We start from the raw sequence: 144,179 nt of genomic DNA, 5'->3' as shown, positions 1-144,179 counted from the left end.
TCCAGAGAGTAGGAAGCCTAGAAACCATTGCAGTGCCCACACCAGCTTTTCCACTGATGCAGTGACCAGAACTATCCTCTTTCTTAGGGTGGAAGGTGTTCCTGCACTTCCCACATTCAACCTTGGCGTACAGTGGGAGGCATCACGCACTAGAAGAAAAAATTTGACTCCAAACCCTCATACGTGTGTACATCCCAAGTGATACTGACAGTAGGAATGTTCATTGGTGTATGAGTGACTGTGTGCAGGAGGGAGGGGCCGTGCATTTGGTCCTGTCCCCTCTCCCCACAGCATGCATTCATCCAAACCTGTAGTCCAAAGCAGAAGAGGTCAAGATAGGAATCAGGGGTGCCGTGGGTTGATGCTCAGGAGCTCATCATGACACAGTCACACTCCCAGAGCCTCGTAGGACTCACTCCTTGTAGGTACGCTTGTCTGTGACTACAGCCTAACACAAGTTCCATACGGTCTCTCAGGCAGTCCTTGAGAAACTCAATGGCCAGGTTAATGGACAGTTCTATGCCCCTAAGCAAATGTCTCGGTTTCCCTCCTGCTGAGCCTAGAACTTCTTCTTCACCCAAGTTCATTGACAAAATGCTCAGAGGAAGCACTTGCCAGTGACATCACTAGTACTGTAGGAAAAGGGCCTCGCTCCCCACTGACTGCACACCCAGTGGGGACGTGACCCATGGGTGTAATTCCATACACTCTTCTGGTTTTTGTTTCTTCATGAATGTATGTGTGACAGTCCTTCTGACATCACTTGCTATAACATAAAATTATGACCATTTTGGAGTAGGAAGCAATGAGCCTCTCTATCTACCTGAAAGTAGGTTCAATTGATGCAGCTTAAAGCCCCAGGGCAACTGAGCTTGAACCAAACCTCTCAGCGATGGTCAACATTTGAGTTATGTCTTTGGATCTCTGGGCTCTGCACTCAAGCACAAGAGGCTTTTGAATGATCAGACCAGTGTCAAAGGGTTGAGTCCTGATGGCCCTAGTAATATAAACAGGCATCAGTGACTCTAGATTGCAGGAGCAGAATATTCCTGACAAGATGGATGGTTGCAAAACACAGCATGGGAAGGCCTCTGTTAGAGAAGACAGGAGTCATGGATACCAGCCAAGGACAGAACTGAGTGTCACCCACAAGACCACCTACCTGGGACCTACTTCAGGGTTATCTTTCTGCTTTTTCAGCTCAGGTTCACACGGAAAATGACAGGGATGATAGGTTGCCTATAAAAGCCTGCTCTCCTCTGATGTAAACCAGGCCGACACAGATGATAAACTTGATGGACAGCTCTCATTATTTTAAGGTCAGCTCTGTCTCCACATCTCACACTTTGTCTTCCCTTGTGAATTGCAGGCGCTACCACCTAATTGCCTTCAGTTGGTTCTGACTCCCAGACCCTCATGGTGACCTGATCAGTTAGGCTTGGTAATATTTCTGTGGGAAGGCCCCACTGTTCCCTACCCAAATGATTCCAGGATTGAAGCCCAGGGCGAGCGGTTCTTATGACAGATGGTTGCCTATTCATCGGTCCCCAATATCTGGTGCCTGAGGAGCGAAAGAGAATGAAGGGGGTTGGAGAAAGGCAGGTCCACTTTTTGCCTTGGCACTCCTCCCCGGCACAGCTTCAGAATGCATTCTCTAGTCTTTGTTCTGTAATAGTTGAGCTTAAACCATTTTTCCCCAGCAAAGTACGACATCAAACCATTTAAGGAAGCAGGCAACAAGTGCAGGGCCAGCTCCAGGCTGCAGGGGATGCAAGGGCAGAACCTTATCCTAGGACCCCTGATGACTGCACCTCTCCTGATGACTGAGTGCTCTCACCGTCACCAGTACAGACTGTCAAGGGGCTGGGCCAGCTATCCGGTGCACACGGGCCAGCACAGTGCCTGATCTGGCAACCCCTGACAATTCACGGCATACCATCTACGTCAACATCATTTCACATTTCCTCAGTTATCTTTCTGCCTAAGCATTCCCACTTGCAGGGCTCTAATATTTTTGTGTGATTTTATTTTTCTCTATGCACCAGTGTTGCTGAGTGTGTGATTATGTTTCCGAAAGCCCCCAAGTGCCAGCTGGCAGGGAGACCGGATAAATCAAACAATTGTTGAATAATGTAAATGGACGTCTTCCATCTTTCGGCCCCAGTCTTTCCGTACTCTCCAGTTAGGGCTGGTTAACGTTTAAAAGGGATAAATTGAGTGTCCAAGCCCAGCAGTCCCAGGCCACCGTGTTGCCTTCCCTGAAAGAATTACAATCATTTTGCCACATCTTCTCACTGGCCTTTAATGGATAAGTGATGGGAAAGTAATGAAAGCTTCAACGTACATAATAAAAAACATAATACATAATAAAAAACAGAATCACAGTGTGGATTCCGAGCCAACAGGTCCACCACTGATATGGTATTCTCCCTTAGACAACTGCAGGAGAAATGCAGGGAACAACGACAGCCACTCTTTATAGCCTTCATAGATCTCACGAAGGCTTTCGACCTGGTCAGCAGGGATAGCCTCTTCAAGATTCTCCCCAAGATTGGATGTCCACCCAGGCTCCTCAGCATCATCAGATCCTTCCACAAGGACATGAAGGGCACTGTTGTCTTTGATGGCTCCACATCAGACCCCTTTGACATCTGAAGCGGAGTGAAGCAGGGCTGTGTTCTTGCACCAACCTTGTTTGGGATCTTCTTCGCTGTCCTGCTGAAGCAGGCCTTTGGAACTACAACAGAAGGCATCTATCTCCGGACCAGATCAGATGGAAAGCTCTTCAACCTCTCCAGACTGAGAGCAAAGCCCAAAGTCCAGCTGAAATGTCTGCGTGACTTCCTCTTTGCCGACGATGCAGCTATCACTACCCACTCTGCCAAAGATCTCCAGCAGCTCATGGATCGTTTTAGCAAGGCCTGCCAAGATTTTGGACTGACAATCAGCCTGAAGAAAACACAGGTCATGGTTCAGGATGTGGACTCACCTCCCTGCATTACAATCTCTGCACATGAACTGGAGGTTGTCCATGACTTTGTGTACCTTGGCTCAACGATCTCCGACACTCTTTCTCTCGATACCGAGCTAAACAAACGCATCGGTAAAGCAGCTACCACGTTTTCCAGACTCACAAAGAGAGTCTGGTCCAACAAGAAGCTGACGGAACATACCAAGATCCAGGTCTACAGAGCTTGCGTCCTGAGTACACTTCTGTACTGCAGCGAGTCATGGACTCTTCACTCACAACAGGAGAGGAAACTGAATGCTTTCCACATGCGCTGCCTCCGACGTATTCTCGGCATCACCTGGCAGGACAAAGTTCCAAACAACACAGTCCTGGAACGTGCTGGAATCCCTAGCATGTATGCACTACTGAAACAGAGATGCCTGCGTTGGCTCGGTCATGTCGTGAGAATGGATGATGGCCGGATCCCAAAGGATCTCCTCTATGGAGAACTCGTGCAAGGAAAGCGCCCTACAGGTAGACCACAGCTGCGATACAAGGACATCTGCAAGAGGGATCTGAAGGCCTTAGGAGTGGACCTCAACAAGTGGGAAACCCTGGCCTCTGAGCGTCCCGCTTGGAGGCAGGCTGTGCAGCATGGCCTTTCCCAGTTTGAAGAGACACTTGGCCAATAGTCTGTGGCTAAGAGGCAAAGAAGAAAGGCCCATAGCCAGGGAGACAGGCCAGGGACAGACTGCACTTGCTCCCAGTGTGGAAGGGATTGTCACTCCCGAATTGGCCTTTTCAGCCACACTAGACGCTGTTCCAGAACCACCTTTCAGAGCGCGATACCATAGTCTTTCGAGACTGAAGGTTGCCAACTAGTACATAATAAAAATGACTTCATGATGTGATAGGTTTCCTGCAAACAAATTGCTCCACTCCCCTTGTTTTCTCTCAGGAATTTCTCCCTACTCTTGTGAGTTGCCAGCCTGCAACATTTTCCAGGAGAGCAGGATGACCAGTGAACGACAAATAGTGACTCCAGGGCCTGAGTGCGCAATTGTCTTCTTCCTTTTCCAAGCAAGGCTCACAAACAAGGGATCTGACCACATGTTCAGTGCCAAAGGAACACCCTTCTTCTTTTGGGAAGGAGATCTAAAAGCTGCTGAAATGAGATTTCATGGACCTCAATTCCCACAGCCTTTTCTGGGCATCAGATTTGATCACCCTTATAAAACATTCTGCAATAAAATTGCCAAGACACCATTTACTTATTTGTACACACACACACACACACACACAACCAGCCTCTTTTATTTCTGTGTGATTTAGAAAGAAGAAAGAAGCCAGTTTTGTAGGAACCATACGGGATGCAATTGGACAGCTTTCAAATAGTTCTTCCACCATCTCAACAAAAGCCATTATTCACTGTGTCAATTTTTTTGACATGAATAGAAAAAGAAGAGTGGACTGGAATTTGCTTAAATGATGAAAGACAAAGACAAGGTCCAATAAATTACTAATTTGTCTATGAGAAATAACTACATCAGAGCACCGAAAGCTGCATCAGATTGCATTTTCAACTCAGATACGGGCATCTCCCCTGTATTTGTGGATCCCATATCTGCGGTTTCAGTGCTAAGCTCTATGAGCTTTGCAATAATAATAATAATAATAGTAATAATAATAATAATAATAATAATAATAATTAATAACAACAATAATAATAATAATAATAATAATAATGATAATTATTATTATTATTATTATTATTATTATTATTATTATTATTATTATTAACAGTATTTATATACCGCTTTTCAACAAAAAGTAAGTAAGGAGCTCTGAACTGGTATAAAAGGGAACCAGGGAATAAAGCTCACTTTCCCTGAGAAGCTTGAGGACACCCAGTGAAATCACACCAATAAAACAATATCAAGAAGCAATCATCAGCTGCTATATTATTCTTGTCCTGGCCCTTATAATTGCACCAGGAACTCCTTCACCGCCCCTTCCCATCAATTATACTATGCAAGACGTTTTAATTGCCAGGTTTTAACAAAGACTCCATCAGGTGTTTTTCCTGAAATCTGTGTGCTTTGAACTGATCGTTCCAGGCACAGGTGAACCTCCCACCTTGAATGTTTGCTTGGATGAAAAAAGGATGTTTCTAGGGCTATTCATCAGAAACAGAGACCCAAATGATCTTCAGCATTACATGAAATAATCAAATGGCAACAAATCTTATTTGCATTGCTAAACTTGCTGACAACTTAATTGTGCTCTCTATGATATTTCAATCACTGCTTTCAAGACAACCGCACGGAAGCAAACAAGTCAGCCCAGTGGACGTCTCCGCACATGCCTGACCCCGACTGCATTTGCAAAGAAGCATGTGCTTGTTTGAAACCCTCTTTTGGAACTAGATAAATCCTGGACTAAGCCAGCCTTCTAGACCTCTGGGGCAAGGGTCATTTCATACAATCATTCAGCTGGGCGACCCTTTTGTGGGTTGCAGAAGCAAGTGCATGTCCTCTTCCACCTTAGCAGTGTCTAATCTAATGTGGGACAATGGCCTTTCACTGCTCTATATGCGCAAGGGTCTGATGCAAGCAATTCTCTGACCAGGGAGATGTGAGATGGCAGACATGTGCCATCCCCTCCAGGGATAATTTGTTTCTACTTTAAAGTATCTGTGGAGGCACTATAAGTGATCAGAGCAGAGTAGAGGAACGGAACACTTTCTCTGGGTTTTCTCAGCTGCAAAGTGGGAGGGGGCAGAGGAAGGTATCAAATCGAGGCACCTTTTCTGTACAGGTGTGAAAGCAGTTTGAGGGGGGTCATTTTGATCTGGAAAAGAGTGCACAAGGAAAGGGGCATAGATTGCCCCATGTGGCAGCTTCTCCTGTGCAGCTGCACTCAATGTCAAAACAAAGCCAGTCTGCACATCCTGTCTAGACTGGCAAACAGTCGGGTGGTCATCTGACATCAGAGTAACTCCATAGGGTTGTGAATGCAGGCATGTTGACCGACAGCAGCCTAATTTTTAGTAACCCCAAAGATCTAGGAATACATTTACGATGTTTCAAGTTGACCTTGTGGTGCAAAAGTACATGTGTGTGACCTGTATCCTTGCACATTCCCACTCATTTCAGTGGCATACGAGGCAGACGAGGACTTCCTAACTTTCTGAAGGGAAAAGCACTTTTTACAGATTCAGATTTCTTTCCTTTATTCCCATCAATCAATCTTTATAAAGAGCAGGAATACCTGGCTAGCTCTCTGCTCCCCATGGGCTCGCTTTCACTTATGTTTCACATGAGAGTGTTGATGTGAATCACGCTGTTACTTCATTTTCTGAAATCTAACATGTAGGTTGAAGCTCTCCTTCACCTTCCAAATGCACTTGGCTCTTTGGGTTCCCCCAAATACTGTTTGTTTTTTTTTTGTTTTTTTTGCAAGAGCTGCTGCAGTTTTCACCCATTTAAATTCCTAACACAGTTAAAGTCTTTTTTGCTGTGAGTTTGAAGCTTGCAAGAATACTTCTGTACAGAAGAGACGTGGTAAGAGATCAAGGCTGTTATTTCATATCTAGTTACATGGACTGAGTGAGTGCCAGGGCAGAGAAGTGGGAGGTTCGACTGTCATCTTGAGTACACAGTCATTAGAATGACATTTTAAAGATTTGTTCGTGTACGTGACCCAGATGGTCCAAATTCTTCCCAGAACCTCTCTTAGCGCATGCCAGCGCTGTGGCCTGTGGCAGCTGAGTGCTCAAAGCCAAGTGCTTGAGAGATCAAACATTTTGTTCTATACATATATATCTCACACACAAATCAACTGCAGGCCTCCCAAAGCCGGTGACACTTTCTTCTGACAAGCAGCAGCAAGCAGTTCTTGGCCAGCCGCCTGTGTGTTGTAACTGTCCCAAAATATTAATTGGCGTAGTATGTGCCTGTACATAAAAAGTATCATTTGGCTCACAGCACCATCTGATAACATTCTTGTAACCACTCCTAGAGCATTCGGAGGCCTGGTGAATGCCGTCAGGGTTGCTTCGTGCTCCTTCCAGAGGCAAACCCAGATCTTAGGAGAAGCTCATGGGAGAAAATGAGGGGAGCAGGTTTGCGAGAGGGTTTGGCCTGAAGGATCTCCTGAGGGGTGTGAACAGCCCTGTGCTCAGATGAACTGCTAGAAACAGCCTGCAAATAAGTTGTGCTTTGTTCAGGTTCATTTAACAGGCTAAGGGCACAATCCTAACCAGGTCTACTCAGAAGTAACTCCTATTTTGTTCAATGGGGCTTATTCTCAGGAAAGTGTGGTTGGGATTGCAGCCTAAATGTATGCTCTGGGCTTCCACTGAATTGTTAGCATGGCAGTTGAGTTACTTGTGCTATTCCCATGTATCAGATTGAGCCCCGGTTACCAGAGTTGCCAATTTTAACTGCAACTGTTCCCGACGTCTTTCCACCCACCAACATGATACAGTTTTATTACATCAGGGGGCCCTATTAAAACCTCCATGCTTGCTTTCAGTAGCCACCTGGGGATCAGTGACTTCTGAAGACTCCAGGGCAACCCCAGAAGGCTGGCAACCCACACACTGAGTGCTTCCCCGCAGTACTGGTGGTGTGAGTCACTCCACACACTCACACTGCGGCAGTCCTCTTCTTGCCCCACTGCCAACAGGAGCATCTTTTAGAGGCCCCACCTGGCATTATCACAGAGCCTCTTGGTTCCTGTTGGCTGGTGAGGAAAGCAGCAAACAGCAATATGCAGATCCAGCCTAAAACCTCTGCTGTGTCCTTTGTGCTCTCTGGGGAGAGGACAGAAGGATTGCACTGCACCAGTAAATTCAAGCCATCATCTCTCTCATTGCGTGAACTACAGAACAAAATAGTTGAGTTACCATATTGTAGTTTTTCAGACTCAGAAAAGGTCAGTATAGTCACCTCCCTTAATCCACAGATTTGGTTTTCACAGTTCCCAGTATCAACAGTTCACAATTCCCCATCCCCCACCCCCATCATGGTCATCTCATCTGTTTTTGTTTTGTTTGGCCGTTTGCAGCTCTCCAACTCTGAGAGGGCAAGTGCTTGGAGGGCAAGCGCAGAGGAACAGTTTGGGGGATTTTCATGGAGCAACAGTAAGTACAGGGTTCACTGCTATCCATGGTTTCAGGTAACCGCAGTAGTGGTAGAAATGCATCCCCCATGGATCCAGGAGGATAGCCCAGTAGTAAAGACAGTAGAAGAGCCAGTTTATTGGAAGGTTATCAGCTGAGGTGGTCCTGGAAAAAGGTCTGCAGAAGTGAAATCTTGATTAATTTTCATGCCATTTGCCCAAAATGAAAATACTTCAGAAAGATTAATGCAGGATGGAGATGGGAGTGAGAATTAGAGAAGAGGTTCTTCTGTAACAAAAATATGGTGTCAATCTCAATTTTCAAAAGTTCTTGCTGAGCCGAGAGGAATGGTTTCCCCCTCAGTATAGCTTTGCACAATAAGGAGCATTATAGAAGCTCCATTTCTTGATTAAAAGCATCCTGTGTGCAGTGAGAAACTGGCCTAGATGGCCCATCAGTGTGTCTCTGGCAGGAAGTCAGGAGGTGCTGTCATCTTGCATTTTCTGACTCATTAAAAAGAGCTCTGTTTGTGTTGCCTCTGGCACGAGCATTTCAAATACACAGCACAAAATACAGATACACAAACCCACTAAAAGGGTGAAAGGAAAAGCATGAAAAGCAGAGAAAGAGATTGAAACTAGGATTGTTCAGGATGCCGCCACCATCTGAAACAAGGGGATGATGGTGAGATGCAGGAACTTCTCTGTTGTGACACCATGTCTTTAGAGCCAGCTTCCAGAGAACCTGAGGACAGCCCCTCTCTATTTGGTTTCCTGCAGAGTTTAAAAACAGTTTTTATTTTACTTGGGTTTAGAGGAGTGAGAAACTTCCTCAGGATCCCTTTTCAATTCAGCACCTATAGGCCTTGGTTGCTACTTTATGCTAGTTCAATTATATGCTAAGTATGTTCTTCAAATATGTTAGAAGCAGGAAACCCGCCAGAGAAGCAGTTGGCCCTCTGGATGGTGAGGGAAGGAAAGGGGAGATAAAAGGAGACTTAGAGATGGCAGAGAAATTAAATGAGTTCTTTGCATCTGTCTTCAGGGCAGAAGACCCTGGGCAGATACCGCTGCCCGAACGGCCCCTCTTGACCAAGGAATTAAGTCAGATAGAGGTTAAAAGAGAAGATATTTCAGACCTCATTGATAAATTAAAGATCAATAAGTTACCGGGCCCTGATGGCATCCACCCAAGAGTTATTAAGGAATTGAAGAATGAAGTTGCAGATCTCTTGACTAAGGTACGCAACTTGTCCCTCAAAACGGCCACAGTGCCAGAAGATTGGAGGATAGCAAATGTCACGCCTATCTTTAAAAAGGGAAAGAGGGGGGACCCGGGAAACTATAGGCCAGTCAGCCTAACATCCATACCGGGTAAGATGGTGGAATGCCTCATCAAAGATAGGATCTCAAAAGATGAACAGGCCTTGCTGAGGGAGAGTCAGCATGGCTTCTGTAAGGGTAAGTCTTGCCTCACAAACCTTACAGAATTATTTGAAAAAGGTCAACAGGCATGTGGATGCGGGAGAACCCGTGGACATTATATATCTGGACTTTCAGAAGGCGTTTGACACGGTCCCTCACCAAAGGCTACTGAAAAAACTCCACAGGCAGGGAATTAGAGGACAGGTCCTCTCGTGGATTGAGAACTGGTTGGAGGCCAGGAAGCAGAGAGTGGGTGTCAATGGGCAATTTTCACAATGGAGAGAAGTGAAAAATGGTGTGCCCCAAGGATCTGTCCCGTGACCGGTGCTCTTCAACCTCTTCATAAATTACCTGGAGACAGGGTTGAGCAGTGAGGTGGCTAAGTTTGCAGACGACACCAAACTTTTCCGAGTGGTAAAGACCAGAAGTGATTGTGAGGAGCTCCAGAAGGATCTCTCCAGACTGGCAGAATGGGCAGCAAAATGGCAGATGCGCTTCAATGTCAGTAAGTGTAAAGTCATGCACATTGGGGCAAAAAATCAAAACTTTCGATATAGGCTGATGGGTTCTGAGCTGTCTGTGAGATAAGGAGAGAGATATTGGGGTGGTGGTGGACAGGTCGATGAAAGTGTTGACCCAATGTGCGGCGGCAGTGAAGCAGGCCAATTCTATGCTTGGGATCATTAGGAAGGGTATTGAGAACAAAACGGCTAGTATTATAATGCCGTTGTACAAATCTATGGTAAGGCCACACCTGGAGTATTGTGTCTAGTTCTGGTCACCGCATCTCAAAAAAGACATAGTGGAAATGGAAAAGGTGCAAAAGAGAGCGACTAAGATGATTACGGGGCTGGGGCACCTTCCTTATGAGGAAAGGCTACGGCGTTTGGGCCTCTTCAGCCTAGAAAAGAGACGCTTGAGGGGGGACATGATTGAGACATACAAAATTATGCAGGGGGTGGACAGAGTGGATAGGGAGATATCTTTACACTCTCACATAACACCAGAACCAGGGGACATCCACTAAAATTGAGTGTTGGGAGAGTGAGGACAGACAAAAGAAAATATTTCTTTACTCAGCGTGTGGTCTGTGGAACTCCTTGCCACAGGATGTAGTGACGGTATCTGGCCTGGATGCCTTCAAAAGGGGATTGGACAAGATTCTGGAGGAAAAATCCATTATGGGTTACAAGCCATGATGTGTATGCGCAACCTCCTGATTTTAGAAATGGGCTATGTCAGAATGCCAGATGCAAGGGAGGGCACCAGGATGCAGGTCTCTTGTTATCTGGTGTGCTCCCTGGGGCATTTGGTGGGCTGCTGTGAGATGCAGGAAGCTGGACTAGATGGGCCTATGGCCTGATCCAGCGGGGCTGTTCTTATGTTCTTAACTACAATTCCCAGGAGGCCTTGCAGGTCTCTTGTTATCTGGTGTGCTCCCTGGGGCATTTGGTGGGCCGCTGTGAGATACAGGAAGCTGGACTAGTGGGCCTATGGCCTGATCCAGTGGGGCTGTTCTTATGTTCTTAAACTACAATTCCCAGGAGGCCTTGCAGGTCTTCTTGTTATCTGGTGTGCTCCCTGGGGCATTTGGTGGGCCGCTGTGAGATACAGGAAGCTGGACTAGTGGGCCTATGGCCTGATCCAGCGGGGCTGTTCTTATGTTCTTAACTACAATTCCCAGGAGGCCTTGCAGGTCTCTTGTTATCTGGTGTGCTCCCTGGGGCATTTGGTGGGCCGCTGTGAGATACAGGAAGCTGGACTAGATGAGCCTGTGGCCTGATCCAGTGGGGCTGTTCTTATGTTCTTAACTACAATTCCCAGGAAGCCTTGCAGGTCTCTTGTGATCTGGTGTGCTCCCTGGGGCATTTGGTGGGCCGCTGTGAGATACAGGAAGCTGGACTAGATGGGCCTATGGCCTGATCCAGCGGGGCTGTTCTTATGTTCTTAACTACAATTCCCAGGAAGCCTTGCAGGTCTTCTTGTTGTCTGGTGTGCTCCCTGGGGCATTTGGTGGGCCGCTGTGAGATACAGGAAGCTGGACTAGATGGGCCTGTGGCCTGATCCAGTGGGACTGTTCTTATGCTATTTATAAACCTGATAGGTAGGTGATACTGAAAGAGAGTCCCTGGACCAAGGTCACACTATGAGCTTTATGGTGAAGCAAAAGTCCTCCTGGGCCAAGCACCACCCTCTGATCAGCGCATCACACTGCTTCTGGACTCCTACCCTAATCCTTGACCTTTTATTATCTGTATCAGTGGCATACCTAAAGGGTGTGCCAAGCACTAAGTTTTTCAGGGAGCCTCACTGCAGCTGCCAGCAGTCCCTCTAGAACCATTCCGGAAAGGAGGAGCAAAACGGAGTCATATGGCTCTGGAATGGCTCCAAAGGGTAGGGGGCCACTTGTACGCCATCAGCATGCGGTGCAATCCGCAAGCCTACTCAGAAATAAACCCCGCTATGCTGAATGGCGCTTACTCCTAGGTAAATGTGTGTTGGATTGCAGCCTAACCCCCAACGGATGTGAGTGTACCATTAGTCTGAGATGGTGTTAGACTCTCCATCATTGAGGATGCCTGCAGAGGGAGGGGGTGGGGGATAATCTTGTAGGTTCCTTCAGATTCTATGACTGCTTCACTTGACTGTGAATAAAAAATACTTCCTTGAGACTCACAGGTGTGATACTATCTCGCCTGAACACCCATTGTTGTACCTTGTGCAACAGCGTATGGGAATGGTAAATAATTATAATTCACCAATAATAAATGGCACCAAGTAATTCCCTGCCCCAAATGCAGAAGCCACAGATTTATGGTTCAGGTCTGTGAAGTGAGGGGCTGGTGGAGCTGTGCCAGGACTTGCAAGGCCTGGGATTTTGCCTGCATATGGTTTATGTTGCAGGACCGCTATGAGGTCACAGAGATGCCGTCAGTGCTGCTACACGTGGCGAAGGCTTCAGTGTATATTTTCTTGGATCAAACGCAGGAGAAAAATGCCGCTTTTTGTTTGGGGCAACTGCCACAGTGATGGATGGGAGAGGATCAAGCCAGGAGGTCATTCTGACACATGCCTGTCCTGTGCCTTTTTCAGTCCGTTTCAGGATTTCAGAGGCAGCGAAGTGCAGTGTGGGACTGGCAGGAGAGGCAGAGCTAACCCATCAGAGTGCTTTGAAAAGCACTGTTGCCACTGCTGCCATGTGAGGTGCTCACAACCCACCTGTGCGCCCCTCCCACGACAGCAGCAATGGCGGCACTTTTCAAGGACTGGAGGGGCGGATCCGCCTCTCCTGCTGCCCCCGCACTCCACGCCGTTGTTCAGAAGGCATCTCTGCGGTGTCTTCACCTTTCCAGAGTTGTGCCCTGGGTGGAGGGGAAGCACTAAGTCCTGGTCCCATTGCCTTGCCTTCCCTTCGCCCAGACTGGCTGCCCGCCTGCCTTCCCCTTCTTTGACACCCTCTGAGCCTGACAGCTGGGAGCAGGACAAAGAGCTCAAGTGTTGGGAACTGCTGAATATATGTGAAGAGACAGAGGCGGTGCACGGATCACACATTTTCCAAGTGAAAGGGAGTTAATTCCAGTTCAGATCATACCTCTTGTGCTCCCTAAATGTCAGCACTTAATTCTGTCTTATGTCCATTTGGGGAGTGGAGAAATGACAAGCGCACAGCAGTGGAACAGATCACAAGTCTGGGGAATCTGAGGATCACTGGCATTCCTGGAGGGGGTGAAATGCAAAGGTTTTTTCTTCTTCTTCAGGCACAGGGACTGCAAAAGTGCCCCTCCCCCCTCGCCTTCAGAGTCGGGTGGCTGCAAAAGTCCTTGCTGTACTTTTGCCCCCTCCAAGAACACCAGTGCTGAGGATGAAGCAACTGATGCCTGATGTCAGGCTGAGAACCAGCAGAAGGAATCACCTTGGACCCACCAGCAGAGGCCACAGGGCAGGGCTGAGGGCCACACAGTCAGACTCTTCCAATATTTAAGCAGGTGCCCAGCAAAGCACTGAAAGAAGCCCAGGACTGGAGACAGGAATGCAAAAACAGTTTGGGAAGACTGTAAGTGAGGGGTGGGGGATGAAAATAATGTTAATTTTCTTAGAGAGAAGAGAGGTTGTTGGCCTTTGATAAGTGACTCCTTGTAGAGAAATATAGGACTGAAACTAGATCTGCAGCCTGTCGTTAATTTCAGTGTTTTTTCTCCCACAATTAGCACTTCACTTTGCCAGTGTTCCCCTGAGGAAGGGCTGCGGTTCTGTGCATGCAGAAGGGCCTGGTGACAAATCTCAACATCCACAGGCTGGGCTGGGGAAGAACCCTGCTGGGAGCTCTGCCAGTCAGTGCCGACACTGCTGAGCTGGACAGATGGTCAAGCGCAGTATGAGGCTACTTTCTGTGTCCCTGCCTGTTTCCGCATGGCCCTGCTTTGTCTCTTGCCTTCCCGGATCAACCACCGACAGTCCGGCCTGACATCGGAAACAGACTGGCCAGGATTCTGGTCTTTGGCCCAGAGACTCTGGAGCGCCAAGCTCCCCGTGTCTGCTGACAAATGGTCATAAAACTGATGGGGTGGGGGTATCTCAGAAACTGTTAATGTGGAATGGAGGAAGTGGGTCTGCTCTGCTCTTCAGAGAAAAATGTCAAAAATCCAGTTGTGCTCCAAGCAAACCAGCCCTAGAACTGTGACAAAGTTGTGTTAGATTTTTTAGATTGTGAGCCCTTTGGTGACAAGGAATCATTTATTGATTTATTTTACTATGTAAACCACTTTGTGAACTGCTCTTGTTGAAAAGCTGTATATAACTATTGATGATGATAATGATGATGATATTTCCTGATCATGTCAAAATTGTTGGGGGGGGGGGGGTAATCTGGTATCGTTTCAAGGAAATAAGACTAGAAGCCAAAATCAATTCTAGATTATCTTAGATTAGAACTAATGAAACCATCATGAAGAACTGTGCTTTGCGACTGCCACTCATAGCAGAGAGTGACGGCTTGACTCACGGATGCTGAGCCCACAGTAAGGAGGGCCCACAGTACAGCCACACTGATGGCAGCCACCTCCCTCCCCCCAGTTCCCAAGAAGAGAAGCCCCAAGCCCAAGATCCAGGCCTCAAGGGAAATGATTCTCACCCTGATGCACCACATGCTCGGCCGGAGATTGTGATCGAACACAGTGACAGTCGGAGATAATCCTTATTAGCTTCACCTTCTCAAAGGTTAAATTTTTCTGAATGAAAGCCGTATGGGCAGACTTAACTCCAGTGCTCAAGGATGACAGGAACAGGGTGGAAGGAGAACTTGAAGGAAGCCCAGAGCGGAGCCTCCGGTGACCTGGGCTTTGCTGTGATTCAACACAGAAGCACACATGGCCTTGCAAGGTCCTGGAGGTGTTTTTGCGAAAAGGCCTTGTTGAAGATCTGCCCATAAATGACGGTAATATGGAGCAGTTGGCAGAAGGGCCAGCAATGATATCCAATGCAAAGGGAGCGTAATGCAGGCCAGGATGATCGTCCACTCGCAGGTCCCATCTGTTTCTGCAACATGCCTGAATCACATCAGCATGCCCTAGTTGGAGATGGGGGTGTGAGGAGAGGAGGGGTCTGCTGCAAGAACGATCCTCAGGATGTTCTCTTTCTCCTAATAAGACTCCGGTTATTAACAGATCTTTCATAGCGACACCCTGGAAATGAGTTGTGGCATCCTGAACGCCAAGACAGGCCGAATGCAGAGTTTATGGCGTGGATTTGAACTGACGTTTTTTTAAAAAAAATACACAAAGACCTTGCATCAGTTTCTAATTGCCTGATTCTGATGTTCAAACCAGATGAAAGTCAAAGTGACTTTGTCTCAAAGAGGGGCTTTAAAAAAGAAACACATGGGGAAAATATTCCAGGCAAAGTCAGCCTTGATTGGCAGAGTTAAGTGTTTGGCCATCCTACACCACAAAACAGATGCCACTGGCTGCAAAGGGCTGTGCTTGCCGAAGCGGAGAGGAGCAAGATCTTGGCTTGATGATGGAGAAGATGTCTCCAAGCAGGGGGCTTGACCCCTTCAGGGATTGTGGGAATCCCCGAGGAAGAATGCTTATTGATGACTTACCTTCTCTGTCCTGCCTCTCTTCCCCAGGTGGCTAACAAAAGCATTAGAACGACATCATAAAATCACACACACATCAAAATACCAGATATCAGGGGAGGACATTTGCACGTGATGGTTTTTCAGTACAGGTTACCTTGCTGGGGGGGGGGGGGAGGAATACTGATGTGACAGTCAGTGACAGCAAAAAGAGAGAAGTTGAGGAGGCAAGTATATATGGGCTGGGGTGCCTCGTGTTCCACAAGGTGTGGTACTGAGGGGTAAATAGTCTCCAAGTAAGGAGGAATGGGGTGTTCCTAAGTGAGGGGACTCATGATGAGGGCTAATTATCTGAACAGGTTCTTGGTAAACCCTGTTGAATGACTTGAAGGAGCATTTTGTTATCAAAGTGCTTGAGGAATCCTCAATGGAATAGAGTCCAATGGATGCAACGAAGGCACACTTTCACTTGTCCATCAGATTGTGGAACCAGGGGGCGAGGAGCCAAGAGGAGCACATTTGGAAACCAGGAAGGAAGGCGCCCAGGAGAGAGGTTGTCAAATGAGTTGGAGCAGTGGCAGCTCCTTCTTCCTGTGGCTATGGAAGGGGAAAGAGCCAACCACCCTCAGGATCTCTGAAAGTAAAGAGGATGGAACCAGGTACCATCACACATACCACCTGCTGTTGGAGAGCTCCCCAAAATGAATCCTCTGACTCAGCCATTAGCAGTGTCAGGGGTACTGTAGCCACTGCATAAAATCCACGTTAAACCTAGTTGCTAAAACTGAGTGAAAAGTGTGTTTGGAGTCTTTTATTCTGACTCCCAAGTAACTTTTGGCAGTGGTCGAAATGATTTTAACAGGGCTGCTGATGCAGCAAACCACAACTTCCCATCATGTACCCTGTGAGCTTCATAAGTTGTCCATTTGAGCCACCTCCATCAACTCATTGCCACATAATTTAGCTTGGTCCAGCGAATTCGAACCATGACAGACATGCCTTCAAAAATGTATCAGCCAGGTGTGGCTTGCTTGAAAGATGCAGCAAAGAACAGAGCACAGACACTGTGATTCTTGAAAGCAGTAAGTCACTAAGATCAGGCTACAGCGATGCTCTCATTGGACACAGCTATTCTTAGACCGCAGGTCTTGCAATCACTATGGCTCTTCCAAGAAGTCATTTTTCATATAGTTAAATAGGCAACTGTTTATTGCCTATAAACAGGCAATTCTGTTCCCTGAATGGGAGGCCACATGCAGAGTGAAACTCCAACTATGGGAAACTCACCCACCCAATGCACACTTGGGGCAGTGGCAGGTACTCATAGAAAGGGTTCTTGAAAAGAAAAGAAAAGCTGAATTGTCCTGCTGTCGGTTCTCCTCACCATTTGTTACAGACATTGATCTTGAAAGTAGAAGACAGTCAATCAATCAAATATGTTTGTCTTCCACAGTTGTGCTCCACTAGAACCCTGGTTTCCTCCACAAATGACTTTGATTTCTCATTTCTGCAGATGCTTTTATGTGAAAGCCAATCTCTGGCTGAACATCCACCACCAGCACAGCAACTCCAAAGGAAGACTTATTCTCATTTGTCAGCAGCTGGTTACCATATTCCCGCTGAAAATAATCCTCCAAGTGATCTGAATGCAGATACTGATGCAGTCGGCCTGAAAACCTTATATGCTTTTTTGGGGCAATAAAAAGGCCTCTGTGTAGTTTAATATCTGTGGCCTGTAAAACAATATTTCAGAAACGTCTTTGAAAGCAGAACCTGGTGATCCAAAACAGGCATTTTTCCCTCAACAACACCCAGAGAGAGAGAGAGAGAGAGGGGGGGGCCATGCTCAGCCTTGGCGCAGCAGCTCTACCATGTGTGCGTGTCCATTTCACTCTCCCGACAGAAAGAAAAGTCGCTTCCCACCAAAAATATGAACCAGGAGAAGAACTGCTGACATTTCCAGAGCCCTCTTGATCTGGGAACGAGGAAACCCTTGATTTGCCTTTGCACTGAGTTCCATGATTTACAATACATGATTTGGTGATGTCTGAAACGGGCCTTTGGGGCTGTACCGCTCTAAGCCCCACTGGTTGTTTCATGAAGCTTCATTTCCCCTGAGACAGGCACAGAATCCTGCTGGCGTTCATGCAGAGCAGTGATGGTTGCATCTTTGTGGCTGTGAGGCTCTAGGAGGGAAACCAAAATGAGGACTGCAAGAACTGCTTGGCCAGGTCTGACCAGGAACCGGAACACATCTGTCTGTCTGTCTGTCTGTCTGTCTGTCTGTCTGTCATCACCCAGGAGTGCTGGTGTTCTGACCCACCTCTGTCCTGGGCGATGGTGTGGGGAGAAGACATCCCAGTGGAAAAGCCCCTGTACACAGAGCACTGCTGATGGGCCTTAAAGAAGGACCAGACAAGACAGAGGGAGTGAAGGTCATGAATGCTCAACCTCCATTGAACTTAAGAGCTCAGAGCTCCTGCCTGCCGTTGACTGAGCTCAGCGGGCTGGCTGTACTGTGTCACTGAAAGGCCTCCTTTGCTTCCTGTGCCCCTTGTCCTCAACTGCCCTGTTTGCTGCCGCTGTTCCCTCAGGGACAAGGACCTGCACGGGGGCAAAGTGGTTAGTGCTGCAGACGCAGCAGTGCACCTTGTGAGCAGCCCCTCCCACTCACCCTCAGGGCCATTCCGGGCACTGACAGTAGCATGTGCAGGAGACTGTTTGGTTCAGCGAATTCCTGCACATCACCACTGCTGCCAGCATGTCTCTGATGGCGAGGGGGGGGGCTGCTTCTGTGGTGTGCTGTGGCAGCTGCAGGACTCATCATTTTGCCCCCCCTAACTATGCTACTGATGTTTTATAAAATGACACTGAATTCTCATTTAAAACTAGAACACAGAAAGTTCACCGATTTGTTTTCAAGCTCAGAAGATAAATGTCCTGCCATTTATCGGGATAGCTGTACTTACAGTACATACTAAGATCATGGGTTTTCCTTGGAATTTCAAAGTGAATGTGTTTTGGGATCAAGTTATGAACCTCCCGTGTGCTCACAACCTGTCTGTCATGACGGGGGTTCACAGAGAACCTGGCTCCTTGCGTGCCTGCCAGGGCACAAGCCCCTTGGGGCTCAGTAGGATTACTTCTGAGTAAACCTGCTTTGGAATGTACTGTAGTCTCAACCAAAATCTTGTGGTGCAGACACGCTGCCAAGTCATAAATCAGAGAAGCATTTATTTTTCTCCTTTATTGTTTTGGGGTTCTATATTTGAGGAAATGGCAACATTTATAACCATGAGAAATGTACAAATTCAAAACAGGAGGACCAACTGCCTTCTGTACTACTTATTTTATTAACGTTCAGAGACAATGTTCAGAGACACAAGTGGAAAAGCAGATTTAGAAAGAGCGCTCATCTTCAAGTGCAAGAATGCTGCCCGATCTGGGGCACTGCTGGGGGGCACTATGGCCCCACCTCACAAGGCCAAGCAGCTCATTGGGGTTGCCAGAGCCATGAGCGAAGAGACAATGAAGCCATTTGGGCTGGGGGGTCTCCTTCAAGACAGGGTGTCTCACATGAAATGGGGAGTGTTCAGCGAATTAGGACCTGATGCAGGAATGTGAGGACCCAAATGTGATGGCCCAGGATCACTTCAACCCACCTGTCTCATGTCCTTCTTGGGAGGGAATCACATACATGCTTCTGAAGAGGCTCCGTCTGCCCCTCTACGTGGACTCTCTTCTGATAGCCTTGGGCAGCAGCATTCAAATGCTCCACATGGTAGGGGTAGGACTCAATAGTAAACAGTTGATTTGCTCCTAAGGGGGGGGGGGTGCAGAGCTCTTCCCTCTACAGGAGAGGTTCTCAGCAGCCACCACTGCAGTTACACATAGTCTTCACTGGCAGATAATGAAATATGCAAATGCACATATGAAGTGAGTGGAAGATTTCCTCATAATTAGCTCAGATTTCCTAGGGTTTCCTCTTGGAAACCCTTGGAGGATCCCCTGGGGGCTGGGGATAAGAATAGGCCCTCAGTTTGGCTGTACTTGTCGTAAGAGGCGACTAAACAGCCACCGGGTAGATGGGACTCGTCAGCCTGGGAAGGCAGCTCATCTGAGAGAAGGAAAACTCTGATCCCAAACCTCCACTGCCTTGTGGCTACATCCAGTTATGGAAAAGGCTTCAGGAGTCAACCTCGAGGCAAAATCCGGAGCTGAGTCCCTGAGGCAGTTCGTGGCTGAACACAGTCATGTTCTGGCAACTCCTGCGACGCCGCTGGAACCAACCGTATTGGCCTCTGCCTTTCCATTGGACCATTTCAGCGACATGGAGAGGGGGGATTTGCTGCATGGGAAACAGTCTATCCTCCATACCTGCTTTACCCAGGCTTCACGCACTGGAGAGGACACTGTTCCAGAACCACTATTCAGAGCACGACACCATAGTCTTCCGAGACTGAAGGATGCCAACAACCTCTCAGAGGAAAAAATAACTTTAAAAAAAAACTGTGAGTTCCCAGAGAGAGCCTAGAAAGTAGGTAAGCCTTTGGGAGCAGCTCAGCACCTCTTCTTGCTGCCCCCCCATTATGATCGCAGGCAAATCCTGAGAAGAGAGGAGAGGGCTCGCAACAGTCCATCCCTTGTATCGGCAGGCTCAGGAATCTCACCCAGTTGCAGGGCTGTCCCATCCAGTAAACTCACAGAGGCCTCGACTCGGGCCAGGAGGTGCTACGGGCTGCCTCCTTCCTTCCACTGCCCCTTTTCTTTCCCTACTCAGATTAGAAAGCAGAGAGGAGAGAGAGTGGAAGAACGTGGAGGGGAGCAGAGTGGCGGAAATCCTTCTCTCCCCCCCTCTTTTTCACACCCAGGGAGTGGGAGGGACAGAGGCTGGTGCCTTGCTGGGCCAGGGGGCAGTGTGATTTGGGGGTGTTTTCCTGCATCCCACCACCCCCACTTCTCCCTCCCCACCACCAGACTTGCTTCCATGACAGGAACAGTCGGGGACGACTGGCTGGCAGGAAACCCATTTGGTGGGGCTGCAAAATCAGTTTGCAATGGCCTGGGGATGACAGCAGCCTCTGAGTAGCCATTACCTGCTTCCTCCCATCCAGAGCTTCAGCTGCTTCACTCTGGGAACCCCAGGTCTTTGTCAGGGGACGGCTGTGCAAGATGGATAGCAGTCCGGCAAGCCCAGCGTTCCGTTCCGTGCGCTGCTGCTCCTCTGCCCTGCTCCCCTTTCCTGCTCAGCTTGGAACATAAGAACATAAGAACAGCCCCACTGGATCAGGCCATAGGCCCATCTAGTCCAGTTTCCTGTATCTCACAGTGGCCCACCAAATGCCCCAGGGAGCACCCCAGATAACAAGAGCCCTGCAAGGCTTCCTGGGAATTGTAGTTAAGAACATAAGAAGAGCCCCACTGGATCAGGCCAAAGGCCCATCTAGTGCAGCTTCCTGTATCTCACAGCGGCCCACCAAATGCCCAGGGAGCACACCAGATAACAAGAGACCTGCAAGGCCTCCTGGGAATTGTAGTTAAGAACATAATAACAGCCCCACTGGATCAGGCCAGAGGCCCATCTAGTCCAGCTTCCTGCATCTCACAGCGGCCCACCAAATGCCCCAGGGAGCACACCAGATAACAAGAGACCTCATCCTGGTGTCCTCCCTTGCATCTGGCATTCTGACATAGCCCTTGGAGAATTCCTGGCCGCCCTTTCTTCTTTTTCATTAAAACTTCCAGTAAAAGTTTCTGCTGTTCCAGAATTGGTCCATTGATGCCATCACTTTTATGGGGCCTCATATTTATAAGAGTTCATTCTGGTTCTTTAGAAAGGTTGATAATTAGGAAGGACCCAGAACACCAGATGCTTCGCTAATTGTCTTTAACGTTCAACCCCTTTAAACCTTTCCCTGACAGAATGAAGTATTTCAGCTTAATTGGCTTCCCTTTCTCTGGATGTTTGCAAAACATACTATGAAGCTGGTGCCAAAGACCGCTTGGAGGACGGCACTTTGGCCCATTATTTGTCTCTCCGATAAGTTGCTTTCCGTTTTCTCTCCTTGGTCTCTTCTCAGCTCCTGTGCCTTTTGCAGAAACTCAACTGACGAAGCTGACCTGGGCACTGCGATAAATATCAGACTCATTGGAGAGGCTTCACGTGTTGACTTTCTGAATGCCTGACTACTGATCAAGGCACAAGGGTAGGGCCAGCAAAACTAAACTAAACTAAGATTTTGAGGGACTTCCCCATCCCTTCCACTGCCCTCTCATTCTTCCCCACTCCTCTTTAGAGAACTCTGCTCAAACTCCTGTCTTCAGACTCTTGGAAAATTCTACAAATCCCTCCCTTAACTCTTTTCATGCCCTTGTTCTCTCACTCAGCAAGTCAGCAAATGGCCAGTTCTTCAGCTCATGGGCAATTTCCCCCTCTTGCTTGCCAACCCCTTGGATTGCTTGAGGTTGGCTGTGAAAGACTGTGGCTCTGGGCAAAGGACTTTGGTGGGCCACTGTGAGATACAGGAAGCTGGACTAGATGGGCCTATGGGTCTGATCCAGCGAGCTGTTCTTATGTGTGCAGCTTCCCACCGGTCCAGACAGCTGACAGTGACCATCACTAGGATGCTGCAAACAGAGCTGAGAGCCAAGTCCTCCTTAGATTTCCAAGAGGGCAAATGCTATTGTAGGTGAAGATAATGAGTTTGGGGGGGGGGGGGGGAGGCTGCTTCCTCAAAATGCTTTCTCCCCCCTTCAAAAACATTTTTTTTTCCTCAGAATGTGTTCTCTCCTTTCGAAAATTAGCAAAAATGCAGGAAAAATGAATTTTGGATCACCATTAATATGGGCCACATGCATATCAACTGGTGTGTATGGTTCCTAACCAGATAGGAATGGCACATATGGAAACCTTCAAGGTACAAATTATCCTAACTCTACCTGGGAGTCTTACAAATACAGGCAAATACAGGCACCCCCACCTCCACAGATCCAGTATTCGTGGATTCAGTTATCTGCAGTTCTCCTCCGATGCATCCTCGGCATCACCTGGCAGGACAAAGTTCCAAACAACACAGTCCTGGAACGTGCTGGAATCCCTAGCATGTATGCACTGCTGAAACAGAGACGCCTGCATTGGCTCGGTCATGTGGTGTGAATGGATGATGGCCGGATCCCAAAGGATCTCCTCTATGGAGAACTCGTGCAAGGAAAGCGCCCTACAGGTAGACCACAGCTGTGATACAAGGACATCTGCAAGAGGGATCTGAAGGCCTTAGGAGTGGACCTCAACAGGTGGGAAACCCTGGCCTCTGAGCGGCCCGCTTGGAGGCAGGCTGTGCAGCATGGCCTTTCCCAGTTTGAAGAGACACTTGGCCAACAGTCTGAGGCTAAGAGGCAAAGAAGGAAGGCAGGGAGACAGACCAGGGACAGACTGCACTTGCTCCCAGTGTGGAAGGGATTGTCACTCCCGAATTGGCCTTTTCAGCCACACTAGATGCTGTTCCAGAACCACCTTTCAGAGCGCGATACCAGAGTCTTCCGAGACTGAAGGTTGCCTATATGAACGAATATCTGTGCCCAGTCACATCTCATTGCCTTCCATCTCCTTCATTAAGAAGCAGGCATGTTTCTTGCTTTTTCAGCTATTAGAATAGGAACATGGCAAGCAGGCAGGCAGCCTGCACACTAGAGGGAGAGATATTAGCAGCAAACTTCCTGCTTCCTATTAATGCTCTGCGTCCCTCCAGCATGCAGGCTGCCTGCCTGCCTGCCTGCTTGTCGCGTTCCTGTTCTAGAGTCTGTAAAAGCAAGAAACCCGCCTGCTTGCCAATGAAGGAAACAGAAGGGAATGGGTGCAGGGATTCTAGCTAGAGGGCTTATACACAAAGCAGAATTGTTTGGAATATCACTTAAATCCTATTATGAAGGTTAATATAGCTGAGAATTCAAGCAGGCAAATTTGAACCTATTTCACAATTCAGACTCTTCAGGCAGAATTTTAGCTGACAATGGGATTTAAAGTCAACTGCAAGATTTGACATATTGGTCATGCAGTGATTCTTTTACTGCTGCAGCAAAGATAATTTGCATTATTTAGCACTCATTCTTAGCTGCTTGTTCTAAGGGCAAAATATTCACAAAGTGAAGAGTCTTCAAAATGTTCCATTTACTGGAATATAATCAATACATACATTTAAGAGTTTGTTACCCTCTTGTGTGCAAAACTGTAATTCATATTGAAATGTCAGGATTTGTAAAGTCAAAATTAACCACTTAGTAGTGAGTTAATTACTATGTTACACAGTAAGCAATATTTTACCAACAGACTTTCCTTTTAAAATTTGTTTTAAAATGATTATAAAAACACTCCCACAGATCACAATTTCTATTTTTTTTCCCCAGTAAAAATTCCAGAATACACCCTATAATTTGAATGTCAATAGGCTTTATATGGTGCAGCTTTAAGCCTCTCACCTTTATGGCAGAATTAACCCAAGTGATTCTACAAAATAATCCTTTTGTCTGGAGCAATTTGTTCATCACTTGTGAGAATTTGGATGTTTTTGCTGATGATTCCCAGTTGTCTCATTTTAAATTTCTATTTAGATTAATTCATACATCCAGACACTGGAAAAGCAAACAATGTTTTAATTGCCATAGTTGTATCTTGGACTGATTTTCAATAAAATCGCTGAGTGTGTTATGAAGGGTTAAGGTATCTTGTGAATCGTAAAAAGAGCTCTGAATCAGTTTGACTTGGGAGTAGTTGCAGGTAATTTTGAAAAATGTGAAATTAGCCATCAGTTCAGGAATGTCTTTGGGTAGTGACCGAATTCTGCACTGGTTGCTCACCCATCACTATTTGCTTCATGTTCACTTCCATTTATTTAAGATACAGGGATGCACCACTTAATGATGGAGGTCCATTCTGCAAACCCCATCATTAGGCCCACTGGTCATTGCTCAGATAATCACTAATGGCTGCCCAGTCACACTGATGCTCTTCCCCCTACACAGTGGAGGGTATTCCTTCAACATACCATCTGAACTAGCCAGCTGGCTTAGCTTGAGAATGCTGCATTTTAAACCAGTCATTACATTTTAAGCCAACTTCATGGATAGAGTTAAAGATCATAATCCATAGGACTACTATGAACTCTGTATTTGCGAACAGAGACATCAGCCCTCCTTCTCCTGAGAGTAGCACTCTTATCACAGGCATGTCAAGTGGCTCCAAGGTGTTGGGAGAACTTCAGAAGCCACTAACTATCCAGCATAAAGAAGCACAACAGAGAAAATACTCCACTGGGTATACTGTGTGTACATCTCTTAGGAGCTGCTTGGCCACCAGTCATAGCTGGCTAGTTGTCATTTCTGGTTCCTCGCAACGGAGTGTTTGCAAAGTGCTTATCTGTTCCAACAGGGCACCAAAGCCCACTAAGCTGTGTGTACCTCAACACTTTTCTGTTTGGATGTGTCTCCAGTCAGCAGCAAGAACAAAATAATTAGCACTACCCATGTCCACAGTGTGTGCACAGGGAGTGTGACAAAGCTGGACACTCGTCTCCATTCATTCCCAATATTTGTCCATGATTTTCTTGGCCTTCATAGACAAAGCCGTAAACTGACAACCCACAATGGTCATAAAAGGCACCAGGAAAAAAGTTTTCTGCTTCTTATATAATGTAGGCAGCTACAACACCCCCCCCCCCCGCCACGCAACAACTTCACACTTGGAAAGGCCTCAGGCATAATGCTAATACAATAATTTAAAAAATGCCTACAACTATATGATTTTCAAATATAGCCATTTGGTTTGCAGATGCTGTATGTATTTGGTAGAGAGAAGGTTTCTCTGTGGGGGAACCAAATCAACTTCCTAATTATTCGAAGCAAAACCTTTACACATTGACACTGGTGTAAAATGGAGTTGGGGTTTGCATTTCACACAGCCCTATCCAACAATCTTATCCAACTTTCCAGCACTCGTGCAGCTATGCCAACATAGTGTGCTGCATCCTGTGGGGAGACAGGCGTGGAGGTTGGCTTGGTTGGCTGGCAACCTTCAGTCTCGAAAGACTATGGGATAAGCCTACAGCGCCCGGTATTCCCAGGCGGTCTCCCATCCAAGTACTAACCAGGCCGAACCCTGCTTAGCTTCCAAGATCATGGTACAAGCCTACAGCACCCAGTATTCCCAGGTGGTCTCCCATCCAAGTACTCACCAGGCCTGGCCCTGCTTAGCTTCCGAGATTGGGCATCTGCAGGGTAACAGTTTGTTCCCTTACCTTGGGCCTGCATTGTGGTTGCATCAGTGCAGGGCTGGGCGCTTACTGCACTGGCTTGCTTCTGTCCTGAGAAATGCATGGGACCCAAAGAACTGCCAGATGAAAGGCTGTTTTCAAACCAGCCTTGTCCAGAGGTCCATGTACTCCTGTGTAGGCCATTTTAACTAACAGCCGCTCCCCAAGATCTCAGGCGAAGGCATTTTTCCAGTCTCTGCTCCCTGATTCTTTGAACTGAAGATGCCAACCCAGGGGCTCCACACTCAACACTTGACCACTGAGTGATGGTCATCACACAATCATGCTAGACATGTTTTAGGAGTGTCCAAAGACATCAAATTATAGGGTTGAGCTCAGCAGTTCCCAAACTTTCCAGCGTAATGGCATCCTCCTTCCTGAACAATTTCATCACTTGGATCATTATTCTCACAAGATGAGAGATCTTGCAAGAACAGCATGCAACCTTGCACTGCCCAAGACGGTGGTGCCTGGGAAGAGGATGCCAGGGTAACCCTGCAGTGCACCGGTGAGTATGCTGTGGCGCAGTTTGGGAACCACTGGGCTGAGCTCAATCCTTTCCTCCCCGTTCAATATGCCCCGACCAGGTATCTGGATGGCTCAAGGAAAACTGATTTGGTTCTACAACAGAGGAACGTCCCCCCAGAAAACAAAAATTAATAAAATGTACGTAATTGGGATAGGTTTGGGTGAAGTTGCCCCAAATAATCCCTATTGAGGAAGTCTAGAAGTGACGCTTATTGCGGATGGGAGTAAAAGACTAAGTTGATTTTGCAACTCCTTCTCTCAGCTGCCCATTTTCTTTTGTTTGGAACTTTGCAATAAACCCAGAAATAGATTTCACACCTTTCCTAAACCACAGCAGCTTATTGCAGGAGAATATTAGGAACATGAGGTAAAATATAATCATACGGATGTAATAGCAAAAGATTTTTAAAATCCATCTGGAATTAATTTTCTTCTCATGCACGTGTGACTCCATTGTCCTCAAATGATTCACACCTGTATTTACACTCAACATCACATTGAGTCATACACTTAACCAGGTGAAATTTGGAATAACTTGCTCAAGAGCCCCCTGGTTCCAGTTAAATCAGTGATGGCAACAGGGGGTGAAATGGCCAGTGAAGTATTTTCAAATCAGGTATGTAGATGTTTGTATTAACTACTTGCAATAAGCTTTTCCTGGCCAGAAAACTGGACTGTGTACAACAATATACAGTATATGGTTTGCAACAGTGTTAGTGCATCTCATGATATAGTGTGGGCCAAGAGATGCCATCCCTAAATTTTCTCTCTCTGAACTGCTTCTGTTACTGAAAGCTTCCAGTTCAGGAACTGGCAAAACAAGACTAACTTTATATAGCACCTAATATATTATCTTGAACATGTTCCATTGATAGATTCATTCATCAACAAAGGTATAATTCTTGCAGAAGAATATTAGCATTCTTTTAACATATGTTATATATTTTATGTTCTAAATATTCTTTTATTCTTCTACTTATTTAACTGAATTCATGCATGGCATGCGTTGATCCACATGTGCATATTTATTGAAACCTGAAGTGACAATTTGCATCTGTGAATGAGCCACCAAATACTGCAGGAAGAACTTGAAATAGCAGTTCAGGTACAATACTTTCAAATGCAGTCAGTTTGCATATTCAGTTGAGAGTGATGGACGTGCGTAAGCAAGTGATCCCCATTAGATCTCAATTTTTGTTAGACAAATTTCAGTGGCAGTGGGTGTGTGACCCAGAATTTTGCAGAGTTGTGTAAAAATGTCAGTGCCTCTCCTCCAAATTCTTAGTCGCTTGCTCTCCATTTAGTATATCATTTTGATAAACTTTAGTGACAATTCTACTGTAATTATCAGAATAATTTGCATGTCATTTTTACCCATGGGCTGGGGGATAAGAAAAGGCCCTCGGTTTGGCTGTACTTGTCTAAGAGGTGACTAAACAGCCACCGGGTAGATGGGACTCGTCAGCCTGGGAAGGCAGCTCATCTGAGAGAAGGAAAACTCTGATCCCAAACCTCCACTGCCTTGTGGCTACATCCAGTTATGGAAAAGGCTTCAGGAGTCAACCTCGAGGCAAAATCCGGAGCCAGAGTCCCTGAGGCAGTTCATGGCTGAACACAGTCACGTTCTGGCAACTGCGACGCTGCTGGAACCAACCATATTGGCCTCTGCCTTTCCATTGGACCATTTCAGGGACGTGGAGAGGGGGGATTTGCTGCATGGGTAACAGTCTATCCTCCATATCTACTTTGCCCAGGCTTCACCCATTGGAGAGGACACTCTGTTCCAGAACCACCCTTCAGAGTGCGATACCATAGTCTTCCGAGACTGAAGGATGCCAACATTTTTAGAGTCATACTGTAGTGGGAGTAATTACTATGTCATATCCATACTTAATAACAAGGTTTTTACCAAGAGTGGGCTACAGAGTCCTGCCTTTTTTTGTCTTTTTTTTTACAAATTGCAAATATTCCTGGGTTTGCTCATTCTGCTTCCTACCCAAAGCCACAACCCCCACACCTGACCTGCATTATCAATCAAACAAGAACACAACTTCGTAAAAGCTTCTCTTTTCCTTCTGCAACATCCTTTGCTTTGTCTACTTTTTAAAATGGCCTCTAGTGAGAATTTTTCAAATGACAAACACCAACCGTGCATGTGAAACCGTGTCCTAATTCCACCTTTCTTCAGTATATATCTTAAATAAAATGTATTGAATCCCATTTTTTAAAAAGCCATTAAAATGACTTCCCTGGAGTGGCATAAAAGAAATAGGACTAAAAAGATATTCAGTTTATTTCTTAATATGGAAGTGAAGCAGTTTCATTGGTCATGGGGGAGTCACTCTTGTTACATCCAAAGAGGAGCAATTATGTCACTCCATGCCAAAAGGAGATCATAAAACACCAAATCATAAATTTAATACCTATGATATCTTTCTTGCAAAAGCATTTTTTCCACATAATATTTGACATACTTTTTTTAATGGTACAGGATTTTAGAACTGCGCGCCTTGGCCAGGATCCCAAGAGGCCTGTATGGTGCTCAAGCACTCCTCTGGTCCCAACAGGGCTAACTGGTCTGGAGGCCTTTTTGGAACTACTAGGATGGGATGAGGAACGGCAGAGGGAAGGGTATGCTCAGAAGCTACGGGCAGGAGCTTAAGCAGCAGCTCTTAGATTCTGCTTCATGAAAGTAAACCAGGCCGACCTGCTGTACAGAGATTCCCCTGTACTTCTAGCACAGAGGCCAACATTAGCCAAAGAAAACATAAAAAAAATGAAGTAAAAAAGGTTATGGAACGAAGGGAAAAAAATATTATTGCTTATGAAAGGGTACCGACTGACCATTTCTAGCACTTAGTGCTTTACACTTTAAAATGTTCTGACCAAATTGCCAAACATGTTCTAATTAATAAGTTAATCTTCTAATGTGAAATCAGTGGCAGGGAAGTCACTCACATCAGGAATGGCCTGCAGACCAAATCTGGTTCCTAAAACAGTTTTACTTGGTCCCTGGTCGTCCCACCAAAAGTTTGCTCAGTTGCCCTCCTTTTTTAACATATAATATTTTCTAGGTTAAGGGACTGAGGTATTGAAGAAGTGAATGGCTGCAGGCGTCCGGACGATCGTGGAGTGACCCCCAAGAACACAGAAGTGCGCCTCCTCTGCCTTGTTGCATTCTGCACTTCTTGACTGACTGAGGATCCCTCCCAACAGCCCTCCAATTTAATTAAAAGCCATTAAACTGTGCTAAAAATCATTATTTGTAATTATTAAATTATTATTTTTAGAACAATTGTTTTTATAGGACAAACAGCCATACAGGAATAGTAAGTGGGGTGTGTAATGACCCCCTGATTACTTTCTGTAGTGTCTCGCAGACCTCTGGTTCATTAATACAAAACCAATCCTGAATGTTAACATTTCTTATTCTGACTGACAAATCAACATAAGGCAGCCATTGTGCTGTTGAATTAGGGTTAGTGGGGTCATTTAACAACTCAGATATGTAGGGTTTCATTTCACCCATTCATGCAAACTGGTGTTTAATTGACCCCAATTCTCTCTCTCTCTCTCTCTCTCTCAGTAAAATCCTAATTTCATTTCATTTTTGAAAAGTACAATGTGGGAGGCAAGTTTGAAACACTACAGAATAATAAATCCTTTTAGGAAAATATACAGTGCACATAAGGGCATCATTTAAGGGAAAATTTTATATATGTTTATATTGATTGCAGGTCACTTAGGATCCCAAATGCATAAGGTGATAAAAAAAAAGTTTCCCTCCATGACTTAAACCTCTGATGAGGTTCCCCCATGGCTCTGAATCGTGAACATGTATGTCACCCATATATCAAAGCAGAAATGTTTTGCAGAAGAGACTGCAGCTGTACAATTGTTAATCAGAAAAGTGTGGGTCCACTGACATAGCAAAAGGCTCGCTGAGAGTCAAAGCTAGAGGTCTGCTTTAATAAGAGGTGCACCAATTACACGGGTTTCCCACAGACGGGGCTCGCGAGATGAGCAGAAGGCCTGAGAAACAAGATGAGCCTGTTTGAGTCGTGGAATTCATCAAAGCCTTCGTCCATGTGAGGAAGTAGCTAATTTATCATTTCACACTCAAAAAAGGCGTGAGAAGTAAAACTGTTCGTATGTGTGTGTGGGGGGGGGGGAGTGAAGGAGGGGAGGGTTCCTAGTAAGACAACTGTGCACAGCAGGCAAATGCTCAAGCTAGACGCTGCTCTAGTTTCTGCAACAATCAACAAGCATCAATGAAGCTGCGAGACCAAACCCCAGCAAGTCATCCCGTGCAAACCAGGCTGGCTTCTACCCACTCAGGGTTCAGGAAACTGAATCTATTACACAACAGAAAAACAACACAAAGAACATTTCACAAAGGCTATTAATGTAAACTGCAAAGCTGCCCACCTCAAACTTGTGCATTATTTACACATGGACTTTGTTTTTACTTTATTTTAGTAAAAAATATAAAAAAAAAATATTAATTCCCACAATACACCACAGTCTCTAAAATACACAAGACCTTTGCAAAATGAATACACATCTGAGTTGGGGCTTTTTCCATCAACAGATATTAGCAAATGGCTTCCCCAGTTTTCCTTACTGGATTTAATTCTGTGGTTTTGTACCCAAGAAGCAAGTGCAAAGCGAAAAAGGAATTAAAGAAGAAGAGGTGAGATGAGACATGGATCGGGGGAACAGACTTCAGGGACCCACACAGGGGCTTCTGGCAGAAATCCCACTGTTTCCTAATAGGATCTGTCCCTTTAAACTCCTACTCATTCTTAGAGATTTTACTCTTGAGTATTTTCTTTGCTGGCAGTTCCAACTTGAGTCAATATGTCCTCCCAGCAGATGGCCTTCCAGCTAGTTGCAACTTACACCCTAGTGAATCATGCTTGCTGCACTTCTTCCTATAAAGCTATGATTACGTGTGCTTTTAATGACTACGGGGGTATTACTGCCTAATTGAGGGTATGATCCACAGTTTCCATGCCGGCTGGCAAACGCAAATGTGCCGCTGAGCAAACTCAGCCCCGGTGTGGTCACTGCCCAGGGGAAGCGTCACAGGTTGAATGAGAGTTCCTGAAGGCTGGGAGATCTGCCAGTTACCAGTTACCTCTTTTGGCGCGGAGCAGGACAGGATCACAGATTTCAGCTGTGCAGCATCCTTCAGGGTCTCGGAAGAGAGCCATGGAAGACTGCACTGGGTGTGATCAAGGCGCAGTGTGAGGGAGCTCCTGAGACTAGCTATCCTCTAAGAGGCAGCGTGTGTGTCTGCATCCCAGCCTGTTTCCACATGGCAAAGCCTCTGTATGCAGGCTGAGTCATGGCCAGAATGAGTGGATGTGAGCATATATGGGACTCTCTAAGCATCATCCATGAGGCCATATATAAAGTCCATGTTCTGCCTGTTGTGGACTGTCCGGCCATTCTTAAACAGGCAATTCCTTCCGCTTCCCACTACACTCAGCCTCCCTTGAAATGCCAAAGTCTCTTGTGATGGAAGTTCTAGCAGTTGTTCTGTGAGCCCAAGGAATGTAGTTCTGTAGGGAAAGGGACAGAACTGCCATCGGACAGATTAGATAAATTAACTCATCGGAAGTGGAGGTGCAAATATAATGACCTCTGTTCAGATCTGAGAATGACTGAAAACCACACAAGTCCTGAAGTCCTTTCCCAACGGCTACTCAGCGTGCCCTGCAGCAGGGGTCTCGTGTACATTAATGACCATGCATTGTCTGGTCTCTTTGAGAAGAAGCATCAATGGGACAGGCCCACAAAAACCTAACAAAGTATTTTCACTTGCGAACATGGTCCTTTCTTTAAATAAGGCACGCGGACTACGAGGACACGAGTCGCGTGTGTTGGCTGGCAGGCTGGTGGTGCCTCCGGTTCCGCTTCTTCTTGAGCTCCTGGACGTGTTTCCACTTGGGCCCCCCTCTGTTCCGCTGCCGCTTCTTTTCCCGGTGCCACATCTGTTCACAGTACTCGTCCAGGCTGAAGCTGGGGCTGCTGAGCAGCTGGATGTAGTCCTTGTACCTGAGCCGCGACTCTGCGAGCAGGTCCCTCGCCCGGCCCTCCTCGTCCTCCGTCTTCTGCGTGCTCTCCATCTGCCCGCTCTCGATGACGTTGAGACTGAGCTTCACGATGGTTTGGACAAAGGTGTGCTCCTGGGCTTTGCAGTAATAGGCCCCCGTGTCTCTCCTTTGCAAGCTGCGGATCAACAGTCCGTACTCGGTTTTGATGATTCTTTCATCTGGTTTCAGCTGTTGGATAGGAAAAAAAATGAATTCTGTAAAACTCAGAAAAAATTAAGATTTTGCATATGTTGTGGCAAACATCCAAGCTGCTGCAGTAACGGCTGACAGTGATATATTTATTGATTGTGCCATCACTAATACACAGCACTTTATAAGATTCCTGCCCTTCGTAGTTTATTATTCCATTTATCATAGCACCTCAGAGAGTTTATTTATTCTGCTCAGTACCCTGCTCTGTCCTGGAGGCTTTTCAAGCTGCAATTCGAGGAAAAAAAAATAGGATCTTTTGGATCACAGATTTTCATATATATTTAATAACTAAGCTTCAAGCAGTTTGTCTTCAAGTCTGTTAACAACACAGAATGCACAGCATTAGAATGGAGAGAGGGAAACCACAGCCGTCTTGTACAGATTTTGTAATCGATGCAGCGCAGTAAATGTTTCATGATGTGGGTGCCTGTGCTTGATTCCTGAACACTTTAATGCTCCAGCAATAATTATAGTGGCTGCATGACAAAAATGCCAGCATTAATTACTAAAAAGGAGATAATTGCCAATGGATGAAGAGACAGATGAAAGAACCTAATCTAATCTCATCTAACCAGAGACATTTACGTTGTACTGGCTCGTAACAGTTGATGGCCCAGCTCCAGAGAATGCAGCAAAAAGACATTTATTCATTTCTGAAACGGTTGCCTTGCCTCTCAGTACAGAGGCAGGTCCGAGGGCCCCGTACTAGTCAGCTTTCCCCAGCCAATGGGGCATGTGCTGCATTCTGCGGTGGGGGTCAGTCACAGAGGCCTCCTCCGGGTAGGGGAATGTTTGTTCCTTTACATCCAGGCTGCATTGCGGCTGCTTCAGTGCTGGAAAGCTGGATAGGACTGGGCCCAAAGTGTCTTACACCAATAAAGCAAAATCACCTACTAAAAACCAGGTAACGATCCAACAACAAAATCAAAACGTTGCAAAAACAGCAGGCACAAAAATCTGCCCCCGAGCAGAGATCCCGGATCAGTTGATGCGGATGCCTGTTTAATAAACCAGGCCTTGGGGACGTGCCTGGAACAGTCAACGTAGAGGGTCGGGCAGGTTCCCCCCCAGGGAAAGCCTTCTGTAGTGCTGCTGCCAAGGCAGAAAACTCCCTTCTCTTGCCAAAATTCACTGCACTGAACTAGGAAATATGGAACACGACCTCAGATTCTGCACTAAGTCTTTGAGGAGGCACCAGGGCCTTTGAGCCACTGAGGCAGGATGCCAACTGTTGCTGCCACTCCCTCCTGCCTGCCCTCCATGGCAGCACCCCAAGAGCTGCTCCAGTCTCCCCACTTGGCCCACCACTCTATTCCTCTCTTCAGCATGCTGTATTTGAAGCAGTGGAGTGAGAAGGAGCAGAAGGAACAGGGCGCCCTTCCCCTCGCCTGCCCATTTCCTCTTCCCTAGATCAGCGGCCAACCCTGGATACTCAGTCACCGGAGACAGCCACAGCAGTTTGCTCCATGTCGAGGTCAGTCCTGGGAAGCGCAGACAGAAAAGGGCTGCCTCAAGTTCCAGGACTTTACAAGGAAGAACTCCCAAGTCCCTGGCAGACAGGCCTGGAGTCCTGCATTTGGGGATCTAGATTTCTTGCCCTTTCCATAGTGCTCCTTGATGTCCTTAGATCTCCCCGTATATTTCATCAGCCACTCTTAGAACTGTGTAAGGTAGGTCACAGCACAATCCTATGGATGTCTACTCAGATGTGAGCCCTTTTGCAGTAATAGGGCTTACTCCGAGGAAAGTGCACAAAGAATTGCAGCCTCAGCAATATCACTGCCTCCATCCACTGCAGCTGAGGGCTGAGACTGTGGCGTGCCTGAGGCCACCTGCGGTGAGAGCCCAGGTGAAAGTCACAGCTTACACTCCTCTCAGCCAGGATCGGAATCTTTTCAGAAGATATCCCTGTTGAAGATCTGATGATATCTGAAGAAGCTGCCATATGGGAGACAACGCTGTGTTCTGCTGCCGCACTGAGGCCTGTGCGGTGAAAAGCGGAGACCGAGTGAGTGCCAGCCTGATGATTAAACAACACATAAGTGTGGACGCTGCAGACATTTCAGTGCCAGGCTTATTGTACAATTAAGGGGATAAAAAATGCAATGTGGTGGTGAAAGAGAGAAGCTGGAACACTTCCCAAAAGACACACATGTGCCTTTCTAGTAAACCTCAGGAAGAAGAGATTCTGAGGCGTGAAGATGGCTAATTAAATGGATTCTCAGTGGCGAGACTACACACTGCGTGTCTTTATGTGAAAAATATGTGGCCACTTCCCCTTTCCCTCCGTAAGCTGCAGGCACACAGAGGCTGGGCAGCAATCAGGCAGGCCGAACAAGTGTGGAGACAGATCCGTGCAGCTGTCTGTGAGCCGCCCGCCGGCCTGCTATGGTTGTTTTGTGGACCACAAGACAGCTGTCGAAAAGGTTGTCGGACGATCAAGTAAGCAGAGCATGGGGCTCACAGACAGGACTGCAACAGTGCTGAATTTTCTCCTGCCACTCACTTGTCATCTGACTCTGGGCAATGAAATCCAGAGCCCGAGATGGCTAGCAACCCATGATCTGGCTGCACAGAGAGCTGTGGATCGGCTCAGATCCCTTCTATTGAAACCAATGAGACTTGGGAGCGCTGAGCTGGATCATACTGCTGGCACAAGTCCACACTGACCCATGCAGGCAGATCAGGCCCAGGAAAGGGGTCTGGATTTGGTAGGTGCCGCTGCTGCCAAACCCCCCCCCTTCCTAGGCCCACTCTGCCCATCCCCCACCCCATTTCGTCCCCGTTCTGAATCCAAAACCCCTTCCTGGGCCAGATCCGCATTCACAGATCAACGCAAACTTGCACCAGTGATATCACAGGCCCAAGCTGACCCATGGCAGCAGCCGGGACTCAACACACCGAAACTCCCCCAGGGGATACAGCAGACACCGTATCCCATCCTCTGTGTCGGGCTGCAAAGCCTGACATGGAGGTGCTCTAGTTTATGCTGGCAAAATAGCTGGCGCAGACGCGAGAAGCCAATTGTGGCACTTAGGAATTTCCTCAGGGGACGAAAGTATAGAGGAGACTTCCAGTGGTGCAGTGGTAGCTGCTTTGGTGCCACTGGGGATAGGACTGGGCTGGAACTGAGTATATTACTCAATTAATTTTTTGTGAATAGTTTAAAAAGTGCACTGACTAATCAAGCAGTGATTAAAAAAAACATTTAGTTTATTTTAATCAAAGTATACGTCTGGCAGGTGCCTTCTTGGACGAGGCCTCCCTCCTTCTCTCTCGCTTAGGAGGGAGATGGCATCCATCATCCAAAAACAAAGCCAGTTTCTTCAGAGCGATTTTCTCATTCTTATGCAGATGGATGCAAGCACAATTGATTAAAATTCATACAATAAATTGGCTCAGATTCCTTCAACTGAGCGACAGCCCTAAAAGAAAGTAATGACTTGCAAGATCAGGGTGGATCTCACAGTTACCACATGATATGGATTTTTTTACATGGATTTAGACCTAGGGAGAAAAAAGAGTCTAGTGAAAGGCCTGCATGAAGTAACAGCAGTGGCAGTGGAATTGTGAATTTGTCAGGTGTATGATCTATAGCTGTAACATCACATTAAAGCAACTGGTAAATAGTTAATGCAGAAGCATCCTGCTGAGCGTCAAATGAAGCATCATCAAGAGCGCCATCCTGGTTCCAACAGTAACTAGCCAAAGTAACTCTGGGAAGCTCATAGGTGATGACCACTCGCTGCTGAACACCTGGTGCTCTAGTGGTCTGCTGCCTCTGGGGAGGGAAGTTCTATTCCACAAATAAGGCTAATAGCTGCTGGTAGATCTGGCCTCCATGACTTTATCTAAAACTTTTGCAAAGCCAGCCAGCACCACATTTTGCACTACAAAATTCCATACATTAATGACAGTCCAGCAAACCTGAGGGTCAGAAAACCACTTTTTCCCCAAAAAAATTTATGGTGGTTTTATCGGAATTTGGGGTGCTGATTCCAAAAACGACACCTGTTTTGCCCTTTCACGTCTAATTTTGGAGACAGGGCATAGTGAATGGTTCAAACAAGCTCCTTATCAGTAAGCCTCTGCCATGGCTTTCTCACAAGGAAGCTGCTTGAACCATTCACTAACAAGGCAATGCTGCTTCCTCAAAACTAGATGCAATAGGGCAAAACAGATGCCATGTATTGAGTCAGCACCCCCAGGAATAGGTCTAACTTTTGAGACAACAAAATGTGTGTCAGCCTGCGCAATGTGCCATATCTTCACTGAATGCCCTGCCCAAGTCATTGGGTATTTCCAAGTTCTAATGTTATGAGAAACTGTCTGTTCTGGGCCTAACTGGGGCCATCAAGCTCAAATAAGAAAAAGAAGAAGAAACAACCTGTCCATTTCTACAGTTACTGCAACTTTAATGCTTCCAAGGCATCCCCAGGAAAGCTCCTTCCCAGAAAATGAAGGAGGCCACCAGATCTCTGCAGATACAGGCACCGCTTCTCGGCAGAGATTCCTGCGCTCCTGAGAACTGGCAGCTGGAGCAGCAGTGCAACCCTCAGGCCTTTACTGCCTGGAGGAGTCCTGGGGGATCATCACGAGTTAAAAGGGAGCAGATAAACCGGCCCTTCTGTCCCACTCAAGTGTGATGCTACTTTCACTGTGCACTTGTGGTTACATCACTGAATTGTGACCCACACCTGATATTCTAGAAAAAATGTATCACGATGGCCAGGATGGTGTTGTGGTTCGGGAATTGGACTTACACCTGGGAGATTCCAGGTTCAAATCCCTGCTCAGGCCTGAATCTTCCTGGGTGACCTTAGGTTAGTCATGATCTCCAAGCCTCGCCTATCTCACAGGGTTGTTGTGAGGAAAAAAGAACCGTGTACATCACCCAGAGCACCTTGGAGGAAGGAAGGATCCTTTTCTGGATCTGACACCTCATTTGCAGATTACATCATCCAGAGGGATCATGTGAGGAATAAATAAATTGGGAGTATAGGATGCAGGAAATTTTCAGTATGTTAACACTCCATGAGCCAGTGACGAGATGGGTGGTGTTAATCTCTCTCTCTCTGCTGCCCCTCCTGTCCCAAGAACATAGTTTCCACAACAAGGCAGTGACTAACTCTGGGAACACAGGAACAAACATGGTCATTTACGTGAGTAGCTCTTAAACCAGAGTGCCAGGCAGTTGACTTGTGACCCTGTAAAAAAAGCTGCCCACTGCAGGGAGCTGAGCTCCTGCTGGTGACAGAGTGACCTGGTGACAGCTCCGTCCCACCGGAGATCCTGTTCCCTCCCCACACCCTGCCCTGCCCGGCAGTGGGATTTCAAAGCATGACCGGAGAGGTGAGGCCCAGGAGATATCCTGCTGGGCCAAATGCCTGCTAACGTAATCTTGCCCTCTCCTTCCCCTCAGGAAATGACATTGTGTGTCAAGAGGAACGGCACAGAAGCCTCTGTTTCTGGAATGACGTTTAAAGGTTTGTGAAAACACTGCCACAGTTCTAGCTAACAGCATTCTGGGAACAATGTGCCACTTGCTAAGCTCAGCACCACCACCCCCAAAATACTGTGACATACATTAGATGCGCATCTGAACAAGCAGTGCCTGTTTCCTTTTGGATGAAGAGGCAAAAAGTTTGTCTATGGGAAGAAGTACAGCTGCAAGGGAGATCCTGAGTGAGCAGAGAGTAAGTGGCATCAGAGCCCTGGCTCTGCAACTCCTATGCATCGCACCAGAATGCTTGATATACTGAAGTTCTTGGCCTGATCTACTCCACAAGGCTGCTGTGAAGGCGAAAAAGAATGGGGTGGAATCACCACCTTGAGCTCTTTTGGAGGAAGGCTGGGCTAGAAATATGACTAAGTTGAAACAGTCTGTCTAAGAAATCTGGGTAAGAGAAACAGTATCTTTGTGCCTTCCTGTGCTGCCTGTTCTTCATGCATTTATGTGCACGTGGCTTCCCCAGGCCTCAGAACCCCTCCGGGACATGACAGGAAGACCAGGAGGTATAGTGAGGTCCTCCCGAATGGGTCAGGACTGTGTTGAGCAAAGTCTGTGGGTCCCAAACCTGCAGATGCAGACAGCCCATTGGATAACTGAGTAAGAGGCACTTTTTCAAGTGGGTGCTCCTTTTTTTAGCAGGGGGAGAGTAACTGGCCCTCCTCAACCCAGCAGTGCCTTTTCTAGTGGCTGCCTGCTGGGGTTCTTTTGCATCTTTTTAGATTGTGAGCCCTATTGGGACAGGGAGCCAGTAGTTCTTTTTCTCTGTAAACCGCTTTGTGAACTTTTTGTTGAAAAGCGGTATATAAATACTGTTAATAATAATTAATAATAATAATAAATTACCAGGTCCCTGTCTTTGGGACAGGCTAGATGACAAACTGAATGAAGGTATCCCTGGTTACATCTCACAGAACCCATGAAAAGCAGCCACATGTCAGCCAAGTTCATACTGCCAGGAATGTTGAGGGCACCCCTGGTGATGGGCAGACTGTGTGGCTGCCTTTCCTCACTCATCTTATTGCTCTTTAGCACCTTATCATTTCTGCTTTTCCAACTCCCAACCCCTAGAAAAAAATCAGTTGTTAAAGGAAAGAGAAGAAGAAGGAAATGATAACAGTAATTCTTCCATTTTCCATTCCCAGTGGAAACCAGAATGTTCCCAGAATGCTAGCAGGGAAGCACAACTTGTGTTGTGAGGCAAGCACAACTAAAGTATTTGCTCATTAAGACAATCCATCTCTGACTGCAGAGTCAGGTGTGGGGGCGGAGCGCGTCTGAATAACTGTGACTTACCTCTTCTCGATGCTCTTCTCCAGAGCGCTGAACAAACCACCTGATAGAAGCTTGCTGGGATTTCGGAATGCACTCCAGGAACGTGGAATTAAATTCAATGCCAAAAATCACCTTTTCCTCGGCAGTTTCATGACTAATGCCTGGAAAGCAAACACAACAACGAAGATTAACCCTGTCCTGATTTCTTTAAGCAGTGGGAAAACACGACTGATTTGGAACAGATGCCAAAGCAGCCCTTGAACTGTGAAGGAAAACAAAAGGCAAGGCAAATTGCTCAGAGCACGCTCCGGTTCACTCCGGTGCAAGCCGTTTAGACAGATGCTATTTGTGCCTGAATTGGCCACTTCTGTTTGATGGAAACAGTGATGGAATTAGAACATGGTCTACGTCCTTCCTTAGGGCCCATTCCTCTCTAAGATCCCAGCACTGAGGCAGTCGTGCCAACAGAGTGGAGGGGGCAGTCATGGAGACCTCTTCAAGGTGAGGGAACGTTTGTTCCCTTACAAAAGGGCTGCAGTGCAACTGCATCATTGCTGAAACGTTGGAAAAAGTTGGACCCTTATTCTCTTACACTCAGCAGGACTCAGGACAACGAAGACAGTGATGCTCCGGCTACCTGTCTGTTCCTCCAGATTGCTGCACGCCCCAAAGCTTGTTTATTCATAGATTTCATGGCACTGAATCCTGCCCTTCCTTCCAGATGTTCAGAAACTTGCTCACAACAGCCCTGTGTATGGAAGACTGGCTGGAGAGACAGAAATTGGCCCAAGTTCACCCAGTAACTTCCATGCCTCAAGTGGGATATGAATTTAGCTGGTCCCTGGTCCAAAATTTTATCCTTTCCACCCTGCTGTTCATGACTTCCATCCTCTGGAAAATAGTGAAGACAGGAGAACCATCTTTTCTACCCCACAGTGGTATCTATTTATCTAGTTATTCTAGAAGGGATGGTTCTGATCTAAGCTAAGGAGAATCACATGATCAGTTGAAGGCCCCCGCCCCTTGTGGGTTAGGGAAAGCAGAAGTTCTGCCCTGCAGGATTCTGCTGTTTCATAGCTCAAAACGGAAATTCAGAGTTTGTAGGTTCTACCCATGGAAAACCCATGTAGAGTCACTGCTGCTACCCTGCACAGAAAATCTAGCAACAAGTGAGACCTATGCATTTGTGCATATAAGAGCCTGTCTGCTATGGGACAGACTGCATCTGGAGCGCCTCCTCTTGTACAAATGCACACGACTAGGCCTCATTTCACCCTCAATAGCCTCTGTGTGGAAAAGAGTGATGGTGCACAAGGCCAGGGTTGCCTCCTGTTCCCTCCTGTGTATAGCCTGCAAGCCAGGAGATGCAAGTCAGTTGGCTTGCAACTAAAAAATCTTATGAAATCAGTTTCACTTGGGGAACATTTACAGTTTAACATGATTTAACTTTACTCCATACTGTAATAACTTTCAATATTTTATACTTTTCAGGCATTCTGCACACACTTTGTAGACCCATTTAGTTCAATGGGAGATCTCAGCTTGTGGCTCAAATCTTTCCCCACCCAATTACTTTGGAAACTGCTAAAAACTGGCAAACGATCCCTCCTTGTTCTTCAAGGTTTTCTCCTGTCACTTTGCAAATCTGGCTACTTAAATGAATTAGGATAAAACTGTTGCCACTGAGGACCATATAGATTTATTTTGCCTTAATTAGTTCTAGCCCTGATCAAGACCATCCTTAAGCCGTATTCCTGACCTCACTGACTTATTTCAGAGAAGACTGTTTCACCAATGCAGATTCCATAAACTTGCTGGTTCCCCCTGACACATTTCAACACACCCCTGGTTACAGTATTTTCAAAGTGCTACAGAAACTTGAAAAAAAAAAAAAAATTCTGATGGCGGATGGCCATATTCTAAGCTGTAAGTCCTAACCTAAGTTAGAGGAAACAAAACAACGAACTCTTCTGGCTTGGAAGTCTTCAAGAGGTGGGCTACAGGAGTTAATAAGACAGAATTCATAACTTGTTGGTGAAGCAGCAGATCACCCCCACCTTTGCTTGTGGCATCTCTCAGACCAAACTGCAAATATCTCATCAGGCTTCTTATTTGCATACACAAAAAACTGCCTTAAGGAGTGATTTTTCAACCAACAAAGACCACCAGCTGCTCAGAGGATGAGAAATGCCCAGTGGGATTCACTGTACTGAGTAAACCTTGTCAGTACCGGGCTCTGGAAACTCACTTCATTCCCTTACGTGGAAGGTGATGGCCAAGCACAATTGTAAGCCAACCTGTACAGAGAATGTACTCCAAATGGCTCCCAGGTCAGACATTCGATTCTAGAATGCTTCCTGTAGTAGGCAACCTTCAGTCTCGAAAGACTCTGGTATCGCGCTCTGGATGGTGGTTCTGGAACAGCGTCTAGTGTGGCTGAAAAGGCTGATTCGGGAGTGACAATCCCTTCCACACCGGGAGCAAGTGCAGTCTGTCCCTGGTCTGTCTCCCTGGCTATGGGCCTTCCTTCTTTGCCTCTTTGCCTCAGACTGTTGGCCAAGTGTCGCTTCAAACTGGGAAAGGCCATGCTGCACAGCCTGCTTCCAAGCGGGCCGCTCAGAGGCCAGGGTTTCCCACTTGTTGAGGTCCACTCCTAAGGCCTCCGACGCATTCTCGGCATCACCTGGCAGGACAAAGTTCCAAACAACACAGTCCTGGAACGTGCTGGAATCCCTAGCATGTATGCACTGCTGAAACAGAGACGCCTGCGTTGGCTTGGTCATGTCGTGAGAATGGATGATGGCCGGATCCCAAAGGACCTCCTCTATGGATAACTCGTGCAAGGAAAGCGCCCTACAGGTAGACCACAGCTGCGATACAAGGACATCTGCAAGAGGGATCTGAAGGCCTTAGGAGTAGAATGCTTCATTCTACTGTATATATGTCCCTAGCTACCTATACAACTGATTGAGACCATTATAGGTCAAAGATGATTTATTCCATCTGGAAAGCTGGGGACAGGTTCTGCATCCCCCAAACAAAAGCACAAAGCCATAGTTTGCATGGACTCTGCCTGAGCCCCCTTGAATTGGGAATCCCATAGGATTCCCTTGAATTCTAGTGTATAACATACTACAGAAAAATAACCAGAGCATCTGAAAGCAGTTGCTTTTCCTTCATCAAATATTAAATAAAATGTAACAACTATTGTTTTGTTCTAGTTTTTCCCTGCTCTAAGGAAAAATAGGACTCCCCCTCCCTGCACTGAACATTCTAAATTTATGTTAGCTTGTCATGGAAATTGCAGCTTCACCACAGGACAGAACATTGATAACATGCCCTGCACGACAACTGCACCAGTTGCCCGGGACTGAGCCAAACCGTTTGGCAAGCATGTGGGAGGCCACGTAGGAGGAGAGAGTGGGCCCTTGTGAAGAAGGAGAGAGAAAGCAGAAGATGACCCGGGTGGCTCAGTTGCCCAAATTAAGATGGGGGATCTTTTTGGAATATCTTGGGGAGTTCTGCTTACTTTCCTCTCTGGTGTAAACAGACCTCCCACAGGGCATAAGATGTTCCAGCTTCTTCTCCCACCCAGCTACAGTACCTGTAGACATGGCCTGACTCTTCTCCCCATATATGTTTTTGCCAGAGACTCTCTTTTGTGACTTCTGAAGAATCACAGATAGTCTATAGCAGGGGTGTCACACTCATTTCATACAGCCAGCTAAATTGCATTCAGGCTGCCTGCTGAGGGCTGGAAGTGACGTCATTAAGCAGGAAGTGATGTCATTAAGAAGAGGATGGCCAGAAATTAGCACTTTTCTCTCACCTAGGAGCTCATTAGCTGCAAAAGACAGAAAATAAAATGCGCAAATCTTGAGCGTATTTTCAAGATACGGGGAACCCAATTTTGACAGGGGCTTCCCTTTCAGCCGCACCCCTTCTGCTGAAGTGCCACTTTTCAGTTCAGCAGCTGAGAGGTGCTCTGCAAAGTGACGCCCCGGCAGAAGCAGCGTTGCTAAAAGGGCAGCACTGGGCAAAACCAAATTATTACATGGAAAGACAGCTTATGGTTGGAGGACCCTCAGAGATGTCACTAACAGATACGCTTTGCCACCGAACAACTGCAACTCCGGTGCAGACTTTGGAAACCGGATCTGGCATTGATCATCGTTATGATCACCCTTGCCATTTTTTTCCAGAAAGAAAGTAGTAAATATACTTACTGTCTTCAACATCCCAGCACTGGGTGATGGGGTCTCCATATTTGACATCTTGCCTTCTTGCACGCCTAGCAAGAGAACACAAAGATAGATATGACCTTCTGAAGTTATATCAACGGTGTATCTGTTATGAGGAGGAACTTAAGGCTGTTCACATAGGCACGTTTACAGAAAGCTTAGTGCTTATAGAAGTTTTAAATGTTTTATGGCTCAGTTCAAACTTCTTCCCCCCCCCCCCCCGTTGACTTAACTAGCATCGCACTGGTGGAGGCTGCTTTACAGCAGCTGTAAAGCAAAGCAGCCTCTGCTAGTGCATGCTGCAGACCTGCTGGTGGGGAGGCTGCAGCAGCCTCCTGCGTGCAGCTGGATCGACAAAGACCCACCAGAGCAGGTAAGCCTACACAGGGGATTGCAGCGAGAAGAGGAGGCGGTCAAACAGGATGGAAGGGGGCAGAATAGGGAAGTGACAGGGAGAGAGCGAATTGAGCCCAGGAGGGTGCAAGTTTGGCGACAGCAATGCAAGCCAATTCCTAACCCCTTTCCTGGCCCCGATTCCCTTTCACCAGTCAATGGAGACCTGTGCAACTGCTGGCGCAAGTCCATGACAGCTGCTGGGGCTTACTTACTGAGGAGGCCTTCAGGCCAAAATTCCCCTGCAAGGATATGGCAGTAGCTGTGGCAGTACAGCTGCATTGCTGGGCAGGGATTGAGGTAGATGTGGGCCGTTATTCTGATAATTATACACTTGGCAAAGATGGGAGAGAGAATGTCAAAGGTGAAGGAGTAATTTTTGAAGCTCTGAATTCACTTGTCCATCTATTCTATTCAGGAAGATACTGGGCCACTTCCAAGGCATTCTGAAGAGTGCAAGGAGAGCTCCCTTTTCTTCTCAGGGAGTGATCAGCGCTGGGGAACATTCAAAATCCTGACTTCCTCCACCTGCAGCGTCCAGTGGTAGAGCTCAAGAATTCTAAGCGTTGTTCAGTGAGGAATGAGGACAGAGTTTCTGGGTACTCCTGAGCTGGTGCCAGGATTTTGCTGATCCTTTTGCAAAACCCTATCAGTAAATGTTCCTGCTCTCTTTATTCCCTAATGTAGAAAAAAATACAATGCCCCTGAAAACACACCGTGCGCTTTCACCTGGCACTGCAGAACTGCAGCCACTGCAGTGTGAGATGAAAAGCCAGAGCCTTCCCGTGGAGAAGCCGGCGTTTCCAGGCACAACCTCTCACTCCACATATGCATCAAATTCACACCTGTGGATGCCGCCAAACACTCCTGCTGTGAGGGCGCACAGGTGAGCCCGGTCTATTCTACATCCTAGCAGGGAAGATGGCAGCAAGGAGCAGCAAAGGATTTCTCAGCGGTTTTCAGTCCCTGGCAAATACATCCTGACCCTGCTCACTGCTGAGGCTGGCACTGAACTTCTCCCAGGCGACCCTGGGCCCTTCAGGCGACCCCTTTATCATGGAAAGGCAAAAACTTGCTGCCTGCTCTCAGCTCTGGGAAGGCCAAGCCGGACAAACATGCCTCTTTCTCACCTTTTAGAGGCTGGTGTGTATCTGGAGCATGAGTTTCCGTCCCAGGCGCAGTAGGGGTCTCTGGCCAGGCAACAGTCTGCACAGGCCTTCCCGTAAGTGTGACATCTGTGGAGCGAGAGCTGAGCCAGTCCGTCTCTGGAACCGATGTACAATTGTTGCTGCAGACCAGGAAAGGCACAGGAATGAAATGAGAAATGCTCTTCAGCAATTTCCTTTTTTCATTTTTAAATCCACATTTTCTATTAATCACAAAAGTCTCTCTCCATCTGATAGTTTATAAAGCAGAGAACATTTGGGTTCCAATAGTCAGTCAGCAAAAAAAAAAAAAATTGCCTAAGCAATTGCTTTTGTATTGAGTCCATGTCCATTCTAAGGAGGGTCTGTCAAGTTCAGGAATGCCTCCCACCTTCTACAGCTATTCTGACCGTTCTACAGTATTTTTAAAATGTAAATGCTATTTTTTTAACCGGTTCTCTCTCGCTCACTCAGAGCTGTGAGAACAAAAGGAGGGAAGGAACTATGTAAACCACCCTATGCTCTTGGAAGAAGAGTGGTATAAAAATAAATAAATAAAATAATTATCAGCAATAACAAATAATGTATTGCCTAATATACTGCCTATTGCTTAATCATGTATTGCCTAACTTACAATACTGGCACAAGTATTTCCTTAAAACGATCCATCCACTGAAGAGATTATTATCCCTGGGCAATCACCCTCTTTCTCAGAAGAAGGTCGACAAAATGCAACATGCCTTCCACATGCTGAAAGCCAAGACAGATCTGAGCCTCTGCCAGTGGGATCATCCTTTTATCTCACCCACTGTAAGCACATCAATTTCATGAGCCCCTGTATATTCAAGGACCCTCACACACCAATGGTTCCTCGCCTAAAAAATCTTCTCAGTTGTCCACTCCTCTCCCCAAGGATCACACCACCCACATTCTCTCCCCTTGGCCCCTTCCACCAGGAAGAACTCAGCAAGCCAGGCCACCTTATGTCAACTGGTCTGTCCACTGAGAACATCAGGAGAGCTCTTGCTCTGTGTCAAAGATTTGGCTAACGGGGATGCAAGAAGAGCCTTTTCAGTTATGGTTCACTGGCTGTGGGACTCTTTCTCCAGAGACACTCACCCTACAGGACTTTGTTGCTCATTTAAAACAGTTTTACTGGGGGTGGGGAAGGGAAGAGTTTTTGCTTGGGATTAACTTTCTCTCTCCTTGTTTGTCTGCTTTGCTGCTATTTCATTCTGATTTTTGTCACTGTGTTTTTTTTATTCCGCAGACTGATGCAGAAACCCCCAGACATGAGCAGCCATGCAAGCAAATAACAAATGCCATCACAGATTGGGATTACCTGTTTTGGGGACATCTCCATAGTCAAAATTGGTGACGGATGCTGAAAAGCGAATGGAGAAACAACGGTGAAAATACAGACCTAGCACTGCTGGTACTGACATTGAGAAAGGGGGAAAAGACCCTTTGATTGATGGGTGACCTTTGACACTCCATTGAGAGGCAGCCAAATCCCTTGCAACTCCATCTAAGTTTTCAAAGAATGCTTCCTAGAAGCCTAAGTGCTTTGAATCTGGAGTGAATTTCATGTGGTAGGACTAGAAGGAGAAGGAAACAAGGTGCCTTTTCTTGAAGGCAACTACATTAATCCTGAATTAGTGTGAGTGGGTTCAGTTGCTCAGTCCAGTGGGTATTAATCCCGCCCTGTCCAAGACAGACAGTCTTGTGGATATCAAGGAGGGCACCAGGAGCCACTGATTTCAACAGATGTTCTCCAATGTAAGCTCCAAGTGACATTTGCGTGCATTGTACGCTACCTCTGCAGCTCCCCATGTGCTGGGTTGGTTTTGTGCCTGGTTGACTGAGCCAGGAAGAGGCAGAAGAAGAAAGGCAGAAGAAAGAAAGTCCTTGGGCAGCAGGCAGAACTCATGAGGTCCAGGCCAACGAACCTCCTGCTTCTATCCAGGTTTGCCACAAATGTCCACTGTTTATGCAACCTGTGCTGCAGGCTGGTCACCCCTGCTGACTGGGCAAAGAGGCACTTTTTTAAGTGGTGCTCCTCTATGTTTAGCAGGGGGACAGAAACGGACCCTCTTCACCCAGCACAGGGTCTGTTCTAGTGGCTGTCCCCTTACTTTCATCTCCCTTTGCTTTCATCTCCCCCCTCTTCCATCTCCCTGTGTCTCTTTCTTGACTGTCCTTTGGGGGAGGGAATAATTTTATTATTTGGTTATGAGAATTGCTTTGAGAACTTCATGCTTAAAATGGTACACCAATACAAAAATATGGAGAAGCTAAGAAGTCAGTGATCTTCTCCCATGAACGTCCATAGGCAGAAGGGAACAAAGCACCTAGATCCTCCCACCTGGCCAACTGGCTCTTAGAAACTTATACATCTAATTATATAATTCTGGGGTGGCTTTGTAAAAATATAAACTGACTGCAGTTCGTTTCCCCCTTCTAGTTTTTTTATTTGGTTTTCTGTAAGGAAAAAAAAAAAGTAGAGGTAAAATGTATAACGTGGAGGAACATCTGCTGAGCTAATAACCCCATTTGGTATTTAATCTGATATGGCGCCTTCGTCTTTGACGTGATGCTGCAAGTATGCAGCAAATTGGTACATGCTCAAAATTCTTGATGACTTGGCAGCCTATGGAGAGCAGTCTTGGCATCTGCAAAGTAATCTTTGTAATGGGTGTCCAAAAAAGCAGGAAGATGACACTGGAAACCTTTAAACAAGGAGAAGTCTGTGCCTAGAGTCCAAAAGTCCATGGGAGAGATTTACTTTTTCATAGAGAGTCAAGGCGAGGCTACTGCACCTGATTTCAAAGCCAGCTGAGTACTGTGGTGGCGAAACGGTGACTTTCAAATGATTCTGATACAGATCTCTGATTACTCATTTATTACACTTCATTACATCACAGTTATTGGCAATGGGGCTGCCACAGTCCTATAGCTGTACTGTTAACTGGCAGGTGTGCAAACCCTTTCCCTACAAGAGAGACCACTAATCTAACTAAAATCAATTTGTCTACTCCTGACGATCCTGCAGGTGTTTTGCCCAAACATGAGTCTTCCAATTCACTTCAAATGTCACTTTATGTGACTGTTAGGGGCAACTCTGTTAGGAGTATTTTGGTTTCTTTTTCCTACAGCCCAATCCTACACGTGTCTACTCTGAAGTAAGTTGTATAGTAATCAACGGGTATTACTTCCAGGAAACTGTGCATAGGATTGCAGCCCTAGTGAATTATAACTTCTTTTAAAAACGATCTGTTTTATTTGTCCTCGGAGAAAGTAAAAGGAAGATTTTTTAATATGGCTTTTAAAAAGTGACTTTTGGTCCAGAGTAATTTTGAAGACTGAACCCATTTTGCTGTACAGGGATCCCCCTGTTTCCTGGGAGGCGGGGCAGGTTCCTGTAGCTACCATGGATACTAGAAACCGTGGATAATAGCAAATCCTGCAAGAAGTGATTCACAAATTGCCTCCGTTATACAAATGCTTTATCTTTGTCTGATTGCAGCACTCTCTCCGTCACCTGTGTCTGTCTCTGTGCGGCCTGCAAATGCAAACAGGAGACGGGAAGAGCTAATAGGAAACGGGCTGGTGGATCCCAACCCGCTTCCGGTTAGTTCTTCCTGCTCCCTGTTCGTGTTGGCTCTTGCAAGCCACACAGAGATGGAGGAAACAGCGACAGGAGGGCTGCAATCAGACAAAGGTACATCATTTGTGCGATGGGTGGAATTTGTGAAGCGCAGATATGGGGCCCATGGACACGTGGGGTGCCGGTGGCATAGCTGGAGGGGGGTGGAGCTCTCAGCCTGACAGGGAGGTGGGTGAGCGGCCTCTCCCTTTGGAGCCATTCACGGCGGGGGGGGTGGCTCCAAAGGGAGGGGCCGCTCACCCACCTCCCTGATGGGCTGGGTGCTCCGCCCCCTCCCCAGCTACGCCACCAGGGAGGTGCACATATTTGCCTTAATTTGCATTCAGATGCATAATTCCTACCTTGAAGATCTCCAGCTCCTCCAACACCACCTCTTCCTTGTTCTCCTTGTTTATGCTCAATACCTTCAGTACTGTTCCGACATCTGAAAGGAAGGGATATTTTTGAAGACACGCAGTGGCCGGATTTCAACCTCTAGGACAGTCTATTTCAGGGTTTATTTTGATGTTTTGCTCCCTAAAATTCCTTCTCAGGAGAAGTCAAAGGTCAGTCCTGCGTCCTCCCCCTTCACCCCAAAATGTTTTGGCAGCCTTATAACACAATCCTGCCCATATTTCCTCAGAAGAAAGCCCTAGTGAGTTCAGTGGGATTTCTTTCCAGGTAAACATGTGTAGGATTGGAGCCCATTTTTCTGATGTCATCATCCATTTCTTTGCCCTTCTCCATGTCACTGGCTGTCAATGGCCAGGAAACAACTTGAGTAAGTCTGTCTACATGTTTTGGAAGATGAGGTCCCAGGGTTGCCACTTTCAGCAGTGGCCCTGAGTCCAGCATGCACTTAATTTACCTCCTTCGGACATCTGGAAACTAACTAACAACAACAACAACAACAACTGGGTATTTATATACCGCCTTTCTGGTCATTGGATTACTCCCCTGACTTTACTGAAGGCGGTTTACATAGGCAGGCGTTTCTAAATCCCTCAAGGGGATTTTTACAATCATAGAGGTTCTCTCTTTCAAGAACCAACAACATTTTAGATGGATCTTCCTGGTTTGGTCTCACTTCTGGCCTCCAGTTCTCCCACGCAGGCTGACAAGCAGGTCCATCTCTCACATGGAGGGCAGCCAAGAAGCTTCTTGCTCACACCAAGAGCAGGCGGAATCATTCAGCTGGGCTTGTCAGCTGCTTCAAGATCTGGCCATTCTCAGCCGTTCAGGGAGCTGCTGGTGTCCTCGAACTGGCGACCTTCTGATGTTATCTTCCGGCTAACGGAGGCTCCACCCTCTAGACCAGACCTCCTGCCCTATACAAGCCTATCTATACTATACAAGCCTATCCACTGAGAAAGTAGCTAGTAAAGGGGAAAAAGTTCCTTATTCTGAAATCAATGAGAGTTTCAGTATGGAGAAATCGTACAACATGCATGTTAAAACAAATTGCATTGATGTTAAGTTGACTCCATCACAGTCTCTCCAGACGCCTTGCAACAACCTGTGGTCAATCATTTCCTCACAGTGCAATCCTACTGGGCTTTAACACTGGTGGAATGTGTGTTGTGTGTTATGTGAAAAGCACTCCAACAGTGTGTGAAAGTGTGCACTGCTGGAACACCAGCACCCATGGAGTTTGGCAGCAGCAGCGGCCACTAAATCCTAACCTCCATCCCAGACCCAATCCTGCTGCCCGGGTCCATGTAGCAATTTTGCTTGCACAGATCCGCGTAGACCCATCCATGCTGCAGAGCTCAACACTAATGTTCCCAGGGGAGACCTTAATGATTCCAACCCCCTCCGCCCCCCCCCCAAGAATGCAGTGGTAGTAATTTTAGTATTACTGCATTGGCAGCAGGGGGGGATGGGATGACAACCCACATGATTGGGCTGTCAGTCTTATTACCCATCTGCAAAACGAAAACAGACAAACGCAGAAGACTCATGACTTGAGTCATGGAATTCTGGAAATTATAAGACAGTGCTTCTGAGCATACACAAAGTACTTCTGTGGCCACTGAGTAACCACAGCCTGTGCTTCCCACACATACTATAAGCATTCAGCACCCTGCAGGCATTTATTTTCTGATAACATTTCCTATCTTTTACAAAAAGTAAAGGGGGAGACTGGTTTCTAGCTCATCTATTCCCGGCGTTGTATTCCTCCCTTTCTCCAGTAAAGCCCCGACAGTCACACAGGTGGAGGTTCCTCTATTTGATCTTCTATATGGCCCTTTGAGGCAGTGAGGCTGAGAGACTGTGCCTGACCCAGGGTCACCTGTAGGGTTCATGGCTAAGCAGGGACTGGAGCTGCTGGTCAGACTGCTGTGCTGCAATGGCCTTCGCTCCCAGTTGCAAAAGCAGCCTGTTCCGGCTTCTTCATCTTGCAGACGGAAGACTGTACAGGCAGATGCTTCTCTTACAAAGTCGGCTTTTCAGCCATCCAGACACTGCAGTCTCACTGCTGAAATCGCGGACTGCCACCTACTGACTACATTTTGCCTTGTAGCCTGCTAAATCCCTATCTGAACCCTGAAGCAACCCTGAAGGATGACCACCACTTCTGTCCTTGATTTGGCACAGAAAATGAACGTTTAACCATCAAGTACTCACTCTGGTTCCTTGCCCTGTGTGAAATGCCAAGCATATGGCAACATCTTAATTGCAAATTTAAATCTGTATCACCTTCTCTTTCTAGCGTGCTTACAGGAGGAGACACTGGCAAGATCTATTTGCTACCTTGGAGAGGTGGGGAAACTGACTTAGGCTGCAATCCTAACCACTTTCCTGAGAGTAAGCCCCATTGAACAAAATAGGACTTACTTCTGAGTAGAAGCTGGTTAAAATTGTGCCTGTAATCATACTTCACTTGGTGCAGGTATATTTGACCATGGGTCAGTTCGGTGGTTGACTACATTAAAAGACGTGTGCCACTGGGCAGGTAACAACTTCTGACTCCTCCCCTCCCTTTCTGGTGAGTCAGGACTAGTTTCCTTCATCACAGGAGGAAAGTAACCCCAAATCATCTGGACCAGGATGTGCATAGACCATAAGCACATATGTCTTAATACATGAGACCAGACGGGCCAAGAAGCATCATATGACACAGTCACATATATAATGCAAACCATAGTTTGCAAACCCATTTCATACCATAGTTTCATGCTTTGGCTTGGGGCTAATCCTTAACTTTGGTTAAAGAAAACAAACCATAATCAAGTATCATGAGATGCTGCATCAGGCCAAAATGTGATAGATGAACAGGCTCAAAATTTATTTGTTTGTCTATCCTATTTCTACCCCACCTCTCTTCCCCCTAAGAGGATCCAAGGAAATAATGTGAAATAATGCAAAAATCATGTTTCTCTGCAGTCAAGATGCACAGGCTCCCATTTTGGGTGCGAGCTCCAGCGTGTCTCTGCTAGCCGCCAGACACTACGCCCAGGGAGCCATTAGTTATTTGATTTTTCTCTGTAAACCGCTTTGTGAACTTTTGTTGAAAAGTGGTATATAAATACTGTTAATAATAATAATAATAATAATAATAATAATAATAATAATAATAATAATAATAATAATAATAAACCCAATACAGGTGCTTTGAACTTAGGACACAAAGGTCTGTGGTGTGTGCGCATGAGTGAAACTGTCGTGGATGTCTCTTCCCCCACACCAGCACCAGAGGTTTCTCAATTACAGTCATCTCAACAGTTCATTCTCTTGTGTGGGAACTGGTTTGGGTCGGTAATTTGGAAAACCCTTAAGGGATACACACCAACTTGCCCCCTAGTGCTAATTCCTTATGTCCCCCAGGTCAAGACTGGGAAGAATCACTGTCCCATCCAACTAGAGATCGTCCATATTGTAGCCCTCGGTTGATCCCCTGATCCAAGACATTGGTTCACTTTCGTACAGAATGATTTGATCCTGTGCACCTGGAAAACCCGCATTCCTCCCAAATCCCTCTTTCTACATCCATAGCTATAACAGGATGGTACAGGAGCTGGGAATGTCCATGGGAGACAAAGGCACAAACGTTACACAGATTCCTGCTCTCCAGCTCACCTGTGCCCAGAAACATGACATCATACTGGCCGTCCTCGGCCAGGACACGGTCCACCACGATCTGTGTCAGCCTGTAATCCACGTTGATCTGAGTGAAGACCGGTGCTCTGGTCACTGGGTAGACCGATTTGTACATCACTGGATGACGTCTTATGAAGCTGATGACATCATCTGGAAAGTCTCTGGTGGACTTGATCAGTGGGTCGTAGGTTTTGCTTGGACACTGAATAAACAATACAGGAGAGAAACAGCATGTGGGTTTTTCTTCGTTATCTGGGTGTAGGCCTGTAAACAGGTACCCAACTGATTGCCTACGGTGAGTAGAAATTATCTTCAGACCACAAAGCAGACAACCTTCTTCAGAACACAGACCCTACACTCACTTTTGGACCACTGCCCTTCAATTTGGAAGGTTGAAATCTGCAACTGGGCAATGCCCAACCAGAGGCAGGTTGCAGCACTGGCTTCACCATTTGTGTTGCCTTCTCTTTTATTCAGGAATGGACGTCTTTTAAGAGGAGACCGAAGCAGAGCATGAGACTGAGACACAAAACCGGGAAAGGTGAAGAAAAAGACAGAAGGAGAAGAGCCGATAAACATGAAACCAACACAACCAGACATTTAAAACTGGGTCCCAGGTTGGGGATAAATTTGTGTTCAGACTCTGAAACTCCAGAAAATCTGGGGTTGCAAAGCAGTTCTGAAGCGAAGGCTTGACATTACAAGCAAATAATAGAAGGGTCCATATGCAGGCAGATTAGGTTAAAGAAAGCGTGTTAGAAACTGCCACTGGTTTGTTTGCAAGGCTGCACGGATGCATTTCCTCATAATTTTTTTGCCGTACTTTCAAAACATTGCAATTGTCTAAAAAACTGTTGTCTCTCATCTCATCTCTTTTTACAAGTTCAAAACAGTTCAAAATCCTGCACACAGATTTTGGGTTCTCTGAATACAGCCTGTAGCCGGGGGGGGGGGACAAACACAAAAATCTCCTCTGATGGTTAGAATCAGCCCTGTATCAAACCACCTATGGAGGAAGAGAACTCCAGCCGGGTTCTCATGCTCACTCTTGTCAAAGTGAAATCATCATAAGATGATCCCTTGTCATCAGTTTCACATTTTAATCACTTCTTGTAGATGCACAAACTGCTATCTAGTATTAGTAGAATTTGAAAAATTTATATCCCGCCTTTCCCATGCCGAAGCAAATGCCCAAGGTGGCTTACGAAGTTCCACAACAGATGTACAATTAAAACAAGTAAAATCATGTAAACACACAGTTTTGTGCGCTGAACATACACACACACACCACAAGAATAGAGCCATGGGGAGGGAATACTATTTGGTCCAGGTTGAGCAGCCAAGCCACAGCACTATTCCGGAGGCGCAGAGGGCAGCATCAACCCACCATCAGACAAAACAGTTGAACAACATGCAAAATACTGACTCACGCAGCAAATAGCAGCTGTTGAAGAAACATGTACATCAAGCTGCCAATTTACACAGGAAATAAGCTTTCATAATAGCCATCCAACAGAGACACTCTCAATGAGGCAGGTTTAGTGGATGCCCATCAGAAGTGGGCCCCAGGGCACAGCAGCGGAGCTTGCATATACCATAGCATTCAAGTCCCCCCTCCCCCCAATTACTCTTTGAGTTTTTAAAAAAATCTAATGCAGTAATAGCATTTTATACTCTCTGTATATTGGATAAAACAAGATCAGGACATGCAGTCCCACGCTCACTTCTATTCAGCTGAAGCCCTCTAAAGAAAGTGGTTCCAAAACTGTGGGTTCATTACTCACAACAGTTAGGCTCTGTGCATCAAAGGTGAAACAACCTGGTACTGGGGGAGGGGAGCACTGCTGCCCAATCACCAGTATAGCCACAGAGGCTTGAGCAGCTGGTACAGTGAAACTTTTTCTAAGGTGGGCCCTGATGCTAAAAAATTTTGGGAACTACAGCTCTAAAAATGAAAACGTATCCTTCTTTCTCCCCCCCCCCCATCACCAACAAGAGGTAAACTGCATGATGGATTCATCTGCACTACAGAACACTCATTGGTATGTTTACTCAGAGGTAAGCTCCTTTCTATTTGAGGGGGGGGGGTGCGCCAGGACAGTGGGCACATGAGTACAGCCCTAGAATCTTACCAGCACAAACAGTGAAAGAGCCATAACAGTTGTGCAGTGCATGACCTTTGGGGTTCTAGCACCATTTCAGGGATGTTATTTTGTCACAAAGGGTAGAAACTGTTTAGCACCAGAGCACTAAAAACGCAAACCAATTATTATCCATCTGATCTGAAGACAGTCATGGCACACGCAGCAAATGCTTCTCTCATCCCTTTTGCAATAGTTAACAGACAGTGCCCCTTTGTGGCCATCAGAGGAAATGCAACGGGGACAAATATATCATTAACAAGGACAAATACACAACCAAAACAGGCAGGTGCGTTGCATTAGTTCAGTTATCCAAGCTTTTGACAGACATGCAGGAAAAAAAAGTCTTAGAGGAGACTGGCAATAAAACAAAAATTACAACAGTGTGAGGGATGGGGGGGCAGAACTGTAGCGAGCGTAAAACAAAATGTGGACCATTTCATTTTCTTTCTTTTGACCATAGCAACAAGTGGTCCTCCAAAGACGCCGGTCATCAAATTTAGCCTAACGCCTGGAACTTGAAAAGGTACCAATGAGCATAAACACCATCTTGGAAGGTTTCTAATGCTTAGGTTCAAGTGGTGATATGTCAAAGGTCCACATGCTATAACCAGCACAAATACAAAGCAGGACACGGAGTATGGATATTATTAGTAGTAATATTTTATGCTGATTTTCAGCGACAACAACCAAAAAATTAAGATAGCAGTCTCCATAGAAAAGATTAAATGCTTCCCTGTCCCTGAAGGGCTTGTACGTAATTTTAAGAGATGCAGAAGAAACGGCAGCCGGCAACCACTGGAGAAGGTGAGGTGCTGGGGTGAAGAGGCGAGTCGCTCTCCCTTTGCTAACTGTAAGAGGAACACATCTTCAGGTGTCCCCTGTGCCCGGCCAGCACAACTGGCTGCAGATTTTCTTTATTCACCAAGACTGCAGTCGCACCCCAGCTGGAGGCTTTTCTGCGCTGAAGAGAATCCACAAGCGGCCTCTCCTCCAGGCATCCACTCTGTCCTTCATGCTGATAACGACCCCTTTGTGATCATTTCTTGGGGCAGAACAAAAGACTACAAGAAACACGGGTTTCCCTCTCAAATTCTTCCCTCCCCACAAAACATTCAAATGCGCATTTTAGAATATTTAGCCTAACATTATTTATTTATATATAGTATTTTTACCCTGCCTTTCTCCCTGAAGAGATGCAACTTGAGCCCATGCCCTGACACCAAGCTGCTGTGCACATTGCCATAGGGCCCCCCCCCCACTGTCAGCCCATTTTATGGAGCAGCAAAAGCTTGGTGCCAGCAGGAAGTTGAAATAGATACTATGAACAGGAAGGGGGGGATACTCAACCCAGGACTCTGGATGGGAAATATGGGACTGCTTGGAAATTGCATTTAATTCTGCATTCAGACTCTTCTCCAAAGTAGGCCTCCTAAAAGCAAAAACCCTCCCCCTTCCAGCTGATAACTAACACGATAGCAAAGAGTGGACTGCACTGCACGATGGGAACGACTTCTCTGAGGTCAGAAAAGGTGCAAACTGTTCCAGAGTTTTAGCCTTAATCTTTCCCTACTAAACAGATAATTCCCATATTTCCTGCCAGGTGGTGCTATAACATCATCCATGAAAGGGGAGCCTGTCCTATCTAACAAACTGACACTTTATTAGGTGTCTGAGATGCTTCTCTTTAAGTACACAGATTCCCCTTGTGACATGGACCTTTTAAATGGAATCCAGAGGTACGTAATTGTCTCTGAGCACATTCTTCCAATTCCTCATGTGCCATTTGGCAGACTTCTCCAAGCTCAAATTCAGTTAGGGACTCAGCGCTCTGGATAAAATACAGCACTTAAGATCTGGCACTCTTTACAGAACTTGATGAATGCAGGAGACTGAGTCAGGAGATGGGCCAAATCTTCCCTGCGGCCTGTGTCCATTTCTAATGACGGCAATGGTTGCCGAAAGGCACTTAGGTAATTTCACGGCCGTGCTCTTCTCTAAGTACAGGCAGTGTGTCAACACTTGATAAGTCAGGAACCTTTCTCTGATAGGAGCAGATAAATGGGAAATTTGCTGCAGCTGGGGGACTATCTGCTGGCTTCAGTGTACAGCTCATTGACTTATTAAAATGCAGGGTGGGTGACAAATTTTTTTTTAATGCAGCCACCCATTTTAGGGATGGTGTTGCGGCCAGGTGTTGATGGGATGCTCCCATTGGCTGCTGGAGAGAGCCTGTGAGTCAAGACTTGCACAGCATGTTCCTTTTCTCTTGGTCTCCCCTTAGCCAATGGATCTCCACCACATAACTGGGCGTCTGCCTAATTAAAAATTCATGCTGAAAGGAAGAGCTTGCTCTAACCCTTAACAACACTGTTCTGGCACCACTCCCAGCTGAATGTATAAATTCAGGGGTCTGTTATCCCCAAAGGAAAAGCGGGGTGAGGCAGGCGTCCTCAGTTCTTCCCGAGTTGTCCACCTCGTTCTGAACTCGCAGGCAGCTCAGTCCTAGGCATCTCCCCACGTGGTGCTGCAGTGGCACCTGCAGGCCTCGTTGGGAGGGGGATTTGTCTCGGGATAAGCCCCAGCAGCTACCATTAGGCCACTTGGCCTGTGCTGGCTGGTACAAGCCTGTGCTGACATGGGAAGGTGGACTAGGAATGGGAAGGGGATAGGTGAGTGCTGCCACCACCCTACTCGCCCCCTTCCTAGGCCCAATTCACCCCCTGCCTGCCCCTGTTGCCTCCCCTTTAGGATTGAACCATAAAGTTTCAGAACTGGCTTCTAGAAACATACCATAGGCTGAAGCAAGACTAAGGGCTGTTATCGGAGCTGCCAACCTTTGATGACAGGCCTGGAGTCTCCAGGATTCATAGTCAATCTCCGCTGAATCACTGACAGCAACCATGGACAAAAATTTCTGACATTCCCATTCACTTTGGAGGGAAAGAAATAATCCCCAGGAAGTTGGCAACCCCCAAACTGTTATTAAAATCTTATGTCTTCCTTCTCCCTCCTGAATTCAAAGGAAAGCAAACATGCTCTGTGCTGAGGTAACTGCATCTAGTGAGTCACACCCTCCAGCATCGTGCAGATGAAAACAGGATTGTCTGCACTCTTGTAACACCTCCTCTTCCAGCTCACAACAAGAATGACCACTTGAGCTGTGCCCCTGTCATTACCCATAGCTGAATGTTGTTCTTCACCCGCTGAAGAACATTAATTTACTGCATTAATTTGCTGCATTAATTTACTCTCAAATTTACAGTCTTGCTGTGGTTTCTAAAGCAAAGTGCCCAAGTAGAGTGACCGAAGAGATTTTCTTTAAAGCCATTTCTGCCCAGCGCTGCATACACACAACAGGGACCCCCCTGTGGGCTGGGCAAAAATAGGTTAAGAAGAAAACTTGTTTAAACGCATAGCACATACCTGGCTACACCGATTCCAAAAGTCTATGCAGAAACCTCTGGGTTCTAGAGGCAGCCTGCCTCTGAAAGCCAGGTGCAAGAGAGTGGCCACAGGACACAGGGATCGTGGCCGTCTTGAGTGCTCCCTGAGGCAACTGAGAGATACAGGAAGCTGGAGTGGAAGGGCCCTGGGTCTGATTCAGCAGGACTCTTATCTAGACAAGCAAGTAGCGGAGTTGATGGAATGGAAATGGTGATCGGATGTGAGCATCACGCATCCACGTGGACGAATGTCATGCATTCCTGCACATGCCTTTGAGTAAAGATTCATCTGCCTCTCAGATGTGTTACTTCTAGAGACCTCTAGGCGAAAACAGAAGGCTGAGGAACTCTAATGCACGGCTACATAGACCAGGAGTGGCCAAACTTGCTTAAGAGCCACGTGCAAAAAGCTTCAGATGTCTGAGAACAGCAATATTTAAGGAGCCTTTAAATTCCTAAAAAGATTCACCCCAAAATAGGACAAAATAGTGAGTCTTTATCTGAGATGGATGAATGACTGTCTCTGATAAGTTGGCGTGTGTGGCTTCAGAGATCTTAGGATCAGGAAAGCACGACTGTTAGGACCACTTGGGCTGGAACAGAGGGCACAGCTGGCTGTTTCACCATCACATTGTGAGAATCACAGAGTTCATTTAGAACTATGACACATGACATTTCTTTATTCGCCACCACATGAAATCTGCTGCCTCACTCACCACCACAGCACCAGCTGCTAAAACCATCTTCCTCCACCTCAAATGACCAGACACTTTTGCAGGGCACAGCGCTCTCTAAACGCCACTTGTGACGCCATTTGGGAAGAGCAAGATGAAGCGACAGCGAGGCAGGCCAAGGAGGAGGCCTCCTCCCCGAGTTCATGTCCGGGCAAACGCCACTGGCATGAGAGAGAGAGAGAGAGTGCAGACTTCCTCCCAGTCCCTAGTGGGCCTTTACAAGCATCGGTTCCTTCCAGAACGTTGACCTCAGAGGAGCACAGGGAGGTGACAATATTTGTAAGACATGCCTGGCACAGTAAGCATGTCAATATTTGTCTCAGAGAGCAAGGACAGAATTTGTGCACATGAAAAGAAGCCTGCTGGACCAGACCAAGCTACGTCTGGCACAGTATTTGTTTCCTAACAGTGGCCAGACTTATGCCTCAGAGAAACCCGGAAACAGGACACGAACCCAGGACCAGCGTCAGGGACACGGCACATCAATCTGCACATGGCCACACTTTCACCATGGCTTAAAGTCATTTGGGATGTGGGTTTGTCACCACTAATTGCTCTGCTTCAACGTCTGATTATGCACTGGCATAAAAACAGATGTGCTTCTGACAGAAATAATTTCCCTAAGACAGAGATCAACATCTGGCCATGCGAAACGTGCCCCGTCCCGGAAGAGCCGAGGCCTGTTTGAGTTGAGACTTGTCCAGTGATTGATCTTAAGCAGCAGGTCCCTCAAAGCATTTTCTTCCGCAGTCAGAGGCGGCTTCTGTGAAACTTCCTGCCCTCAAGGAAAGACGGGTGAGGTGCCAGAGGTTATCTGGACAGATGCTCCTTCTCAAACTCCTTTTGCAGAAATGATTGCAGGGCTGAGGTTCCTCCCTCACAGGAAAGGCTTCAGTGTTGGGCCCTTCTGTCTAGAAAAGAGATGCACTCTAAACAGTGGGTCCTGGTGCTTAATATGTGAGAACCACTGGCCTAGAAGGAAGTCCCATTGGCCTCAATGGCACTTACATCTGAGTAGACATGCACAGGATTGTGCAGCTGTTTCATCTGTTTGATGTGGCAGCCATCAAACCTGCGACTCTCATCTGCAGTCTAAAGTGGCACCTTACAAGGAAGTCTTAACAATTTGCCCCCCCCCCCCAAGGGTCCCCCTAACCCTAACCACCCAAGTACAAAGTTGCCCTGCAATATCTTATATTTTCCAGGAATCAGGAGGACACCTGAGTGCAGAAGAAACAGGGTGTCTGCACCAGAACACTTCAGAGGAATTTCAGAAAGTCAAACTTGGACTAGCCCTGCTGATTTTGGGCCACAAGAGAACTGGCTGCACACAGTCAGGAAGCAGGCTGGTCAAGGACCAGCCTTATTCCCAGCAAAGACAAATATTTTTGCAGAACTGGGTCAGCCCCTTCTGGCTGATGCCTGATCCTGAGCTGAGCCCGACTGTTAGTTCAGGTGGCATCTGGAACCGGCCAGGACTCCGTCTGACATTCGCTCTGCACCCTCTGCTCGGCTCTGCCTCAAACGTGCCGTATCATTTTCACCTCCGACATATTTGTGCTGCTGACAGTAAGAAAAACTCAGAAAGAGAATTTTTGAGAATTGCTGGGAAAGAAATCTTTTTTTTTTTTTTTTTTAAGGGTTAGTTAAATGCTCTTGAACTGGCACCACTTTCTAAATAACTAGCAGGCATGATATACAGCTAGACTTCAGAGTTCAGAAAACTTGCTATTTAATCAGCAATGATTCATTCTGCAGAAAAAAAGAGAATGAACGTAGCAAACGGGTGAAGAGAAGGAAAGCTGTTTAACAAAAACAGTGAGATGTTTTTCTGAAGCGAGGCAGGCCAACTGCACCGAGATCAAGGGGGAAAATCCGATGAGAGACGTGAACCCATAAAAGGATCAAGAACAGCACCAAAATTAGTCAAAAACAACAAGCGGGAACTTGAAGGTTGTGTGCAAACACTAAAAACATCACGGCAGCCACAGAGCCAGATGCAGCAGAGGAGAGTGGGAGCGTCCTTTTCCGGCAGTCCGCAGTTGCCAGGGCAGAACAGACATTCGTTCCACCTGCTGGCACATCCAAGGTGCGTGGGAGAGAACGAGGCTTGCTTGAGTGCTTCCCAAATAGAGGACAAGCCTGTGAGTGAATCAGAAGCCCTGTGCAGATGTTCAAAGAGTGCGCAAACACAAACATCAGGGCTGTGATTTTCAACCAGTGAGGAATGGCACATTGGTGTGTGGAGAATGGTCTGCAGGTGAGCTGTGGGAGTTTGGGGGAGGGCCATTTATTAGCAGGGTCTGGAGATGTGAGGCCCGGCAGCAGCTTGGCGTGCCTGGCCAACTGCAAAACAAACTGATGAAATTTTGGTGCCTCATCAGTTTGCTGTGAAAAGAAAAAGGCTGAAAGTGCTGCATTTGGGACTCCCCCCTGGTGAACTGGGAGAGACAAGAGAGACCAGGAGTCACAGGCTTTCTAAATCTAGTCCTTCTGCACCAGCCTCGAGACCCGGCAGAGGCTGAGAGGACCAGCAGCGTTTCACAGCCTGCTTTGAACTGTCCAGCACACGGATGCCAAATACAGGGCCTGTGGGCTGGGTACGGCCTGTAAAAGCTCTTTATTGAGCCTGCATGATAAATGAGCTCTCCCAGCACCACCATCAGCTGCTGTGCTGTGAAGTGACACATTGGCTGTTCTGGGGGTGGTCAGGGGGGCAAAAGTCCCCCAGACACCTGCTTGTCCTCTCGTCCTGCACTCTTTTCGGTTGGTAAAACCTGAGGCTGTGGACAGAATCTGCTGGAGTGTGAAGCTGACCACCTGCTCCTGGAACCTCCCCCAGCCTAACTTATACAGTTGGTTCAGAGGAGACTGGAGGGGGGTCATTTCATCTTTGAGAGGGGAGGGGGTTGCCCTGTGGCACTGAACATGTTGGTGCTTTGCCCCTTGGTGTGCCGGGGTGCCACAGGAATCTGTCTCGCCTCTCACACTGATCAACATCTACATGAAACCACGGGGAGGGAGTCATCTAGAGATTTGGAGCTGAGCACCATCCATACACTGATGACATCTCTCTCTCCCCCTTTCTCAGGGAACTGTTGAGGTCTTAAGGCTACCTGGAGGTGTTTGGAAAGTGAAATGCAGACAGATATTGAACTGGGGCAAAAGAAGTCTTCTTGGTCCAAAAATCCCTGATGTATTAAGGAGAGGCTGATTAGCTTCCACTCCAGCCAGCAATGAGTGTGCATGTACTCATTTTAATTAAGGACTGTTGCCAGAGCAAAGGGAAAACCAGGACACATGACAAAACATACAATTAACCTGTGCCAACCCCCTGCTTGTTACATGTCTCAGTGTGTCCAGCCTTGGCTGGGGGGGGGGGGTTGGTCCAGCTGCTAGAGAATAAGGAGTGGAGAGCAGAGGCAGGCAAAGCAGCTGAGGGGGCACCAGGGTCGCTACTTCGTTACCATCAAGGAGAGGGTCAATAGCAAAAGGTCCAATCAGAGCAGGGCTGGAGGGCATGCACCATGGGAGTCAGTCAAGCAAAGGCTGGATGAGGTCAGGTCAGGAGAGGTGATGGTTTGCCATTTGAATCAGTTGCTCTGGCTGACCACCAGGCCAGGGTTTTGCCAAGGTCAGGGGTCAGTTGACCGCCACCAGGCTGAAGATAGCTGATAAGGCTCAGCCTGGCATGAGGGTGTATTAGAGGGGCTTGCGGTCTGGATTGCTTTAATGCCCCTGGTTTGTTGATGGGTCGAGATTGGGTGGCCCAGAGACAAAGTGCCGAAGATCGGCTGCTGGGAAACTCAGTCGGACACTCCCCCCACCTCAGCCTCTGACACGGTGTCCGTTCATGGCTGCTACTTGAGCAGTGCTTTTTGTTCTCCATCCTTTCAGCCTCTTCGTTCCTCCTGCATCTGCTCACACTCTGCCTCAACTTGTCTGGCAGATCCACTTTCCTCTCTCCTTCCTTCCGTCTTTCTTCCCCTCCAATTATGACCCTTCTCTGCCTGACTCATTCTGTGCCCCTCCCTTTACTCAACTCACATTCCGTCATGTCAGAGAGGCAGACCCTGCGCATGCAGCTATTATTTTCTGCACACTGCACCCATGTGCAAGGCATTCCAAAAATTCTCCAAGTATCACTGGCGGTGGAGGGAAGAGGGGGAAAGATCTGTTTGGGTCTTGAGAAGTGTCCAGTAGGTGTCCACGACTCCAGTGTACACATAAAACGGCAGCAGCGCTGGCCGGCTTCTGGACGCTTGCTTTGGTTTTCCAAAGTGCAGCTTGGAGGCCAAGGAACACCTTTCGAAACCAGTTTGTCCAGAATCAATGGTGGGACCAAAAAGAAACAGGGCCTGGAAATCACAGGCAGTGGAAGTTCTACCATTCCCCCTCCCAGTTTCTGAAGGGCCGTCGACTACACAGAGACGGTTTCTCTCTATTAGGCCTAATTCTTTTCTTTCCGTAACTCACACAGTCGTTGCTGTATCTGAACAGATTCCAACCATTGTTTACTTTTGATACTCTGCAACAATTTACACCATAGCAGGTCAAATTTAATGGCAACAACTAGAGGAAGTTATAATAAAAAGTGACAGTAAAAACAAGAGCATGACAAATTTAAAACACGCATAACCTCACCAATGTAATGCTTGACAAAGTAAAACATTGTTTTATTGAAGGAGGTGCCGATGGCTTAGAGTTGATCCCGACCCCCCGACCCCCGCCGCCCACTCGTGGAAATGTAGCTAAAGAAGCTGTATGTGAGAGACAACCAGGAAATGGAGCGGCCTGGTGCAGTGCTATCTCACAGAAGCGGAAGAAGGACATATTCTTTTTTTAAAAATGGTAGATAGCAACATGAACTGTCAACATGAGGAAAGGGCAAGAGGATAATTTAAAACATCCTGGAAGGAAACAATGTATGATTCATTCCAGCAAATAAAACTCAGGATAACATTTGCAGGGAAGGTCAATCAGGAAAAACAAGACACCTACCGTCCCAGGCCTGGGGTACGGAATGCGCCCTTCGTACTGGACCCAACGGTGATCCACACTCTCCTTGTGGGCATAATGACCATTGAAAACAGCTCTGATGTCACTCATGCTGTACACACAAACAGCAGAGCCTTTGAATACGGAGCTGAAAAAAAGAGATAAACGTCTGAGAACTGCACTGCTGACTTCAGGGACCATCTAAGGATTGACTTGGCAACATGTAAGGGGCTCTGGAACAGTGTCCTGACTCTTGTCACAACTGGAAAGCAGCCCCAGAGGCTTTGACCTGGACCAGAAGGGTGACTGGCAGGGCAGTTTAACTCTTTTCCTTCCTGATGGCACAAGAACCCTCCCCTCGGCTGCTTACCCACTCTTGGGTATGGGGTTTTTTTAGGGAAGGACTTCTACTTTTTAGAGACTGATAAAAGAATAAAGAAATGCAACTTGAGAGAGCGTTTCCAAATGGAAAATAATGGGAGAAATTTAGGCAGCTGCCCTCTCAAGTTATTTCTCTGCTGAAATTAGTAGTAGCAATTCAGTATTTCAGTAAAACAAAAAAGACAGGAGACTGCTCGTGTGCCTCCTGCGGTACTGTCTGGTCTACTCAAATTCTCCAAGCACTGCAATGAATAGCAGCCAGGTGGTTCTTGGAAGGGGAAGCACCCACAAGCACCCCCAAGGCAGAAGGAGCATCCATCAAGGTCTGGCACAACACGCAGTGAAACTTAGCATCAATGTGGATATTTTGGAGAGGTGAAATGTGAGAGCCAGTCTGGAGTACCTGACAGAACCCTGTGCCTGGATGTTCACCTTGCATCATATCAGTATTTTGCTCTTCAATGAACTCAACAAAATCCCACACACTGGTGAGGTTGCTCGGGTCCCAAGAATGAGACTTGCCCAAGGCCACACATTGAGCTTTGCAACTGGGGGGGGGGGCGCCTTTGGACTTTGATCCCCCACAGCGGAACCCAACACTGCAGTCAACTGGCTTTCACTGAGGGGCAATGAATGGGGCTCTGTTTCTTTGCCTACTCAAACTAAGAGAATCGTCGTGAAAGGTAAAATATTTATGGTAATCCTATCTGAGTCCTAATTGTGTAGCATAATCTGGGCAGAGTCATGCAGGAAGCTCACGTCTGGCTTGCCTACAGCTTTGGACTCAATGTTTGAAAACATACCTGGTAGTCGTGAAGACCCCATAAACCATGGGACTTCTTTCGTCCCTTGTGGGAAGTAAGAAGACGTCTTCTGTAATGGAGAAGAGTTTGTTTAGATTGACTCTACATCTTTTCGTATTTATTCATCTTTTCTTGCCAACTTTAAAAGCTTGTTGTTAACTCTTGGAAATAAACACCCAGCACTCACATTTCATTTTGCATTTCTCTGCTTAGTCCTATAACGTTACAATTTTTCCATTTCTGGTTACTAGCACACCTGATTGACAGCCCACCCACCCTGCAAATCTATGGTGAGAAGACCTGCTTATGTGGTTAACTGATGGATCTGCCTGCACAGAATGTGACGTGTGATAAGTTATACACACACATGCTCCCTCCCAACAATTTGCCCTCATCATAAAGAGATGGGGGACACAGACTGCAAAACACTGAGCAAGTCCAGAATGAGTATCTCTCAGGGCACATGACATCGCAGAGATGTTGAGAGATACACACTCAGGTTTAATGCCTTGTCAGTGCTTTGCAGGCAGTGACTGTATGATTGGCACAGGGCTGGAGAACTATCTGAAGCCACACAAAATTTAAGTATGTTTTACTCTTGGCAAGAGAAACTATAATTCAGTGAAGCTGAAACTTGAAATCACCCTCTCTATCTGGGGACCAAAACGCCTGCAGATGTAGGGAGGTCAGAACCATATTGGAATCCAGTACAGAACCTCAAAACTCCAGTTAAGGCGGCAATCACAAGCACACTTACACAGCAGCAAGTCCCACTGAACCGAATAGAGTTAACTTCTGAGTAGACACGCATGGGATTGCACTGTTACAGCCCAATTCTCTCCAACTTTCCAATGACGATGCAGCCGTGCTGACGGTGCACACTTTGCATTTTGTGAAGGAGGGCAGGCATCAAGGCCTCCTCAATGTATGGGAACAAATGTTCCCTGACCTGCATCTCCACTGCAGTGTTGGGTAGAATAGGCTGTCAGTCATCTAAAACTGTTTTTGTCCACAAATTTACAGCTATAAGTGAGGTTTGCCTTGCTGGACTGCCTCAGCAAAAGTCAAAGATTGTTTATTGTATTAGCTAATAGCCATCACAATAAGATAACACATGTAAATCCAAAAATACATCAAGATACAAACAATGATAAAATGATAAAATTAGGTCAAAATCAAGCACAAAAGGCACCTACACCCATCATATTAAGGAATCTCCTTTACAATCTACCGCTATTTCCCCCAGGTAGTTGGCACGAATAGTTCTGGCAGCTTTACCAAACAACACCACACTATAGGTGACTGATGGGTCACAATCGGAAAGTAACCAATACAATTTCGTAAGCGTGTTCTCCCCTTGAAGGGTAGCCAAAATAGGCTCCAAAAATCTTACCCTAGGATTTTGATAAAGCTGACAATGAAGCAGTGCAATATCTTCAATCTGTCCTGCTCCGTAAATACAAAGACTCAAATGCCTGGGAATGGACATATACCTGCCATCTAGAACTGCAGTTGGCATAGTTTGAAAGCGCAGTTCAGTGAACGCCTTTCTCAAGGAGGCAAAGGTAAGTGAATATAAATATTGCACTCTTGAGTGACTTGGTTTCAGGAAACAGCACAACTGGGAAAAATCTGAAGATCTTACTATATCTAAGTCCTGATCATTATCCAGTTTAAACATCCATTCCTTTACCATTTGTTTTATTTCAGAAAAGACAAAAATGTCAGTAGAAAGAGCTTTAGATTTTGGGAGCATTTGCACCAGAGTGGCCGTGCCTTCTCTTCTCCAGACTGCCTCAGCATGCCCTAAGCATCAGGGAGTTATCAGATTGCTCCACTGAGCAAGATTATTTAATATACTTTTTTTTTCTGTACTGCATTGTACGTGTTCTCTTAAAAAGGGCTTATTTGCACAGACCCCTCCTTTAAAGCCCTCCCAGAGAGGCGGTGGTTGAGGCCAACTTCTTTTGAATACAAGCAGTTGGGGTTGCCTGTTTTTACATTTCCATAATTGATTAAAAATAGTAGTTTTACTTACGCAGCTCATCGAAATAAGTATCTGCTCCTTCTGGGCCAGGGATCGAGCACACCAGCCTTGCTTTGAGGAATGTCGTCCACTTGTTTATCAGGCTGCGCTGACCTCCCATATCGTTCTAATTAAAACAAAAGCAACTTAATTTTCGTCAGACAGAAGCAAGACTTTTATATTTGCCAGGCAACTTGAAATAGCTGACCGTGACCTTTGTTTCAGAGTAACATTCCTTTGCTAGGTAAGAACCAAAACATAAAGGAAAAAATTAAAAAAAAAACGGTGAGGAGGAAGAGCCAGCACAAAGTTTTCCACAGTGCTGATTAGGTCAAAAGGCTTAACTGTGAATAGAATTCTACAAAACCTGTTAGTCACCCATGGTGGGAAAATGGCACAATAGCCAGCCACCCTGCCCCCTGCAACTGCTTGTCCTACCTTTAGGGCCATAATGCACAGAGAAGTGTTCTCTTTGCATAGGAAAATGAATGCTTCACAAACGACAGCATCAATGTTCAGTTACCAACTGTCAGGCAAGAGAAAAAAGTCACTTACCATGTGGGAAAAAAATGCTACATGTTACTGAGCTGATTGAGGTCACTTAGGGCCCAGTCCTATTCACTTTTCCAACACTGGTGCAGCTGCAATGCAGCCCCAAGGTAAGGGAACACGTGCCCATATCTGGAGGAGGCCTCAGTGACTGCCCCTCCGCTACAGGATGCAGCACACACCCCACTGGCACAGCTGCACCAGCACTGGAAAATTGGATAGGATTGGCCGTTAGTGACTGAGAAATAAAAATTATGGGTCATGCAGAGAAACCTGGCCCTGAAGTCAGGCAGCCTAGTGCAAGCAGGCACCCTCTGCTAACTCTGCAACCTCACTGGCTTGGCTTCTGTCAGGGTGTCCTTTTTCCCGACAGTACAACAACCTTAAAAAAAGTTTGTATTCACTGACAGTTAATGTCTTTGGAAACAATTGTCTTTCTCCTTGACACATTCACATAAATCCCATGCTGTCAGCTTCACATCTCCTGGAGAGGATTGTCACAAGTTATCAGGCCTTCTGGCTTCAAGTCAAACAAGTTGTGTAAATGGCACGAATCTGTTTCCCCCAAAGCCCCACCTGTTGTCACATCATTCGGTGGCTAATCAAAAATGCCATGCAAAACAGACAAAAGAGGCCAACTTTAAGAACAGCTACTGTCCTCACCCCCTGAGCAACTCAGTTCAGCTAAAAATACTGCAGTTGGCTGCTTCTGAAGCCATGGATAAACACCCCCCACCTCCAGCAATAGAAATCACAGCTCTTATTGAAACTATTGTTCCTGTCGTTGGAAGGTCCCCAGTGCTACTTCCTGTGATGGGATTTCCAAATTCACTGTGAAATTCCCTGGCAAACCCCAAGTCTTACTCATTTTCTCACTGAGCAGAACATTTCTTCACCCTCCTGAGACGCCGAAAAGGACACCCAGTGATTGTAATCATCAGCCGACAGACACAATTTATATTTGTGATGAACAATTTATATTCATGTTTTCTGTGTATTGTGGTTAGGGATACCCATAACTCCACAGAGGAATTCTCGAGGACTATAAAAACTTTTCCCCCACTTCCCTTTAATTTCTCCGGCTGTTCCACTAGAACATGGCCTTTCAAATTCTCCTTGAAATTTCATTTCCAGATTTACAAAGATCCCCCTTTATAGGAAGAAGATGTGTGGTTTGCTAAGTTAACTGACATTCTGGGTGCCTTTAATTGGCTGGTTTGGTTAATTGTACAGTAAGGATGACTGCTCTAAAATGTGTTGCATTATTTCAATGTTGCAAACTGCTGTAGACTCCCCGGGGTCTGTGGTGCTAATTATAAAAATAAATCTGAGTAACCTGAAATGACTCCCATCTTTTCTCATGGCATCTGAATTTTTATCTTTCTTAAAAACACAACCCTAAAAGCTACTCAACTGGACACTGTTCTTCCAGGGGCCGTGGCATTCCCAGAAGGGGGGCAAAGCACTACATTTTTCAGTTGCCTGAACCCCCATGTAAAATGACCCTCACCTTCAAAGCCATTTGCATCTGCGAAAGAAAAATGGAGGCGTCACTTACCCCCTCCCCAGGACAGATTCTTGCCTACAAAGGCACAGGCCACCATCAAGACTGGGTCTCATGGCTTTTGCTGCTCTGGGCATTGGAAAGGACCACCCACCAGACTGAAGAGCAGTTCAAGGAAAGACTGGCAGTTAACCAGGACACCTTTTCATTTTCATTTCTAATGTGAGTCACTTATTTGCTCTGTTTCCTGTCCAACAGTGTTGGTGTCCCTTGTCAGGAAGGGGACAGCCTGCAGCTGAAATGAAATGCCCCTCTGTGCGCCTCCCTCCCTTCTGCGTAGCTGAGGCCCTGGGATCTTGGCAGGCCTGGACACAATCCACGGGCTCCTTTCAGGCGCCACTCTTGGGTCTTTCTTTTTTCCACACATAGCCACTCAATTTGCACCTGCTGCTCTCCAAGGTGAATGAAACCCAACACCTTGACTGAACGCCTCCTTCCGAAATACAAGGAAGTTCGTATCAAAACTCTGCTATTCAGCCCTTGAGGAAAGAGGCCTATCTCAGGAGTTGTCAGATGTGGCCCACTGAGGCTGCAGTTTGCGGAGATGTGTGGCAGTTCACCCACCCGCCTGCCCAGAAAATTAACGCATGATACGCTGGTTGACTAATGGCTGAGTAAGAGCTTTTTGCCTCGCACCTGATTGGCTGCTGTGGTGGTGGGAGTCTGCCTTTTCCCTCTTGCTGGACACAGCGGGAAAACTAGTGATGTTTGGGGAAGTGCAGAGAGGGGAAAGGGTGGCACAAGGCAGAGGTGAAAGGTCCTCTCAGTGCTGCCACCTCAAAGGGGAGAGAGTTTGGGGACAGGCTATTCTGGTTTAGGCTTCACAGCTTAAAGGAGAAGGCACTGGATCAGGTCCGACATCTGCTTGTCATCAGAGCACACACCTCAAAGTGGGAAATATGTGCCTCTCCTCTCTTTGGATATGGGGAGTGGAGATGTACTCAGCGTTTGGTTGGTCTGTGGAACTCCTTGCCGCACGATGTGGTGACGGCATCTGGTCTGGATGCCTTTAAAAAGGGATTGGACAAGTTTCTGGAGGAAAAATCCATCACGGGGTACAAGCCATGATGTGTATGCACAACCTCCTGATTTTAGAAATGGACTATGTCAGAACGCCAGATGCAAGGGAGGGCACCAGGATGAGGTCTCTTGTTGTCTGGTGTGCTCCCTGGGGCATTTGGTGGGCCGCTGTGAGATACAGGAAGCTGGACTAGATGGGCCTATGGCCTGATCCAGTGGGGCTGTTCTTATGTTCTTAACTACAATTCCCAGGAGGCCTTGCAGGTCTCTTGTTGTCTGGTGTGCTCCCTGGGGCATTTGGTGGGCCGCTGTGAGATACAGGAAGCTGGACTAGATGGACCTATGGCCTGATCCAGTGGGGCTGTTCTTATGTTAGCGATTTTATTCCTGCCATGTCTGCCACATGGCAGAAGTGGCCCTCACTGGACAGACATGATGAATAAATTGTTCTGTGCAAAGTACAAAATATCTGTGAAGTTATTCACAACATGGAATATAACAGATGTCAGAAAAAAAATAAAAAAATAACATCTACAGCTTATGATTCAAAAACCCGACTGTAAGTAAAGGAAACACACACCAAGGGGGGGAGGGGAAGAGCTGAAAGTGAAGCTTCTGAGCATCAGTCAGACTGGAGGGTACCAGGAGGCACAACACATGAAGAGCAATAATTACACAGAATAGCTGTGTAAATCAAGAAATGTCAACAAGTGGCATTTGAAGAAGTTGCTTATTAATTAGAGCCCGAGGCAAATTCTGCAAAAGCACCAACCTGAGCAGAGACCTGGCAGAAGCAAAAGGAAGTGGCTGAAAACCACAGGGAAAGAAGTGGACATCCTATCAGCCTTTGGAGATCACCTTGCATAGGAAACTTACTTTACAGCACCACCAAAAAGGAATAAGAACCCCTCCCCAAAACACAGTGGGCTGCATCATGCAACACAGTCTGGTCAGCCTTAATTAAGTCACTGAACTGTTCTATAGTGCAAACTACAAAGATGCCTTTCTCATGTTCTCACCTCCTAACGATTATTTATTCTAAATGCACCATTTACATTTGTGGCCCTCCAGCAATGGGACTTTTCCCACTAAATCTATCATTGCTTATTAAGACTTTCATGCAAGAAAACGAGAGTCCCAGAGACAACAATGGGTTCAATGTGAATTCTTCATCATTTTCATTGCACCTTCCTTATGAGGAAAGGCTATGGCGTTTGGGCCTCTTCAGCCTAGAAAAGAGACGCCTGAGGGGGGACATGATTGAGACATACAAAATTATGCAGGGGATGGACAGAGTGGATAGAGAGATGCTCTTTACGCTCTCACATAATACCAGAACCAGGGGACATCCACTAAAATTGAGTGTTGGGAGGGTTAGGACAGACAAGAGAAAATATTTCTTTACTCAGCGTGTGGTCGGTCTGTGGAACTCCTTGCCACAGGATGTGGTGATGGTGTCTAGCCTGGACGCCTTTAAAAGGGGATTGGACAAGTTTCTGGAGGAAAAATCCATTACGGATTACAAGCCATGATGTGCGTGTACAACCTCCTGATTTTAGAAATGGGCTATATCAGAAGGCCAGATGCAGGGAGGGCACCCAGATGATGTCTCTTGTTATCTGGTGTGCTCCCTGGGGCATTTGGGGGGCCGCTGTGAGATACAGGAAGCTGGACTAGATGGGCCTATGGCCTGATCCAGCGGAGCTGTTCTTATGTTCAGAATCTGCTATTGAAACTGGGCTCTTTTTAATCCATCCCAGTTTTGTCCAGCAGCAAGAGACAATTTGCCAGCACATAAACACAGGACTGAAAGATGATCCCTCACCAAAAAAGCAGTGAGAACCAAAGGGATGGGAACTGAGTCACATGGAGTTTATTATAGAAGTGAAAGCTCCACTGGGGTGTATTCTTAGTTCCTTTGGTTTTATGGATACCTTTAAACATTCCCTAATAACCCAGAGCTAGCTTAAAGTGAATCTGCCAGTCATTAACTAGAGACTACAAAAGACAGAAAGATTGTTGCACTACAGTTGGACCTCAGAATCCCCAGGGGGTCCCATCGGAGAGTAACCCCCACAGATACTGAAACCTGCAGATAATGGAATCCGCAGGTGGGGTCCATCAAAGAACTTCTGGACGCACCTTCTGGCCACATCCAGAGGTGTTCTGAGGCCCTTAGACAGGCCTCAGAACATCTCCCAGAAGTGTCAGAAATGCACTTCTGGGAGGTCAGGTGAGGCCTTCAGCGCAGATTTGGAACCCACACTGAGTCAAATCAAAGCCTAAAGAGATAAAGAGAGCCCACTGGGCTAATCGGAAGGCAGTGCTTAGGCTAAAATTCCCTATCGAGAGGTGCGGCTAGGAGAAGATTGTTTAGAATCAACTAAGGCCTAAATATTGGACTCCTGGTAGGAGGCAAGGCATGCAGTCCTCTGTAACCACTGCTTGAATTGCAACAGAAAGATTGGCAGCCTTGATTAAAACCACAAGTCTCATCCCAGACCCTGTACCCCTCCCACATAGCTATGTAATGCTGCCTTATAAATCAGTAGCTGAAGAGCGGGCAGCAAGTTAAGGAGGATGAGACCCCTCCAGCCTGTCCTCATAATCTACATCTAAAGCAGATCCCCTCAGTGTCAAGGACTGAGAATGTAGATAAGGTTTAGGTGTAAGGTAAGGAAATTATCTTACATCAGTGCTTGTCAAACTTCTTAGCACCAGGGCCCACTTTTAAAACAACACTTTACTGGGACACACCTAGCTTTACAAGACTTTACAAGGAGATCTAGAAAGAAATAATATTTTGATTAATTCATTAATAAGTGATAATAATCAGAAAAACACCTTCAAATGTTATCTCTCTATATTTACACAGGCTTACAAACTGCAGAAGCCCAGCTTCTTGCAGGGCAGTTGGCAGATATCTTGCAAACTGCAGGAGCTGAGCTCTTTGCAGGGCGGTTAGCAGCTACAGTATCTGATTTCTGAATAGAAGAAAACAGCCTCAGGGCTTGAGGCAATTAGTTATCTGATCTTTCCATCACTCTTTGTCAACCCACCAAAAATCAGGTCGCAACCCACCAGTGGTCCCAACCCAGTTTGGGAACCACTGCCTTACGTCATTGAAGCACCACTAAAAGTAATACATTCTGGCCTGCCCTTAGTTCCAATGAACATTCCTGAGCCTGGGGGCCACACACCACATTTGCGTGGCAGAATTTGCAGCAGAAGGAATGTGGGTTGAATAAAGCCACATCACCTCTGGAAACAGCCTCCATTTAAAGCATATGTAGGAGATTATTTTAGCTCTCCTTGCTGGCCTGCCGCAGAGGCTTCCCATTACTTTTTCAGAGCTGTAATTTTCTCACTTCAGACACACAGAATTATTGGTTTAGTTGTGGAAAACTTTACTCCTGAGTTGGGAAATAATTCCGCATCGTATCTGAACGGGTCCCCCCTCCCCAAGTTATATTTGGACTCGTTCCAAAATAGGAAGTCCAAGCGCATCATTTGGAAACAGCTGCACTGCGATTCTTATGAGCAAGAGGAAAATGAAGGCATGGGGGAGGCAAGGGTTGTCTAGGCAGCGACGTAACACTGAGTTCACCAAGACTCGAGCAAACAAGTGGAACAAGTTTTAGGATGTTGGGGAACAGCATTTGCTGAACTGCACGGTTCACCTTTAAAAAAAAATCAATCCAATCTGAACGCAATTGTTTGGCCAGGAGTCTTTTGCAAGTATCTGAAGGGCTGTCGTACAGAAGAGGACCGCTTGCTTGCTTTCTGTGGTTCTTGAGGGCAATGCTGGAACCAAGAGGTTGACACTGATACCAAACATGAGAAAGAATTTCACCACTGGAACAGGCTGCCTCAGGCAGCTGTGGGATCTCCCTTGTTGGGAGGGTTCAAGCAGAGGCAGGATGGCCTTCTGGCAGGAATACTGTAGCTGCCTGTGCTGGGTAAGGTCAGACTAGATGGTATCTAAGATCCCTTCCAACAGAGTCTATGAAATTAGGATGAAACTGGACCATTTACCAATCCCATCACTCCCCTCTATTTAGTTATCTGCAAGGGGTGGAAGCAGCATCAGCGCCTGTCAGGGGGCAGACTTTTTATCTAGCCCCTCTCTGTCCCCCGGCTGCACTAGTGTGGTGCACTAGGATGACAGAAGCTGCTCCTGCACACAAGGGTGAGAACCTTTTTCTCCTTCTTGCTGCTCTTTCACATGCTAGAACCAAAGCAACGCAGCCCTTGGGATCTGGAGACTCCCCAGCATCAGCTATGCAATGAGCTGAGGTTACTCTTGGATCTTGTGAAGTTGGCTCCTTGGAAGGAGAGCGCTGCTTTGATCCCCGGCTTAAACCAGAGAAGGGAGAAAGTCACCAACATCTCTAGTTGCCAACAGAATGGAGTGTCAGAGGTGTTTTGATTCCTTGTGTTAAGACTAAGGACATTTCACTCTATGTCTGAGAGTGCAGGTGTATAAGAACATGTGCAGACACTCCGGTTATTCAGAGTTGTTCAAAGAGAAGTCCACCTGATTCCTTTTCAACCCAAGAGCACATATAAAGGGGAGCCACCTATGAAAGGCACTCCCGTTTCATTTGGTTGCTTAAAAATTATCATGCAAACATCCATTTTTCCTCTCCCCGCTTCTTGAAAACACCCACTGAATACATGAGACTCAAGTATGATGGATGCACAATGTGATAAGTGAGTGATCATTAAGCCGGGGATCAAAGCAGCGCTCTCCTTCCAAGGAGCCAACTTCACAAGATCCAAGAGTAACCTCAGTTGGCTGACAGTTGCGAGGGGGGGAAGCATTTATTTAGAACATGCAGTCTGTGCTTTGCCTCGGCACCAAAATGCGGAAAGTAAACTTGGCATTTATTTAGAAGCCTACGCAAAAATCGTCTCCTTCCTAAAAAAGATAGACACCTCAAGAAGTAAACATGTTCAATTTGGCAATTAAATAATAAGCATTTACTTTGAAAAAATAAAATAATAATGATGACAATTACAAAAATGATGACTGTTGCATGCTTCCTCTTTAGAAGCCAAGCCCACAGGCCTCAGGCCATAGAGAAACAGTGCAATTTTCCAGCAGAAGACTTTGTGAGTGGTTGTGTTTGTGTTCTCTCTTCAGGGGCTGGAACAGCCCTTGGCCCAGGTGAACTAGAGACTAGACAGCGCTCTGATTCTTTTTACCCATCAAAAGGGCCAACCCCACCCAACTTTCCAGCACTGATGCAGCTGTGCCATGGGGGCACGTATTGCATCTTGGAGTAGGGAAGCAGTCATGGAGGCCTCCTCAAGCTAAGGGAAAGTTTATTCTCTCACCCCAGGGCTGCACCAGCACTGGAAAGTTGGTTAAAATTGGGCCGTAAGGCTGCAAACCTCTATATACTTACCTGGGAGTAAATCCCATTGAACACAATGAGCACATATGCACAGGCCTGTTTGATGTTTTAGCAAAGTTTTATGCTTTGAGCTTTCCCAGTGAGTAAGGAACAAATAGCTGAGTTATTAGGAACAGTTTAGTACGTGCTACTGTTTCATCTGTGCGATAATGACAACATGTCTTTTATTACTACTAATATCAAAGAGTGTAAAAACAATGGCCATACTTATTATTGCCGTTTATTGCAAATAACTTGTGGTGTTTGCCTGGCAAAAACAGCTGTTTGTGGAAACATGGCAGAGTTTAAGCAGAATAAACTGTACTTTTGCTTGTCCCCCTTTCATATTTATTTATTGGAATACTCCTATCCCCCCTTTCTTGCAGATGCAATAAAAGTTTGTTTTCAACTCCGTGAAAGACTCATCTTCTTATGTTGCTGATTATTCACCATGTTGACTTCTCTACCCTACATAATTCAATTCATAAGCACACGATTCTCAGCCTAACTCAGTTTTTAAAAGCATGTCTATGTTTCTATCTCAAGGGCTAGGAATAGTGTAAATAAGCTTGGGCAGAGCCTCCTGGTATCATCCCATAATTAATTCAAGCTCAAAACAAAATTAACTGCTTTTCTGATTCATCCTTCATTTAAACCTCTAACAAGATGCCTGAGTTCATTACAAAAAAGCTTCGAGGCCTGCTGATCCCATCATCAGCACTTCTGGGCCCAAAACAGGCAGCCCACCTTGCCTGGCTGGTCGGGGTTGATCTGGAATCTTAGCGCTGCACCCGGCTCTCGATTTTGTCCACTGCTGGTCTGGGTGAGTGGTCAGCTTTATTTTAAAGCTGGTAGTAATTTAAAGGGGGTAGAATTGCCAACCCTCTAAGATTGGTTTGGAGTTTCCAGGACTCAGCATCAACATGCAGGAAAGTACAAAAGCAATCCTGAAGAACTTCAGAGGGCCTCCCTGGCTAAGTAGTATTACATCATGTTGGGGGAAAAAAACCTCCAGGAATTGCTTCAGTCAGGATTGGCAACCCTCAGGAGACCAGCCCTTCCATTACGCTTCCAGGTTTCCCTTAAGAAATGCCATGGATTGGTTCTTTCAAAATCCATTCATTTTGTAGTAAATTGTATATTTAACACATTTTCAAGTATCCTTTGTGTAAATAAGATATTGAGGGCAAAACACTTTGTACAAGGTGCCCATTATTAATCCTTCCCATGAATTTCAGGGTAAGTTTTTCTACTAAAATCATTCCCTTTCTGGTTGCTAGTTAAGTAAATAAAACTGCAGAGTATATAAAAATTATACAAATTAACTATGTCTAAGCATGTTCAGTACATAATATTGCAAGGCTACAGGAAGCTCCACTGGATATATAGAGGGTCATAAAATAATTTTTGAAAATATTCTGAACAAATGATAATATACATCTCCCCCCCCCCCCCCCGGACTGGGAGTTCTGTGCACAATCCAGCCTCAGTCAAGCATGCACACTTGTTCCCTGGGTTACAGATGCCTGGGTCAAGGACACCTGAGTTCCGGAGAGCTGCACCAGTACTCTTGCACAATTGCATTGTGCGGTCCTTTCTACAAGCATAATAGCACTGGGTCAGCTGTTTCAAGGTACGAACATTCCAACTTCCGTATGGATATCCAGAATGGAACTGGTACATAGACTTGGAACTCAGTGTACCAAAGAAATGGATTTTTATCACATGGTTAATTGTTTCCCATTAATATCGACAGGACTTGAATGGGCTTCACTTGGGTTGAATTCCCACAGTGATCTGCATTTAGTGCCAGTCAGTGGAAGTTAAAAACATACATAGTCAGTCACTCCTGCTAACTGGGCAAAGAGGCATCTGTCAAAGTACAGTCTTCTGACATTCAGCAGGGGGAGAGCAACTGTCCCTCTTCGCCCCAGAGTGGCATCTTTCCAGTGGGGCTGGCTGGTGCCTCTTCTGTATTTTTGTTTAAAGATTGTGAAACTTTTGAGGACAAGGAACAGTTTATTGGTTTATTTCACTATGCAAACTGATTTGCAAACTTCTCGTTTAAAAATAGTATATATTTTGAATAATAACGATAATGATTATAATAATTATAATATTATCTACAGCGAGATTTGCCAGGTATAGCTAAATGCAAATTCTGACAGTAAACTCTGCCCCATCTACATCCATGATGGGAAAAACAGCAAGTCAAACTCTTAACATATGGTGAGCCTGTATAGAGTGTTTCCTGCTTTGGCTGCGGATGGGACGGCTGACTTGGAAATGAGCTCACTCTGTTGACCATCTGCTTTTCTACGCCATCCTTCAATGTCCCTAATTGATATAAAACATTAATCCACAAGTCTGAAAGTCCACGAGACCCTGTCTGCCAAAGCCTGTGGGAAAGGCCATCTGAAAAAGGTGCTTACATGCATGTATCTAGCACAAGACATTGTTCAAAGAAGTGGTTCTGGATCAGTGAGCAGAGAACAAAAATAATTAAAACTTTGTGTTCCTGTCTGCATAGTCAGTAGCATGTCTGGGCAAGATCATCAGGCTGCAGGATAAACGCTGGCAGAATGAACAGATATGTCAGTGGGCGAGGAGGACCAGGTTTCTGGAACCTTCTGCCCCTTCCCCATTAATGATTAGTTTAGGAATTACTAGGGCAAAATCTAGTAAAAGTCAGCACTTGACAGCATGGAGGGGCTGCCAGCAGGATTTGAAAAATAGCCAGTAGTGAGTCACAGGCAGGTTTTCCAGGGGCAGAGCCTGGTGATATTTTTGCACAGTGAGACAGTGCCTGGTGGACCGTGGTTTGAAGTCATGAGAATAAATAAATAACTCCCTCATGCTCCAAGTACCCAACAAAATGACTAATACTGAGCCCAAAGCAACATATCAAATGGGCAGGTTCACTTATTCACAACTGCCCTTTAAAAAAAAAAATAATTCGGATTTTGCTGGTCACACATAATAGCAGAGCTACTTATACATCTGATTCATCCTCAGATTTTTGGTCAGTAAATGACCAGTCATTAACCAGCTAAAGAAGTTTGGTTTATCGCAGAATACAGATGTTCATCCACAGTCCAAATAAAGAATAAGGAGTGTGCAAGGCTTTATTTAACTCGGTGCTTCTCAAACGTTTTAGCATCAGGACTCACCTAATAAAAAGTTTCACTTTACTGCAGCTCAAGCCTCTGTGGCTATAATGGTGATTGGGAAAAGAGGCAGGTTGTTTAACCCTTGATGCACGTTGACTAATCAGCTTGCATCTTCGTAAACCACCCTTGTCAGCTTCGCAAACCACCAAAAATTGCATTGTGACCATTGGTGGGCCATGGACCCAGTTTGGGAAGCAGCGCGTCTTCAATGTCTATCTAAGGGGGCGCTCACAACACAAATGGAATCAATAAAGCAGCTCAAATAAGCTTTGTTTTACCTACTGAAAATATTTGAACAAAACCTCATCATAGAAAAGATGCAGTGTGCGCATGTATGTTTGAGTGTGTGTGTGTGTAAAAGAATGCTACACAATGCTATTTGAGTGCTTCAAAAATATATCGTTACTATGACTTTAAAATAAAAATATTCAGATTAAAAAGCAACACTGTAGATAACCGATTACTTTGGTTTTCTTTCAATTATTATCCATCCAGAGAACTCCGTTCAATGGATGTGAAATCTAATGTATTTCTGTAGTAATGTATGTATTTCTGAGGTCTCCCATGCTACCTCGGGGCATTCCGAGTGCTGGGGGTGACACACATGTTACACTATGGGTATAGTAGTAGCCAAGTCAAACCCTAGACCACAGCCCATAAGCTACCACACTGCAGACCGAGAAAGACACAACAAAGCATTCTCACATGCATGTTTTTCCTATCAAGGCCATGGCAGTTAGAAATGCTCAGACTGTTCTCATTCTGCAAAACATCTGGGGGGGTATCAGTCCCCTCCCCTTAAACAATTTCAGTTCTTATTAAGGAAAGTCGGCGTGCCCTGAGTGCTGAGTCTCCTTTGTGTCTTTTCCATCTTTTTAAATTGCAGTGCAGTCTCACCGAGTCTTCGTATGCTGAGATACGTCACAGTGAAGTTCCAGAAACAAATCACCAAGCATATTGAAATGAGTGAAATGGAAGAACAACAAATCCTGCCATGTGGAAGTGATAGTTTTGGCACAACACAAAGGCTGGTGACACCAGGACGTTTTCAATGGTTTAGAGCAGTAGCTCTCAATATTTTCAGCCCACTGGCACACGCGCAGAGTCCCATAGATCCTCAGTGAGCTGGCACATGTGTGGAGTGGCAGCTCCAAGCCCAACACCAACTAACAGCAAAGACCCTGAACAAGAGGGGAAGGCCACAAACAGGGGAGGCAGGAGGGGCAGCTGAGCAAACCAGGGAGGGGAGCAGATGATGGCCACTTCTGGTGTGCCCCTGGGCTGCTAGTAGGGCGCTTTGAGAAGTGCTGGTTTAGAGAAATATGCATTGGCATTAGTGCAGCCAACCCTCCAGGACTGGTCGATTGCCTAGGACTCAAAATAAATCTCCAGGAGATGACTGAAAGACATCCTGGAGATTTTAATAGGGCCTCCAGAGATTTCCAACAATATAAACGTTAGGAAAAAAAGGAAATCTCCAAGATTAGCTTGAGTTGTCAACCCTAGTTGATGTACAAGAGAACATCAAGACATTCTAAATGGTACCAGGACTTCTTCAGATGTAACTGTGCTGTAGAAGCCATGTTTTCTGGTTTCATTAGAACAATCTGTTATAACAGATAATTCTAGTTTAAAATTCTAATTAAAAACAGACAGACCACGTTTTGCTGAAAAGTCCCACAATGTGGTCTTGTCTCCATCCCATTGACTCATTTTGCTAGCCACTGCAGATCAAATGCTTACCTGGAACCCACTTTCCCCCCAGGACTGCCGCAGTGCTACATGGGGCAGAACACTAACTTCTCAAAGAGATATGATGGACATTGCACCAGAGCAGGGACTCCAGTGCAAGCACAGGGGAAGGATTTCCAAAAGCTCTTCCCTGCCACTCTTCAAAGCCTGCCACTGGGGCACAGAAGGACAAAGGATGTCCTCAGGAGAAGGGGCAGTGGTGGGAGTCAGGCTGGGACTGGATCTGGTCAGGGGAAACTGGAAAGTATGCTACATGCTGTTGATGTCAAATCAACCTTTTTTGAATCTGGGTGCAAAGGAAACAAACAGAGCAAACGAACCACTCCAGAGTGGCAAAGTGTATAGACGGGCCTGTTCATTCTGAATGGTGCATGCACAGGGTACTGAGGAAAGGTCCAGTCTTTGCTTCTCTGCGTATCGCAAGGAAAGTTGTGTGTCCCATTTGCAACAAGTGGCACTGTGTGCCATTTAAAACGGGATACTTTCTGCAGAAATCTCTTTGGACATGCATTTTTATTGCCTAATTCTGGGGGGGGGGGGAGCCCAGAGGCTATTAACCACATTTCATTTGATATTAGTGGGAACATTCTAGTTTTCCCCCAGCAGAATAAGAAATGTCAGCTACTGCTGATAAGCTGCTGATAACTTCTTCTATATAAGCGAAATATCAGAAATGCCATTTGTCATGACAAATTTTGCATTTCAGCTGATTGTGAACGTTGAAAGTACTTCCCCTCCATTTATAATGTAATCCCCTCGGCGATACGCAGGATGAAAAATGACACAAACCCAAATTAGCATGTAGACATTTCCCCCTCACTTTTTTTTCTTTTCTAAATAAGCTGCAATTTTAAATAAGATTGCAATGCAATCTACATTTCTTCTTCAAGCAAAGGAAACATAAGCAGGAATGCTGCACATTTTAAGAGTCAGTAGCCGGAGCAGACGAAGGTATTAGTAACAGTCGTTTCACCCTGAAAAGGCAACACCCGTTGAGTCAGGATGGTGGCCTGGTTAAACCATTTAACTGTTTCCCTGAAGTTCCACGCTGTTTCATTCTGTTTATCATCAAGGCAGGGAGCTGCCCTCCCACGCACACAACAGCAAATTATTATCCAACCTGTCAAGCTGGAGAAGTTACAGACAGAAAGAGGATGCTCTAAGGTGAGCCCGAGAGCCACAGGGGCAAAGCCAGGTCTTTGTCTGATGGTCTTTGAGAGCACGTGCAATAGGAAACGGAATGTGGAGTGGAAGAGGAAGTGTGAAGGAGAGCAGACTGGTGGGGCAGGCCGTCTCCAATGCTGCAGTCTACCACTCTGCTCTCCTCTCCTCCACATCTTCTCTTCCTCTCCACCCCACCCATGCAGGCAGTGGAGGGACAAGGAAGAGGAGGGGAGGCAGCAGTTGGTGCGTGGCTAGCTAAGGGGGCAGCATTTGACCTCCAACCGCAGGTCTGATGCAGCAGAGGCGGCATATCTGTCTCTTGGCCACCACACTGGAGACTGCAGCCGAAGGCTAACACAGCCGAACGCTCAACTTTCCCCTCCACGGAAAAAGCAGGGCATCAAGAGAGAAGGGCTCTAACTGATGTTTCTTCCTGACATTCCCAAAGTTACTATGTTTTAAAAACTCTACACAGACAGAAACTCAAAAAGTATTTCCCAACACTGCAGCTCCACAGCAAATAAATAAATACCACCACCACCACCTCACATACACACACCACCCTGAATTTCTGCTTGAAAGCAGGACGTCTATCAGAATGATAGTGACCTGGGGGTCCTGCCTTATTCCAGACATGTGGACAAAGGAGCAGAAGGTAGTCAGTGGAGAGGCAGCAGTGACCACCTTTCTTGAAGAAGTCTGTGGCTTGTATTGGTGAGTATAGAAGTGATGAGGGTGGGCTGCTCTCCGAAGGGAGCTTTTGTTGCCTTCTCAAAGCAGTTACTGTTGCGTTCATCGCGTGAAAAGGAGCCACACATACACCAGGCTCTGAGCGTGGTGGGAATTCTGCAGGCTCCTCCGATGATAAGCACCAAATTTTGTCGGGGATTCTAGACCCACTGACCACTTGGTTCCTTAGTGCTTCCCTCTGCTCATTTCTCCACTAGCGCCTCATGGCATGTTCTGACACCAGTCATGTGGGACACCTTCCCCAAAGACATCTCTCGGCTGCTCCCAAATGAGACGCTTCTTGCTTGTAAAAGTGCCTCTTGCAGGCCAAGTGGCCGTTCTTGATGGCTGCTGAGACTATGATCAGGGGCTGTGACTGTTTTCCCATCTCTGCTGTTGCCACACACTACTAACTCATTTTAAGGAGTTCGATCAATTTGCATGCTGTAGTTTATGGTGCTAGGACAAGTATTTGAAAGCAGTGCGTTTTTGATGCTTGTCAGCTTTAAAGACTCAGGTAACGCCAGGCAGAGAATGCAATTACAATTCCTCCTTGGAATCCAGAAAGCCACTTGGGGCCTGGCCAAGAGTTCAACACACCCAGTGGGATGTTTAAAACTTTTCCCTGTTGAACAGCAGATGCCATTTCATATCACATACTGCTTTGGAAAGAGTCCTCAGTGTCAAGGGTGTCTTATCTTGCAACACATGGGGGGGGGGGAATCCGCAATTTGAGAAACACAAGCCCAAAGCCCCCCCCCCAAGTACAGAACTAATTCTTTTGATCCCCACACTAATAAATAATAGGATGTGGTCAGAGAGAGTGGGAGCATCAGAGACCTGCAGGGCAAGGAATGCTAGGATGGGACTTCACAATCTGTGGAATTCTGGGTAATTAAATGTGGGGAGTAGCACTGAATGAGTGAAGGAATACAGGCAAATTGCTATGCAAAAAAAACAGTGTGAGGGCATCCTGGGGAACTACAAAAACAAGGCCAGTTTGTTTAGGTTAGTGATGATTTGTGAACACAGACGGAGATTCTCACTACTGCGAAGCTGATAATTAAACTGGCTACTATTTAACTCCATTATCAACTGTGACAATTTTCAAATTCCAAAATACCGGCCGGCTTATCAAACCGACACACAAGAATTCTAGACTTCATTACCAATCCATATTTTTCTATGTGGCCCAGACAGTGCTATGGGGAAGTTATTTCCTTCCTGGAGCAATTAGTATTTATTGAGGAAACAAAAATCAGAGACTTGGGGCCCAATCCTAAAGTTTCTCAGCACCAGCGCTGAGATCCAGCTCCATAAGGCATGTCTGCGGGACCCAGAGAGGAGGGGCCACCAGTGCTGGGTCAGTGGTAAGTAGCTTCGGGATGGGTGGCCAGCAGCACCGATCATAGCCAGCACAGACTCGAGAAGCCCCATTGCAGAACTTGAGGCTTTCCCCGGGGGAAGGGAGGAGGCCATCTGGTCCTTCCCCCGAGGAGACACTCGGCGGTTTCCCAGCACCCACTGGATACAGTAGTAGCCCCCACTTTGGTGCTGGGAAGCTCAGGATTGGGCTATTGGTTTCCCCCAAATTCATGCTGCTCACCTTACAGACTCGACCGACTCGGGACAGAATTGCTTTGTCAGATGTGCTGCTGTCTTGAGAAACTTCTCGGAAAAAGAAATAGATTTTGTCATCGTCTGGATTATACGTATCAGAGATCGGGAAGATGCCAATAAATTTTGCTCCTGAAAAGACACCCAAAATACCAAACATTGGAATGTTAGGAATGAATGGAGGACAAAGGCAACATCATCATCATGATTCTTCAGTCATCCAGTCTTGCTACCCAAACCATATGCTATTCTACATCCATATGCTCATGCATCAGTCCAATTTGACCCCTTGCTGGCATGTGCATGAAGCAGGTGATATGGTTATATCAAGTGGTAGGCTGCGGGGAACAGGAAGCAGACTTGGGGTGCTTTTCACTAAAAGCCAGTGTAAAGCAGAGAGGGAGGCAGCAGTTTGGCCCCACCTCTTGCTCCTTCTGCATGTTGTCTCTTTAAAAAAAACAAACACTGTGCAGGGAGAGCTACCAGCATGTCCAACATTTCCTGTTTCAACCTGTGAGGAAGAAGTGAGGCAAGGAGGTCGGGGGTCAGAGTGCTGCCTTCCAAGCACTGGCGCAATGGAGAAGTTTGTGCCCTAAAGCAAACAGTGCTTTGGCTCAGGCTGGGCCTGAATTGAGATGCATATACATATGTGAATGTTGCTTGTTACCTTGTGCATACAGTGGAAAAGGGTCTCCACCACACATGCCTTCCCTGCTGCAGCCAAGTGCTTGAATTGGCCCTCATACAACCTGGCCCTGGTTTCCATGAAATGAAGACCTCTTGTCTCAAAGAGCTTGAGAAATGTCTTAAGACAAGCAGTCCCTAAAAGTATGGGGCACACTTTCTTCAACAACAACAACAACAACAGTATTTCTTCTGAATACTTTCCTCTGAATGTTTCTTACACCCCAGAAAAAGTGTAATTTGAGAAAGGGTAAAATGCATGTGTGTCTGCAAGCCAAGGGAAAGAGGCACACCTAAAGCAGTGACTCACACAGAGATGCAGTGTATAACCTCCTATGAACCTCCTCTTCCTCCACAGTTCTCTTGTGTTCCTGCATATCTTCTACATAGTCCAATATTGTCCACTTGGACTGCCAGTGGGTCTCAAAGCGTTCTAGAGGGGATAATCTCAGTCTTACCAGCTGAGATCTTTTTAACCTGGAGGTGCCAGGCATTGAATTTGGGGGCCTTTACAAGTACACAAAGCATATGCTGTTCCACCACCGATCTATAGCTTGCTTTTGCAGAGAAAACACTAATTCACCTCGTTAGGAGAACATGCTATTAAAAGAAGAAAAAAGTGCTATGAAAGCAAACCTCATTACTGCAAGTAATTTGATGCTAATTTTACCATTACTTCAGTGGGCGCTATTTGGCATGCATGGCCAAAAAAGGAACGGCTGCTTTAATCCTGAGTGCGCGTGATTTCTTTAATTGTAACAATACAATCATCTAATTTCTTAACACCAACATATACTGAAAATAAACAGTGTGCCATTTTTAATAGTACCCCTTTTGTTAGAGATTACAGAAAGAACTGTGTTTGGAGTCTCTTCTAAGCTTCAAAGGAATCACTCAGCAATTCTAAAATACATTCCATAAGGTTTTTTTCTTCAATCGTATGGCAAAATTTGGTAGAACAAGAATACCTGGCTGCATTTTCCACAAGGTATTCTTGTTCTATCAAATTTTGGACATTAATATAGTATTCTCTAGTACAGTGTTTCTCAACCAGTGCTACCAGTGATGGTATCTGGTGGTACTTGCAGGACCCCTGGGACAAAGGTCTCAGTGCCATCCAGCAGTGAGACCAGCAAAGCAACATAACAAATGAGAGTAGGAGGCTTATCCCAGTGGGTAGAGCTCCAAAGCATACTTTTCTGTGCTTGAAAGAGCTCTCCCGTCTCCTCGGAGCCTCTTATTGGTGCTTGCCACGTCGCATCTTGCCTCCCAACCCAGAAGTACCTGGCAATGATGTCATCGCCAGTTTCTTCCAGTGGTGCTTTGAATAGGCGGACCCTGGGAAGTGGTATGGTGAAGGACAGAGTTGAGAAACACTGCTCTAGTATGTACTTACAGGCCAATCCTAACTCCCCAGCACCAATGCAGCACCAACCAGGCCTGGATTGCATCCCACAAGGGAGGGGGATTCAGGTCCCAGAGGCCACCTCCGTGTAAGGGAATGTCTGTTCACTGCCCTGATGAGTCTGCTCAGGTCTTGGCCAGCTATTTTGCTGGCACAAGTCCAAGAGGATGCAGGCCGGGGGAATCGAGGCCGGGATGGGAGAGAGGATATCAGTGGAGCCGCTGACACTGCTCCTTTCCCAGCCTTGACACAGCCCCCCACTGCCACCCTGGCCTCTGCCCCATTCCTCATCCCCTCCGCACTGACTTCCTGGCACTGGGGCTTCTCCAGTGGCTGCTGGCGTGTGGCCATGACTGCTCACAGCAGTGGCCCAGCTGTATAGAATGGACGGTCTCAGACTGCAACTGCTATAACGCTTACTGTGCTTTCAGAACATGTGCTCCAAGGGCATAGAAGCCCAACAGGATTGGGCCCTTACAGTAGTGGTCATTCACACCAGGGCTGGAAGCACAGAATTAAAGAACAGAACCAGAGCCAGTGGTGTTTGTTGTAATCTATAGATCTGCGCTCAAAGCACCAAAATATCCACAGTGATAAAGTACAAGACTAGGCCTGATCAACCATGCAGGGTTGCTGTGAGAAAGAAACTCCACATGGGCCAAGGAGCATCAGCATGCAGAGTTCTCATAGAAGGAAGCAGTTATTTGTTGACTGCAGGGGCAGCTGTGCATTTATGTGTCTATTATGAACACAGACTGGTCCTTTATGTTGTGGAAAATGGGGACAGACCAAATGTTCACCGATTGCACAGAACGTGTTCAGCCAAAGCCTTGGAATCTAGGCAGAAATACACAAAGTGGAAACTGTCTGCAGTTCTATGCACAGTCACGTAATGTAATAAAACAATAGGATTCTGGGCTACAAAATGGCAGACTCGGAGACCAGACATTCCCTGGTGGCACAAGCTTAGCCTCCTACCACTGAGCCAGTAATGTTCGGAAATGTCAGTCCTGATGTAATGCTGGTCTTGCAAGGAGCCCAGAGAGCGTGTCAAAGCAGTGTCCTTGCCCAGGAAGTCAGAGGCCGTCCCAGAATAAAGGTATTCATCTGCAAGCAAGAGAACAGACAGAACAACATCATTTCAGACCAAGGCTGCAGATCAAATCACACCTATTCTCACCACACATGCGATTCAAAAAGAGCAGCTCTGTGCTAGAACATGACACATGTCGTCCCCCTCCCTGGAATGAATCTGTCTGGAATCTGGCATTCTATTTTCAGCAGTCGCCAGCAAAACACTTTGGAGATGCTCCCAGGCAGAGCATTAGTGACGTGGCCTCTCCTTGATTATCCAGGTTCAGAGGTGTGGTCTTCTTGCACACAAAGATTATGTGTTATCCTGAAGACGACTTCTATGACTCAGTTGCATTCACTGAAATGCTGTGAACCAGAACCCGCATTTTGAATGCTGGGCTTCCAAAAACAGTTAACTAGGTGACAGGAAGATGCTTGCTTGAAAGAAAAGACGCCCGTTCTATAGGTATGAGTGTATAATACAATAAAAATGTGTCATGCTTATTGACAACAATAATTAATAAAAATACTTAGCAAAAATAGGTGGGAATTGATACTGTTATTTCTGCTTATGCTCATTTAATCCCAACATAATTGAATTAATGGCATCTAAGTGGAACCATCTCTCCTCAAGTCCCAAGACAAGCAGAACAAATAAAGGCAGGACAAATACTTTCAAAACACTTTTTATGTAGTGTGAAATAAGCCTAAATTCTTCCCTGACTAACACTTTACGTTATGCACAGCCAAACCAGATGCGACCATGAAAGAGAAATCAACACTGAAAAGAGGTGCTGTGTGTTTAATTCCCTTTGTTTGTTTGCAACATCTAGTCAAAGATTAGCACTACCACACCAGACCATTCTGTGGGACTGGGGAGAACACACAAGAAAGATTTTGCCAGAGAGTAGGGAAGGGGAGTGCTAGATGCACAACTGCTGCTGTTTCTGGTGGCAGAGATATTTTTAGCATCACATCAAATGGTCTCTATAGCATTTCTTTCAATGAAAAAAAAAAAATTATGCTTAATGTACTTAATATTCTGGCTACTCTGCCACATTTTCCTGTTGTAAGTAAACTGCACAGAAGATAGAAAAGGTGGTCATTTGCAAGCATGTGCCTTTTAGACCACAGGCCTCTGGTGCAATGACAACAGCAAATTCTGAAAGGTAAAGTCATGATGAAGAATGAAGATTGTGATTAAGGCCTGCATCTGATGGACACACTCAATGACTGAGAAATCAGCAGGGTTAACAGACCAAACCCATCCTGGTTTTAAGCTCTGATGACAAGGCCCTGTCAGCACCTGGCTTGTGCTTTGATCTCCTGCACGGCTGTTCTTTCTTGCAAAGAGCTTGGAGAGCATGTACTGTACAGTGAAGAGCAGATGAACATCAGATGGTGACATAACCATGACACAAAAAGTGGCATGGCTCAGGTCCATTTCCTACAGTTGGCAACAGTAGGCTTTCATCAGGCACAAGGCTCACAAAACCACCTGGGAGGCTATGTTCTCATTTGGCATAACCAAGCGTCTTGCCTTCCTATTAAAAAAAAAAGGCATGCCACTGGCTACATTTGTCTTGGATGCTATCCCTCCAAAGTGTTCCAAGGGGAGAGTTGGCAGCCCCACACATTGGCCTCTGTGGATCAGTGATGTGCCTGATCTCTTACTAAGGAAAAATCCCCACCACCACCAGGGGATTGGTTCAAGGATTGGGTGAAAGTCCTTCACTTCCAAGTGACAGGATATTTTCAAACACTTTTAGCTGCAATATATCCAATTAGGCTCTATTGTTGGCCTGCCTTTCACCCTCTAATGCAACATAATATATTCTTATTATACTTCCACTGAGTCAACTAGCGAAGAATCCTCCCCTTTTGACATTTCAGGCAGAGGACAATAAACTGTAGAATTACTCACATTCTAGTAAATCATCACTTTTGACTTAAAGACAAAAGGATAATTTTTCAAGACGGAAAAGGATACTTGATAGCAATTAAAAATCCTGCAACAGTCTCTGTTGTGCCTTCTTAAAAAAAATAATGGGAGTCGTGACCTTGACAGGGTCCAGATCAGAAATGATCAACCTCATTATCTGAGAATAAAAGCTGAAGATTAGTCATGTTCTTTTTATACACACACACTGTGACCAAGCGTTCAAAGCAGTGATTTTCAACCAGTGCGCAGGTTCAACCTTTTTCAAAGGTCTGCAGTTGCTACAGGAGTTGAATGTTGCTGGAAAAACTCTTTCAGGTTTCTGGCTCTGTTTCCAGGGCAACTGCCTGTAGTAATAAATTGTCTGTTCCTCCTCCTTCCATTAAGGCTTTGCAGGACTGCCAAGAGCACTGAGGAGGAGAAGGTGGTTCATGACACCGAAAGTTTGGGAACCCCTGAACTAGGGGCTTCCTGCCTTGCAAATGAGTCTCATACCCACTGAACACGCCAGCCCATAAATTAAACTGTCCTGAGTTGCAAGGACGGGGTGATCGCCAACCGTACTGAAAGCTCACCTGTCATAACAGATGCAAAGGGCTGCTGAGGATCAAAGGGACATTTCAGCCTTCCAGACTCCAGGTTCTGGGCATCAAACCTGAACACCACCTCCTGCAACACAAAGGGTGCTTCATTAGCCTGGCGTTACAGCAAAGAGACGTTTGAGTTCAGACATGAAGGCCGTGCATGAAATGGAAGCCGCCTGACTTATGAATCTTGCGATTTTCCATAGCTGCCTTACATCCTCCTTTCATGTCCAGATTTATAACTTCATAACTCCGCAATGCATTCAACTGGCGAGACCAAACTGGTTGATGACATTCCAACTAAAAGGTGAGCTTGAGGCTTAAAAGCCGGCATGGGGTGTGCATGTGAGGAATTCAAGCTGACTGTGCCACAGCACGGTTCCCAAAAGTTCCTCTGTACATTTCTTGCAGAAGGCGCTCTCGATCGTTTGGTGAAGCCAGCAATCCAGCCACACTAAATGGGCTCTGAGGGAAGGCTGGAGACAGACTTGAGACAATCCTTCTGTTGGGTGTCCGCTGTGCCACCTGTACTGGTGACCAATCTGCTTTAGGTGCAATTCAAGGAGCTGATGTGAAAGACATACTAAAATATTATGACACAACACGGGGGGGGGGGAGGTTCATGCACAATGAGACTATTGGCTAATTGTTACTTCAGCCACTGTAGAAGTAGCTGTTTGTGGTCCAGGGCTTCATGTTTTTGAATTCCAGATGTCACTGCCAGTTCTGACAGGCTGATGGATGCTTGGCCAACAAGGTGGCTCTTGCATTATTATGTCTGTATGCTTACTGGAGCAGAAGGTACAGCCAGCCTGCTTCCACGGAACTGAGATAACATTTGGCATTAACTTCCATGGCAAGAGGCCCAGATATTTACTCTCATTATATTGAACTATGTGGCCCATGGGGGGAAGAAGGTTTTACATAGCTTTAAGCCTAGGTTCAAAGGCACCTGCCCACCAGCCAGACACGTCTCTTCCCACGGCAGGGCATCAGACCACAGGTAGTTGGCCAGTCTCAGAGGTTAACCAGCAGGTATGCAAAGCTCATTAGAGGAAAAAAGGACTTCTTGAGCCTTTGCTTCCCCAACAGGAGATTAAAGTCTAGACTCCACCAATCACGACTGTGTAGCTGGGTTATCACAAAAATGAGAATAATTGTTATCTGGCCCTTGGACGATGCAGAATGAAAAGAAAAGAATTTGGCATTGTAATGCAGCCTGACTCTTACACAGAGAAAACCTACCATGTTCCCTCCTTTGCTTTTTGTGATGGTAGAGCGTTGGCCTTCAGGAAATAACCCACTTTTTGCTTACAGTGTTAAAATAAACAAATGTTCCCTTTTCCAGCCCTAGGAAGCAATGGAGTTTGCACAGAAAGGCAAGGCCAAGAAATCAATGCTCTCGGATTACAAGCTTTAAGAAGCAGGAGCAGAACAATGTGACCTATTGGGGGAAATGATGTGTGCTTCTAGGTAGGTGGCAGAAAAATAAAAAGCACACTGGAAGATGAGAAAGACCCTGGCCCCACTTCCCGAGAGTCACAGATTTATTTCCTTTCCCCACCTGGCACAATGGGGAATGGATAGGACCCACTTTAACTCTGAGTTGCTGTGTGGTTGCAGGTTGCAGTATGACTAGGAAGGAAGAGACCTCCCTGAGATTTAAACTGGTGGGAAAGGAAATGGCTCATCTCTCCCACCTCCATCTCTAGCAATGATTACAGATAAACCAGCCCTTCTCCGGACCCCACCACACCCCTGGACTTACTTACAGTGGACTATTTGGTACTGTAAATAATCCTCCTACATGAAGTTTACAGTGGATTCAAAGTGGAGAGTTCCCCTGTTCGGTTCACTGTACAATAGGATCGCAGAGGCTCCTTCTGGACTGCCCTCTGCGTTAAAGAGGCATACTTTGGGGCAGCTTAAGAGCAGTTATGAAAGAACAGGGAAGAGTCAACAGATCGCTTGCTCTCTCCATGGAAAACATTGACCAGTGGATGCAGATGGACAGGATTTGCCTGGGATGAGGGTCATCTCTCTGCCATCATATCATCCTAGATCAACAGTAACCACACCTTCCTTTTCAGACCGTGTTATGGTTTTCCATGACCCCATAAAGATGGCAAGGACAGAAACTGCAGTACCTCCCTTAATCAGCTGCTAAAACTAATACAGAGCTGTGGGATGAATTGCCTCTAGAACTGAATCAGCTGAAACTGCAGGTGGAGGAATTGGACGTTTGAATTTGGACGTTTGGACGTTTGAATTTGGTCCTGGAGGCCAAATTTAGGCTTTTAGGCAGGAAGCTGAAAGCCAGGACCTCAAAGGTAGCGTTCTCTGAAGTGCTACCTGTTCCACGCGCAGGGCCAGCTAGGCAGGCGGAGATCAGGGGTCTCAATGCGTGGATGAGACGGTGGTGTAGGGAGGAGGGGTTTAGATTCGTTAGGCACTGGGGAACGTTTTGGGACAAGCGGGGCCTGTACAAGAGGGACGGGCTCCATTTGAACCAGAATGGAACCAGACTGCTGGCGCATAACATTAAAAAGGTGGCAGAGCAGCTTTTAAACTGATCCCTGGGGGAAGGCCGACAGGAGCCGAGGGGCATCCGGTTCGGGACTCCTCATCCCATAGGGATGAGGATGGGGAGGTTAGAGAACAACAAGACAAAGGCAGGGTAGGAGAAGAAATTGGGAAAGGTAGGGTGATGGGATGTGATAGACGATTTGGCACGATGAGAGGATGCGGGGACAAAGGAGCGAATAAGCAGCCCATCCTGGGGCATTCCGTGTATAAATGCTTTTATGCGAATGCCCGAAGTCTACGAGCAAAGGTGGGAGAACTGGAATGTCTGGTGACAAGGGAAAATATTGACATAGTGGGCATAACGGAAACCTGGTGGAATGCGAAGAATCAGTGGGATACCGCAATCCCGGGCTATAAACTCTACAGGAGGGACAGGCAGGGGCGTGTTGGAGGTGGGGTGGCCCTTTATGTTAAGGAAGGGATAGAATCCAGCAAAGTAGAGATTGAAGGTGGGTCCGACTCCACCGTAGAATCTCTGTGGGTTAAATTACCAGGCTTGTGCAGCGATGTAATACTGGGGGCGTGCTATCGTCCTCCAGACCAGAAATCGGATGGGGACCTTGAAATGAGGAAACAGATCAGGGAGGTGACAAGGAAGGACAGGGTTGTAATCATGGGGGACTTCAATTATCCTCATATTGACTGGGTCAATTTGTGTTCTGGTCACGATAAGGAAACCGGATTTCTTGACGTGCTGAATGACTGTGGCTTAGATCAGCTAGTCATGGAGCCCACCAGAGGACAGGTGACTCTGGATTTAATTTTGTGCGGTACGCAGGACCTGGTTAGAGATGTAAACGTTACTGAGCCATTGGGGAACAGTGATCATGCTGCGATCCGTTTTGACGCGCACGTTGGGGGAAGAATACCAGGCAAATCTCTCACAAAAACCCTTGACTTCCGACGGGCGGACTTCCCTCAAATGAGGAGGCTGGTTAGAAGGAGGTTGAAAGGGAGGGTAAAAAGAGTCCAGTCTCTCCAGAATGCATGGAGGCTGCTTAAAACAACAGTAATAGAGGCCCAGCAGAGGTGTATACCGCAAAGAAAGAAGGGTTCCACTAAATCCAGGAGGGTGCCCGCATGGCTAACCAGCCAAGTTAGAGAGGCTGTGAAGGGCAAGGAAGCTTCCTTCCGTAAATGGAAGTCTTGCCCTAATGAAGAGAATAAAAAGGAACATAAACTGTGGCAAAAGAAATGTAAGAAGGTGATAGGGGAGGCCAAGCGAGACTATGAGGAACGCATGGCCAGCAACATTAAGGGGAATAATAAAAGCTTCTTCAAATATGTTAGAAGCAGGAAACCCGCCAGAGAAGCGGTTGGCCCTCTGGATGGTGAGGGAGGGAAAGGGGAGATAAAAGGAGACTTAGAGATGGCAGAGAAATTAAATGAGTTCTTTGCATCTGTCTTCACGGCAGAAGACCTCGGGCAGATACCGCTGCCAGAACGGCCCCTCCTAACCGAGGAGTTAAGTCAGATAGAGGTTAAAAGAGAAGATGTTTCAGACCTCATTGATAAATTAAAGATCAATAAGTCACCGGGCCCTGATGGCATACACCCAAGGGTTATTAAGGAATTGAAGAATGAAGTTGCAGATCTCTTGACTAAGGTATGCAACTTGTCCCTCAAAACGGCCACGGTGCAAGAAGATTGGAGGATAGCAAATGTCACGCCTATTTTTAAAAAGGGAAAGAGGGGGGACCCGGGAAACTATAGGCCGGTCAGCCTAACATCCATACCGGGTAAGATGGTGGAATGCCTCATCAAAGATAGGATCTCAAAACACATAGACGAACAGGCCTTGCTGAGGGAGAGTCAGCATGGCTTCTGTAAGGGTAAGTCTTGCCTCACAAACCTTATAGAATTCTTTGAAAAGGTCAACAGGCATGTGGATGCGGGAGAACCCGTGGACATTATATATCTGGACTTTCAGAAGGCGTTTGACACGGTCCCTCACCAAAGGCTACTGAAAAAACTCCACAGTCAGGGAATTAGAGGACAGGTCCTCTCGTGGATTGAGAACTGGTTGGAGGCCAGGAAGCAGAGAGTGGGTGTCAATGGGCAATTTTCACAATGGAGAGAGGTGAAAAGCGGTGTGCCCCAAGGATCTGTCCTGGGACCGGTGCTTTTCAACCTCTTCATAAATGACCTGGAGACAGGGTTGAGCAGTGAAGTGGCTAAGTTTGCAGACGACACCAAACTTTTCCGAGTGGTAAAGACCAGAAGTGATTGTGAGGAGCTCCAGAAGGATCTCTCCAGACTGGCAGAATGGGCAGCAAAATGGCAGATGCGCTTCAATGTCAGTAAGTGTAAAGTCATGCACATTGGGGCAAAAAATCAAAACTTTAGATATAGGCTGATGGGTTCTGAGCTGTCTGTGACAGATCAGGAGAGAGATCTTGGGGTGGTGGTGGACAGGTCGATGAAAGTGTCGACCCAATGTGCGGTGGCAGTGAAGAAGGCCAATTCTATGCTTGGGGTCATTAGGAAGGGTATTGAGAACAAAACGGCTAGTATTATAATGCCGTTGTACAAATCGATGGTAAGGCCACACCTGGAGTATTGTGTCCAGTTCTGGTCGCCGCATCTCAAAAAAGACATAGTGGAAATGGAAAAGGTGCAAAAGAGAGCGACTAAGATGATTACGGGGCTGGGGCACCTTCCTTATGAGGAAAGGCTACGGCGTTTGGGCCTCTTCAGCCTAGAGAAGAGACGCTTGAGGGGGGACATGATTGAGACATACAAAATTATGCAGGGGATGGACAGAGTGGATAGGGAGATGCTCTTTACACTCTCACATAATACCAGAACCAGGGGACATCCACTAAAATTGAGCGTTGGGCGGGTTAGGACAGACAAAAGAAAATATTTCTTTACTCAGCGCGTGGTCGGTCTGTGGAACTCCTTGCCACAGGATGTGGTGCTGGCGTCTAGCCTAGACGCCTTTAAAAGGGGATTGGACGAGTTTCTGGAGGAAAAATCCATTATGGGGTACAAGCCATGATGTGTATGCGCAACCTCCTGATTTTAGGAATGGGTTAAGTCAGAATGCCAGATGTAGGGGAGAGCACCAGGATGAGGTCTCTTGTTATCTGGTGTGCTCCCTGGGGCATTTGGTGGGCCGCTGTGAGATACAGGAAGCTGGACTAGATGGGCCTATGGCCTGATCCAGTGGGGCTGTTCTTATGTTCTTATGAATAAAGCCCCTGAACATACAAAACTAGAATGCCAAGGAGTGAGCTGGGCCCCAATATGTTTCTCCCCAATATTCAGTCCTCCAACTGTGATCTGAAGCGATCCAGTCTGGCAACAGACTGATTTCATAGGCCTGCTCATCGCGTTTCAGCTCTATGGCAAAAGAGCAGGGTTACTCCCATAAACAGACAGCCATTACTGAGAACATCTATTAGTACCAAGTTCTGTAGCCATTTTTTGTGTTCTGCCTCACCATTCCCATTCCACCTACCCTGATACCATCTTATGAAGACAGGCTTAAGTAAAGAGATTGCAATCCAGAGCACATTTGGGCTTAGCAAGGCTTCTGAACCAGAGTCGCCAAAATCCAAATTGAACACTCTACCCACAACACAACGCTGCCTCTTGAAATGGAAAAGGTGACATTCTTTCAACTCCCAACCTCCTCCTGCTGGGGAAAGGTCCTGTAAGATGTCTGGATAAAAAGTGTTCTTTATTTATTCTAAAATGCTTGATCCTGTCCTTCTCATAAGGTTCAGGGTGGCTTACGAGATAAAATCAAAATTAAACAAAAAAAAAATCAATTAACATATAAGTAGTAGATTTTGCATCATTAATCATTTGAAAAAGTGACCCTGTACAGAACCATATTAATCACCTTGTTAGAAGAGCAAAGAGGTTTGCTAACATGCAATAGGCACACAACAAAAATGTGAGAACCTGAGGTCTTCCACGGCTGGTAAGAACTTAACACTACCCGGCTGTTTGCATAAGGGCCTGTCAGATCATTTTTTATATGCTCATAGACAGTATTTCCATGGGAATGGCGGATGCAGGGCCAAGTCAGAGCCATTCTTTGTCATGCCCCATTTGGGAGTGGATTAAATTACCTCTTTGTGTGTTCCAAGCTCGATGTAGCCACAGACTGGGTGGAAAGCGCCCGTCCCGCAGACATAAACATGCGTCCTGTTGTAAGGCTGGAGGACTCTGACAAAGTTGGCACATTCTGTCTATGGTGGAGAGAGAGGCGGAAACTGTTCATGACAGACGACACTCCAAACTGACCAGTACGAGGACACTGCCCAGAAAGATGCAAAGCCACCTGGAGAAAGGTCTCCGCCCGGCAAGTCTCAGGGCAGGACTGGCTCTTTCTCAAGAGAGCCAGTGTGCAGAACCTCCCTCTCAGGCACCTCAGAAATCACAAACAGCATCATCCCCAGAGCAGGGAAGAAACACAAAGTTTGCTTTAGGGCTGTACATAAAGTATGTGCTCTTTTCCAGGCAATGTTCTCCTCCCTTCCACGTGCTGTATGTTGCCTCATTCCATTTTAACCAATGCTATGCACCTCCTTTGGGACAGCACTGGCACCTCCCAGGGGAAATGTTACTCTGGAGGAGGCCCTGCGTTGACAGTTTTCCAGAATCATGTGGGACCCCTCTGAGAAATTCCACTCTTCTCACTGGGACCCCTCCTGCTTCTCTCAAAAGTCTCCAGGTGTTACACTTGGGGAGGAGTCCTCCTGAATTGGACTACCCAAAGATAGTCCTAAAGGACTACCCAAAAGAAAGTTCTCCCACAATTTATCTGAATGGGAGCTACAAGAACACTGTGCAACTCTTCACTACTTCTAGGCAGAGGTGTTCTTAACCATCATCCATTTTTCACAGATTTCATTCTCCCCCCCCCCCCCAAGGAGGAAAAGTGCAGAAGGTGTTACGTGTTTTTAATCCAAGGGCTCATTTTTATAAATTATAACTATAAATTATAATCACTTTTAAAGGTGATTAAAATAGGTGGTATACATACATACATTATACATAGGTGGTATAATGTCAGCAGATTCAACCACAGTTATTTTCTATGCACCCCCCCAGTCCAGTCCAGTCCTTTCTTCATGTTTGTATGTATGTTGCAGATTTCCCAGTTTGTTTGTTTGTTTGTTTGTTTTTGCAGATTACAAGGTGTTTTGTTGCACAAAATGAGCAGAAAGCAGACTTATACCACCCTCTACTTATAGGGCAAATGGCACAATCCTAACCAACTTTCCAGCACCAATCCAAGGGTAATGCAGCTCTGAGGTATGTTGGCAACCTTCAGTCTCGAAAGACTATGTTATCGCACTCTGAATGGTGGTTCTGGAACAGCGTCTAGTGTGGCTGAAAAGGCCAATTCGGGAGTGACAATCCCTTCCACACTGGGAGCAAGGAGGCCTCCATGACCCCCCCTCCCACACACACACACACACACACACAGCAGGGTGCTTCACATGTCCTACTGGCACAGTTGTGTCAGTGCTGAAAAGTTGGTTAGGATTCGGGCCATGATCTACCATGAAGTAGTTATGAATGCAGCCCTGTCGTTTCAATTTAGAATGGGGTGGGTCTTTCTGAGACTTCTGGGGACATTCTTGGAAAAAGGAAAAAAAACCTCAAGTCTGTTCTGAGAATTCTCCCAAAGGCAGATGCTGCCAGCCTTTCACTGGCTCCTTGTAACTATCTGATTTGCTTCATCCGCATTTGGCTAGTTGCTTCATTTCAATTCAGATTGTGTTTTTTTTTCAATCACTTCCCATTTATTACAGTGGGAAAAATTCAATTCCTTGCAACTTTTTTTATTACTTCTCAGAACTCAAAAAAAATTACAGGGATGGAAGCCTTCCACAAGTGGACCAAGCCAGCTAGATTCCATCCCAACAGGTACTTTGAGTTTTTAATCGAGGAGCCATTGCATAACCGGAAAAGCCTTCTGCCAGTTCTGCACAGGGATGACCCAAGACCTCCTGTCACCTGAGGCTGCACATCAAACGTGCCCACCCTGAGTTGGTTACACACCAGCCACTTCTCCCCTCACTCCTTTGACTGGGAATAAAAAGAGGTGGCAGAGCAGAAGAAGAGGGAGGAGAGAAGTAGTGGGTCAGAGCATCTCCCTCACTTCCTCCCCATTTTCCTCTTCCAATAGAGGGAGAAGGAGGTGAAGCACTCAAAGTGAGTGGGCAGAGGGAGGTGGCTGATCCCCCCCCCCAACCAATGAATGAACATCTCACTCAGCTATGTGTCTTTGCTGCATTTCAAGCAAGCACAAAGATGCCTGAGCCTCTCCCCCTGCAGGAGTTACGCACAGAAACGAAGTCTGAGGTCTCATTTGATGAATCTTTTGTGCTGTGGTCAGTTTGCAACCAGGTCACAGGAAATAAGGAACTAACTTCAGGAAAGTTCCCTGAAAATTTCCAGAGCTCCCAAAGAAGCTCACAGCTTCTGTGGATTGTGGCTCAAGTGCAAGATGGGGGAGGGCAACAATATGAAATATATGCTCATGTGAAACTGCCTCGGGCTGAGTTCCACTGTCTTTGTCCATCTAGCTTAGCGCTGTCTACAGTCATGGTCATGGATCCTTCCTAGCCCTATACAGATAGTTTAAATTTTGAACCTGGGCCATTCTGCATGCAAAATACAGCTCCAGCACTGAGTTACAGCAATGCCCTAAAGCAGAATCCTATACAGGAAGGATCTGGGGAGGAGCAATTGCTTAGTATATATTGGTGCAACTAAGGGCCATGTGAATACACATTGTACTTACATGAACATCTTTCCCAGCTAGTTTGCATAGATCCACCTTGTCCTTTGCTGCAGGCCAAAGTATCTGTAATGGACAGAACCGGAGATGTGTTTTAGGCTCACAAGACTGTAGGCTTTATTTCAGCCACATGCATTTCTTCACCTGTCAGACTGGCATTGCCGTGTTTCTCCTGAGGCGCTCCAAGCAAAGCTAACTTGGAGTACACTACGCATCTTGAAGTACAGCTGTGCACGCAAGAAAGGATAGACCCAAGGGTCTCTGCTTCTCCTTCTCTAGCTTGGGAAGCAAGCACACCAGTGAACTGGACACAATGACCACCACTAGGGGCCAATCAGGTCAAACTAATGCAGCTGTTCCTCTTTCCACACCCCCTGGCTAATCTACAGCATCTTCTACAAACACAAACTTTATGCACCTGAAAGATTTTCTAAGAAATGACTCACAAGCAACATTCTATATGATGAACATTGAATAATTAGATGCAGGGCCACAGCAACATTCTGCAAGATGAATACTGAATAATTAGATGCAGGGCCAGACCTCTGGTCTACCAGCACAAAATATCCAAGTGGGATGTGTTAAACATGAAGTATGGCTGTATTTTAAGGAGGTCTCAGGCTAAACGCACAGCCACATTCTCTTTATATTTGATGGTCCAATGGTGCAAATTGTACTTGGGTTTCATACTGGTTCAGACACTGTCTGGGGGGAAAAACAGCATCAATTGTCAAAAAGTTTGGAATGAGACAGAATAAGCTAATGCCCCATTTAACTTCATTAGGGTAGAGTTATACTATCCTTTTTTCCACATTCAAAGCAGCAAACTGTCATTTCTACCAGGAAGCCTTTAAAACAGCATCTGCTGAAACCTAAGATCCCTGCAAAACATTTTAAAGGAGAAACTCCATCCGAGTCAATCAATGACCCTCCCCAAATGTCTCTGAAAGGAAAGATGTCCTCAGTCTCGCTAGAAAGCTGAAGGGATGTGCAAAGCATTCCTGCTGGTGGGGACCTTCCTCCTGTTTTCAAGAGCCAGGGATGAAGGCATTCATTTTTCTAAAAGAGGCATCTCACAACAGGCAAGTCAACTCCTTGTTATTCTGGCTGGGGAATCTGATCTACAGTCAATCACGACTAACTAGGTATCGGTGTGCAGTCAGGTGTCTCAATTAAGCACACTGATAGGATTATTAATCACAGCCTGCGGAATATTGTTTAGCATTGCCAGGTAAAGGTCAATTGAGGCTGGCAGGGCAATGTTGCTTATAGTTGGCTGGCGAAAGGGAAATTACCAAGAGCTTCCTTCAGAGGCAGAAGAACTTTAGCTTTGCAACCCATTTCATATCTAGGATGCAAACCATACAAACACGACCAGGATTTTGTCCCGTTCTACCCCATCCCCCAACCTCAAATGGTGAAAGCCGGGCAGAGCGCTATTCTTACACAAACATGTAATTTTTAATGTGATATTTAGAAGATCCAAAATTGCGATATCTTATCACATTGCGCATTCTCCTTCCACAATTGGTCTATTATGTGAAGTAGGGAAAGATACATGATTATGTCATACAACACAGAAAGCTACTACATGAAAGGGCTGAAACTGGATATGCTTGCAGCAGCATCTTAGTGTTACAAACTGTAGCTCCACTCTCAGGACGCACATCTGTGCCCCCTCCCCACTCTTCAAACTTCAGGACCCAGATCATGCCTTGAATCTCATTAATTTTTGTAACACTTCAGTGTGTGTAACCAAAAAATGTGTAGGTTCTAAAGACCTCCCTTGTCTCACTTTTGGTTATTTTTCTTTCATAGCATTTATTTGGAAGATTCCACGGTCAAAGCTTCCTTCCAATTTTGTGAGTGTTATAATGCACATCTTTGATCTCAAAGCTTATCAGGCCTAAAATACTTCCAAAAATATTTTGTTAAATTTAGTGACCGGAAAGAAAATAAAAGTCCTTAATAAAAAGTGGACTAATATGTTTTTGATCAGCAAGATAAAAAAATCCACTTTGCAGCACTTTGTTTTCAAATATACATCTTGGATTCTGCATTATTCTACACTGGAGCAGAAATGGAGCTTCTAATTAAAGCCACACTGTTAGAACCAGAGCACAACCAAGCACAGCACTGAGTCATGTTTCTGGCAGAGCACACGCTATACAATTTACCAATTAAGTTTTATTATCAATAACAAAGTATTCTAAAATAATCAGAATTAATTGATTTTAAATGAATTATTATCCGAAGGCAACATTTCCCACAAACTGGAAACAAGTTCCATTGAACTCAGCAGAGCTTGTTTCAAACTAAATATGCTTCCGATTGGACCGCATATAGATTAGTTAGTTTAGTTAGACTGGTTCTCGGTCTCAAAGAAAAAATACCTTCCAAGATGCTGGTTGCTGTGACATACGCCTGCTTCATTTAAAGGTAAAGAATGAATTTGTTTTTGCTTTTTTCCCCATCAGAACTCTTACTTCTATTAATGTGAAAGTGTAAAAACTTTTAGATTGCTGTCTAGACAGACATTTCCAGGAGTAAGTCCCATTGAATACAGTGGAACTTGCTTCTGAGTAGGCATGCATAGGATTGCACTGATGATTTTTAAAATCAATCATAATAATAATACAGTTAATATGTAGTATTCACAAAAATAATATTTTGTTTTAAATCAAAACACTAAAACTTAAGATGCTGAGACCAAGAGTAAGTTGCAAGACGACTTGCAGCCCAAACCTACCCCCCCCCCACCCAGTACAGCATTGCTGAAAAGGAACACATTATATCCAGCAGGGGGGACCAGGAAGCTTTGGAGGGGAAAGGAGATGTGCAGCTCAATCCTAACAGTGCCACTGCAAGGTGCGGCAACACCAAAATGGCTACTGCTGCATCCAGTGGCATCGCTGGATCTGCCAGACGTCTATTTTCATCCCCTTCCCCCAGGGAAGGCCCAAGCCCTGCAATGGGACTTTTCAAGTCTGTGCTGGTTATTTTGCGGGCGCAAACTTGAAAGCCTCCGTGTTAGGCTTTGCAGCCTGACATGGAGGATAGGATATGGTGGACCAGAACCCACCCACCCCTCCCAGACAGGTTCCACCCCCCATTCGAGAACCCCTCTCCCCCACAAACCTGATTACCGCCCAGAGTTTTTCCCTTGGTCCAGGCAGCATCCATCTATCTGGCGCTGGGCCCAGCGCTGACTGGTGCTCGGCCACTACCAGCACTCCCTGCCCAGACGGTGCCGTAAACATGCTTTACGACACCCAGTGCAGTAAAGGTGCTTTATAACACCCAGCACCAGCAGTACACTCATACTGCAGGTGCTGAAGAGATCAGGATAGGGCTCCCAAATCCCCTTACCCTTCCATAAGCCTCCTGCTCCACAACGGGTCTCTTCAGACCTCTGCCAGCTCTGTAGCTGTCGCAAATCTGAGGAGTGAAAGGGGATAGGGAGGCTGCTGACAGAGGGGATAGTACCTGGAGGGTGACATCACCACCTATCTATGGGGAAGGACTTTAAACTGAAGTGGTGCATTTATCGAACATTCAAACTCATTGCCCGCCTTTCTCAACACACGACAACCCCAAGGCAGCCATCAACATTAGGTAAACACACAAAAGTCACAACGAAACACAATTTATGGCTGCCGGGAAGCAAGTCCCATTTAACACAGTGGAGGCTGACTTCAGAGTAGAATGCACAGGACGGGACTGCCCTGCAAAAATAGCTGAAGTCAGAAGAGACTACTCATGAAGGAGCTGATAAAACAGCATATTTTTAAAAGGCTAAGTGGCATTTCAAAATAAAGTTTCCAATTTCCATTTAAAAGATGGGAGTTGCAAAGTGACAGTCTTCCTGAATGCACAGAAGCAGCCACTGGAAGGTGTACTTTGCCTCATATTCCTCTGAGGTGAAGAGGCTCACTGACAGATTGAAGGTGCATTTGGAGCAGAGCTGCACCTGCACAAGATGTCACAACCTCCCTCATCACTTGGTTACTCAAGTAACTACAGTCCTCGAGGGCAGGCAGCAGAATGTGAGAAAAGACTCTACTTAAAAGTGTTGTGCTGAAGACCAGGTTCAGTGATATGAAAGCTGGGCTGCTTTTGGCTCTGTGACGCCTCATTGACTTGCGCCTGTCATCGCTGGATGAAATGGCATCCAGTGACCAAGCAGTTCCTGGCCAAGACAGCGTCGGCTGACAAAGCACATCGCCATCAGATACATCAAAACAAATACCCACATCTCTGGAAAATAACCGCCACGAAATGTGCATTTTTTTGTACTTGAGGTTGCCTCAAATATTGATCTGTTTAAGCATGAGCTGCTAAATTCCACTTCAGTCCACAATTTAGCAAACTCTGATGTGCCCAAGAGTCCTGCTTGCACTGAATAAACCAGTTCATGCTCATTCTGCTCTGTTCGTGAGGACTAACGGAAGTACCCTACTTTTCTGGTTTACATTCAAAGAAGAATAAAGGCCGAGCCAGCCTCCTAGTGCAACTTAACCCGTATTCCAGCATCACAATTTGTGTAAGCACCAGACCAACTAAGGACCTTCCCAAAGATCAAGACAATTCTTCAAATTGATTTAAAAAAAGGTTTGATGCCCATTAGAGAGGTAACAAGTTGTCATTTCTGTCAACAAGGTGGTGATATCTATTGGTCTCTTCCAAGATGGCCAGTACAGAAAGCACTTTACGCAAACACTTATCTATGCCTAATAAGACATTAAATGGAGCTAATTCACAGTAATCTTTCATAATGCAGTTTAGAGTATGTTAAACCAGGGTCTTAGATTATAAATACATTAAAGAGATTTAAAGTTGATTACTTTCTTTATGCTTTTACTGAAACCTAAGAAAGGATCTTTCAAGTACTAGTTTCAGTCTTTTTCCATTTTATTAAACACCATCTGTTACTCTGCACATGCCCAATCTCATCTGATCTTGGAAGCTAAGCAGGGTCAGGCCTGGTTAGTACTTGGATGGGAGACCACCTGGGAATACTAGGTGCTGTAGGCTTATACCATAGTCTTTCGAGACTGAAGGTTGCCAACCAAACACCATCTTATGGTCGTTCTGTGTGTGTGTGTGTTTAATTTGCTATAACATTTGATTTTATCATTCCTGGTAAATTACATGGATAAAAGGAAAATCTGTGTTGTTCATTATTTTGGGAAACTACAAGAAACAGACTCTTAAAAGTGAGGAGAAATGTATTTCCTTGGAAAACATTCTCTCACCAGCAACATAAACCTTAAGAAGAATAATTTACACAACTATTCTACAAAGAGCTTAATTTCTCAACCCCAGACACAAGTTTCATAACCCAGATGTCCCAGGAGCGATCATTCATTATCTAATATCTCAGTGTGTAGGATGGGAGACGAAAACAGACTGTGCTCAAGAAGGTTCCTGGGAATTTATCTCTTCAGCCAGATGTAGTTCAAGCTCCTGGCTGGCTTCGTCTCAAGGTTGGCAGGCTGTCAAAGTGTTGCAGGTCCCTGATAGCAGGCGCATTACTGCAGACCTGAGTGGATCTTACGAGCAATTTCATAGTAATAATTGCAAGGGCTTCTATCCTTGCTTACCCTCCTGAGGAACCTGGTCTCATAAAATAGGCAACTACTCGTATTTCAAGATAAATATTTTAGATGCCCTAAGATTTTTTTTGTCCATATGCTATGTAAGAATGACTCCTACCTAACCATAGCCTACTACATTACTGTGGTAATGTATTAACTTGGGGGAATAATTTTGTGGGCAAACTGAATAGGCCACAAGATGGATGGGCTGTAACCACCTGTGACATAGATGCAGCTGTCCTTTCATTTTTAATGTTAATAGAGAAAGGTTCGGCGTGTTACTAACATACCACTATAACTGGATTGGTTTAGATAATGCATAGGTCAATGCTTCCCTACACAGTCGCTCAAGTTGAGTGATTGCCTCTGCATACTGACCTACGTTCATGAGATTTATGAGACTTGAGTGAATTCAGATTTGAGGAAGCCTAAACAATTCAAAGGCTTCTATTTGGTCCACAGACCCAGTTCCCACTTCAAAGGACCCTGTCCATCCTAAAGGTGTCAGAGTCCCCTCTTCCAGTCATCACACTGCAGAACCATTTGAACCAGTGATCACTGGCAGGAAGACATTTCATATGCTAATGTGCTGCTTTGGTTCAGAGAGGATACCTGCAAGGGATGGATTTTGTCAGTCGACTGTGAATTCCAAGGAGCACAAAGGACCCCCTTCAGACCCTGGTCGCTCCCACTGCGTGCGGTTTCCTCACACAGAGGAAGGCCTGGAGCAGAGCCTCATGGCACTGCGCCAATGCAAACCAAGGCCAGCCTAAACACAGCACAGCACAAACACCACATTCTGACACTTATGTGCTACTGGGGAGTACCTGGCTAGCACTGCAGCCTTTTAAGTGAGCTTGATATACACAAAAGCAGCAGGGATGGCAGGTATATTGTGATCAGGCCGCAGCTACAAAGAGCAACGAAAGGGAATGACAGGCAGGCAGAAGCTCAGAAAGCCAGACCTATAAATCCACACGGGAGCGCTTAAATAGGCAGGCCATTTGCCAAAAGGACCCAAGCGCCCCCGCAGATCCCAGCGGGATTGCTACAGAAGGGGAACCATTCCAAGGAGTGGCTTACCTTTTAGAGCACTTCAAAATATGTGGCTCTGTGGAGATGCCCCATGATCAGCCTCACAGAGGAGCTTATCAGAAATAGACAGGCTTGGCTGCAGAACCATAAACAGAGGCTGCAATTTCTTCCCTTGAGTCACTAACCACAGGCAAAAAAAGCCAAGCTGAGGATCCCACTCCAATGTTTGTTGACTTGCTATTGGAAGTGCTGCAAACATCCGTGCAGCAGGAGAATATGCTGGGTGCACATCTGAAGTCGCTTTGGCATGAAATGTAGAATGACGCTTGAGAGCAAGAAGGGAGCATGGCTCAGCAGTCTGGCTAAGAGAAGCAGCACAGGTTTCTTTAAAAGCCCCCCCCCCCCCAGCAGCCTGACACTTCTACTCTGGCTCTTAAGAGGTGCAGGTGCGTCACTTGGCTAAAACACAGCGGCCGCAAACAGAAGCCAGGATGTCATAGTTGTGATTTTCAAAAATATTTTCAATCCGGTGTGGGTTGAATCCACAGGTATGGGACACCTGCATACGGCAGACCCAGGCACATCACTGGGAATTAAAAAAAACCTCAGCCTTAAGTCCAGTAAATCCTTTTAAAAAAACCTAATCCTTAAGTTTCCGCTGTAATGTATCTTATGCTCAAACGGCCCTGGATACCTATAATCATTGGCCAAGGAAGGCTTGTTATCAAGACCTTGGAGAAAGATTAAAGAGTCTCACTAGACTCCCAACATTGCAAGCATGATGATGCTCACAGACACCCCACACACTACGCTGGAAAAATTGTTTTTAAAAGTGTGACAAGATGATAACGTCAGGCGCAAATGTTTTGACCAATTAAACCTGTGGGTAGTGGGTAGGTGTAACTGAGAAAAGAACCTGGTTAAATGGGAAATAACTTCATTTGGAGCTTGTGAACTTAATGCATGATAAGAAAGGAAAGAGGTGTTGCCATTTGCTGGCCTCCAAATTAAAGGCGTGGTAGGTATGTGCAAGCTCCTGGTTTTAGAGGTAGGCTACCTCAGATTGCCAGATGCAGGGGAGGGCACCAGGACGCCAGTTGTGTCTCGTTGCCTTGTGTGCTGCCTGAAGCACTTGGTGGGCCGTATAGGAAGCTGGACTAGGTGGGCCTTTGGCCTGATCCAGCAGGGCTGATGTTCTTAAGACAGGACAGGAAGGGCCATTGCTCTGGGGTAAAGCTGTGCTTTCCTGAAGGAAGTCTCGGTCCCTGGCATTTTCAGACAGAGCACAGAGGAACCCCTGGCCAGAATCCTGACATGCTGCTGCCAGCCTGTGCTAGAGAGACCAACACTCTGACATGGGAGTAAAGCAACTTCCTTCATTCCCAAACCCAAGTGGTTTTTGTCTAAGGAGATTGCCTTGCTGCTCCAAGAGGTCACGCTTGCTGACAGTCAGTGTATTAAAAGCAAACCATCGACAGGAGGCTAAGAGATTATGTACTTGCAGTGATGCATCACATACTTGTTGCCAACGGGAGGGCAGGGAGGCTACAAACAAATCCACTGGGCAACCTGTACAGACAGTCCACGAGTTAACTGACCTTCTTGATGTTTTTGTTTAACTCCACCAAGTTGATCAGAAAAATGTGGTCCTTCGCGCCGAGCAGCAGCTGACCCCTCTCTTCATCCAGCAGCAGGGTCCGAAAATCCAGCCCCTCCGCCGAGCCCAGGAATGGGACGCAGCTGTTGGAAAGCAGCAAGTCTGGGAGAGAAGGAAGAAATCTTTATGATCAAAAATGTATACACAAGGCCCACGGCTGCCTTCTACAAACATATGCACCAGCAGGAGCTCTGCTGGGTAGGATAACTGGAGCACACTGCAGTTAGTCCTGGAGTGCGCATAATACAGTCTTTATAATGTGCACGCACGTCTTTGCTCTCCATATAGACGGGCCAGCCAAGTTTGCTTAATGTAAATGCTACATATGATAAATTTCAGATGTTTGAGAGCTGCAATTTACATTCTTGAACACTAAACTTATGTTTTAATCCAGTGGATTCTCAGTTCATACCTTTATAAATAATTATAAAGCTTGGATATTTCTTATTTACCTTTTATAATAATTGTGATGCAAAAAGGGGGAGGGGCTCAGCCAACCTATTTCCAAGAGCTGTGCATTTGACATCCAAGAGCTGCTTACATTTTGCAACACTATTTATAATATCAAAATAGGATAAAAGTCAGGCATCCCAGGCCCTTGGCAAGGACTCAATGTCTGAATAAAACAAGCCATCTGACTGTGCAAAAATTTCATCATCATCATCATCCAAAATTAGTATTTTCCAAAATATAAGGATGTTTGTATTTGGTTGTTTCATCCAAGTCATCCATTTTGCATAGAAGGTAACAGCTGAAAAAGTTTGCATGAAAAACTAAACGTGTCCTTGGCAAGCTTAGAAAACTGAAGTCAGCCACATGCTGACATTAAACACTGCTTTCAACCAATTCAATTTAAGTGGCATGTCTTTTTAATCATATATCATATATCACAGTGTCCATCAGCCTTCTACAAAACAGGAATTTCTCATTCAACAAGAAGGCAGGAACATCCCAGAGGACACATTAGTAAAGATAAACCTAGTAGGTGTTTCCAGGCTCTCAATGATTACGCTGCTCCTAAAGAAAAACACTATTTTTTCACCACTACTGTGGGAAAATAGTTTTATAATAATTTCCATGATGCAAGATATGGTTCTGGTACAACCATTAACTGTTCTGTCTTTCTGGGTGGGGTGTGTGTGGGGATCTGTTTCCCACCTAATTGCCAAATAACGTAACTATGCAAGTGAGTTGAAGAAGACCACAAACCACTAGCCAGTTTCTAGCTGACCACCTAGACATCAATTTTCAACTAGTGTGCTTCAAAAGGGCCACAGGGGTGCTGCAGAAGTTTGGAGCACAGCATTGAAAATAGCTGAAAAATTCTTCAGGGTTCTGCAGCTCAGTTTTCAGGGCAACTGGCAGTATTTATTTATTTTTCACATTTTTATCCCACCCTTCCTCCAAAGAGCTCAGGGTTGCTTTGCTCCTTTTGTCCTCACAACAACCCTGTGAGGTAGGTGAGGCTGAGAGAAAGTGACTGGCCCAAGGTCACCCAGGAAGCTTCACGGCTGAGGAGGGATTTGAACCTGGATTTTCCAGGTCTAAGTCCACCTCCCAAACCATTACACCACCCTGGCTGTCGGTAGTAACAAATTGTCCCTCTTCCTCTGATGGCTCTTGCGGTGTGGAAGAAGAGAGACAGACAATATGTTACTACAGACAGTTGCCCTAGAAACAGAGCTGCAGAACTCAGACGAGTTTCCTGGAAGCTGGAACTGACAACATAGACGGCAAAGATCATAGAAAAGACCACAGAGGTCATGAGCAGAAAAGTGCTGAGAATCACAGACCGGCATCTGCCAACTGCTGAGCTTACTGCAAAGAATGCTCAACAAATTAAACTGTGATGTGATCCAATGAGGCTCTGCTTATACTGTCTGCACAACCCAATAATACACAAAACAAAGTGGTTTGCATTATAATGGACTATAATTTTTTGTGAGGTCACCACCCCAGTTATACCTGCAATGGGGTTCTCGTTCCATAAGCAGTGACAAGAGTAGAGCTGCAGCTCAGCACTGCACTGTGGAGAATCAGCTGCAATCTTCAACTGGAAAAGCTAACACAATCCTAAATACAAGACAACCTTTAAACAGCAAGATTTTTCGCACACGTGCATTTGGGTGGAAATACGATGAACTAAGAATGGTTTTTATTGTTTGTTTGCTGCCTAAATAGGAAGATACTCTTAAGTGTATCTCAGAATTTCCTGAAGGTGTGCTTTTTCTGAGTTAAAAATGGACAGGATCCATTTTTCTCCCAAAATCCACTGCTTCTCCCAAAAAGGTCTGCTTCCAGACTGTGCAAAAGTCAGATTCCATTCCCCAGATGTGGAGCTGTGAGTACTTCCGGATTAGCCTTTATTCTGGGCACACCTCCTGATGAGAGGCAAGCAGCAGCCCTTCGGAGGGTGGGCAATGAACAGTGTTTTAGGCTTGAGAATGAATGACCCAGTATGGAAATGGGGCAAAATCCCCGCACTGCAGAGACACTGATTAAAGGTGGCAGTGCCAACAGCAGTCACAGTCAGGAGAGGCCGAAAGGAACTGATTTGGGGAGAAGCAGCAGCCAGGAGACAAGGATGCCATGCCATGCCCAGCCATCTTGGCCGAGGACTCCTTGACTGCATTGCCTGTTTCCAGCACACAAAGAGAAAACAACAGGAAACCATGAAGATACCATCTGCCTTGCCCGGAGTTGATCTAGCACAGCATGGCCTATTCTGCCCTGCAGCCACTTTCCAAGATCTTAATCAGAGGCCTTCCCAAATCTACATCCTGAAATCCTTTCAACTCAAGCAGAAGACTGAGCCTGTGTTCACCCAGAACAGATGCTCTGCCACTGAACAACAGGCTCTCACAGCAGTCACGTAACATGTCAGTCACATCACGGCGACCATAATGCAGGAGGCTCCGTGGCTGTAGTCAGAGGGGAGCAAGGAAGAGTGAAGCTCTGGAACTTCACCCCCACAGCAGGAGTGGCGACATCATCACCAGACCAGCTCAGGTGAGCTCTTGGAAATTTCTGTTCAGAAGACCTGAGCCACAAGGAAGCATCAAGCTCTACCCAGCAGAAGGCAAACTGAGAAATATGCCTAGAGATGTGTGAGAGTGTCTAAGCCATCCCTTTTCCAAGGGCTGCTCTGAGAGAAAGTACGTAGCTCAGGTCAACATTAAGGCTACAATCCTATGCAATCTGTATCTGGGAGGAAGGCGTTTTGAACACAGCGGGACTTACTTGTGACTTACATACACAGGCCTGTTCTGTAATATACAAGTTTATATTTTTTGGTATTTTTTTTAATTCCATGTTCCATTCTTTATACATTTTTTTTAAACTGTTGCAACTCACTTTAAGAGTTCCGGATTACATGAACTACTGAAGGTCTTGAAATGAAGCTTCAAAGTAGAAATAAAAGACTGAAGAAAACCTCTAAGCAATTTAATTTCTTTGTTTTGTTTTCAAATTAATGGGGCCTGGGTACAGTGGCACGGATCAGTGTGCGCCCACTGGTCACATACTGGTCAACAAGTCACACATTACACCACTGTTAAGCTCAATGTAAGAAGTCAAGCAAAGATTACGTAACTACGTACAAAAGGTCTCATGCTGGGGAACCAGCTGTTCTCCTGCAGTCTGATCTGGGGCAACTACCAACACTCAAACACAAGCAGCTTCTAGTTCACATCTATTTCTGCTGTCTTTAATTAATGAGCAATTGCCTGGTGCACAGATTAGATGTAAAGTTGCACACACTGTTACAAAGGTGCACTGTTATTTATACATATACGGAGACAACAAAGACGCCCCATCACCATTTTAATAGAATACACCTGTGATTAAGTGATACTCATGAGAAGTGAGGTTAACATTGTATTTAGTTTTCCCCAATATCCCTGAAATCATATGATTTCCCCGAATTGATGTCTCCAAAACGTGTTTGCATGACATCATCACCCAGCAATGCAACAACTCTACCTGTTGACAGGCCTTGGTGCTGCTCATTATGAAGTTCTGATCCGGCTTAGCACTGCTTCTGATAAAGAAACTGGTTCGTGCCAAAATGATAAGATGAGTTCAAAGCGCATTCCTAAGTAGGAACATCCTTCACTAACAGGTGTTCCTTTTTCAGTTCGCACAAATGAAAAGGTCACGCAGAGGATATACAGATTTCATAATGTTTTAGAAAAGCTGGTAGCGGACAATTCAAGATGCGGCCATCTCAGGTTCACTAACATCATAACAACCCTCTTGGTCCTCACAGTTTCTCTGGCACTAACCAATGTGGACCTGGTAGATATGGCAGGAGGAGGAGGAGGAAGGAAGTGGTCAGCAGCAATGGGAATTCAAGCCTTTTATCAGGTATAATTTGTAGGAATTTCTTTTGAAGAAAGCAAGAGTTCAATGAACTGAGTCTCCAGGCTTGTGTGTATTTCAACCCACCCACTGCTGTCAGTCTCCAATCTCTCTCCTTGGGAGAGACAGAGAATTGCATCCAGCTCTGTGATTCAGACCACTGAAGAAGGGAACTGGCCTGATTCCTTTCACCCACAAACTCAAAACAGAGGATTTGAATTTGGGCATTCAACGCATTGACGGGGGCTCCAACACCCCGTACCATAACATGCCCCAAAGGGCACTGCTCCGCAACCTCAAGTTAGAAAGAATTAACACAAATCTGCTCTTGGAACATAAAGGATTAAGGCCTAGCGGAACGGAAAGAAATGTCTACAAACAAGCATCCCAAAGCAACACTTTTCTTCTCACTGTGCACTGACCTCTGAGGTCTTCTCTAAGGTCTTTGCCTCTCATGATGTCACTTCCAGCTTCTCGGAGATTCCTGCAGGTTCTGTGGCTCCGTTTCTAGGGCAAGTGTCTGTAGTTATCAATTGTCTGTCCTGGAGCCAGTGGAAAGAGAGGGACAGACAATTCCTGGCTACAGACAGTTGCCCACAGAACCTGGTTTTTCAGCTATTTCCAACCATTGTGGGCCAGACTCCCGTGGCACATCTGTGGACCTTTCACAGCACAACAATGTGCTGCGGCACACCAGCTAAAAATCACTGGAGTAGGGAATGCTAAAGCTCTGAATCACAGTCAGAAAACAGCAAATGCTCGGTTGGATCCTGAACACTAGGAGCAGAGGAAGGAGAATTCAGAACAGATGGGAAAGAAGCCCGGCTGCTTCTCCATATTTTGGAAGGTGCACTGGCTTATTTCCAAGTAAGTCTGACGGAGGCCGGGGATGGTGGTGGTTTCCACTGGTCACTGGTTATAATGATCAAAGTTATCCAGAGACAAACATGATCTGCAGATATTCCAGGAAATGCAATTTGTTTGTTGTTGAGGCACAGATCTCGTATTACTCAGGAGAAAAGCCAACTGTGTTTAAGGTTAGCTATTCAGATAGAATGAGAGAAAATAGCCGCAGTTCTCCGAGGCTCAGGAGAAGCTCATCTTTTCATCCGTGGCATTTTCTCCATATTCTTCAGCAGCCTACGGCACATTTCAGTGTGTGATGCACAGCCCGTCCCAATGCAGCACAGGTGAGCAGCCCTGCTGGTGAGAACAGGTGGAGCCGGGCCATCAGCACTTCCCTGGAGGCCGTTTTCTGAAACAAAGAGGCTGGATGCCGCAAACAGGAGAGCAGCCAAGAAACAGAACCGCATTGTGCAATGATGCGCAGTGCTTCTGGCAGAAAGAGTGCTGTTGGCAGGTTGCTTGGTCTTCGGCAAATTGCAGCTCCCCTGCCCACCTTCTGCTGGCACGAACCCCCGGCCAGTGCTGGATCCAGCCACCCTCTGACACAGAATGACCACATAAAGACAGGCGGGGCGACACAGTGAAGTCACATTGTTCCTTCACAGAGGATGGAAAGTGGCAAGGAGCTCAGGTGTCCTGCTGTGACACACACTCGCAACTATTCCACCTGCCTCTGGGAAGAGCTGCTCCACTGAATTCCAAAAAAGAAGGGAAGAACTGCTGGCTCAGCCCTTCCCAGACAACTCACAAGACCGCTCTGCAGCCTCCACTAGAGGCTCTCCATGCAGAAGGATCACAACCAGGGCCTGCATAACACGGATTCTGGGCAGTGACCCAGGCCCCAACCTCCTTGCCGCTGTCACTCCTTCCCCAGGCAGTCCCAGTTTAAACAAACAAGAAGTGTGGCCTCTGCTGGGATTGCTCTCCACGCGCACCACCCTTCCCGCTTTATTCAACTGGACCCTGGAGAAAGCTGGCAACAAAGTGGATTGCTGTCTTTGGTGTATGGCTTATGTGCTGATCAACCTAATAAACCTGAAACTTGATTGCTGTCTTCAGCGTATCCAAGTGTTGCTTTTGGGGTTGGGGGTGGCAGTGCCAAACACCTCCAACTCCTGCCTTGGGGACAAAAGAGATGGGTGAGAACAAAGCAGCAGCAAAGGGCAACAGTGAAACTTCTCCTCCTCAGACCCGACCTGCCATCAGACCATAATCCTTAGTGCCCCCCCCCAGCAACACTGTGCCTGTAAGAATGAATTCTTTTGATCAGAGACAAGCAGAACAGATTCTGATGAACACACAGGCCTAGACATGAACTTAGAACTGTCCCTGCTTTCACAAGGACTTTGATGTCAGTTTCCTTTAAAATAAATCTGTCCTCTGCTACGGAGGCAGAAGAGCCATAGAACCCCTTCTTCTGGAAGACAGGGTGGGTTAACTCACTCAAAGCACAAAACGTCTCCTTCTGAACATGCAGGGCTCCCCCTCTGAGGTTGCATTTCATGTCCAAGCTAGTCTTGACCAAAGGCACAGCTGGACAAATAAAATTCAAAAACTGCTGTTGTTGTTATTGCAGAGATGATTAAATGCTCTTTTGTGACTTCACATTCCTGGTGAAAAAAACACTGGCCCAGTTCACAAGTGCCAGCCAGCCAAGCTAAACAATTAGTGTTCAACATCGCAAATGAAAATGTATCCGAACTGAAACATTTGTTATGACAAAGAAGACCTGGGGCCGTGGGCCGCACAGGTTCCCTTGTTCCTCAGCAGCTTATCTTTCCTGCGGGGCTGCCAAGTAAAGCAAAGGCATCCTTGGACTAAAGTAGCAAAAACTGGACCTTTTCTTGTAGAAAAGAAATAGAAACTGTCCACATGAAAGTTACAATCCAGTAACTTAATCCAGTGTAAACTCTACGCAATTCTTCAGAACACACAAGATGGAAACAGGCACTACAGCATTATGTCACTGAAAGGATCAAGATTAGGATGGAAAGAAGCAACTAAGAAAGCAACAACGACACTCCACAGGACTCTGGGTTGTGAAGACCAGCCCAACTCTGAATACTTCTCTATTAATTTACCAAGGTTGCAATCCTAAACACAACTTCCTGGGAGTAAGTACCAACAAATGCAATGTAACTTACTTCTGAGTAGACAAGCAGAGGATTGTGTTCCAGTTTGCCAGAATCGAGCACATTCATTCTGGAGATACAAGGAAATGGGCTTATCTATCACAGGCCTGGCAAACTTGGGACCCACCAGGTTGAACTCAACCCACCAAGGGCTTGATAAGCCTGTCTTGGCACCTGCCTGGAGCCAGAGGTGGTTCTGATTGCCCAAAGCAGCAACCCTGCAGTTCTGCCCACTAGCCCTGGGCTGGCAGCCATCTAGATCAGTGCCCTTCCCAACACGGAGCGCCTTGCCATCCTCGACTACACTGCAGAAGGTTCCGAACTGGCCAGGCTGGAAGTGGACTTCCTCTGCTCACAGCAACCTCCTCCCCAGTGCCCTCTTCCAGCCATCTCCAGCAGCAGACTGGAGCAGGTCAGTCTCTCCATCCTCACCCTCCTCACATCAGTTTGCCAATGGAGGTGTGCAAGAAGGGGGCAGGGCAGCATCCTGGCAGAAGGTAAGCCAGAGGAAGTGACAGCTGGGCCATGTCAGGTGGGCAGGACCCCCACTCCACTAGGTCACCCCCCCCCAACCTGCTGCTGGAAATGGCTATTTCAGCTGGTGTCGCTGCTCTGCCACCTCTCCCTAGTACTGCCACACCACAGGGTTCTCCAGGTCTGGCACCGGAGGCAGGCAAAGCTGGGAATCTGCCAGAACCCACCAGCAAGTGCCAAAGTTCCCACCTTTAAATATTCTCCAGGCATAGGAAGTGGGAAGAAACGAGGGACCTGGTCTTGGACCAGCTACTATCCCACTTCAAAAATGGGCCTTCCTTTCCTGATGGGCACCTTGTGGGCCCAGCACAGACACTGCTGTGGAGAGCTGGGCAGCTCAGCTGAGCTTGGAGTCCATCACGCTTGCTGCCGTCTCCTTTCTCCCTGCACAAAAAGTTACAGTGGGCAGAGGAAGCACACAGCTCAGGCAAGCTTACTCAACTTCCTATGGAGTTCCCAAGACTGCTATCCTGGTTTGCCCAAGTCCATCCTTTCAACTGGATCACCCAGTGTGCATGGTTCCAGAGGTGGTTCTGGGACTGCCACTGCCCAGAGTCGGCAACTCCCATCAAGCACAGCGGGCTCTGAGTTCATGCGGGCTCTGCGTTCTCACTGGTCCACCCACCTGCAGGAGTCAGTAACCAGGTGTTGTCCACACAATGCATGGGAGATCGGGTGAAAGGGGAATGCCACAAAGGCATCTTGATTGGAGCTCACAAATTCCTGGAACCAGCCCTGAGGCTGACAAGCTCCAGGCAGGAAAAAACATGTGGGGGGGGGATTCCTGAATGGTCTGCCACAGCACCGCTGGCTGTCTCAGGGAATTCACAGGGACGCCACAGGGGATTTTAAATCTTGGATGTAAACACAACAACAGGAGCCATTAAAAATGCAGTTTTCCTAGTGTGTTGGCAACCTTCAGTCTCAAGAGACTCTGGTATCGCACTCTGAAAGGTGGTTCTGGCACAGTGTCTAGTGTGGCTGAAAAGGCCAATCCAGGAGTGACAATCCCTTCCACACCAGGAGCAAGTGCAGTCTGTCCCTGGTCTGTCTCCCTGGCTATGGGCCTTCCTTCTTTGCCTCTTAGCCTCAGTCTGTTGGCCAAGTGTCTCTTCAAACTGGGAAAGGCCATGCTGCACAGCCTGCCTCCAAGCGGACCGCTCAGAGACCAGGGTTTCCCACCTGTTGAGGTCCACTCCTAAGGCCTCCAGATCCCTCTTGCAGAGGTCCTTGTATCGCAGCTGTGGTCTACCTGTAGGGCGCTTTCCCTGCACGAGTTCTCCGTAGAGGAGATCCTTTGGGAATGCCTGGGAACCTCTGGCTGATGGGCTCAGCATTTCGGTTAAGTGGGTCACAAGCTGATCTCCAGCCAACCAAGTGACAATTCCCCTCAAGCTGCTATTTCTGTTCAGTTACTGGGCAGTGCTCGTTCTGCGTTTTTTCACTCAGATTCTGTTCCCCTTCAGTCAGGAAAACAACCTGCATCCCTGAATGCCACGTGATGGGAGAGATTCGGAGCAGGGATGGAAACGTCTCCTGCATTCCTGGGCACTTGCACTGCATTCCTTTTTCTGGAGGCAACATCAAACCTGTCAGCAGTCGCTTCGAGTAGGGCTGAAAACTCTCTCCCTTCCAGTCACCTGCACAGAATATGCAGATGCTCAGACAAACCGGTGGATCTGGTCCCCCAAGACCCTATTCCATGAGACAGAGCAGCACCCCTTCAGCAAGTCAGATGCGGAAGTGGAGACCATATGCTTAGCCCCGACCCTGGTGGCCTGAGCTACTCCGTGCTTCCCAACAACTCACTGCTGGAGACTCTTCTTCAGCTGTACGTTCTACTTAACTGCACAATCCAGGAACAGACTCCCCTGCAGGAGCTTCCCAGGCACCATGGGTGAGCCAGCACAAATCCTACGTATATTTTGAATATTTATATACTGTTTTTCAACAAATAGTAGTTCTCAAAGCTATTTACATAACAAAATAAGTAAAAGAATGGTTCCCTGTCCACTAAAGGGCTCGCAGTCTGCGGTACATCTACTCAGAAGCCAGCTCCATTGAGTTCAATGGAATCTACTGCCAGGTAAGTGTGCATAAGGTTGCAGCCTTAAATGCTTAATTCTACAATAGATCTGGAAGGACTTACAGAATGGGTGCCACTCAAAATGTATCCAGCAGCTTTTACTATCTGCAGAAAGTCAGGGAAGGAGGTAGTGGAAAGGAAAGCAAACCTCGGTCTCTCTCTAGGTCTACAGGCCTGCATTTATGTGCACTTGCACTCGGTTCAAGAGGCATCTCTCACTTGTTTAAGTTTGTGGCTGCTAAAAAGGGTCAAAGAGCCCCCCACCTCTCCCAAAGGTCAACAGGCAGCATTTCGGAAGGCAGCAGAAACGAGAGACCGTCCCTGATAAAGCGAAAGCAACGGCTCCCCCTCCCCTTTAAATATATTAGAAAAGGGAAGAGTGAACATTCCCAAGATTATGATGGCCATTTCAAAATGCATAACAGCACCAAATAAAGCAGGAAAAGTTTAAACACCACCAGGTCTTGTAAACGCTGCCTAATCTCCTCCCTTGCCTTAAATGGGGACAGAGAAGCGCCGGGAAAGGCGCTCAGCCCGGTGGGCCAAGCTGAGCATTCACCCATCGGGCGCTCAGTTCTTAATTCACAGCTTCTAACGGTACTTTTATTGTTTGTCTTGGTTATAGGAAGGGGGCTCCCCAGCGTGTTTTACAGTGACATTACTCAAGCAGGCATCACTGTGAGGGGAGTTCTGGAAAGTGCCGCACACTTCTGGCAAGGTCATGCGGAGTGGAAGCAGCACGGCTTACTCTAAAGGAAGACACAAAACTGGTTCGGCCCCAGGCAGACCACACAGAATGACATCACGTGGGAGAAGCCCAGAGTCCTTTACTGTTTGCCAGCAAGCATGATATTCTCTAGGATGGGCACTTAGGATAGGAAGGGAAAGAACATGCGCTGTTTTTGTCACATTTGCGCAAACCACCACTTTAGGAGGGAAGCACATTCTTATGTAAAGGAGGCCCCTCCTCCTCTGGTAGGGAAGCAGGCAGGCCGATATGCCAAGAAAGGGAAAAGCAGGACTGGGACACTGCTTCAGGCCCAGGTCTGGCTTCAGTGAGGCCGGAGGCATTTGCCCAGCAGGGCAATTCTGTCAGCCCCAAACGCTGCCTGAATCACACTTCGTTTAGGACTGAATTACACGCGACGGGGTTCGCAAGGCAGCCTTTGACTCAGCCTCCCATCGACAGAGTCCAGTGAAGAACCTCACGTGTTCCTACCTTCAGCGTTCTCTTGCCCCCACTCCAGTTCATTGGCTGTCACTGGAAGGGGGCGGAGAACCGCTGACTGCAACATCACGTCACTCCCTTCATCTCCTAGATGCTCACTGGGAAGACCCATGACAGAGCGGAAGCCAAGCGTCCTTGGGGACATCTAGCAAGTCTCTGCAAGGGAAAGCAAGCCATGCAGGGATCGCGGCAGCCACAGCTGTCCAGCTGTCTCACCCTCTTGTCCCTCCTCTTCTCCATCACCAGCCATTTCCTATCTCAACCTCTGGGACTTTGCCAAGCGAACTTGAAGAATTAGCGTAGGGTATCTTGTGCGGAAGACTCTCCCCTCCCCCATTTTTGACTGAGTCCTCACTGATATTATGAAAAGGGAAAAAAAGGCTGGTGAGTTCAAACTGTTTACACTGTTGTAAAGTTGACAATGGGGGCGATTCTGAAAGGTTATTCTTAGTTCAGCTGCTGGGCAAATGGCTGATGTCACCCAGCGGAGGCTGCCCTGCAGGACAAAAAGGACGGGATAATTGCAAGGAAGAAAAAGCTTCAGACAGTAAAACACAGTCCCCACATTGTGTGTCTGGAAATGGGACACGTCGGGGAAAGGAAGCGGGATGAAAATGGTTCATTATCCCAATTGTGCTGAGCCTCCTCTCCCGTTCCGCCCTGCAAAGGTTTTCTTTGCCTCCACGTGTGGAGACTCACATTTATTGAGATAACGTGTGCTTCCATCCTTACTGAGCAGGGCGGTCATCAGAATTCCGCAAATGCTTCAGCTTGAGCAGGGTGGCCTCCCTGCTCAAGCCTCCCCCAAAATTTGCTTCCAGATTTGCTCTAGGCAACATCTCAAGGCCAACTCCATTCACAGGATCTGACAACAGGCCAACCTAAAAGTCACGCCTTAAGCACCACATCTTCTTTGCGTGTTAAAACTGCTTAAGGACTTGCATATAAATTGCTTCATATGCTGTCTTACTTCTGCACAACATTTTTTATGAATGTTCCAGCCTGTGACTCTGGCCAGGGCTGGAGGTTGTTTGGGATCCAAGGAAGAAGAAAGTCTAAGCCAAGGTTGTCGCAAAGGAGCTCTATCTATCTAAACTTGCAGGAGCACCTCCAGACAGACAAAGGCATCTCCAGGCATAAAAAGTAAAACATTTTGGGCAACTCTATGGGAGATGCAGCCTGCCAGGTCCCTCCACAAGGTCTGAGAGCAAAAGCCTAAGATAATCACAAGATTATATAGGGCAGTTGTTTCTGGAAAAGGCACTAGGATCAGAGTCGCTAGATGGGGTGGAGGTCATTTGTGTTTAGCTCAACTTCTTAGGAAAACTAGACTGGGAAAAAGCTGACAGTCTCCTCCCTCACCCCAGATCAGAGACCATGGAAAGAAAGGAGGGAGCAAACCTGTGTTATCCATTTGTAAAGGTCTAGAGACATTTTTGCTCAAGCGGCACATGGATCTACACTTCAAGAGTCAATTTTCAGAAGAGAGTCAGCACTTCAACCCATTTACTCAACGGGTATACAAAAGAATTCAAAGGACAGGGGATCTTTTCACACCATCCCTGAGGGACTGATTCACTGTCTTAATCACATTTTCAGTAATTCACACCATATTTTTCCACATTAAATTGTTATTGTGCAACATTGCTATTGTTCAGGCAAGCAAATTAATTTCTTTAAGCACTTTTACGATGAAATTATATGCTAAGAGCTTATAAAGCACGTCAGAGCAACTTCATCCCTGTTGCACGACTTTCTCACCCAGTCGCAACCAAGCCGTATTTTGGAAAACAAGCTGCATTCTGGAAAAAAAGTTCTGTTTTTGCACTGAACATTCTAGGGAACATCCAGTTTTACAGTGACGGCAACAGTTCAATATGACATCTGGGTCTATTTTCTTATTTAATACAAATTATCTGTTCATTACACTACGTCAAACAACATGGAAAAGTTGCTTAAGATGTTTACCTTTGTAGGAGAGCTTCAGTCTGGGGACGTTCTGTTTGGACGTTCCAGGGGCTGGTAAGAGCAGCATTCCCCAGGATAAGAGAGCGCAGATGCACTGCATCCTGAAAGTCCTACTTTCCATCTTATCTCCAGATTTTTTTCTTGCACTCATGCTGATTAAACTTCCTTCAGACAATCCACCAGCGATCTGAAAATACACAGCAATTGCCATAATCTTTTACACTGCCATGCGAATTGAATTTGAGAAGACAAACCATGACAAGTGGCTCACGCAGGCATGTGCATTAAATCAGTCAGCACGTGTGCTAAATCAACAAAAAGGAAAGATGGCCAGAAGTAATTTGATATAAACCCCTGCTAAATGGACAAAGAGGCAAGTTTCAAAGCGGTGCTCCCCTTGTATTTAGCGGGGGAGAGCAACTGTCCCTCTCCATCCCAGCATGGCATCTATTCCAGTGGCTGGTGTCCCTTCTGGATATATATATAAAGAGTGAACCCTTTGGAAACAGGAATCCATTGTCTGATTGATTTGTAAACTACTTTGCAAACTCTTCCTGTTGAAAAATGGTATATAAGTATTAACAATAAAAATAAATGAAAAGTTCTGGTATGGATAATTTAGAGGTGAAATGAAAGGAGCCCGGCATAGCTTGATGTGTAAACCAGCCTGGCAATTAGCCACTTTGTGAAGTAAAATTCACATCTGAAACGAATGCTAGACTTCTTCAAGAAAGACTGATTTTAGATGGAGGTTGGGCATTGAGAATCCTGACTCGAGACCATATCATATTCAGGCACATCTATCAAAAAGACAACCATTCTACAAGGTTTTTTTCCCCCTTTAAAAAGTGGCCCAATTTTTTTAAAAGTCCACATATAATGATGTTTCTAACACATTCATTTCTAGCAACACCAATAAGCATAACATTTATCATTGCTCCAAAATAGCCACAGGGCAACAGTTCATAACTGAACTAATTTTCCCCTCAAAAGCAGTGGTTCTAAACCTGTGGAGCAAGTGTCTCCCTCCCCACTCCCCGACTAAAGTTTCAAGGAACAAGAGGTCCTACGGCAGGCAGAGCCAGATGCTCTTGGCAGCCGAGGCTCAGTGCTTCAGACATCAACAGGGCTTGGCTGGGCACTGGCCATGGTAGCCACAGAGAGAAGGGCACAGATGAGAGGCTCTGGGCACAGCCTTCCTTGACCTCCCACATCTCCCCTGACCGGACAGTTTAGGAAGGAACTCCAAGATGTCTGTCCTGTTCCAATTCTTTGCCAGGGCTGCGGTTGGATCAGTGCACCAACATCAGGCATGATGGAAGTCCAATTGGTGGTGAATAGGAATAGGCTCATTCACACATCCCAGGTTTTGTACAAGCCTGAACAACCAGCCCTCACTAACCTCTGGGTTCTCTTCAGCACAAAATGTTTCTGCACCAGTTTAGCCACATTACTCTTCACCAATGGCCGGCCAGCCAGTTGTAAGAATACTTTGGAAAGAACCATTTAGGACAGGAGAGTTATTTTTTTCTGATAGGAAGCAGTGGTGGTTATGTAGAGCTTGGGACAGGACAAGCTATATGTGTGGCAAGTTTTAGACATTTTAACTCCTGCTGACTAGACAAACCCCTCTCCTATTTATCAAATGTCCATCCTAGGGTGCTGCTTCTCCCAGTCCCAGTCTTGGTCAGCTCACAGGACTAAGAGCCTCAGGGCAGTAAATAAACATCCCGTGAAGATTAGCAGTTAAAGATGCCAAAGGTGGCCAGTCAGGGCAGGGGAAGCAACTTGCAGGAGTCGGATTCCGGAATAGGCTCCGGCACAGAGACATGCAGGAAGGAGTCTAGAAGCACCAACATGGTCACAGGCAACTGCACAGCCAACGCTAAGTGTGGCCTCTGGCTCCAGAATGACCCGTTTTCCCCACACTGATCACTGTGTGTTTATGGGAAGCCCATCTCCTTTGTGCTCGTCCCCTTGTCTATTCATTCAGACCTTCTGTTTACTGAGCAGAACACAGCACAAGAGGCCCCATTTATACACCAGGCAGCTGGTCAGCCAGAGAGGGCCAAACAAGTCGGCCTCTCCATTCACAACTTGGCTGCAGTTGGATTTGAATGACCTTCGATGCAACGGCCTGCCCATCTTCTAAGTGCACCAATGAACCTGTGAGCACTTCTAGGAGATTAACACTTCATTAGTCAGTGATGCACTGTGTGACCAACTGATCATGCCCACAAACACCCTTCCTCTGCAATATTTGCAGCTGCAAGGCTTCTCTCTCTCTCCTGGGGTCTCAGGGAAAGCAACCCAGCCCAACAGTTGCTTAATCCAGTAGGAGGAGAGTGGTGTGCAGCAGCAAGCAGAAATGGGGAAAGAAGTCAGGGTGGGGTGATCCACAAACTTATAATGCCACCAGACTCAGCAGGCCAACGGGGAAGGGTTGATGTGGCCTGCAGGGGCCACAGCCTTTTTCTCTTGCATGTGGGCCTCCCAGAGTCAGCTGGTGAGCCTCTGTGGGAAACAGAATGCTGGTTGCCTCCCTTGGACCTGATCCAGCAGGGCTCTTCTTATACGATACCCTCAAATTATCTAATCCACCGAATCAAAGTACCTGATCATTTGTACTGCCCTCTCACCTGAGCAGGTGGGCTTGGGCGGCCAATCAGCTGGCACATGCAAAGCCCAGCAGGGGACTGCCTAGAACCTCTCATTCTTGGGGGAAACAGATCACCAAGTCACAGCCACACAAAGAGACTGTTTTCCCAGCCAGGTGGTCTTTCTGCAACAGGGAGGATTTTAGGGGGGGTGCCTCCTTCCTATTGCACTTCCTGCTGAGGCTCTCCTTCAAGGAAAAATATGCAGGGAAAAAGGAAGCAGCTCAGTCATTCCACTTTCCCTGATCTCCTTTCCCAGCCATGTCAAAATTTCCTGCACTGGTCAAGGCTGAAAGACAGACACAAGCCTTCAATCTTTCCCACCACACTGAGGTTACTGTCACATGATGCACTTATTACAGTCTTGCAGATAAACTCACAAAGGTTACTAGACAACATCTTGCTAGTTCATTTGCCCAATTCATGTTCATTTTAGTCACTGTAGCCTAAGAGAAAACAGGAACCATTAAAAAAAACTTCCTTGCCTACAGGAGATTCTTACTCGCCATAGGCAATCAGAAAAGTGTATTTATAACCCCAGCCAAACTACTGTATAGTGTTTTAGGGAACAGTTGCTTTTGGAATGCTTGAATACCGAGCCCCAGTATTCGGCATGAATACAGAGCCCCAGATTTTACTTTTTCTGTTTGTCTTCACAGATAACCGAAAATGAAATCAAAGATTTTTAGATATAGTCGGATTTAATGAAGTCATAAAAATTCTAAGTGATCAGTTACTCCAGAGCTACTTGGAAATAAAGGTGATATTTTGATATATATTAACTGATTGCAATTTAATTGAAGCAGATTTTGGTCTCTCGCCATGTCTGTAACCAACAGAGAGTCGTTTAGCTACATGAAGCTTACTTGCTGCTCAGCTAAATCCGATACCCAAATAGCACTTGAGGAAGTGTTGTGGTTTTCCAGCATTCCCAGTACCCTGAAGTCCAAAAAGAGGGGGAGGGGGTCAATTCACCATAAATTTGGCTTGTCAACCACAGCTGACATAATATCCATTTTCTTCTTACTAAATGCATTTACTGAATCCAAGGGGAGTTTTAAATCCATTATAACTGAGTTTGTTCCTGGAACGTTGAACGTATGTTTCTGCAGAGTGTGCGCTGGGTGTGGTGTGCTCCAAAGAGACAAAAGCTGAAATGCTAACAGTGGAATGTCAACCTGTGTCTGTTCTTTGCAAGGTTGTGCTGATGTGAAATAACCTTTGGGCTCATCACAGGGCTTGCTACATTCTCCAGACCTGAAAGCGCAACATGAAAGTCGCACCTTCTGAGTCTTCACCAGTGTTATGAATGACACAGTCCTAATGAATATTCACAGCAATCATTGCCTTGCAAGTAGCAGTTCTCACTTTGTTTTCATTGCATTAGTAATATAAGTTGGGAGGGTTTATGAATGTGGTGGGGGGTGTTGAAGAGGTTTTTAGAAGTGCTGTTGTTTGGTAGTTGGACTTAGACCTGGAAGACCCAGGTTCAAATCCTGGCTCAGTCACAAAGCTCCAGGGGTAACTTTGGGCCAGTCACTGTCTCTCAGCCTTATCTACGATAACACGGTTGTTAGAGGACAAAAGGATGGAAGGGACGATTGTAGAGTACATCACTCTGATTTCCTTGGAGCAAGGCAGTACAAAAGTGCTGAATAAATAGTATGACCAAATTAAATACCCAGAAGTCAAGCTATATGGCTGAGGGCCTGTGTGCAGACTGGTGGGTCACAAATTGTAGGCCTGCTATAGTCTATTATGGATTTTTTTTTCTGCCTCTTGCTCTCTCTCGGACAGCAGAAAAGACAAATGATGATGTTTTCAAGATCTTCCCTGAATTGGAAGGCAATGGGGATCATAAGCAAGAGTCAGGATATTCACTCAGCAAATGATGTCCAGGAATAACAACCCTCTTAGTGCACTCTTACATGATCCAGACTCACTTTTATGTAACCATGAGTACATTGATCCAGAACACAATGAAGCTATTTATTTTTTGCTCTCCTAGGAAGACAGAAAAAATAGCTGGGTCACAACCTGAGAGAGAGAGAGAGAGAGAGAACGAACCTTCAGCACTCTTAAAAGTTACTTCTGTTGGATAACAGACAAAATAGTATAATCTAACCCAACATGGAAAAAGTACCATTATCTTATTAGCAGTCTTAGGGTGCAATCCTAACCCCTTATGTCAGCGCTTTCCAGCACTGGCACAGCAGCGCCAATGGGACATGTGCTGCATCCTGCAGGTGGGTGTCACTCATGGAGGCTTCCTCAAAGTCAGGGAATGTTTGTTCCCTTACCTCAGAATTGCATTGCCCTTAAGTCAGTGCTGGAAAGCACTGACTTAAGGGGTTAGGATTGCACCCTTAATATCTTCACTCTGGTCTGAATTCAAGAAACATTTAACTATAGGGGTTTGAGTTATGTTTTATTCTTTATGGAGTATAATTAATGTATATGATGCTTAAGGCCTCTGACTCAAACACACAAGTACAGCTTAGAAATACAGCTGTACACTAGCCTAACCCTATGCACACTTACCTGGGAGCAAGTACCAACCAATTTAGCAGGATATGCACAGGATTTTTCTAGGCAATCTGACTCGCCAAGCAAATAAACAAAAATGCATGGCTGACAGGTGGATGAATGCACCAATTCAAATCACACCTTCGACACAGAAGTCAGGAGCTGGCTTTAGGAAGCACCTTCTCTCTGTCTTGGTCCTCACTCCTATAATAGCGAGAGCTACATAATACAGGTGGGGCTTCAGTATCCATGAGGACCCCCCCCCCATACCAAAAACTGCAGAGAACAAAATCCACAGTTTCAGTCTATTTAAAACATCCAGCATCCGCAGGTCTCAGAACGCAGAGGCCTCGGCTCCAGTCGTCTTCCAAGGGTTCAGGACGGGACCCGCGTTGAGCCAGATCCACATATATAAAATATGTGGATATAAAATTAACAGGCTCCACCTGTACTGGTTTAATGTGCAGTTTAACCCTTTCTTACGTTTAGCTCATGAGTTGTGTCTAATGGCAATGTGTTTGTGTGTTTTCTTAACTGAGCAGAAACAAGATTGGGACCCTGTAGGGCCAGTGGTCCTGGTTCATGGGGGGACCTAATCTGGATCCCAAACCCCTGTGAGTGCTGCTTAGCTTGGAAGGGAAGCTCCAGGGCATCTCCACTGAATGGGGTTTGCTCCACTTTTTAAAGGAATCTAACTTTATTATGGTTCTCATTGAATAAGTGGGCCTTGTGTGGGAAAATTTTCCCAGAGGATTGTATCCAGTATCAACAGCTCTTCACTGTGGCTTGCTTCTGCTCAAAGAAGATTCAGATAGTGCATTGTGGGGGTTTAAAACTGGCTGATGACTCCCTCTCCAGGGACAACCAGGATTCCATAATGTGCTACAAAGCAAGAGATACAGCACTTAAGAAGCACTTATCAAGGTCAAGCTAAGCTGCTGTGGGTTGGTTGAGGAGTTGTTGATCCCAGAGGTCAGATCCATGGGAAGCAAATATCCGGTGAGGCGTTTTATTGAACCGACATAAGCAAGAGCTTGAAATCTGCCGAGATAAAAGTTGGGCCCTTTGTGGGAAAGCGAGTCCAAATCTTACCTCATCCCTGTGTAACAAAGTCTGCCCATCTGAACTACACATGGAATGTAAATGGAACGAGTGAGGAAAACAGAGCTTGAAAAAGTCTCATATTTTCATAGACTCAGAGATGATACTGCAAGGGGAATACCAGAATGCGCTCAAGAAAAGGCAAAGACAAATTCCAACAACATTTATTGTAACTTTTTTTAAAATGGACAAATCTGCCCTTGAACTCAAAAGGCAAGAAAGCAGGACGCACAATCCTCATAGTGCTGCCCCAGAGTGCACTATTCCCAGCAGTTTCAGGGGACTGAATCCTCTCCTAAGGTGTGTTTGGCTCACAGCTTCCTAAATCTGGTGGGTGGAGTCCTGATCCTGCAGCCACTACCATTCACCTCTTCAACTGGAAGCAAGTGGTGCTTTGGCAGCCACTTCAAGTTACCTGTTCAGGTTCAGAAAAGTGGGATATAAGTACCGCAAATAAATAAAATACGTGCTCTACACAGAAAGTGTTTATCTTTGTGTTTATCGCACGTCTTTACTCAGCGTGTGGTTGGTCTGTGGAACTCCTTGCCGCAGGATGTGGTGACGGTATCTGGCCTGGATGCCTTTAAAAGAGGATTGGACAAGTTCCTGGAGGAAAAAATCCATTATGGGTTACAAGCCATGACGCATATGTGCAACCTCCTGATTTTAGAAATGGGCTATACCAGATGCAAGGGAGGGCACCAGGATGCAGGTCTCTTGTTATCTGGTGTGCTCCCTGGGGCATTTGGTGGGCCGCTGTGAGATATAGGAAGCTGGACTAGATGTGCCTATGGCCTGATCCAGCGGGCTCTTCTTATGTTCTTATCGGCAAGGCTAATTCAAGAATGAATGTGAACCCATTCAGAGCTGAAAGATGCAACAAATCCACGCACAGACCCACTCAGCCCTGCGCACATAGAACTGCACAATTTGTTTGTGGGATGTCACTGGCCTTAAAGGAAACTAAAGAACCAAATTTCATTCAACATACCAACAGTTTTCAGCTGGGTGACAACCACAACAGGAGCTACTTATGAGTGGCTATTTATGAGTCTGTAATGAGTTGCCTCTTAAGGAAAGAGTGAGGAGGAGTAAGGACAAAGTAAGATCCTCCTTACTGTGAGGAAAAGGTAGAGAGGGAAGAAAGAAAAGGCCCTTTTGGTCACTGCAAGTCATTAAGGGGGAAAATGGAACTTAGGTTCTGCTGCTGGAGGGCAAACTGCGTGTTATGCTAAATGCAGTTTGTCCCTCTGTGTATTTGATTAAATGTGCCACTGCAGGTGGGGGGAATCAGAACTCAGATGACAGTTTTCAGCTGCCTTGCCCCATGGTCCCAATGCCAATGGCACTGAGGGAAAGAAGCTTCTTTGGGCACGGATCCCCCAATCTCTCCCCTCTCTAACTTGCAAAAACCTATACACGTGTGGGAACAGACTATAAAGAGAGGAGGCACAAATCTGGAGGCTACAACAAAATGCACCCCAAAAGGACATGAATGTTGGTTCTTTACTACAACATGTGGAGCTTGTGCAGCTGCGAGGAGCCTTTTTCTTCCAAAAGGAAAAAAAGGGAGAGGTGGGTGTTTTGCATTTCCTTGTCAAGAAGAGTTTTCCTGGTGGGGGGAGGACTGTAAGGCACGCTGCGGTTTGGGGGAAACTGATGCTTCTTTAAAGACTAACACACTTCTTGGGTACCTGCCCGAGGTAGATAAACAGATATCACTGAAACACCCAGCCCTCCAGTATTCTCTCCTCCGCAAGGGACCTCATCTCGTAAAAGGCTTCCCTGGAAACCTCCTCGCTGGGGGAAGTGGGGCCAGGGAAACCTCCCTGTCCTTCCATGTCATCACCACTCCGGACCTTATTAGCTCCTAATATTAGAAGGTGACACTGAGAAAGCCGAGCGTATTCAGCTCACAGGAATGCTTTCAGGGCAGTTGCATTCCGGCCAACTGGCTTTTGGATTCAGATTTTTATAGCCAGCTGATGCAGCCAGAATTCAGCTCTCCTGCCTCAGTCTCATCCATTCCAGCGGAACGCCTGCACAAATAGCTTTGGCCAGTTGGTGCCAACAAGTAACAAGTTTGTTTTTCTTTGTTTCAGCTGACCTGGCTTTAACCTAAAGGAAAAAAAGCTCAGGACAGGATGCTTGATACCAGTTTGGTTATCTGATGTAGAACCAACAAATCATTTTTTAAAATCACAGTTTAAGAATACAGATAAGCAGATTTTGCAGGGTGGGTTTTATCCTCGCTCGACACTCAGTCTACAGTTATTCGGGCTCCTGGTCAACAAGTCACAGCACCTGCCTCTTGCTCCCCTCTGTGCATGGAGACCTCCAGGACAAGCAGCACTCCAGCCTCATGCAAATGACTCAGTAAGCAAGTAGCTTTGAGTTTCTGTCCCCACCTCCCTGATTAAGGACAGAAGCGACGGAGAGGGGACTGAAAGCCAACAGAAATTTTTTTCATCAGTGAATGGGGGCCCTGCAACCAGGTTTAAACTAAGTACTAAAACCCCATGAATCATTTCACCACATTTTCCATGCCCCCATTTGCTATTACTGTGATGAGGATGAGCTGAAAAAGTCCATATTCACAAAAAGCTACTTGCTTACTGAGTCATTTTTCAGAGTGTATACACCCACAAATCTGAGGTTTCTACTCAAAAATTGAAACTGGGGAGTGTGTGACACCATGATGTGTCATCAGGTTCAAGTCTGAAAGAGGCTCGCCTGGAAATATGCTTCCCTGCACACCAACAATCAAGACGCTCCTCATGTCATTTCTACGTGCGCCTCCTCTCTCTCCACCCGGTCCCCTTAGTCACCAGTCCCTCAATCTATCCCCCCTAATTGCCAATCCAGCTTGCCAAGCTACTGCTGAGGGTGAGGCAAGTGAGAAGCCACTTCTCCCCTCCCAGCAGCCCCAAACCCCTTTCCCTCCAAATGAACAAACACTCCAGCTGCAAGCGGCAGAAAACGGGAAGAGAGAATTAGTGAGAGCAGCCTCTTCCCCCACCTCTGGAACTAGCATGCCATGGATGGACAATGCTTGAACTGTATTTCCCAGGAGCTCACTGTGGCTTGGAGGCAGAGCTGGGCTCCTCAAAGTCTCTGCTGTGGCAGACTGGCAATTCTTCTCCTGCAATATGGCAGGGACTGGCATGCTCATGTGCCACCACTCACCCCCCCCAGAGAGAGAGAGAATGTAACACACCAGCTCTCACCATGTCTCATAACATGCCCCAGGAGACTTTGTGGCTCTGATTTCTGGAGAAGCCAGGAGCTATAGAGCACACCAGCAGCCAATTGCTTGCAGACCAGCACCAGTCTGTGGGCCGCAGTTTGAGAAGTGCTGGGGCAAGGGACAGAGAGCCCCTCCTCTGCTTGTTTTGCCACGCATGGTGTGGCTGGCCACTGCTATTGAACCACTAGGAAATGGGGGGAGGCGACTAAGGACCACTTTCCTCTAGCTCAGATTGCAATTCAAGCCCAGAAATAAGCGCCTCAGTGACATTGTGCAACCAGCTCGACCACACTCTGTCCTAGCCATCATTCGCTCCTTATTTGGATGAACACTTGGACAACTGGCTCCGGAATGGGCGCACCCCAACCAAGCGGCCCAGTATCTGCTTCCAACCTTCAGAATGAATTGCAGGACTCTTGAAAATGCACACAGCCCAAAACCAAAGACATACATGGCAGGAAGCAATTCCAACAATAAGTCATTCAATCCAGAATGCAGAGCGAAATACTCAACAGCCTGGCTTTCCCCCCTTCACACATCTCAGCACTGAGCAAGCACATAAACACAGACAAAAACACACTTGGACAAAAAGAGGTGTGGGCCAAACCCATACATCACAAAGCAGGCCTCCTGGGACCTTCTGCAATGAAATTCTGTTCCAAGGACCAAGTTGTAATTGAACTAAACAACATCATCTATTCTTGGCAGCAACAGCCAAACTTTAAAAATAATAATTTAAAAAACCTCTTGCTTTGGTGCCACCTCCTTCATTTTCATAAAGCGCACTGCATTCGTGTGGACAGACAGAGCACTTAGAAGGCGAGATTAAAAGCAGATTAGCTTTTAATTAATTAAATGCAGATTAGCTGCATACACGGTACGCAGTTCACCAGCCATGTGCCTCAAACAGCCCATACTTCAGGAGAGAACGGCATGCCCTCTTCTCAGACAGGCCCTTTCCCACCATTAGCTCCTTCAAAGCAGCTTCCCTCCAACTCCCTGCAGGCAAAGCAGAGGCTTCCCAGACTTGCTCCAGTCCTGCGTAGGGGCAGCAGGGATGGGGCAGGCCTTCAGCTGAACAGAGTGCGAGATCCAACTGAAATAATTCAGAGAAGCATCTTGAGGAATATATGCTTGTTGTCATCATCATCCGTTTCTCACAGACAGTTGCTTACCTGTGACTGAGGCCCCAATCCCTTGGAGTGACGTGGTACAGCAGAGCCAAAACAACCGCCGCTCTACCCTGCAGGGTTGGGGAAGCAGCCAGGGGTCTCCTTGGGGTAATTTGGTTCCCTGACTGTGGGAAGAGACCTGGTTGCCCCTGATAGGTCTATTTGGAGCTGCACCAGCTATTTAGCTGGCGCAGAACTGAGGAAAAACATGTCAGACTCTGAGGCCCGAGAGGGGAACAGAATTCAGCGAGAGCCTTTGCCACTGCCCCCCTCTCATTCATCCCCCCCAGTTTTGCTCCTTCCCCTGCCTCAGACCGCCTTCCTGCTGCTTGGCAGGATACTTGGTGAGATCCTGGAGGCGAGGCATTCCAGATGGTTGTTCTGCCAACGCAGAAAATCAGTGTCAATTGGTGCTGGCCTCTCCACCAGCATCCCCCACAAGAACAAAAGAAGAGCCCGGCTGGATCAGGCCAAAGGTCCACCTAGTCCAGCTTCCTGGGTCTCACAGTTGCCCACAAGATGCTTCAGGGAGCACACAAGACAACAAAACACAACCTGCATCTGGTGCCCTCCCCTGCATCTGGCAATCTGAGGCAGCCTACCTCTACCTTGCACATACCTACCATGACTTGTAACCCGTGATGAACTTTTCCTCCAGAAATTTGTCCAATCCCCTCTTAAAGGCATCTAGGCAAGATGCCATCACTACTTCCTGTGGCAAGGAGTTCCACAGACCAATTACAGACTAATCCCCCCTCCCTTACGGCACATACGAGACAGCTGTTGCTGGGGCAGTGCAAGGACTGCAGGCACCATCATGGGGTAGGATCGTGTTGCCCATTTAAGAAAGGAAGGATGAGAGCAGCAGACCAGGAATGATCTGGGTACGTTGCCTCAGAAGTCAACTCCATGGGACTCACTCTCAAGAAGACATGAAGTAAGTTGGGAAAGCGGAGGGAGGGGCGAGAGAAAAGCCAACCCCACTCTGATGCAATGCAGGCATTTTAACTCTTGATGTGAGTCACATAAGAGTCCAGGGGAACTTATTTCACGGAAGAGGCAAAATCCTCTCCAAACGGTCACAGACTGAGCAGGCTCAGAGGTCCCAGAAGTCACAAAATATTGGGTTGAATGTAGGAAACAGACAAAACAAGCTTCACAGTGAGGAGGGCCTGAGCGCCTGAGTCTATCTGCAGGTGGACCATTTAGGGCTGGAGGTGGGTCTTTTTCAGGCCACTGCAACAGACAAAAACAAAATCTAAAATTGCTCCAAGGAAAAAACTCTGAAGCAATAAACAAAACAAACTGCAGAAAATAGAGACATGAAAATATATATCCTCACCACAAAAACTATTATGAAATGATGAAAAATACAACCTGCAACACAACATACTAACTCCACTTTCTGGGGAGGGGGTCTTTGGAGTTGGCCACTCCTCCCTTTCACTGTTAATCCGGCTGTTGCTCTTTTTTCTGCACAAACACAAGATCTGAACCAGGCCTTAGTAACTGTAAGAGCAAAACACGATTTCTATCAGTGGAAATCTTTCCCACTGCATCAAGAAGCCGAAATAATCCTTTGCTCCTCTGATTTTATCACCAGTTTGAGTTTCTCTAATTCAAACTTTTCAACATTTGATCTTGAAAAGAAGCTCACAAAGCAATCATAAAATCTGATGCTAAGATCCAATTGTGATTTTTTAAATGGTCCACAACCACCTTTCAAATACATGAGCTGGACATTTTTTAATATAACTACTGCAGACCTGAACACTATGACAGAATATATAACTGCTCTATTGCTGGCATCCAAGCAAAACATTTGATTGAAGCCGGCAGTAAATTAAAGACTTCAAAGATTCAAGAGTTATCCAAACTAAACATTTTAAAGCTGGGGTAACCTATACGATAAATGTTGTTCAGAGGTTTTGTGCTTGCTACAAACCAGCAATGCACTTTGCTTTCCAAATATCCACATGATATATCAGACAAAAGTCTAATTGAACTTGGCAGGATGTATACTTTATTCTTAAACAAGCAATGATACTTCAAATGGAAAAACTGTTTATCCCAAAGCTCATAAACTCTGAGATGTCTTAGAAATTGAGCATCCACCACAGCTGCCAAACCCAAATACTCTGAAAAATTCCAACCCATCTATGCCATTGCCTGCAATATTTCTAACTTCCAAAAAATTCCTTGCACATGAAACCAAACCCTTGCCAAAGAACTGTGATGCTTTGCAGAGGATTCTGCGAAAATATTCTAAGGGGAGACATGTTTGGCCCAATCATTGTCCCGTATTAACTGAGCACACCCTAGAACAGTGGTCCCCAACATTTTTCCACTTGCGTACCCCTTGGCAGCCCATTTCCATAAATTGTACCCCTTGTATTAGCCCCACAAGGCATTCTAACTCCAGTCCTGCAAGACCTGCCTTTTCCTGCCATTATTCAATTCCTTTTCAAGTATCTCTAAAGGTCCTGGGATAAGTACCCCTGGGGGTACGTGTACCCCAGGTTGGGAACCACTGCCCTAGAAGACACCGTAACTGCATGCGAAGCTGCTTTCTCACACGTTTGGGCACCAGTGTTCCTGGAGGGGGAGGCAAAATGCTAAGTCTCTTCAGGAGCCTGGCTGCTAGTGTCAAAACTCAAACTCACAGACCTTTATTGGCATATCAGGCTGCTGGTGTCAAGCACACTACTCGCCTGCAGAGCCAGCTGCAACTGCAAAAGCTTTTCCCAGGTGCCTGAAGAGACTTGCATTTGCCCCCAGGAACGCCAGCACACTTGGGGTTATTTTCACCTCAGTAACATGTAACCCTGAACCCAAAAACTGTTACCCTGCACATGCCTGATCTCATCTGATCTAGGAAGCTAAGCAGGGTCAGGCCTGGTTAGTACTTGGATGGGAGACCGCCTGGGAATACCGGGTGCTGTAGGCTTCTACCATGATCTCGGAAGCTAAGCAGGGTCAGGCCTGGTCAGTACTTGGATGGGAGACCGCCTGGGAATACCGGGTGCTGTAGGCTTATACCATGATCTCAGAAGCTAAGCAGGGTCAGGCCTGGTGAGTACTTGGATGGGAGACCGCCTGGGAATACCGGGCGCTGTAGGCTTATACCATAGTCTTTCGAGACTGAAGGTTGCCAACCAACCGAACCCAAAAAAGGAGAGTAAGTGATGGATCGATGTTTAGACGCTTCCAACAGCTGCACGGGCCAGCATCAACAAGGCATGTTGAATTGGTTGACCTTGCTGCTGCTGCGTGTGTTAATTGGGCCTAAGAGATCTAGTTACATTAATTCAAATTATTCAAATATTGTGTGGCTCTTCTGCAGCATTCCTGGGCTCATTTATTACCGTTTGTGGTAAATATTTATGGCTAGGCTAACATTCTTAGCACCCTGTTGGGTTTTCTGCGGCTGTTTATTAATCCATTCAAGAGCTGCACAGCGTATAATTTCACGCGGAGAACAGCAGCTTTAGATGTTATTCTGGCACAAATCTTCACCCTTATTAACTCCATGAAACTTCTGGTCATTAACTCTCCCCAAAACAGACTGCAGAGCTGAAGGCGGCTAGAAAATGACAGCTGTCCAGGGAAGACAGTCAGGTTAGTTAGAGAAGCTGGCGTTTTTAGCAGAAAAAAATATACAAATAGGCTGCATTACAGACACTTATAGGGTTGGAGTGTGTGGAGAGAGAGAGAGAGATTGAGAAAGAGAGATGCCCAAACATTGGAGACACTGCACCAGAGTGACTGAGAGCACATTCAGGAGTGACAAAAGGAGAGAGTATCATTTCTAGAAAATATACTAGGAAATAATATATTGGATTGTTTTGGATACTTGAATAATTGACAAAGTATTTATGGAATTATCTGAGTTTTGTCTACTATGGTAGACTATTCCTGCCATACACAGGGTTCTGGTCCCTTAGCAAGGAGTAACTTAGACAAAGTACTTCTTTTATAATGTGTAAATAAACGAGTGAATTTCATAAATGTCAGATGGAGTAATTGCACTAAATTAGCTGGTTTTATACAAAAAGGATAAATGGGAACCCATAAAATGCTTGTGAAAGGTGATGGGACGGCAGTGGTGAGGCCAGAGGAAAGTGTGGGACTGACTGGAAGGAAGCAAGAGGTTGTTGAGAATCCAGGTTTGGGGTGACATAAGAACATAAGAAGAGCCCCACTGGATCAGGCCATAGGCCCATCTAGTCCAGCTTCCTGTATCTCACAGCGGCCCACCAAATGCCCCAGGGAGCACACCAGATAACAAGAGACCTGCAAGGCCTTCTGGGAATTGTAGTTAAGAACATAAGAACAGCCCCGCTGGATCAGGCCAGAGGCCCATCTAGTCCAGCTTCCTGTATTTCACAGCAGCCCACCAAATGCCCCAGGGAGCGAAGAGCAGGGTTGAGAGTTAAGGACTTGGGGAAGGGGGCAGCCAGGTCTTCTCAGGCCTCCAAGATTTAACCTGCAGCAGGTTAAACTGGATGGCTGGGAGGCCAAGGCGGCCTTCTCAGAGTCATCCTGCCTGACAACTCATGTGCCACCTACTACTTGACCAATGCAACAGGCTCCCTGGGCTGCAGGGCTGGGAAGCACTTGCCACCTTCAGCCATCAGGGATATTTCCTAGAGCAGTCATTTCCAGCCTTTTTCATCTCATGGCACACTGGCAAGGCGCTAAAATGATTAAGGCAAACCATCAGTTTTAAGGATATATTTTATCATTTTTAAAAGAACAATTAAGATATAGAAATAGCAAACAAACTGCATTAGCACAAGATTATGTGTAATAACAACACACCCAATCTGAACAACAGCTGATTGAAGGAGGACGCGGCCTCTGCCCTCCCTCAAGCTCCCCAGATGGCCCTGCTAATCAATGACTCTCCCCCCAACTCTCCCAGCACACCTGCTGACTGTTCCTGGCACAGTAGTTGAAAATTGCTGTCCTAGAGTTAGTCCAGGTGCAGGCCTTGCCCAGGGCTGATGTGGAGGCAGGTGGGGGGGGGGGAGTGAGCATTGTTCCCACTTCTCAGTTGTTGGCAACCTTCAGTCTCAATGCAAGTCTCAAAAGACTATGAAAGGTGGTTCTGGCACAGCGTCTAGTGTGGCTGAAAAGGCCAATCCGGGAGTGACAATCCCTTCCACACCGGGAGCAAGTGCAGTCTGTCCCTGGTCTGTCTCCCTGGCTGTGGGCCTTCCTTCTTTGCCTCTTTGCCTCAGACTGTTGGCCAAGTGTCTCTTCAAACTGGGAAAGGCCAAGCGGGCCACTCAGAGGCCAGGGTTTCCCACCTCTTGAGGTCCACTCCTGAGGCCTTCAGATCCCTCTTGCAGATGTCCTTGTATCGCAGCTGTGGTCTACCTGTAGGGCGCTTTCCTTGCACGAGTTCTCCACAGAGGAGATCCTTTGGGATCCAGCCATATAGGTAAAGGGAGCTTGTTCAGGAACAGGATCTGTACTGAGCACCATACAACATTTTGCCCTGCTTGTGAGTTTTCCAGAGGCATCTGGAACCACTGGAGGGAAAATGTTGGATTAGACCTCATTTGACTCTGTTCTTACTATTGCTGTTCAAGACCTACATCCTATACATTAAAAACAGGACAGTGAAGCAGTAAGATAGCTATTAAGAGTGGGAAAGCGATCAAACTCTCATCCCGCCGGTCAGCCCAATGTTACTTTAGTAGCTCTACAGTACAGAAGAGAGAAAGACGAAAAAGTTACTGATCAAACCTGAACTCTTCACTGATTATTTATTCATTTATTTTCACATTTTATTTCCACCCTTCCCCCAAGGAGCTGCGTACCAGTACATGGTTCCTTCCCTCCTCTTGTCCTCACAACCCTGTGAAGTAGGCGAGCTAAGAGTGAGCGACTAGGCCAAGGTCACCCAGGAAGCTGAGCCAGAATTTGAACCTGGATAGTCCAACTCCTGAATCGCTACACCAACCTGACTCCTAACTACTTTTGCACCTACCGCAGTTCCACAAAAGTGAGGAAGTACAGGAACTATACAGCAGGGCTATTCCAAGGCAGCACCTCCATTCAGGTACATGGCCAGAGAAAAGAAAACGGAGCGCAGAAGCTTTTCAAAGCACACTCACTTTGAATGAATATCACTGGTTTTGGTTTGATGTCCAAGCACAGCCAGTGTGTCAAAATCCAAATCTTCCCGCTGCTGCTACTCCTATCCACAGCTGCTTTCAGAAAGCTGCTTCCATCTGCACCCTTCCCACAGGAACTCGCGTCTCCCAGCGTGGCAGGAATAAAAAGATACCATTCATCCTGGGCCAGCAGAAAAGACTCAGCTTGCAGTTGATGGATGCTGCATAATAATTTTCACAAACTTGGCCTGTTGAGTTACGGTTCATTACACTATTAGTGAGTTTACATCCACTCAGGCTCTTAATCAAAGGAAACAAAACCGTATCAAGAACAATTTAAAGGATCCTTGGAACTGGAAATGAATTTAACCCAATTCCATGCTTGTCCCTCGAGTATTGGCAATTTCTTCTGAGGCTCTCTCCAGAACATCAAGGAAAATGTTAACAAGGGTGAGGTAATTGAGCATCCACTCGTTATCGCATCGAGAGCAAAGAGATGAAAGGCAGCAGGAAATTGGAGCAGTCGCCTCCGATGGCTCAACTTCCCTTTAGGAAATGTGTGCAAAAGCACTGAGCGCTTAAAAAGGCGCACATCTAAAATGCGTTCCTGCTACCAACCAATCTAAGTGTCTACAGAGCATTAGTGACGCATCCACAGACCATAAGTGGGAATGGCAACTTGTCAATCTCACTTGCTTTCATTCCGGACTCTGAATACCTTTACGAGGAATGCAAGCAGGAACTGGGGACATGGCAGTGCCATCTAAACAGGTGTGCTAAAAGGCAGAGCCACACTTGCACATCTTTCCAGTGTTTCCAAAAAACACAGGCCACCTCTCGCTAAAGAGGGAGATGCATAAGTCCCCCACCCCATCCATTACACCAGACACATTAAAAGAGGAGGCACGGGGTTCTCATACATTTCCTGCACAAATCCCATTTTTTTGTAGATAAATCGGGGCAGAAGCATCCAACTCATTTCATACAGCAGGCCAAACAGCATTCACGGTGCCTGGCAAAGGCCGGAAGTGATGTCATTAAGCAGCTGATGACCAGAAATAAGCACTTATTCTTGGTGCCTGCCAAGAACTGTTAAAAAGAGAAGGACTGTCAGAGCGCCAGGTTAGAAAGACCACACGGATCAAGGCCTCCCCTTAGCATGATGGTTTGTTCATTGTGCAAGTTGTATCTAAAGACATTTCACCCAAATCAGGTTAGAATGTAATTTGCACCAAATCTGTGGGACTCAAGGATGAAAATTAGATTCTCTCTTATCAAGTTTGTCTGCCTTATTCACAAACACCCAGCTGACATTTTAATGGGCTACTAACCCCAGTTTATAGGTACAGGTGTGTTGCTTTTGAACCCTGGCCAAATTCCTCAAATTATAACTTTTATTGTTTTCCTTCTAACCTGGCAGCAATTTAGGGGAATGTGAACATTTGTTCCATGCACAAGAGGCAAGCAAAGCAAATGACATATTGATCAAAATATTCCTCAACTCCAAGTTCTTCTTCAGCAGTTCTATTTATTGAGGTTCAGTAAGTCACATCAATGGACACAGATGGTCACACTAGTAAATTTTCAGAGAACTGTTTAAACATACAGACTCCCTGTACATTATAGCCCTCAAACAAAATCACAGGAATGGGGATAAGGTACCTATATTTTGAAAATCTGGGGCAAAATTCCCAAAATTTACATGTAGGAACTTCTAAAAATTCCAACCATCCTAACCCTCTAAATAACTCTATGAGCACCAAAAGACTGAGCAACAAGAGACCAGCATCAACTGGACATAAGAAAATAAAAACAGCCCCACTGGATCAGGCCATAGGCCCATCTAGTCCAGCTTCCTGTAACTCACAGCAGCCCACCAAATGCCCCAGGGAGCACACCAGATAACAAGAGACGTGCATCCTGGTGCCCTCCCTTGCATCTGGCATAGCCCATTTCTAAATGGCTATTTAGAAATGGCACAGTTGGCACAGGGCTATTTGGTTGGGGTTGGTCTGTGGAACTCCTTGCCACAGGATGTGGTGACGGCATCTGGCCTGGATGCCTTTAAAAGGGGATTGGACACGTTTCTGGAGGAAAAATCCATTACGGGTTACAAGCCATGATGTGCATGTGCAACCTCCTGATTTTAGAAATGGGCTATGTCAGAATGCCAATGAAAGGGAGGGCACCAGGATAAGGTCTCTTGTTGTCCGGTGTGCTCCCTGGGGCATTTGGTGGGCCGCTGTGAGGTACAGGAAGCTGGACTAGATGGGCCTACGGCCTGATCCAATGGGGCTGTTCTTATGTTCTTACTGTGTGACTCCACTGCTGGAGATTCTCCTGCCTCTGTTCTAGGAAGCACACTACAGAGCAGTGATTTACAACCAGTGTGCCATGGGAGTTGGGAGCACAGCAGCTCTGTCAGCAGAGGAAGAGGGACAGACACGTAAGGGCCACAAAAGCCAGTTCAGTCTAAGCTGCTGGAATGCAAAGTGACCCAGGTGCTAGAAGTGGATCCTGGACTCCATCTTCCTTCAACTTATTTCAGAGAGGAGTGGGATTGAATGTTGTCTAGTTCCATTTTTACCTTGAAAGTTCTGGCAAGAGGTCCCACATTCTAAGGTCCTTAATTAGCTATTACTGGCCGTAAACTCTTGGCCACTGTTTGCAGAAACCCTTTTCCACCTTTGCTGGAACATCTCCTCAAAAGACTGCAGTCAACCAGGGTTTGATGATGTCACAACGCTATGTAGACAGAATGAGCTTCATGCTGATGTCACTAAGGATAAATGAAGCCAACTCCAGTGAGGGCAATGCCTCTTGTATTGGCCATACTAGTGATCCTAGCCAGTCAAGGATATCTCTAAGGATTGTGAAAGTTTCTCAGCCAACTGCAATAATCACCTCCCCTCCCCTCCCCAGAAATGTCATAGGGAGCACACTTTTTTCCTGAGGAATGTTTTCATGAAATGACCTCCCCTCCCTCATTTCAGCTCAGCAAGATCCCACACATAGACAGGAGGCACACTATATGTTTCACCTAAAGAACGAATGTGGAAAAGGCCTGGAGAAACCTGTGTCAGATCACCTGGTTTCTAGCCCTGTGATGACCCTCATACAGGAGGAGAATCCCCTCTCTCCAGGAGAGTGAAAACAGAAGGACACAAACACCAACCTCTGCCATGTGCAGTCCAAACACCTTGCTCAGAAGACCCCATTCATTTCTAATGCCCAAAAAGCAACTTGAGCCTTCATCCCAACAACCACAACCAACATGCTAATCACTGCACAACACTGACTTTCTTAGAATTGTTAAAATACTGTATTTACAGTTCACATTGCTCACTGCAAGGGTCTCAGCTTTCCAGGTCCTTAAGGCAAATCTTGCACCTGAAAACAATGGTAGAAAGTAAAAGGTGCAGGACAGGTGGGGGGGAAGATACGTGAAAGTGTTGCACGGATTCTTCTCTTGCTTCATTTAAAATGAAAACATGGAATTTCCCCCACCTTGTTATGACCCCTTTGTCAAGATGGCAGTTCATTTTGCCTCCCCTCCAATAACAGGTATTTTAAACCGGGATCTACATACTTCTGAGAAGCACCGACCAAATGTTAACTCCAACAGAGATTAACAACAAAAATAAAAGGCACCTCGATCGCGTTATTTCCTGCAGCCTTTTCAGGAATGCACAGAGAGAGTGCTTGCCACAGTGGTGTCAGTTGGCACCAAATACAAGTTACAATTATTACTGGGTGGGGGGGTTAACTGAGTGGAGGCCTCAAATGTGCCACCTGTCAATCTGGATTAGGAAAAGTGACATTCCTCTGCCCCCAGAGTGCACACCTAAGTCGGCCCAGTGTCATTCCATCAACAGTTCATCATTCAGATGGGCTGTAGGTGAGCACCACTTTGAAAACATACACTTTGACACAGGTCAGCCCAGTTTGACCAAGGCTTGTGGGCAGTATTCAAATCTATGCCCCATAAGATACAGCACAATTACTGGTTATTGTTTCTCATTATTGCAAAGCCGCAACTCACCTCCACTCCTTACTTTGGGGGTCACGTTGCACATTACATTATCAGCTTCTGATCAGCCCAATTTTCCCCAAGTCCACTTTTTTTTTATAAGGTCAATTTACATTTGAAAATAGCCCTGCAAACAAATAGCTCCATGCAGTTGTGTAACACGACAAACAAGTTGTGCAAATGGAGCCACAGGCCACAGCATTTGGCCAACTCAACCCACCAGCCAGATACTCATCACACTTTCTCCAGTTCTACCTGTGCTACAAGAACAGCCCAAAACTCCATCAGACCACAATGACAATGGGATCGTTGGCAGAAGTAGAAGAAGAACATCCCCCGTCCAAAAAAAACCCCACTAACTAGAAAATGAACTCTCACATGTGAGCCAACCAAGAGTATCAACGGCAGCTCCAGAGCCTTGAGTTTTGTTTTGCTCTTTTTTCTCCAAAGGTCAACCCTCGGCTAAGACACAGAGCTGACTACTGAGGGCCTTCAAAGTAACATGATCCTGGGAAGTGCTGACAGATTTTTAAACACAGCCCAAGTGACAGGTGGTACCACAAAAACAATCTCCATCTCACAGAACTTTAATCCTGAGGTGTGTCTACCTTAGGCAGGATAGATGGATCTGTTGAGTTCAAGGTGGATCTCATCATCTGGAGTTCTCTGGCCAGAGCAGCAACTCAACCGGGCTCTGCATTCGATCGGGCAAGTCAATAGCAAAACTCGGCTGACTCCGGTGACAGCAGGTCAGGGCCCTGCGTGATGTATGTCCTGTCTGAGATGCGATAAACTGGCTATTGTTTTAACCTTCCCCTAAAAGGTTCCATTCATCATTCCTTTCAAGCGAAGGGCCTCAAGCAACTGAGGCTTGTTACCATCCATTGGGTAATTCTCAAAAAGTCAGAGCGGTGGCATTTCTCCTCTTCCATCTGCAAATCCTAGATAAAAAGTTTCTGAAACCTTCATTGTCCGTCACTATTTTGAGATCACCATCCACAGGTGTGCACACAACGCAGTACTTTATTCTTCTTCTTTCCCTTTATCATTTCAAGTTTTCTAGACTTCTCCGTATCATAAAACTTCATATTTCAAGAAGCCTGCCAGGACATCACACTAAGCAGCAGTTTGGAGTGGTTAAACTGTGGTTTGGTAGAATGGCTACAGCTGAACCCAAATGGTTTGTCCACCCCAAGCACAGGAACAATGCCTAATGCCTAACTTTGAAGAGTAGGAGCATTTCAAGTGCTTGGATTTACTACACCTTTACTGGTCCGATTACACTTTCAGAATTAAAACACTGTATCAATCTCTTCTTTTTCCTGTCCTGGGACGATTCTGCACTCTTCTCCCAAGATATTCAAGTCTTCCTTCAGCTAGGTTTGCAGCACTCATTTATTTATTTTTCACATTTTTATACCGCCCTTCCTCCAAAGAGCTCAGGGCTGTGTACACAGCTGCTCCCCTCCTTCTTGTCGTCACAACAACCCTGTGAGGTAGGCGAGGCTGAGAGAAAGTGACTGGCCCAAGGTCACCCAGGAAGCTTCACTTATGCCCCACCAAGTTGAATCTGGCTGATAGCCTCTGACTGACATGGTAGCCTCCCAGGTGAACAATAAGGTATCCTTTTCCAATCCTCCAAAGACTGCAGAATCAGAAGATCCACCTCTACGTCTTGATGGGACACACAGTGTTTCCCATTAACTGTTCTCTCCCCACTCCAAATTCCAAGCTGCTGTTTTTATGAGTGTTACTTCCCCACAGCAATTCAATTCTTCCTGCCCCTCACCGCTGATCCCCACATCAGAGAATATGCTTCAGATCTTACCTTTGGGATACGTTTGACTTCAGAAAGTCCGGAAGAGATTTTATAAACTGGCTTTTGGAAACTCCAATCAGGCAAGTGGAAGGAATATCTAACATGATGAACTTCAAGTTCCCTCATGTTTTCTAAGTCCCCCCCCCCCGAAGAAAAAGGTCATGAACTGGTTCTGTTGGACTCTGCTCCCCCCCCCCTGGTGTAACACTAATGACTAATGCAATCTGCCTCATGCAGAGCAATTTGAAGGCATTTTTCCATCTTGGAAACTGGGGGAAAGCATCATGAAGACACTCTCATCCTGTACCTCCAACATGCTTAGTTTTGGGCTGCAGCTCATCTGGAGCAGGATAAATTCCTGTCTTAATCTCAGCCTCTCCCTAGCTCAGGAGAAAATGGACATCGTGTTTCGCGACAATTTTCCTCTTCTCACGCCAG

General features: G+C 46.3%; 1 protein-coding gene and 1 pseudogene across 1 annotated transcript; one reads left to right on the top strand and one right to left on the bottom strand.

Annotated features, from left to right (window-relative positions):
• Positions 1-28,725: 28,725 nt before the first annotated feature.
• SEMA3D (semaphorin 3D) lies at positions 28,726-121,185 on the bottom strand. The gene is made up of 17 exons (XM_066633607.1): positions 121,065-121,185; positions 107,793-107,953; positions 99,566-99,628; positions 96,879-96,998; positions 90,202-90,295; positions 87,592-87,720; positions 84,514-84,656; positions 67,573-67,687; positions 65,535-65,604; positions 64,354-64,498; positions 53,011-53,233; positions 49,293-49,375; positions 46,627-46,668; positions 45,270-45,427; positions 43,732-43,796; positions 39,527-39,666; positions 28,726-32,697 (listed from the first exon to the last, which is right to left on the bottom strand). The coding sequence occupies exons 1-17, from the start codon at positions 121,183-121,185 to the stop codon at positions 32,272-32,274; spliced, it is 2,298 nt and encodes a 765-aa protein (XP_066489704.1). The 3' UTR covers positions 28,726-32,271.
• LOC136657671 (5S ribosomal RNA) lies at positions 104,483-104,596 on the top strand (annotated as a pseudogene).
• Positions 121,186-144,179: the final 22,994 nt, after the last annotated feature.

This window comes from Tiliqua scincoides, chromosome 7, assembly GCF_035046505.1.
Source record: "Tiliqua scincoides isolate rTilSci1 chromosome 7, rTilSci1.hap2, whole genome shotgun sequence".
Classification (NCBI taxonomy): domain Eukaryota; kingdom Metazoa; phylum Chordata; class Lepidosauria; order Squamata; family Scincidae; genus Tiliqua; species Tiliqua scincoides.
The sequence above is the reverse complement of the archived record's forward strand: the minus strand, read 5'-3'. Positions and strand labels throughout refer to the sequence as shown.

Coding starts and splice junctions, on each gene's coding strand:
- SEMA3D (XM_066633607.1), bottom strand. CDS start 121,185: ATGGAAAGTAGGACTTTCAGGATGCAGTGCATCTGCGCTCTCTTATCC. Junction 107,954..121,064: donor ACTGAAGCTCTCCTACAAAG/GTAAACATCTTA, acceptor CTTCTCTCCCAG/ACTTGCTGCTTTCCAACAGC. Junction 45,428..46,626: donor TGGAGATGTCCCCAAAACAG/GTAATCCCAATC, acceptor CCTGGTCTGCAG/CAACAATTGTACATCGGTTC.